The following is a 144,179-nucleotide window of genomic DNA, read 5'->3' as shown; positions in this document are numbered from 1 at the left end:
TGCGTGGTTTGAATTTGTTCCTAAATGTGCTGCTTGTTGCTCTGTTTACAACCGACTGCAGGAGCTATGAGAGTGAGTAATGATGAATAATGCTGTCCTCCTTCTGACCACAGGACACTTCCTTAGTTGATTAATGGCAGGAACAGCAAGAGAGGCGGCCGTAGCTCTGGTGGAAGAACGGATTGTCCTACAATGTCACGATGAGCAGTTTGATCCTCATTTCCACCTGTACATGTCAAAGTGTCCTCAGCGGAAAAAACTCAACTCCAGGTTGCTTGCAATAGTGTCTGAGCACGTTGCAAAGAAAGCACTTGTGTAAAACCCTGCCCCGGAAAGTACAAAAAATGTGCTACACTCTCCAATTATGGTACGAACATGCACTCTATGCAGAATATTGAATACATGAGTACACACAAAAAGTATACTATAAAAACCTTTAATACCTCTAAAGCCATATATTTGGGCACATTTCTTTGTTTTAGAGTTTATATGGTTCAGTGTCCAGCACTACTGAAAGACACTCAGCATCGGTGACGCTGTCAGTTTTAGATTCACCAGCTAAGCTCACAGAGAGGCTGATTCCTTTAACAGATTTAAAGGTCTCTTCTAATGGCTTTAATGATCTGAACACCTCCCATGATCGGTCAAAGCATCAACTCTCAACAGCAGAACAGGTTTGACGCCTACATCATAAGTACAAAAGCATGCAAATGTTCATAAGGTCTAATGACACATGCCTGCTGGCAACACGAAGCATAAAATTCCAGCAAAGAACAGCTGCTCCCCACAGCTGATCTACTTAGAATCCACTAAGAGATGGAAATAGAGACACATCAAGGCTTAATGCGACAGATACAGAGCTGAATTTATCACTGAATATGACCAGTCTCGCACAAGTAGTAGTAAAGAGTACAGCTGTGAATGTCACAGTTGTATGACAATAATTTATTTAGGTACCAAGTGTTAACCAGTGCAGTGTCTGACGTTAACATCTGGTGTGTAACGCCATGACTTCCCAAACTGAGGAAGACACACGGCACAAGATCATCCACCACAGGAAGCCTCAAACTCAGATCATGTAAATAAATGCACTGACGCTCTGGATACTCTTATATAATCCTAGTAAGGCACAGAGGTTGAACAGTGTTGGCAGAAAGGACGCTGTGTCGGCTCCGCCAAAAGGTGATGAGGATGACGATTCTCATGAGTCACATGTCTGGACTGTCCAGCCCAGAGAGATTCTCGTCAGCTTACAGGAAACAAACATCAGCTGTTTTGGTTGTCGGACAATTCTCAGTTTAAGAATTTCAAACTTCTCACACGCCCACTGCCAAAGGCTTGAGTGAAAATAATATGTGCCTTGATAATTATATTTACCCTGCCTAAAATCTAAATATGTCCAAATTTCAATAAAACAATCAAAAGCTTTTATAAGGAAGAAATGCTTAGACTACTGACAACGAGAAGAATCAAACAAAAGCAACAAAACAGTTGACATAAACAACAAACAAGCGGAAAAAAGCAGATGGCTCTTCAAAGGTTAAGCCGACGTTGACTTAAAGCAGATAATAGATCCCAGGTACAGTGGATCATGTTCATGTTACTGACGGGAAGACATCTTTCTTTTCCTGTCGTCAGAAATGAGATAGTGTAGGATAAATGAGGCGCTCCTCCTCTAGCAAACAGGAGTTTCTTGAAATAGTTAACATCAGTGATGTGTTACACAATTTAAAGCTAACGGAGCTGGGAAATGATCAAAAAGCTGATTACTGTCAAAAAACCATGAAGGAATAAGTTAGTATGTTAATAGTAATTACCTCGGATATGTTTCAGATGAGACACCATAATAAATCTTTTTGATGGAGAACACCATGTGTTCTTCCTCATCTCATCTCTGCACACTAGGCGCCCCTCATTGTAAATTTCAGGCAGGAATATTAATATATATGCGTCCCAGATGGGAGGGATTATAGCACAAACAGTCTCACGTGGCACAATAAGGGTGTATGAGGAAGGAGGATGCAAAACTGAGGGATCTGGCAAAAGACTGGAAGTCCAAAATGTCAAAAATGTATTCATTAGAGCTCTGTAGAAATAACCACAGCGTATAATTACGTGTTGAAGATTAAATGAACTGTAATTACCTGGACTGCTGACACAGCTGAAACCTATAAATCACTGGTTTTCTGAGATAAGCTCAGCTTTGCGGTCCCATATGGTTCCAATAAACACGACATCCAGTTTCATGTCATTGAAAACAATATGTTCAGCTCGCTCCAACTGTCGAGTTACGCAACATCGGACAGTGAGCTCATGGATTGGCAAGAGCAAGAAAATACTTTAGTTTCACTCAGCGTTTTTCATGAATTTAACAGAGACAGGGATAGACATTTCAGACTGAAGTGTTAGCGAGAATCCATCCCACGAACCTGCTTTCCTTCCAAGGTGTACAGTCTTCTCACAGCTCCCGAGTCCAACTTGATGGCATCCGTGATGTCCGTGAGCACCTGCTCGAAGGAGTGGGCCGTTTTCTTATTGAGCAGGATTCGAACCGCCTTACGGGGTTTGACGCCGCTGCGGATGACCGTGACGAGCTTAGGTTTGATGAAGTCCTTAGATTCACGCTGCGGCTCGCATTTGAGCGGGATGAGAGAGGTGAGGGAGCGCGACGTACCCGTTTTGATGCCCACTGACCAGTTCGGGTTCACATTCTTGATGTAGTCCACGCGGCGGAAGGGTTCGTTAGAGGCACACACATAACTCTCACCTGACGGAAGAAAGAAGATCTGTGAGGTATTCAGGCAATCAAAACACAGATATTTTGTCTCTGTTCTGACCTAAAGTACTGTGAAAAGGTTTGAGCTGATTTGAAACTATAGATGATGAATTTAATCATAAATCATTATTGCGTCATCCATCATTATTGCATTCTGCAACAAGAGAGGCGATTCCCTCATCGCCGAGATCGTAACATAAATGTAGATGCAGGCAATAAGATCTGAATCTACAAAACTATTGTAATTTCCTTCAAGGCGCTTGGAACAAACTACCTATCAGACTCCTTCAAACAGTGCAAGATTGTGGATAAACTGAATGTTTTCAAAGAGTGGAGCCGTTTTGCACATGAAATGAAGGTTATGGCCATTTAAGTTAGCTGTTTCTTATTAAATCCTATGTGCTTCACAGACTTGAAGTTTGCACAGTACCGCCAGATAATATGTAGAGAAAGCATAGGAAGTGATCTGAACACACACATATGCACACCTTGAGCTGGATTGTTGCCCGTACAAGGCCCACCTTATGAAGTACTCCTTCCACATCCCATATATCAAATCAGACGAATAACAAAGAGCTAACATTCTCCACTGGAAACAAAAACATGCATTGAGAGGCAGTGTGACACCGTCCTCTCTCGCTCTCAGCTGTTGAGCTGCTGCATTGGCCGTCCTCCAGAGCGAGGCATTTTATTTTATCTGCCTGCATTCCATCTGAACACATTAACAAGCAAATGTTTCCCCTTAAGTCATGTGACGAGAAGAGAGGCTCTCTGGGTCAACGACAAGCACGGCAAGAATGTCTGGTGCTTGGTTTGAAGGCCGAATGCTGGATTCTCGTTGCCTTTTTTATTCTATGAGCGAGAGTGGGAACATGATAGATACTTTCTCTTCATGCTACATTCCTTACAAAACTATTTCAGTGTCCACAAAGTTTTCGCTGAGAGGCAACTTGCACTTAGTTTCAAAAGACTTATTGTTCTTGACTCATAACAAATTCTGTTTTAGCAAAAATGTACCGTCACTCACTAACCTTAACCCATTTGCAGGGAAACAAGACCATAACCACAGAAGTTAGCACAGCTTTCTGAGAAAGAACTGAAAGAATGAAAATATATACGTATATATAACTTTTCAAAATGACATCTTTCCAGTCGGGAGCAAAATGCAGTGAAGCCAGTATCCTACTGTGTGTTTAGACTTTGATCATTTGGCTGTATCTTTGCAACAACTTTAGTGATTGATTTTTATTTAATTTATTTTTAGTTTGGTATATCAGAAAATCTGCAGGGCAAAGAGGCCGTCTAAATGATAGTTCATTCAACACATTTTAGACTTCTATCTTAAGTTTACAGATCGTAATGTACTTGCTACATATGGAAAAATAACATTGTGAAACTATCTCTTGGTTCATTTACTGAAACCAACTATGGAAATTTCAGTCTCTGGATGTGTGTCAAGACAAACGAATAGTGCTTCAGCGTAAGAAGGCCAAATGAGACGACGTGTCCCAAAGTAGCAGGTTTTATTAGACTTGCAATTAACCAAAGGCTAATTAAAAGGCTGGGCTCCAGCTGGGAGGACGGAGCTGTGTCTGCACACTCAAACTAAATGCAGCTGAGGTTGTCATTCATCAGGGGGGGAAAAAGACACAACACTGACATGCCCTCAGACTGGTGACGGGTCTATTCCCTCAATGTCCCCAAGTGATGCGATACGAGCCTCAGCCACGCGCCACTGGCTGTCGTCCTCATGTGGACAACAGATGAGGTCAACCTTAACAAGGCAGTTTCTACGGTGCAGCACATTTTACTGTAGTGCTAACACAGCTGTCACCAGGATGAAACCTAAACTCAGTAAATAGCCGCATTATATGAATATTGACACTTCATAAGAGTGTAGTTACCAACATAAATGTTCTAATAAGACAATAATTTGACCATATCTCACACTGCAGGTATTTGAAATACCCATTGCTAAATAAAACGGGTACATTAAGGAAAATACATTTTGCAAAACTGATGTCAGTGCTGTTGGTCTTAGCGAGAACATCCATCAATCCTCTTTTATTAGGGACTCACACGGAGCACCAAACATTTTGGCCTCATTCTACCACAGTGCAGACGAGCACAGTCTCATCTTTACAATGTAATGAGGATCCAGCTCAGTTTTAGCCCGGAGGTAAACTCCATGACCCTCCACAAATTAGACATTTAAAACTGTTTGATGGCTGAGTGCCTTCTAAACCTGAAATTATTAATCATTTAAGATAATTAGAATCAACAAAGATAAAACTTTTGAATTTAGTGGAACAAAGCCAAAGGACAATTTCCTTTAATTTTTGGCATTTCATAAAGATCTGGAGTTCACTAGGAGCTGCAATAATGCCAAACGCCAGAGTTTATGAGTCACTCAGCAAAAAAAGACATTATGCTGCAAAATAGATTTTATATAACTTGAATACATTGATGATCTCAAACACAATTAATATTCCTCATGTTTCAATGTATATCTCTTTATAGGCGGCTAAAAACAAAACCAGGATGATTTTATATAGTTGTTGTCACCATCCTAATGAACTTATTTGCGAACAATATATAGGATTTTTATTGGCTGAATGAGCTTGGTTGTGACCACGGCCCGTGTGTTGATTTTGTCTGTACTCTCTGTGTGTAAAGTTTGTTTGCCTGCAGCAAAGCATCACCGATATTTTAGAAGTCCCAGTATGTTAGCATTACAGTATAGCGTCATTCTGCACACACCTTAAACGCCAAGGCTCAAAACATGACCACCCTGGTCCCCGCGTCTGCAGGCTGTGTCCTTTTACATATCAACACTATTAACTCCAAAACCTTGTTCAGTACTTCCTGTACCTCTTTGTGTGTTGGTTTTCCCTGAACACAGCTATTCAAATGCACTGTTGGCTCAGTAATCCCATGCAGCCATAAGGGGCGCACATGTGAACAGGGCTTGATTGGGTTTCAACACAAAAGAGCCACAGCAGGCTTCAATCAATGGATGCAGACTGCTGAGCTGTGCAGTAATGTTCCCTTTCTCTCTCCATTAGTTGGGTGAGTACACAAGGACAAGACACCAATGCTTGTCCCACCTGCAGTCTGGTTGAAATTAAACAGCCTGAAACACGCCTGTGCGTGGCTCAGGACATTATCATATCCTTCTTTTATTCATCATTGTCTGAAAAGGGGGCTGTGAGACACAGCAATAGTAGATTTCCATCCACCTCCCCATGCAAGAGATTTAACCATGGCCTATTGTATTTCAAAGATTGTGAAACAAAAAGGAAATGTGTGTAATGATCTGAGCTTGAGAGAAACAAGTGCAATTTAAATGACAAAGACAGGTTTAAAAATGTTTCCTAATGTAATTTATGTACAGATAGTAGACCCCGGCAAGTATTTTCCACTGTATTTGTTGTTAAATGGTTGTCATTGTGTGGATTCGATGAGATAAGATGGTACAATTGTTTTTTTTTTTAGCCAACTGGCAGTAGGGATCCAAACAAGTTCTACTAAAAACACTGCTAAACACGATTCAAATTAACCAAATCAAATCCTCGCACTCATATCATAAAACTTTTAGGAAAACTTCAGAGAGAATAAGATTCTTTTAATTGAAGTGAACTAACCATTCGAAATCACAGACAATACAAGCTTTTTATTAGTCACAGGTGGAGCGAATGCAGACAAAAAAAACAAAAAGAAAAAACTCTGCTCAAGTTACCAAACAAGTAATGTGGTGCTGCCCTAAATCATGCTCTACTTCTCAAGATGTGAGTATGAATGTGGAGCACAGCGACTACAAACTTTGAGGACGTGAAGCAAAATTAGACTGCAGCTACACAAGGTTAGTAGATAAGTGGCCAGGTATTAACCCTTGATGTGAAAAGGATTGTGAGGAGGTCCAAGTGTGGAGTGCTGCACCCAGTCTGAAGACAAAGAATTAGTTCATCATGACTGAGAGGTCAGTCTTTTCAGAGAAAACAGTGCTGAAGATAAAATGGTCAAAGGCTGCGAATGATGGCTGTCAACACAATGTGTTAAAAAATAATAATAGACTGCTCTTTTCAGCTTTTCCCCAACATGACTACACTGTTCACTTACAGTATATATGTCTAAAAAATGACATGAGATGGTCACTTCAATCATAACTCCCAAAAGAACCTAAAAACAAATCATCATTGGAAGAGTGTGTGTGTGTGTGTGGGGGGGGGGGGGGTCATTCCCCAAGGGTGGGTTCAATTTAAAGCATTTTGACAGCTAGTCAACCATGCTCCAACATATACAGAGAAGTTATTTCATTCTGTCCCCGGCAGTGATTAGTGGTAAGAGGGGCACTTTCACGCCCACGTGAACTCCCAAATAGCAGAGAGGAGAGTGAGTGCAGCTGAGATCAATGAACAGGGATGAACACTGTCAGTGCTGTGTCCTGCACTGAGGAGGGGGTCTGTCTGCTTGTCCACACAGATGACAGTAGGTCAAACATGTCAGTGCAGCTCAATGAATGTATCTACCCTACTATTATGATGCACCAGAAGCTTGCATGTGTATTGCAGATGTGTGGCAAGATGAGAGAATTAAAGGGGTACTCTATACAATGTGTAAAATGTTCATTGAGTATGTATACAGAATATGAGAACACGGAATATGTACCATAGCTGGCCAGGCGTATGGACACTTTTATCCGTATAATGCAAATGTTCACCGAACTTTGTAAATTCCAGTGGGGCCCTTCAACAATACCCAAAAGCTTTTACATAATCAATAGCATGCCAGAATCAATCAAGGCACATAAAGCGATCATTGGTACAAGTATTGAGCTCCTGTCATGATTTGTGGTGTTTACGAGACCCATATTGTCGCTCTTACCCTCAATCAACTCATCCAAGTTGCTGATCTTTCTGCTCCCATCCAGTGTGTACAAAGTGCGCACTCCTTGCGGAAGGTTCACGTTGTCCGACAGGGACTTGGTGAGCTCCATGAGCAGAGCGTCCAGGGACCTGAACCGGTCGTGGGACACCGCGTACACCAAGCCCTTGAAATACTTGTCGCCATTGCGATAAAAGCGCACTTTGCGGGCTTTCTTCTCGGAGGTGAGGGACTGGAGGGTGCGCGTGCGGTAGAAGCTGCAGTGCGCGCTGTGCGCGGGGCTCGGGACCAGACCGTTCGCCCTGGAGCCGGACTGAGAGCCGGAGCCGGAGTTCGTTCTCGGTGTCCGCTGCGGCTTCTCTCGCTCCTCGAAATGTTCGAATTCAATACTTCTGCTGAGCGACATGATGACGCGTCCTAACTTTTCTCCCCTGACCACCGATTTCAATTAAAATCCCGAAGCAGAAGCGCCGCTGCGTCCAAAACAACGGACACGTGTGAGTCCACACCACCGATCCACAAAACATGCAAACACTCACAAACTGCACGGTCCAAACGAGCTTTAAATCCACGAGAAGTGAGTCCCAAACCTCGAGAATTATCTACATTAAAAAACAAAACAAAAAAAAAACAGGAGCGATGATCCGAACACCAACTCCCTGGATCATCCGGTAAAAGACGCGTTTAGTAATGAGTGTTTCTCAGACATCGTATTCAACCTGTATTCGTCTTGACAACTACTGAAGGAATCTTACAGGGGGGGAAAAAAAAAACAAGAGAAAAACAATCCACCTCCTTCTTCTGCCTCTCACATCCTTCCTCTCACTGGTCCACCAAGCTGTCAGGTCGGTGGGTCGCCTAATGATACCGAGGGGGAAGCCTTCAGCCTCGGGGTCCTAATGCTCTCTATTGTTCTGCAGAGTCGAACTGGGACCTGAACGATGACGTTTAAAACCAGAGGCTGTACCTGACGTGAATGAATAAAAATTAAATGTACTTGTTTTTCCGGGACATCGATATTCTTAAATAACTGTAATCCCTCACTGAAGTCCATTGTGACCTGATTATTCACATCGTGGCAAGATAAGTAGATTTTGATCTGCTTCTGAACTAGTAGTTGTAGTAGTAGTAGTTGTGGTAATAGTAGTAAACACATCATGATCATAGCAGCATGCTTAGATATTACCTTTTCTGCCCTGGTGAATTCTCAATTGTTGGATGATAGAAAGAGAAGTTGGATCAATATTGAAAATAAAGTTTCACACAGCTGGGATCTTCTATAAATCCATCTATAAATCACCTATACCACTTAATCCTGTGTAGGGTTGCAGGAGCCAATCCCAGTTAACTATGGGTGAGAGCAGGCAGGGTCCACAATGGAAAAAGGTTGGCAGTCCATCACAGGGCAAACACAGGGAGAATGACAACATAATCTACAAAGAGCATATAAATCATACTGTGGCCTCCACCACATGATGCCTTTCTCACCTCAGTTGCACATCATCATTAATGAAAATCAAAGATGAGTGTAGATAAGGCACAACTTTGGCAGAGTCCAGCAGACAGTTTGATCAAGCACAGAGACATGGTGGCAACCAGCAGTGGTCTTGGTACTACAAACACCCCACAAGACATCTCAGGGAACCTTCTATCTGCAAATCTATAAACCAGGAGGGAATATGTAATGTTCCTCTTCAATCTGAGATTTGACAATAAGTTGGAGTCTCCTTACCAATACATTGACGCACATAAATGTCTTTGAGTTTCTTGAAAAGTGCTATACAAATAAAATTTATAATTTCTTAATAATAATATGAATTATTATTATTATTATTATTATTATTATTATTATTATTATTATTATTATTATTATTATAAACTTTATCTGGAAGTTGAGACATGTTATACCTAAATAATTGCCACAATCTGTTTACAATTTTTTGATAATAAGGAAACTCCCCCAACTCTGCTAGTTCAAGGGTACTGGACTATCCAAAGTTATTCCACACAACAGCCAGGACCTCAACAATTCCATTCATATCTTATCCGTTCTCAGACACCTGGGTTTTGACACCTTTGATGACCTTGTCCAGGGAAATAGATGTGAACATCCAAAGTAAACCACAATATCTGGTTAGGTCCATGAGATGCTCTGACCCTTCCCAAGTATATATAACTGATACCTTATAATGTCTTTGAGGCACACCAGCGTAGGTAGTTGACAGTTCTGGACCTGTCCACGCCAGCGTCCACAACATATAGTCTGAAATCATGTGAAACAACAATTAGGCTGATAATCAACCTTCAACCCAAGGATCTCTCAAAAGTAATACATTCACGAACATTTGTATTTTATTATTGACAAGCACAGAAATCCACCAACAACTCACCACTCAGGTTCGGAGCAACCCTAACCAAGCTTTACCCACCACTGGCAAAACCCAACAAAGTGTAGTGGTGCATTGCTCACGCAGTGGGAGGGAGTCGGGAACCTACCAGCTTTGGCTGCTGCAACAGAATTATTTTGCTGCTTCTTGGAATCAAAGTGAGGACTTCTCATCTGGATGCCCTCTCAGACAAGGAGCAATATGTTTGTCAGTATATCCTACAGAGACAAACTCCTAATGGATAAATATATATCAGTTTATTCAGCACATGTAAGCTCAGTATCTTTGAAGATATTATTCTTTACATTTTGTTTACAAGTATGATGCACATTTAATTGCACATTAAATTAATTATTGACAAAGTAGAGGATTCACACCTTGGCTGATGCTGTTTAATACCAAGGTCAGACAGCCGAGGGAATACACTATAGAACAACAGTGAAGGGAGATCTGTGTTGGGAACTATTTGAGTCATTCATATTTCTTTGTAAAAACCCAAAGTGGTCTTAGCAGTGTCGAAATGCTAAACACTGGATGGGACACCCAGCCAACCACAGTACTACAGGTAACCCTCAGATATGATGGGACCTATATGGGCAATGTAACCAAAGGTTCCTGCTTAAAACAAAGAAGACATGACTTGGAAGGGGATTGATCTGGTTCTGCATGACTCACTTCAGTAGTGGAGACTAATATTTTCCGTGTATCTGAAAAAAAGTGACATTAAATCAGATGGGACCTATTCAGCTTTTTATCACTTGTTTAAAGACCAGATATTCTCCAGGGGTTAATCTTCGCCCAGTAAGCTTCCTGATTATCAATATTACATGATGCTGGCGGTCTGTGTTTGTGAGTTTGGTTACGCTGTTCCATTGAAAAAAAAGAAGAAAACCCAACCTACTCTATTTTAGGCGGTTGGTCTTTATGTTATGTCGGATTTGTTTTTACCATGTACGTATATGTACAAGTGTATTTCCTAAAGCATCTTAGGAATTCTTCAAAAGAATTGCCGGGTGTGTGGCTGCATTACAGAGCAGACTCTGAGGAAGGAAGTTGCTTAGGCAGGAACATAGTCGTCTTTCCCAGCAGATGAAATTCCTTGATATAATGACAAGGCAGAAACTCCCTCATTGACAAAACTCCCTCTTCCTAAAACAATATAATGAAATCAGTTGACAAGTCCTTTGTCTGTTTTCGTGGGATTTTCTTTTTTTTTAACGAGTAGTTTTGAGGAACATTCTTTCAGAATGTCTGAAAATTACTGAGCAAAATAATCCAATGAACAAGGCAAAGAATGTAATCAGCTGCAAAATAAACTTTCAATCCCTGCATTGATACTCTATAAGTTGTTTCTTTTGAGAAGCAAATATAAGGTGCATTGGGTATCTTACAGCAATCCACATTACTCTGTACTTAAGCTGAAGTATTTGTGAAGTGCTATGTGATCTTCATTAGTGAGAGACAAAGACAGCAATTGTAGTAAAAATCACATCACAACCAGGCAGTATGCCATTTGCTCTGCTCCCACAACATTCACACAGATTCTCTATGTGTGAGTCATGAGGGCCAAACTCTCGTCTCGCAGTGAGATATCCCTTGTCTGATTCTGGATTTGGAGGCATTTCTTTGTGGAGATTGCATATTTCCTTTCTGCTTGTGTGGCCCCATCAGCCAGCAGGCCAAAACTGGATAATGTAGTATAGATGATAAATGGAGGCCAAAAATTGTAGTTGAAAGAAAGGTCTGAGAAATATTGTCATCTCAGAGACAACTCCACCATAGTTACTGTGAATGCTTTGAATTTCAGTATTTTTTCAACGAAACCCCCCCAAATGATTTCAATTATAAACAGCTGAAAGAATATAGTTACGTCTCCATGATGCCAGGTAAAGGAGATTTAGGGCTGATCTCCTGAAGCAAAGAAAAGCCCTCTATCTCCCTCTAGTGTTCACCTGTGACCGTTTCAATGGAGGGCATACCGCATTTAATTGTACATTTATTGTACATTTACATTTATTATACATTTAGATAATTTATACATTTATGTAGGATGACACAATCAACTTTGTGAAACAGAAAGATGAAACCTCTAAAGTGACATGAACACAATCTTTTCTTGCTCTTAATTATTTGCCAATATTATTGAGGTTCCGTGTGTTTTCAACCCAGACTGCATTTTGCTGCATTTTAATGATGAGGATGGATTGGGAAATGTTGACAATACAGAGTGTATTGTAATTCAAATAATTTATAATAAACATAAGTGCAGTGAAGAGGTGAATAGGCAGCAGTCCAGTTTTATTTCTATCAACATCGATTGATTATAATTCATGTTCAGTAGAACAGTGCAGAACAATATCACTACATTGTTACTGACCAAATTTATGGATAAAAATTATATATGCTCCAATATTTGCAGCACAAGCTGCCAGACTGGAGGCCATGGCAGAGTATCATGGCCTCACATTTAAAGGTTGCTGACTCTATCATCGGCGGCTTCACACTTGGCTGCAGACTGCACCAGTGTGAACTTGAGTTTAAGGCCAGCTCATCTACATCACTTGTAAAAAAGCAAGGATGCAGTGCCGATGTTACACAGCTGAGTATTCCCCTCTCTTTTATTTGGAATTGATGATACAGTGCAACATTTTGGCAGAGTTAAATGCTATTTTGAAAACACTAGTGGGGTTACAGATTACTGCTGGGACAGACGCCAATGACCTTTTGACAATAATTCAAAGCAACGGTTGCTTACAACCTATTGGGACTCTATGCACCCGAACCTCCCACAGGCACAGAGAATTTTGCTCTTCTGTTACTGGTCTATCTGTCACTCACAAGCCCACAAGAAAATTATAGCAATTTAATATTATCATCCTAAACCAGACTATAAGGTGAGCGCTTGAATATACCTCCTCAGAAGGTGTTTTTTCCCCCCAAATTTGTCCCGGATAGACGCTCTTCTCATTATTAGTCATCTCCTCTGAAGGCAGTTGGGTCTTTCTGCACCCTACACACCACCGTATAGGGTCGCAGGAACATACCAGGCCCTCTACACTTATAGCTTGTTTAATCTCTTAGATGATAATTTGCCAAATATTCTTGTCTTAAAGGGAAAACATTAGAACATACAAACTCCATACTGGAAGTCCTCAAGCCAAGAAGTGACCATGTGGGGTCCTTTCAGATGCAAAAACCATCTCAAAGCTAAAAAAACCCAACAAAAAAACAAACAAACTGAAATAAGACAAATATAACAGCTTCAAACAACAGAAGCATGACTCATTGTTAAAAACAAAAGAAATCCTACTTTAGGGTTTTCCACCTCCATACAGACTTAAATACATTGCAACATGTACAATTTATCAGATATTCAACAATAAAACAAAACAAACAGTATTATGGTAGAACCAACTAGTGATATTCAAAACACAGCTGTAGTGAATTATTCATATTAAGCACAGGCAAAAAGGATAAATCAATGGTTCTGCAATGTTCAAGATATGAACATGAAATGGGAAATTAAGAATTTTATTCAACATGCCTTTACCTCACAGTATAATTGTGTTTGTATATAAAGCATATATTGATATACTTGGTCATAATAAGAGTGAAAGTACCTAAAGGTGCCAGACACTGTGGTTCAGCTAAAGCCAGGTTAGAATACCCTCTGAAATGAAGTGCTTCCACCTCCACTTCCAAGACAAATTGAATTTTACCAGGTCATTTCAGGTTTTACACCATTTGGCAGCAGTGGCACTGAGGGGCCATGTTTTCCCACAATGACCCAATTCTCTCACATGCTGTTAAAGGTAGAGCAGCTAATGTTGCTGCCAGGTCAGCTGCTGCGGTAAGTGAGGAGGGGCTGCAGGGCCTCCGCTCCACTCACCAGTTAGGAGGTTTGGAAACAAATATCTTTACCACCTCATTGTTGGATGGTCTGGAGAAGAACAAAAAACAACTTCAAGCTCTCAGGTTGGTATACCAAAACATTTAGGATTGATGGTCAAGTATGTAATCAAAAGGAGGACTTAAAATCAATTAGAGGGCTTATGGAGTAAACCAAGAACACTTAACACTGCTTTCAAGGTGTACTGTCACCTTTGTTATGTTTATTTTTCATTTGTCAAACACAACATGTGAGATGATTAAAATGCTAAGATGTTGTGAAAAGAATTGTAAATTATAACAAAAGGTCAAATGCAATTTTACACATATAATTATAGACCAGTTAATTAGAAGTATTTAGTTGTTTTAAGGGTGCACAGTTAATCGGTATAAACTCTGTTGACTCTCAGAAAAACTTCCGTTTGGGGAGTTTCACATTCTCTACAAGTGCACCTTGGGTTTTCTCTTTTTATCCAAACAGCTTGTTTGGTTGGCATGTGACGCCCACTGATGAAGAGTTATGGTAGCAATTCCTCGTAACCAGAGAAAACCCACAAGGCGCAGGAAGAACATTTAGACACCAAACAGAAAACCACAGCCTGCCTCAAGGCCTGTACATTAACACATATTCCTCAAAATAAAATTGAAATGTAATTGACTTTTCCCTTCCAAACGTTTCTTTCTCAATCTGGCCACAAGAGGGCAATCTAACACCTCCTTTCCACTGTGCACCTCCGCTTACTTTAAATGGGGTGATTTACTTTTCAGCTCAAATTTCCAGGTAGTTAACTTTTTTTTTTTTTATAATCATACATTGTGAGTGAAGATAAATCTATTATACACCTATTATGCACTTATAACGTCAATAGCTGCACACATTAAGGAACCCCTTCCACACACTCACTCACCAAGACCAAGGATTTCATGAATCAAAGCACATTTCTCAGATGGTAATTTAATATAAATATATTTGCATACATATTTGCAATGAAAATACTGTAGTAGGAAAAATTTGCCTCAGGATATTTTTGAAAAACATTTTTTGTGTAAATTGTAGTTTATACATAAATGACAGGATTCAGTGAAACGAAGATGGCATGAGGTTTGTTTTGTTTGTTTTGTTTTTGCTTTTTTAAGAGATGGGTTTTAAGACCCAAATATATCACTGGATAGGAGAAGAACGATCTTCCTGACATCAGTGGAAAAACAGGAATTATAGGAGGATCTTAGCAGTAAAAACTCAATATGTTAATAGCCATACTCTAAGTCTATGGAACTGGATTAAAAACACGGAGGCATGTATTGTGCATGTTTCATTACCCCCCCACACACAGACATCTCACTTCAGACCACGAACACCGTGCTGTTTCTGTGACTGCATCTTTTGGCCTTGACCTGACAAGAAACATGCTTATTGAGGAGTTTCAACTGCAGGGAGGCACATCTCTCATCAATAGCATGCTCCATGAGTCTTCTGCAGGGGCAAAAAAAAACATCTAGACATTAATAGCACTGTTAATCTGTCAGAGTCGGTGCTGCTAGATTACATGTGGAGAGGTTGTCACATTGAACAGTCAAAACTAATCGAGGCTGACACATGTCAGAGCGAGGCATTGCTCGGACCTGATCTCATCCGAGACATCCTGCTCCTCCCCAGAGAAATCACTGGCCTCGTGGCCTCTCTGTTGTGAGAAGCTACATACACCAATCCATCAAAGGAATAACTACTGTACACACTGGCATTGATCTGTCATAAGGCATTGGCTATTCAAAGGCTCCATTGTTTGTGCACAAGTGGCTGAGGAATGTTACACCTGCCCTTAGATCTGTTTTTATAATACAAAAATATAAGATTGTGATTTTTCTTAGGAGTAAAGCATTTTTTATGTACGATTTACACGCTGAGCAAGTACTGACTTTGTTATTATTCAATAAATATTGTCTAACTAAGTTTTTAGTTTTTAGTTTAAAGGGGGGGGGGGGGGTCCTCCATTTTGCAGATTGAGTCTCATGATCATGGATTGGATGTAACTCAAATAAATGCTGTCTGGTATGTTATGTGGATAAAAGTTACCAAAAATCCATCAAAGCTATGCTCAGGAACTAAAGAGCTAAAACATCAATAAAATAACAACCTAAAATGTAGTTTTATTATTTCTATATGTAAAAGTTTATTCATAATCTTTTTACCAGTTATATCTTAATATTTAGATTTAGATATTAAATGTGGCTTCTTTTGGTGATGAATATTGCAGATCATTGTTATAACCTAACATTTATAAATAAAAAAATAGTCCTATTCTAAAATTGCAAAGCAATCCAGATAAATAAATTTAAAAAAAACTTTTGACATGCAGAGTTTTCACAGGATGATGACATCCTGTTACAAACTTAAAACCTAAAATGTTAACCACTATATTTAACTACAGCATGTGTCTGAGATATCCATCACACACTGATGACTCCATTGCAAGTATTAGAACTGTGCTATTGCCACCCGCTATATGACAATAACCCAACGAGAACTATGATGCACAGTTTCACTGGTCACTGCATGTCACCACAGATCGCGCATAAAATTCACGGAGATGTGTCAGAAATTAGCATTGTGAGCAGTTGGGCATTGACGGTTGTCTTTCACTGTGAATATCAACCATGGTGCTGGTGAGTAACTCCTCTCTCTTCTAATCTTGTCACAAACTCCTACAGACCACTCTGATGTCAGAGCCAGTCTCTAAGTTCATGCTGCTGTTTTGCTCAAAAGATCCTTGCAAACCTCATGAGAACAGTTTACTAATAAATATAAATTATTATTAAGTGATAATTTAGTGCTCAGTAAACATTATTAGTGTCTGATAATACTCATGCCACAATACTTGTACCAATTCCACAATAAACATTAGTACATATGCATTTTTGCTGGTAAAATTACTTAATTGCTTAATTTAATTTGCATATTGAAGTTTAAGGGTATTTGTATGACAGATTTACGCCTCATATTTAATTTGAGGCAAATACAGGCCAAGCAGAGTTCCACCGAGTAAACTCAGTAAAAAGAATTTGTTGGAAGTCAAAACTCCAAAGAAACTGTAAGAACACTTAAGTATAGAGTAAAATCAACAATTATGATCAGAAACTTTTGGACCGTACACAAACGAGGACTTCCAATCACAAACATCTCGCATCTAAAGTTATTCAAATGTGCCATCGATGTAGAAGCCCACAACCGAGGTTTAGCTCATGTGTTCAGTGTTTATGTGGCGCTCAAGTGCTAATAGTAACATAAGGTGTGAAGGTAAACTACGTCTTTAAATGTACAATGAGCATAATGAAAGTGTTTGCATAGCTTGGTGGCTGTGGGTGAGATGGTAGAGAGGCCTGAAGTGTCCTTGTGTAAAACACACTGAAGCAAAAGTTTCTCCCGGTATATGTTGAGCACCTTGCATGGGAGCTGTGTCACTGTTGGTGTATGGGGGTGTGTGATTGCATGAATGAATCTAAAAAATGTAAAGCACTTACAAAATGTAAGTGCGGTTCATGTGTCACTGCACAGCTCAGCTCAGCTTCATGCATGTATGTTAATAGATGTAGTAGATCCCTTACACGAGCCGAGGAGAAGCTGAAGCCTAATACACAGCAACATTAACCACAAATATATTAGACACAAACAGAGTATTTCACACGGAAATGTCTGAGCACAGCACAGCACAAAAAAAAAAAAAAAACAGCAGCATATAAAGACCACACAAAGAAGAGCGCCCACAGGCTGCATGATATGGGAACTGTTATATCCAGAATATTCTAAAACCTGTAATATCTGCAAATAGACTGAAATGACACGTGTGGAGTGTTACATATAGAGGAGAATCATATCATGCATATATTGAATCTTTGCTCTGAAAAACACTGATTACTGCTATAATGGAACAAGGTTTGAAGTGTAATCAATAGATGGCACTGTTTCCCAGGCCTTGGCCCCCTGACCACTTGCTTCACTTCTCTCTCTCTCTCTCTCTCTCTCTCTCTCTCTCTCTCTCTCTCTCTCTCTCTCTCTCTCTCTCTCTCTCTCTCCTCTCTCTCTCTCTCTCTCTCTCTCTCTCTCTCTCTCTCTCTCTCTCTCTCTCTCTCTCTCTCTCACTCTCTCTCTCTACTTCCTCTGGGAGCCTATAGTTGCTCTATCTGGAGCCCACTTGAAATGTTGAACAGACTCTCGGCCAAAGTATAAACTGGAGCCATTTCAAGTGCTGTCCTCAAGAAATTCAAAAACATTGTGGCACTTATTGTATCAAAAATATAAATGAAAAGTGGATAATCGGATGTAGGCGCTCAAAAAATGTAAAAATCTATAAGAGATGGGAGACAGATTCGCAGCATATTTGCTAAATGGTCAGATAACTCTGAGATCAGAAAAGGTTCATGTATCATGGCAGACAGAATTTGATGCACACGTACTTCTATGCATCTTCTACATCACCTGTATATATATATCTTTATATGAACCATCGACATCGTCTTCCATCTATATCCATATTAATAATGGCCTTACAGCAGCTATAAATCGTACTTGACTTGGTTATCACTTAACTTGACCACTGCCATTTTTCATCCAATACAATACTGCAGTCAAAGCAGTTGATGTTTAAATGTACACTAAACCGTGTTAAAGAGGTTTAAACAGACACAGAATAAAACAGTAATACATTGATGAAAATTATTAAGTCTCCTAACCTCCTGGCTGACCATTCACAAACTCGCATTTTGTGAACATTACACATCCCAATCTTCAGTGACGTAAAAACGCAAGGCATGAAATGTTGATTTTTTTATTATTATTTTTCTTTTACTCATCTCAATGAGAATTTTATACACAGAATAAAATAATGATTTCCACTGGTGTCCCTGAAGAGGGTCTACCTGCGGATGATTGACTTCTGCTTGAAACTTTGCAGTAAGATTAATTAGAGTGACGGGTGGTGTTTGTTCAATTATAACATTGATCAGAGAAAGTGAAAGACGTGTAGAGAGCGAGAGAAAGAGTGAGAGAAAGAGGGAGAAAGAGAGAGAGAAAGAGAGAGAGAGAGAGAGAGAGAGAGAGAGAGAGAGAGAGAGAGAGAGAGAGAGAGAGTGTGTGTCTTGTGTGATGAGTCAATGTGATCCCTACAAAAACTGCCTGAGATCATGATATTCTCTCTTAAACCTGGAAGCTCACCATCTGCTTCTTCTTCTTCTTCTTCTTCTTCTTTTTGTGTGTGTGTGTGCCTCAAGTGAACAAACACTGTTCAGTGTGCTTTGGTCGCTCAATGTTTCCCTGAAATACAAGAATAACAGGGTTTCAAATAGTGGAGCAGCCACTTGGTTCACATGGGAAGTTACACCTGGAGCAGGAGACAATCACAGTGGTTGCTAGGTAACGGGTCTCCTCGCAGGCTTTGCTGTGAGCTTCCTGCGACCCAGGCTTTGCTCAGTGAATCATTCCCACCACGACAGTGAGTGGACCATATATTATAAAAAAGCTTGCGTGTGTGCATACATGTGGGTGTTCTGTGTGTACACTCACGTTGGCTAAAGTTCACTCACAGGGCTCACAGGGGCGTTTCTTTCTTTCTTTCTTTTTTTTTCACTGTGGACATGGAGATTGTCCACATTTGAATAATTTCTCCATTCAATTCGTTGGGAATAACGAGCTATGAAGTAAAAGTGCCACTAAAACTGGCAGTAAGACGTTAGTAACTGATTACTTTTGTGAACTCAGAAACACAATTACCTGAGTTCAAGCGGGCTTGTGCCAAACTTTAGTCATAGTTTAAATTTTGAAGAAATGCATTCTCTCTCTCTGTTCCGCTCACAAGCTGACACTTAGTTTAGGCCTAGTTACTATTTAATTTGACCTCAGTTTACTGTAGTAGCATGCAGGTTACAGTGTAACAGCTCAGTGCAAACAACCCTTCACAAAGCCTGTCTGCTGCTGCCCGCATGCTGAGTTTCCATCCACTGCTTCTTTTAATCATTCATTCAGAAATCCATTCATTTTCCGAACTGTTAACATTTTGTCCTGTCCTCACCCACATGCAGCTGGGATTGCTTCCAACTCCATGCAGCACACAATATGAATACAAAAAATTTTAAATTATAAGATGGATGGATTAGTGGGTTTTAATCCATATCCACATTATAGTGGATCCCCCAACTACCGTAGTTGAAGTAAATTTTGATGAACATAAAGGGTAAATGTGTGATTTGACAGACCCATGCAATGCTGATAGCTTAGCTACTGAATCCCAGAGACAAACATTAAAAATGAAAAAAACAGAAATTAACCACTGCTTTTCAAAATAGCTCTAATAAGTACAATTGTACTAAATCTTCTGTAATGTAACATTGCCATTATTGTATCATATCGCTTGTTTTAAAAGGACCCATACAAACATGTATCTGTCGCCATCATTGTGCTCTGCTTCACAAATCAAATCAATGTGGAGTCATTCCACTCAGTTGTCCTTCTTTATTATTCTACTCAACCTTATGAAGCATACATAAGAAACCTATATGACTTAACAAGCAATAATAGTCATCTATTAAAGTCCTATTTCTGCCCTCTTGTTCAACTTAACTTCAAAAGGCCCATTTTCAAAAATGTTAACAACTACTGGGTCTGAGTCCGGCTGTCAACCAATTATTTTTTTTATTTCTGTGTATATTGCTGCTCTAAAGGTCATGCTGACTTTGTCAGTGTTGCCTTGGTCGTACAGATTCGGAGAAAACAGAGTCGTACAATAACAACCTGTGCAGAAACCTCTCTGTGAGCTTTTAAAACGCAACTTATCATAAGTCATTTTGAGTGTCCGCAAGAAATTAATCATTTGGGCATTGGCTTCTAGGAACAATGCTAATGTTAACTGACATGAAGAGTCTCCACTGTGAAAACCTGACAGTGGTTTTCACTGAGCTGAGCCTCAACCTCTGAAGGAAGCTTCAGAGGAGTTTGTGGAGTGGAAACTTTCTCCTTAGGTAAGCAACGTGTGCTAAAGCTGTAAATTCATTACTTGGAATTTCTTCCGTCTCTGCAATGTAGAGATTGTAGACTTCAAGAGGTCCATGCAGGAAAAGATGTTCTGTTAGTCAGCTGTGGAGCCTTGAATACAGGAGCTTCATCTATTTTTCCAAAAGTATGCTCTCTTTTAGAGAAGTCCCATTGTCTCTCAGCCTCCATCCTCTTTGTCTCCTCTTACATATTATGATTCTGCTCCTCGCCTATAGATTTCAGGTTCAGTGAATACAAGCAAGGGTCTTATGGGATGCGCAATGTCGGGTTCTAGATCAAGCAAGCGTTCTTGCTCATTTCAGAACAACAAATTAGTAATTTTCATGTCTGGTGCAAACGTTCCTTAAATAGCAAGTACTTGCACGCATTTTTGACTCGGTGGTCATCTTGGACTAAAAATGTGACGTGAGTGAGCCCATTGGCAGCCACTTGAAGTAAACAAATGATTGTGCTCACAACAAACTCAAAACAGGTCTTGAGTCATGGATGCAAGGGCATTATTTACATATTTCAGGTGGCTCCCAATTGTTGTACACTTTTTACAATCAAGGATTTCACCAAAACCTTATCAGAAGCAGACGTTTGTTGCTTGCAGCTGTTTGCACAAGTGTTCCTCTGAGTTAAAGCACATGCAGCAGCGTCTCTGTGTACGTCTCCAAAGCCAGGCATTTATGCATGAGGCAGCAGGGCTGTCATTATTTACATATTCCCGACATGAGGACAGAGTCAGTCAGCAGGCAGCAGCGGATGAGATTGTGCAGTTTTTCTTCAGTTCAGACAGGTGAGCAATCACACAGGAAAGTTTGTTACACAGCAACTATTCTCAGCACTACCTTTTTACCCCACTGCTTCATGGATGTGCTCTCATTATAGCAATCTATGTATTCAGCAACTTTTAAATCTTCTGCTGGCAATAGAGCTTCTAACTTTCACTGCTGCACCAATGATGTCTTTCTTACAAATATTGTTGCTTAATTGAATTAAATCTTACTGAAACAGTGCAACTGTGCAGAGACAAGTTAGGAAAAGCAGTTACTTTCATTAGAAAAATTGCGGTAAGTACCTTCTTTTGTAATTTCTCCACTTTGCAATGTCATCCTGCAAGATGGTGTGAACCCCACTTATCTTCTAGGCTGCTTTAACCAACTTAAGGTTGCAGAGGTCTGGAGCAATACTTAGCCAACAAAGGGAGATGGCACTGTACATCGGACAGTTTACTGCGTATGGGCGCATATGTGAAACAAAAAAAGAACTCCTACAGCCTCAGAATGATTGACCAATGCATTTTGTTGGATCATGCCAGAAACATTCAGTGACCCACTAAGCTGGCAAGTCCGTGCGTCTGTGGTCAGACTCATGAAAGTTTCACAAGATTCTTGTAAAAATGGGCATTTAAAAAAAAAACTTTGACCATAATGCGTCAACTTGCTGTGTGACTCAGTGCCGGCAGTTGAGTTGAAACAGTAACTATGACACTCTGTGGTGTTATAACACAGGCATGAAATGCAGCAGGTTGAAGTGAATAACGATTCTCATTCAGATTTCTAAATGCTTCGTTTTCATAGCGACTCATTAATCTCGTCTCACAGTGTTTAAGAAGCTCGTAGTGGGTTTGTCAAAGAACTTTTGTTGAGAACACCTGGAAACAACTACGGCGAGCGTAGTCAGGCCGAAGCAAAACAGCAACGCTGTGGGCTGTAAAAACAAAATGATGGTCTGAAAAAACCGCACTGACGAGCTGAGGGAGACTACACATTTGTGTGATAATACTCCACGAGTGTGTCACAGTAATCCCCGCTGATTAGTTGGCCCCTTCAAAATGAGATTTTAACAAACACATCAAGACCAAATTAATTTATGTTCCTGGTCAATATAAAAACTCTGGCCTTTATTTCATCTTTTCGGAAATAAAGGCAGTCAACTGAGGTCATTGTTGGCAAAGTTTCCTCGCGCAAAAGAATATATAATCTGTGATAAATCTCTGAGTAATGAGCAGATATTGGCTCTTGTTTTGGAAGAGTGCATCTCTCTTCGAGTCAAATGAATGGTTTATGATGATGGAGACGACGGCACTGAAATCTGCCCAAATGCCTCTCCGGCTCCGCTCAATAGTGTTGTTTTCCTCTCCTCATCAGTACCAGCCATCTGTTGCTCATTTCATATCCGTCCATCCCATTTTGGCCCTGGAACCTTACATGTTTTGAAGCTTAAGGGTTAGTGTTCGAAACATTCGTTTATCCATTTCAAATGAAGCTCGCCATAATCGGAACATTTTAAAGTGATGCTGCCATTTTAATGACCCAATATTGAAGAAATGACGCAAATGTCTGTAACCCTACGATTTTCAAAAGTTTACTCCACCAAGCTCAGTGAATGAGTAATTCCATGCACCTGTAGTGGAGCAAAGCTGTGGAATGTGTTTGAATCTGAGCTGCGGAATTCTTCCTGAGGTTCCAGTTTCATCTGACTTGGTCTTGTCCTGAAATCCAGAAACATACGTGTGGCATGTGAGGTCGCCTTGCAACGTAAACTAGCTTTCAGTGTGACACTGTGCGTCTGTTTCTAGTCACCTGAAAAGTGTTTTGCACTGAGTGATTTGCTGGGAGGCCTTTGACTTGCTGCAGTTGTACAGTTGGAAGTTGTTGCTCATTCAAGTAACTCATTTCTATGTATTTTCATGTTCAAAATTAACTTGTGCAACAAAGACGAAAGGAACTACTATTTGGAGCATGACATTGACTCAAATATCAAAATGGAATTAAATCACAGAAAAGTGCAATAAGGCAGAAGTGAGTCATAGGTAAACACGATATGAATACAAAAGTTTATTGAACATTTTTGTTGTTAAACTAAAACGCTTCTGAAATAAATTAAATGCTAATAATATTAATTCATAGCTGCACAGAGTCAATATTGAGAAATGTTCACTTTTCAGGTAAAAAGCCATATTAAAAGCTTGACTCTAGATAGCATATGGAATTTATTTGTTATAGAGCAGCAATTGGCAAATACATATTTTATTTTACAAATAGAGAGGCGGGATTCAATCAGATTGTATTAAATGGTGTGAAGTAAACAGTATAAGTTTAAAAGTAATTATGTGTTTCACGCTCAATGTGTGAGAGATGACGGCTCTGCTTTACTGAGATATTAAAGGTTCCGTCTTGCAGACTGAAAAACGTAGCTTTAATCACCTTGCAAGAGAGCTATATTTTATATCCTGGTGCAGTAAAAATAGTTCAGCAGAAGTGTAAATATGTAAACCACTTTATCCCTCATCTCCCGCATCTCTTTCAGCCCCCATAAACATTATATTCCGACCTTCCAATGCTCAGCTATGTCATTGAACACTTCAGAGTGACCACAATTGCAGCTTCCATTACCTTGTTTTTTTAATAGTTTTGAATTAAAAATATTACTTACAGTAAAACATGTCTATCCATATTATTATAGAATTATATCTGCATTTCAGTGCTGCTTGATGCTTATTGCTGCACACCCCGAACATGTATGTGTGTGTGTGTGTGTGTGTGTGTGTGTGTGTGTGTGTGTGTGTGTGTGTGTGTGTGTGTGTGTGTGGGTGTGGGTGTGTGTGTGTGTGTGTTCTCTCACTACATGGATTAATGGTGGAGAGGAGTTTGAGTGCAGCTCTGTTACTCTTGAAATGATTTACAGTTTGATGTGCTTCAACAATCATTTAAGTTTCTGTGAGTGACTCACAGTAAAATACAAATTGAAGAACGATCACAAACTTAAAAGAACACATCTCTCAATACTTTTATTTTTCCAACAAAAACTCAGTACCACATCCTAATACGTCTTAAAATGTCGTTGACAGCCTTGTAAAGTCCAAATATAAAGAAGAAACACCCAATTTTTAAAAAACTCTTCATTTTTGATTGAATTTTCCTCCTTCCACGTGTCAACGATGAAGGATACTTTAAGGATATTCTAGCCAAATGTAAATTTGTGTTTGGTAAATTATTTAAAAGTCTTAAAATAGATCCTATACCATTGGAAAGCTTATCTATTTGCCTTTTAAATAGCATCACAATTAGAAAGCTGCAGATCTGAGGATGGGGGTAGTACCCATTTTCTTCGACTCTTGTTTTGAGCTTCTTGTACCTACATGTACTGGCAATCAGCTTGTGCGTCAATGCTGAGAGATTTCAAGATGAGATTCTTGCCACCAGTGGCAATCCCCTATCTCCATAGTCTTGGCTCAAACTCCATCCTCCAAGACGACAGCTCTGGCCTTCACAGAACGCAGATCAGATAAATAACTCTAGAATTTGGGAATGGACTGGATAAACCCAAAGCGTGACTTCAACCCACGTGGGGCAGCTGTGGTTCAGTTGATGTCTTTAACTCATAAAGTTGCAGGTTCAATCCCACATATTTATGTAAACGTGATGAACGATCGAAACCATTTTTAGCATCGCTGGACCAGCAAAAAGGCACTATCCATTTATCGACCCAGCTCTCCTGCTCATACCACAAATGCATGTTTCGTACAAATGTGGCACCATGTGCAAAAATAAATAAAAACGCTTTCAGAAGTATAGGCTTTATTTCCAAGAAGTGTTGTGAAACAATTTAAGTCATCTATTCTACACATATGTCCTTAATTTTTGCGTGCGATTTATAATGTGTCCTCTGTGATGTGGGTCATGTAAAAACTGACACGACTTGAGCAAGCCAGGGGAATATATTAGTTTGTAATTTGGATAAAATGACACTGCCAGCTGCACAGTAGCCGGGTTTACATGAGACACATAAGGTGATCCAGAGGACTGCTGCTGATTTATCTTGGCCTGGGACTCTGTTGTGGTGCTACAGTTTTGGCACAGCTGCTCTCGTAAACTGTTTTGCTACCCCCAATAAGAGTTCAGTGTTTTACTGTGATTAAATCCCCCAGGCCTGTTTGCAGTAAAAAAAAAAAAAAATCTCTCTCACTCTCACTCTCACTCTCGCTGTCTCTCTCTGTCTTTCTGCAGCTCGCTCCCTCTCCCACACTATCGCTGTGTGCCTCTGCCTCCCTCATCATTCTCATTCTCTCCCACTCTTTACCTCTCGTGACCTACACTCAGGGAGACGTGGGTCATTAAGTTCAAGGCTGTGCGCTGGCTACAACAGTCTGGTTAAAACCCTTGTAACTGTCATTAACTGGAGTCGCATCGAGCGATTGTAAACAGGTTTTCATGTCAAATGGCATGTCTGCATTACTGGATTTATTCATCGCTCCTGCCAAAGTAACACAGGCTACGTGTGACTGAAACTGTCTGACATGGAATTTTTTTCAGTTATTATATTTTTTTTTATAAATCAGTTACAAAGATATTTGCGAAACTTACTGTTCAACAGTTTGCCATACAGGCAACAACAACAAAAAAAACTATCGATCCTGATGATTTTTCTTCAAGGCCAAGGTTTCCGTTTTCAATGTGGTATGCCCCCTTGACCCTTCCAGTCATAAACCTGTGCTTTTTGCTTCACAACAGGAGGTAACTTGCTAGTCTGTGTGACCTTTTGACCTTTTTCTTAATACCTCTATTCGACCGCATCTTACTTATTTTTGCTATAACCATTCATGGTTCAATGACTCTGAAAATACCCACAGATTGGTTTCGATGTGGAGCTGACTGTTCATTGCTCTCTTGTTATAGTGTTTCTTTCAAACAACCTGAAAATATACTTTTTTTTTCATTCAACCTCGCTGCCCTGCAGACATCAGAGCAGAAATCCCTCATTTACCTAGTTCATTTTGCCATTTTGTTAGGTAGGAATGGCACATGCATAATCCAAGGTTTAGTTCAGAGATGACATTGCTTACATCCATTTCATTCTCAACCATTAGTGTTATTTTTTCCCTTTACTGTCAGGCTGTTAAAAACACACACACGTGATTTATTTATTTATTTTCCTGGACTCAGGTTTTCTGCACCTTTTTCTATTCACTCTTTCCACGGCGGTATGACTGACTCCGTTTAGCCCACATTTGTCCTTTGACGATGACTGATTGTTAACCAAATGCCCTAATTGTTTAATTAGGTTGAGGCCAGAGAGCTGTGACAGCTGCGGCGTGATTCATGTATGCTGCAATCTCAGCAGCAGTAATGGGCGGTTGGCTGGCGGGAGGGGGTGCGGGGAGTGATGCGGCCTTTGGCAGCTGAGCTGGCATCTGTCACCCATGTCAGCGTAATGGGAGTGAAAAAGGCAGTCCAAAAATGCTGCCAGGTAACCCATAGCCTCCATTTTTCACAGCAGTTGTGTTAAAACTGACTTCTGAGTTCTCATGATTACTTTTTTTTACAAGGTTGATAACGTTTGTAATTCTACCAAAAGTTTTGAAAAATAGGTTTGAATAAATTGCTGATGAATACAATCATACACTGTTCATGCAGGACAAGGTAAATGTGTAATAATGAAATCAAGAAGGATTATTCAAGTACTGTACTTTAAGGATAATCCGTAGCATATGAGTCTTATTGCTTCCAGTTCAATGCACGTACTACTGGTTACTTTACCAGAACATCAGAATTGTGTTTGCCAGTAGTATTGTTTTTAGTTATTTTTTTTATCATTCGTATGCAGTAGAGACAATGACATTTTCATTCATGAAGCACTTTTCATTACATATTAATCCAATGCACTTTAACTTAAATTTAACCTCTCTACGAACTCTTCTACACCTCTTTTTTCCAATCTGACGGTCATGGAAACATCACCAGTCCATCACTGGAAAAATGCAGAAAGAGACAGACACACATTAACCTGAAACATTCGTTAGACTGTGGGATGAAACCTTGAAAAAAACAACAACCATGCATGCATAACACGAACATGCAAACTCTACACAGAAAGACCCACAAATAATCTGGCTGCTAGATGAGGGTCTAACTACTGCACCACTGTTTAAAGTTAAAACATAGTTTTCAAATACATGGCAACAACAGAGATAGCAGGCATAAAACCTCCTCCTCCTTTGCTTCCCACACCGGACTGTGTAACATAAACCATCCACAGGACTCTGGGACACTCTCTTTTTGTTTCTTCATTGATGACTTCTTCTCTATGAGTCTCTGTCTGTAAGATAAAGGTCAAATTAAAAACTAATAAAACTAAATATGAAAGTCCCACAGCACGCACGCACACACATTGGTTTTGGTTGATTTCTGGTCCAAAGAAACTGAAGCTCAGGATCCATTTGAAGCCATGACGAGAAGGGACCTCGTTGGCTTATGGTCAGTGAGCAAGTGAGACCAAACCATGTGACTTTAGATACTTTTAATATCATGAGCAGGCGGTCCTGTAATGTAGGAGCCAAAGAAGGGATTTCAGTGGTGATATGTTAAAATTTCCATGAACCTGTAAGAATTCTGGCTGCTTCACTTGGGATGAGCTGGAGATGAGCTACTGATTGGTGGAGTACTCCTGTAGCCACGCTACTCCCCGTGGGGCCAAACTGCACCTACTGCAGTCAGAAAGCCACACAGACAAAATCCTTGAGTGAGGGTTGTAACTATGACAGCAGCAATGTAGGCAGGAGAGGGGAAAACATATGAAGTCCATTAATGGGGGCACTTCAGGGAAAATTGAATTCTGGACTTTCATTTAGTACACCACTGAGTCTCCTAAGCAAAACGTAATGTTTATGACTATCAAAACCAGGGGTGATAGAACTTTCTAAACCTTACCAAAAAACATTGTCAGATATCTATTTTATTGAGTCTAAATTTGAATAAAGCGCGGCCACATCGTGGTATCTTTATAATATGACACTGAGGGTCCAGAGAGCAACTACGTTTTCAACAACACAGGCTTTACAGACCAGAAAGTGGCAATGGACCCCACTGTCTCATATGTAGAATTAAGGAACACTACCTGCTGTGTGTGTACAATTTAGACTTAACACAGTAAATGTGAGCTTGCATAACAAAATATACTTTCTTGTAGCAGATTTAATAATCATTTGATTTACAGAAAGTCAATCACAAACAATTTTGATAACTGCATGAAGAGTCGATTTTTTTTTTCAAACCACTTTTTTTTCAATAGCCTTGCTGTTTATGTACCTATTTGAACAATGCACGCATTGCGCAGATGACAAATAAGATTGACTCAAAAACTTTTGGCGAAATCTGCTCATAGTTGACTGTGTCTCATTATCTATTTTGAATAAAGTAGTTTTCATTTTTATGGCCATCTCCAGTCTAAATGAGCCAACAGCAGAAAAAGTCACATGTTTCCCCAGAGCCCCAGGAGCAGACTGTGTGTAGTCCTTGTTGAAGTAAATATTAATAGACAGGCAAGTGCGCTGGCTTGAATATTTCAAATCAAAGGCTGTATGGTGTGACTGAGTCCGAGTCCGCGTGCTGCGGTCCATTAGTGCTGTATTCTCCACTGTAACCATCCCCAGGGCAGCGGCACCAAGGGGAGTACAGTGCTGCCTTCACAATCCATGCCAGCAGTGTTTCTTCACTTATCTGTGCGAGGGTCAGAAAACCACGAAAAGTGTTGAATCAAATTTTTAGAGGATTGGTATGAGCAGCTTCTGTGACATTTTCTGTCTCAATGAAAGGTGAATGAAATTTATAAATTTTATATTGAAAATAGACTGGTGCATACCATCTGGGACCACTAGATGGGACTGTATGACAACAGAATGTAGCTACAGTACCACAGAAAAACAAATTATGTTTTACGTCGTCACAGTCTTGTATTTTCTAACATTGTGTGTTTTTTATTGCTGTCACCGAGGTTGCTGTCACAACATTTCCCTGCTGCTAACACTGCGTTTTAACGTTGCTACAGAGTGACAATAAAGGACTATTCTATTTTACTTCATTCTAAATCGTGTTTCCTGCACGTCTCTATATGTACAATCTGTTCCAGGCTCGTTGCTGGTGCTGATGCTTTCGCTGTTAGCTTTCAGGTATGCTGGTTTACGAGTCTGTTACAGTCGTGACAATGAGAGTCTGGTGAGGGTTCGCGAACTACCAGGGGGCCTCATTCCAAGAATGCCACATTTATGTCCCTTGTTAAATAGTTGGGTGAGACAACCAAGCACACACGTTCACACTCACTCACGCTCATCGATACGTTGAAGTCTGAGCACAATTTAATATTTTGTTCACATACAACATTTGACTCTTTGTGTTTTAGCTCCGCCGCTTTATAGTAGACTGCTGACACATTTGGATTGTTTGTATCAACACCTGAACATTTTGAAGAAAATTGCTTAACTATCCGTGGTCTCTGATTAAACATGTCTTCTTTTCAGAAACCTGAAGTGCTTTTGTGATCTCCCCAAAAAAGTAATCCAAGTCTGGAGTGAAACACATCAACATTGCAAATCATCCTAAAGAAATGACACATTTTTTCCCTCTCTTTCCCTTTATAACCAAGAACCTTCTCAAAGCCGTACAAATTGTTTTCACAGTCACTCATGGGCAAAACTTCAAACACCCCGAGCATCACAAACTTACAGAATTACTTTGACGACACATTCAGACCATCATAAAGTCGGCTTTGCAAATGTGTTAGCAGGAGATTCTGCATTGGGAGTTGGATGTTAGCCAGAAGCTGATTGGAGCTGCACAGGTAGAGTGAGTTTATCATCACTTTATTCAGTAGACACAGCCTGCTGGATTAAATGTTAGAATGACACCAAAGTAAAACAGTGGAGCTGCTTCTGTAAACCTGAAACTTTCAACTCTGGAAGGATAAATTCAATGTGGGTTTGTCAGTAAAAAAAAAAAAAATCCTATTTATTTTACACATATGATCTTTGTTATTAAAGTGCCCATGAAACAAAATAACATCCGTGGTGTATTTTAAATGTGAACAACAGAGGGTTTCAGAAAAGTGTTTGAGAGAGAAATCTTTTAAATCATGTTTTTAAAGTATGAAGATTTAAATCTAAAACTCTAATCGCAGCAATGTGATGTTGAATAAATGTCTGCTGAATCTTAAAATGTTGCAGAATGAGCAAAACATTTTCGCCTGAACTGTAGTGGTTTTTTTTTAAATAGATTTGTGTGCTGTCTGTGGTTTAAATTTGGAGGCAATTTGCTACCAGCAAAATAATTCTTTATTTTTCCTTTGTTGGATAATAGACGGAGGGCTTCCATTCAGCGTTGTTTTTCTTCCTCCACAGAATAAACTTAATGGTTTTCTTTTTCTGTAGATCAGCATTGACAAAAAAAAAAAAAAAAAAAAAAAAAAGGATATGTGATTTCACTGTAGATCAAATGAGTTTAGTGTTTGTATTTCTTCTATTAAATATTTATCATTTTCTATGCTGCTACATCCAATTTAGGCTGCCTGAGCCGATCCCAGCTGACCATGAAGGGACCTAGTACTTGGATAAAACCCCAACATGCACAGGGAGAACATGGAAACTCCACCAAAGCGTAACCCGGACTTAAATCTTCTTGCTATGAGGCAACAATTAACTGTGACATCACTATGGGTCCTGTAGTCTTCCAGTCATCCAGACTAGTGTGTTCTTTCTAATGCACCTCGGAGTAAGGAATTTATAGGAACTGATAAGCTGTAAAAGTTTGGTTTACATTAACTCCTATCTTGCAATGTGTGACTTTGTCATTTGCTAAATGAACTTAACAAGGCAGGCGTTAGAGGTGACAGGAATGAGAAAGATCACATGTGGCCCACAGGTACTGGCATGTTCTCCTTCAGTCGGCAGTTGTTCCTTTCAGACTGTCTGTGGTTGTACTGCGGAGGGATGGTGGCCCTGTTGCAGGAAGTTTGCTCCTAAATCTAATGTTTAAAGCATAACTGACATCACACGTGAAGAAAAAAGACGTGCATTTTGTGCAACCAAATTGAAAGCGATTCGACATATGCAATCATTTATTTATTTCATAAAAGTTTTAGATTTTATAGATTAGACATTTTCCAGATTATACATTGTCCAGAACAACTTTTTCTTTTGGAAGCAGTCTGTCTTCTGACAATTCAAAGACATTCATTCATACATTGTTTTGTATTCAAATGGTAAATCACACTTTGATCCAAAGACACTTATTCATATTCTGGCTTGTGACTTTAATGTCCTGACAGCAGATTGCTTTAGGAGATGTAGTGAATTAGGTTGCATGTTCGTCAGAGTTATGGCCACCTTTGGAAAGGTGCTGCCAAAGGATACTTGCAGTGTGAGACAGCAATTTTCATTTCTCTCCTGGAGCATCGCTATTTACACCAAGGACTAATTTGCAGCTGCCTTGCAAAGCCAGCTGACATCTCATCACGAAAGCTGAGCTCACAAGATTTACAGTAGGTGTGTGTCAGTGCAGACACTCACCTCAAACATTTCTGAAATGTATCAGTGGTTGAAGGATTGTGTCCGTACAGCTCTGAGGACATCAGGATCAATCCATTTAGCTAAATGAACCTATCATTCGTATTGATAGCACACAATTTGTCTACAAATCAGTAAAAGTCACTTTTCATTGCAGAAATATAAGGCGACAGTTCCATTACTCTTACATAATCAGAGTTACCTTTTTCACAAATGTAATTTATTGTTTCAAATATTTTAAAGGTAACTTTGTACTGCTTCTGACACTGTTGTGTTTTAAAAGACCTTATGTGCATGTGCACGTGCACCGCACTCTTTAGATGGTCCATCGCTTTAACAACATGAGTGCACATCACCAAGAAGCTCTGGTGATGTCACTTGATAGAGTCGGTCGTTTCACAAAGCTCCTCTTGATTTGCAGACAATGCTATGTATTTGTTTTCCTGCCAGGGTTTGATGATGACAGCGCAGATTTTCAAAAAGAGATGGTGCGATTGTGTTTTTACCACGGAGCCATTAGGAGGAACTTCTTCACAACATCATTGTGCCACAGGTACATTGAGTACTTGTGGCTTGTTTTAGCAGAAATCAGTCACAGGATCAGTGCTTCAGTGGAAATCTCTAAAAATGTGTTGTTGTTTTTTTTTTTTTTTGGGGGGGGAGTTCTGATATTCTGAGTTTAAATATCCAAGTTCAGGTTTCACCTGTTTGAAAATGTGGCAACCCTGTTAATTGATATTTGTCTTACATTCTGTGCTTATGAGATGGACCTTTGAAATTCCAGCCAGTTTTATGGGGAAGTGCTTTCATTTGTAATCGAGCTCTTAGCAGGAGGAGAGGGAAAAGGGAGTAAACAAATGCACACAAGTGAAATGAAAATGCACTCCACAAAATGTTTAAGTCATTATCAACCCCATGATAAGGCACAAAGTATGTTATGTTAATAGTTTGAGTTTTGCCTTCATACACTTTGTTATGGTCTTGTTGCACTAATGGAACTAAAAATGCATATTGCAGAAATTAATACGGTGCTTTTGTGTTTTGCAGCCTGCTCGCACATTGTTTTGGGGATTTTCAATAGATCTTAAAAGTATCTGTTAAAGAGTCAGACCATCTTTCGATGGAATTGCAATAAAGTAAAACCCTGCCTTAAATCCGCCACTGGGGACAAATGACTGTGTATTGAGAAGCTTTCAACATCATCTTGATCTCTGATTGAATAATGTGAACATTTTAGTAACATATCACATCATCTACGAGTGTCCCTGTCACTTTCAATGTTGTGTGAGTCACAGTGTGGAGCAGATCGTTTCGGTAAACACTGCTGTGGGGTGTGCAGTCTGCTTGATTCATAGTTCAGACTGTAACTACAGAGCCATGGCATGCATAGACCTCTAATGGTGGTGAATTTGAAGATACATGCTAATGTAAAGACCTGAGCTTTGTCCATGTATGTATACTGTGTATTTGAATGTGTAATGTGTAATGAAAAATGGGCCAATGTAGCACGAATCTGTTCAGTTGTTTTTCTTCAGACCATCTTAATAGTTGATGTGCATGAGCTCTAATTATAATGCTGAATGTGGCACTTTTCACTTGTGTTATTTTCAAGTTGGATCATTTCAAAGGATGAAAGTTAAAGGTGTCTGCGCATGAAGAATAATTGTCATTTCTTGCTTAGATTATTTTTTTTCTTTATTGCACTTCGAAAGCGTCAATTGCAATATCAGAAATAAACTGCCAGCGAGGCAGTACCATGTACAAATTATATATTAAAGAAATAGGCACAATTACAAACTGAGAATACACAAAGTATTTTCTTCCTTCCACTTGATCCGTCTGAAATGATCCATGAGGTGAAACTTCACATACTGTAAAAATGTATTACCTATAAATCGTATGAAGTTGAAAGCCTGGAATACATCACACTGTTGAATGCAAACCCACACACAGCTCGAAACTGACGTCTGATTACTTCTGCTTAAATGGCGCTATGCTTATTATAGACCAAGTATTCCCCTCTGAGCTGATGCTACCAAACACAGGAGATGAGGCAGTAGTCGGCCGTAGCCACACTGCAGGAGAAATGAAAAGTTGTAAAGGCTCCTCTGGTATCCAAAGTATGACATGGGTTCACGGGAAGCTCATTAACACCGCAAATCCCCTTGATCTTTTCCAATTAACTGTCCTGGCCAGGATGATGTGAGACATGCAATTAACAAAGGCCAGTGGCTGACTCACCCCTCATCCCCCTGTTTCATTACCGGCAAGCCTTGGATGCGAGTCAAATTCAACAGCTGACATATGTGCTTTAACAATCTGAGTGCTGTGAGTTTGATGCATTGCAGGTCTCCTCTCTCTGTACTGTAATTATGAAGATGGCCTCCTGTTACTGGGAGAGTTGGTTCAAGGTCTCACTCAGATGGCGAGGGGTAACATGTACGAGTCGAGCATCAAATGAGGGGGATGATCAGAGACGGGTGGGACACAACACAAACTTCTGATCTATACACTGCACAACACTCCCGTGGCTTGTTAGGAGATGATTAATTTGAATAATTGTATTCCTTGTCTAGATTCATCATTATTCCTTTTGACTGGCTTCAAAATTAACACCTTGGTATAATGCCATCCGCACAGAGTTTGAACCACACTGTGATCCCCCCCCCAACAACAGCAATTATTTTCTTTATAATTCTGTGTAACAATGAAGATTACTTTAATTTTTCAAGATAAACATTAGAATCAACACAAAAATTCGATATTTCCAAATCACTTGCTACAGATAAAACCCACAATGGTTCAAACTGACAGTTAAAAAAACCAAAAACATTTTCAGACATCAGCAGTTTGGTCACACTTACCATGTGACTTTAGCGTTTTGGCGCCTGTCACATAGTTAGTGCAGAAAACACAATTTAATGGAGATTCAGAGGGTTACATCTCTTTGAAGATCAAGTTTGCATGTCCTGTTAAGTGATCACATTAGTAAGGCGCACAGACTCGCTGGCGTTAAATGAGGAATTAGCCACCCACCAGCGCAGACATACATGGTGCACAAGAGCCAGCGTAAAAAGATCAGTATGCATGCACAAAAGTTACACTGGGAAGCAACATTTAGATTCGTCCTAATTTAATGCAGACCAACCTGAACCTCAACGCAAATGCGTAACACTTGTATACACTTAAACCCACAGAGGCGTAATTATTAACTCCATGTATCTTTTGAAAAATATAAAATGACATTTTATTCCAACTCTTTTGAATCTATATCTCAGTTTTGAAATTGTCACAAAAAACACATATTCACCACGCTTTTATAACTTGGTCATATGTATCCACGTCTGTCTGAGTAGCTCTATCCTCTTTTTTACCCGAGTAAAAGACCAGAGCATGTGAGTCTGTGTGTTTTTCTGCTACAGTAAATCTGCATGTGTGGGTTGCTGGAACTCACTCTTAGTGGCAGAGAATAAACTCCAACTATTGCTACTGTCTGGGTAGGTGGGATCCATTTCTTTCTTTTTTTTTTTTTTTTTTTTGGCACTTTTAACATCTTGGCATTTTCATTTGATTTAAAAGGCACTGGTATAAAACTCATCATTATATCCATGGTCAAGTTAATTATCTTGAAGGTAATAATACTGAGTGTGACTTTCGAAAAACAACTTAGTGATCCTGATGATGTTAGTAGCTTAGTTACTTTTGGGTTTTTCTGTTTTATATTTCTCTGTTGCTGAAACTATGTGCACCAAAGTGAAACGGGATTTACCAAATATGCTATAAGCAATAATGCCGTAATATATTGGTTTTTCAATTGTTTTGTTTTTTGAAAACATGCTATGAGGAGAACTAAATCATATTAGTTTATCTATTCTGACTACTCACTGCAATGGGGGGGGGGGGAGCTGCTGATTAAGCTCTCTAGTTTGTTTGCTTTCAGGTTGTGAATAGCCGGGAGCTTATTAGTGACACGCTCATTTTAGGTTTTCTAAGGTGTAACTGTTCACACCAGTTGCAGAAAAAGCCACGAACATATACAGCTGGAAGGAGAGCCCCAGGAATTTAGCAAAGAGCAGAATATTAAACTGGAATGATCTGAGACCCACCTGCCTCCTCAGTCTGTGTAAATAACACCACGATAATTTTACACCCCCGGGAAGTCAATATGGAATCGGCTGTCTCATTTATTTTCTGTGCATCTTGATTTTGAGGGCTCGTCATGAAATATTCAGAAGAGATCTCATATAATGAAGTGACTGGGCAAATTCTTGAAGTCAATAAGAAAACAGCACCGATGTGTCATAATCTGGGTCACCTTCAAAAAGAGGTCCAACAAATGTCACCTTTATGTGACTTTTCTAAGCAGCATGTAGCAGCTAATGGAGCTCTACAGCGGTCAAACAGTCTGTGCCAAAATTGCAGGGACAATTATTATCGCCTTAAATACAAGTGCTGCTCAATTATTGACAGCAGCAGGGCATCTAAAAAATCACATCACAAGATGGACCATCCAAAAATGAATAGAATAGAATAGAATAGAATAGAATAGAATAGAATAGAATAGAATAGAATAGAAAAGACATAAATGCCACAATTTTCATGAATGCTCTGTGCACAATAAGTGCAATACATTTTTCTTCACTTGATCAATCTGGTATTCATACGTTGAAGCTTTTGACAGCTTATGGAAGGATTTGTATTCACTTCCTATAAATGTTAAAATTGACAATAAAAGCTGGAGATTTTGGTTTTAATTTTGGTTATTTCTTTAACCTCTCCTCATGCACCAACCACAGCTTGTGGCACCAGTTTATGACCAAAAACACCTGCATATCTATTGCCATCAGCCTCAACTGTACTTTGTATTTAATACTAACTGCTAAGCAGATGGGAGCACGGCAGCACACCGAACTGAGGTGGTGATTGTGGCAAACACTCATCTTCACATCATCCTAACATCAGTTAGGAGATCATTTAACAGAATAAGGGGAGTTCAATTAACAGAAGAAAAAAAAGTAAACTGTTCATTAAAGTAGTACAACATAAATGTTGATTAGACTGTGGCGATGAGAAGCAATATCATGGGAGTGATAAACCAGGTAGTTGTAGGAGAAGACAGGCCCAGATGCTCTTGGAGCTTAGGCATGGATGGCCGATAGTATTGTGTGACAAATGCAGTAGTCAGGAAGCATGGATAGAGGACCCAAATGCATGAACTTTGAGTTTTTGTTGATGGAGTTGGAATGTGGAAGAGATCAAATAAATAAATAGGTAGAGACGAATGTTTCTTGATAAATGAAGACAGGATGTGAGCAATCAGATTTCTGTTCCCGATCTCTTGCATAAACCTCATCATGTACAGTACATTGTGAGGCCGATAAGACGAGTTGTGACCCATGCCTACTGAGCGCTGCAAGCTCAAACAACGGTGACAAAACATTCTGTTTTCCCAACAATCCACTTTTCACATCATGTCCGGGGCATCTTCATGTTTCGTAAAATCATGAAAATTTGTGTTTTTCACTGTTAAGCATGAGTGGCACCAAATACAGTACAGTGATTTGTTGCGTGTGAATCTCCAAATGCCTTCCTGATGGGGGGCTCTACCACACTCAGTGTATCAGCGTTGCTTATAATCTGCCAGCAAAATGTTTCTTAAAGTAGAATCTTTATGGGGCTACTTTTTAAATCATTTACATTTTTGCACTGAAAAACACAGAGCAATGTTTTGTTAAAGCTGCAGTTGGTAAAACAGAAGTTATTTAGAAAAATAATACGTGATTTAAAAAAAAATATTTATCATTCCTGTAACATTTAATAGAGCTAGAATTTTGGTGTATTTTGCTGATTTGTACAGAACAGGCATTATTTCTATCCATTTTAATTCCAACAACCATGCCACATTGACACACTACTTTGATTCTATTAAAAGTAGAAAGCAATAATTTTTTCCCAATAAACTTTGAGTACTTCCAGTTGAGCCAATTTTTTGTGGGGGGGAGAAATTAATATATTTTCATCCTAACTTATGCATGATACTATCCATACTGGACTATAATTCACTTTGTATAACTGTTAAGCTACGGGAAATTATATTGCTTTTGCTTTGGCTCTTCAGAAAAATGATTTGGAGCAACTGGTTGCATACAATAGTCAAAAACTGATGTTTAAGTAATAGCCATTGTGAAAGCAGTTTAGAAGAAGGCAAACACTCCTGGAAGTAAATGACAATTAAAGAAATTTTGCAAATTTTTTTTAAATGATATTATTTGACTGACAGCTTCAGAACAGTAACCAGTATGAAAATAAATAACTCCCAATTTTTTAACAAAAAAACAACTAAATGTCTGTAATTTCATGTCAGCTGGATGAATGAGGTGAATATTACCAGACTCCAACTCCTTTAAGTTATACACTTGTGCAGACTCTACAATTTCAAATGTCTTATTAACCCAGATGCCATTCATTAACATCACTATGCTCGTTTCTATATTGGACTTCCTGTATGACAATCCTGCAACAATTATACAGTTATCAAGGATTAAGGGATCCCATTTTTAAGAGCAGTTACAGAAATCAGCAGTCTTTTTCAGGAGTCAACAAATTCAAACTAGAAGCAGTCAAGCAAGCTCCTGTTGTAATGATCGTGGTATTATACAGTATTCAATCAGACTTGTACCAAAAGACTTGAACTATTGTAATTTGAAGTAAAGTAATTAGAACCTTTAACCACAGCTTGATCATGCAGCCTGATGCTTTGAAATATTAATTTCTAATATATATATATATATGATCAGAAATTGAGAATTGTTTGGGATTTCTACCCTCATTAAAGTGATGAACTTGAGCCATAACATTATCATAAACTAGGATTAAACACAAATCGTCCAACAGAGTTCGGTCCGCATTAGGTTTTGGATAGTGGGTCGTTTCCCCATGTGATGTTTAAGATGAACTGGACTGTTGCCATAACAACACCGAGAGGCATGGGCAGTGAGTTCCCTCTTCCTGAAATAGCCTGCAAAATTGTTTAAACAGATAACTGGGTATCTGGCTGCTGGCCAGGAGCGTGCCCCGGTGCCTCATGGGATATTAATGGCAGCCCAAGCTGAGGCAGGTCTGCAGTGAGGGAATAGATCTCAGATCCAGTGTGGCACATCTCCCCTAATCAGAGCTTTAAAATCAGCTGTGCCTTTGCTAATTGGTCGTATTGCAATCTGAGGATGTCTCCATTTGCTATTGAATTAGAGCAATGAGGGGCTGCTGGGAGGCACATTGTAGGAATACAGGTTTCTAAGCTAAAACCACTCTTAGGATTAAATATCCTCTCCATGTTATATTTGCCTGGTACTTCCACATTTGTACAGCACATTCAGGATTTCAAACAAGGCTTTTTTTTTTTTTTTTAAATAGCAGTGAACACTTCAGTTTGTCTTTGCTCGCCACACTCCTATTCTTTGCCTCTCTTTTCCAATGTCCTGCCTGCTGGGGCCGCTGGTAGATAAATATCAGCTCCTTTGACAGCAGTCTCCTTGCGCATTTCCCCAGTGAGCCCAGGGGCCCCTTGATGAAAGTCATTCGTCAATGCTGCGGGATGACCTGTCCACACTGACCATCGTACACCTCCACCCTGACCACTAGACTGTGAAGGGGATGTCTCCATGAGCACCCTCACACAACGCCAAATCATGATTTAATGCCTTTAATTTACACTGTCTCGGGGGCTTATCAAAAGGTTAGCTGTGGAGCGCTGAGACAAGTTTATAAAGGTCTTGCCAGGACACTGCTGCACAGGACACGAGGTATACTGTAACACACTGGATTTTGAATTACTCATTCTGTTGTACCTGACATGAAACCCTGATCGGTGCCCTAACTTCCCACTTAATGTCATGTTTCGTTGTATGGTGGCAAGTGGTGCATGTTCTTCTGTTGTTACGTCCCAGGGGATGAGACAAGACACCGCCATGTGAAGCTGAGTGAGATTAATGCGTGGTAAATGGAACATGTGCTGGGTTGACAGTGTAGATGATGAATGATGCCTCTGCGGGAGATGGAGAGTGACAGGCTGAAAACAACATAGTAGAGGTGGAGACATTCCCAAGAATATTCCTCCCAAATATTTAAAGAACCTTCAGCATGGAAGTGCCAACCACAGCTGCTGTCTAACTCATCTTTGAATCCACTTGATGCAATTTGGTGTAATACTTGATCACAGAAGTTGCATGGCAAGCTTGTAATTGAAAGTGATGAAATGGTTAATTATGCAAACCTTTGTTGGAAGGCAGTGTACGAGGCAGATTCTGTTGCTGGTTTTTGTCTGTCGTGGGCTATCAGGAACAATTTATGACTCCCATCATCATCACTTGAAGTAATGTCATTGGAGGGCATATGGAACAGTAAATCCTGTTCCCACGTTCCAGGTTACTGTAAATGTTCCTCCTACGCAGGCAATCAAAGGGATAATGCATGTAGCAATACACTCTTGTAGGTCAATATGAAAGTCTGCACAAAACACTGAAGACAAGGGGAGTTTAATTAAGAGGCTTTAAATAAACACGTTAATATTTGATTAATTTGAAGTATTTTTCACGTCAGTTTTGAGCAGAAGGTATAGATGTACACCTAACAGTAAAACATCACGTACAGTGTACCTTGCAGTCATTTTCAGAGCCGAGGTGCTGGAGACCCTCTGTGGTTTTAGTCCATGCTGGCATGTTAACATCAATCAGTTACTGCAGATTTGTTAGCTCCACATCCATGACTCAAATCACCTGTACTCATGATTGAACACTGTTGACCCTGTAGGGCATCGGAGTACAGTACAGTGACCTCAGTGTCATGTTAAGAAAAATAGTGTGGGATGATTCAAACCGTTTGACATGGCGTGTCAAAATGGTATACTACAGTCAAATTAACATGGTCAACAACAATTCTGAAGAAGGCTTTGTCGAATCTTACTCGATGGTCAATGGCCCATACTATGTTTGGCAGGTTTCTTCACATCATCGCAGAAGCAGCAACGACAGCCTGACTTTTTAATACAAGGCTCGATAGATCTGAATTGTTTATTGAATTGACGTGACCATTTCAATCTTGATGTAGGAAAAACTGAAATCTGACAACATTTTTCCCATTGTACATTGGCCAATTTAGTAAATTCTGCCCATCTTTATTATGGTTGACATTATATAGTCACAGATGGTCCCTGCAGGGAATATCTCTGTCATCACAAAAATGGAAAAACAAATATTCACAAAATTGAGTAAATGTACATATTTTTATTTAAAAGAAAAATGCTGGGGAAAAAAAATATTTCTACGTGATTTAATCACCCAACATTGCCAAATTTGCATCCTTCCTGGTCAGTTAGCAAAGTGAGGCTACTTCAGGCGTGGCCTCCCCTCAGAATGAGCAATGGAACGAAATCAGTTGAGATTATGAATGAGCCAAAGAAACATTCTCCTTTTTGAGAGTTACAGGGTTTTTTGTTGGATGTGTCAGCATTATATGCTGTATCCATTTATTTAACTACTGTGTGAAGCGTAACGTGGTGAACTATGGAACGAACAAGTCCACAAAGCTCCAACAGCTGTGTTGTTTACATGGACTCTGATTGAATCAAAAACAGGTTTCACTCCACCTCCACTGACCCAATCAGAGTTTCAAAATTTGATCAGATAGTAGTGTTTACATGATGAGATTTTAATCACATTGACGCTTAATGTGATTACTTATTGTCCATGGAACCGCTGATATTGTAAGTCACTAATGTAATGTTTGTGACCAAGTTGTTTTTAAAATTATCTTCACTTTCCAAAGAATAAGTCTTGTTTATGAGAAATTGACGTGGTGTACTTAGATTGCACCACAACAATACAGACCAAATATAGTTGCTTCATGCTGCTCGTTAATTTTGAAATACGGGTCTATTTTTTTTTTCAGCTTCATTTTTTTTTAAGTCCACATTTAGGTGTTTATTTGTGTATCTCTCCATATTTCCCTCCAGATTTTACCCTAAAATTAATATCTCTATATTTTTTCCCCAACATCTGAGCCAAAAGTCTCCACAGAGTCCAATTTGGATACATAAACTTTTGGTTTTAATCATCCAGTCCTGTGTTGAATGCATTTATTTTTTGACTTCTTTTATTGAGGAAATGATAAAACAAAATGTTAAGTTTTGCCAAAACAATTTAATCTTTTCATTTTATTTATTAAAGTACAAACAGGAATTCTTTTAAATAGTTCAAACTAACAAAATTCAATAGTATGATTCACATGTCATGTTTTGACATAAAATGTCACAAACCTCACAATACAAAATATTTTAACCAATGAATTCATGTTAATATATGTTTGTTTTTACCTCTTCCTCGCATTAGGGCTGCTAAATGCATTATTTGTACTTACATTTGTTGAGTTGTAGGTCTCAACATCTTTTATATATATTTATAGATATTGAGATTGTTCAAATGTGAAATGCATTCACAAACAAAATGTATAATAATAATAATAATAATAATAATAATAATAATAATAATAATAATAATAATAATAATAATAATAATAATATGAGCTTTAATTTAGATGTCCTCACATATTCTTTTGTCACATTACTAATAGAATTAGTGAATTTCCCATAGTCACTGGGAATAATGTCATCTAAGTGCTCTTTATCTGCACAGATGAGGAAGGGGCTGGTGAACAGATGGTTTCTGTGGGCTTTTTTTCCCACAATAGATGACTGATTCCTGACTCGTGCAAAGTCTACATAAATTTGAACAGGCTGTTAATTCTTCACAGTTACTATGGCAAAATTACAGAGCTCACTATCACTTTGTGTGGCGGCTCTGCTTCAGTTAGGAAAACGGGTTCTTCTCAAATCCCAACATTGCTGGTAATATTTCTTTAGAGTCATCTAAAGCAGTACAGATGCATTTGATAATGTTTTGAAAATAAGCACAAACCACACAAAGGTGTCTTCTATGATATCATATGTCAGAAACCTTCCAGGTAGAAACTTGCTCACCTTCAGGTTTCACCTGATTATGTTGGCCGGATGAAAAGAAGTCAAGTCACCATCTCAGTTTCTCCAAAAATGTGTCAGGTACAGCATTTGAACATCATATTACAAAGAGCAAAATCAGAGAATGAAGCAACAACAATAAAAGCAGTGAGCACCAAACTTTCATGATGCACACTGTATCACTGGGACAAGGAATCCTCAAAGAGAAATGCATTTTGTTTAAACTCTGCATGCATACGGTTACTGATAGAGTAAAGTAGAGAATTGTAATGTTCTTTCTACATTTTCTTGACGTCTCTCCCACAAATGCCACCCACTGTGTTGGCAGAGTACGCATACTACTACAAGAGCAGACTCCACTCCAAAAGGACTACAATGCAGTGTGGTGGAGGGATTTGGCTCATTTGTCTGCCCTATCCTGCTTCTCGCTGCAGCCACACTACCTAATGGCGTGTGTAAAGTTGGCTGTGCGACCACTTCATGTTGTACGGCCATGTCATTCCATACATGCTGCTCCAGGATAGTACCAATAAAATGCATTTAGCCATGAAAGGTTTTGTGTGTGCAAATTCTGAAAGTCCCCATTCAATACTTGTGCCAGCAACATCTGGAATACAGTAAGTCAGAAGTGTTCATCGAGAGTTTTGGGGACGATCCAAAATGACAAGGTTACAGTTTGTACAGTTGGAGATTTCTTTAAAAAATTTTATTTATCTATTTATTCATTGTTTGTGGTGCCGGGCAAAAAAAAAAAAAAAAGCTTCCAATTTTATTGTCCAAGAAGAAAAGTCAAAGGTACTCTAACCCTACTTATCTTAAATCTAACAATATCTGCATGACCAAACACAACCAGAGGACGTGTAAATACACATGGTCTTAGGAAACGTTTGATCCCCCAAAGCCTTCAACCATCAAATTTTTGGTTTAGCTCCGTAATAAAATTTAATTAGTGTGTTTTCATTGTGCATTTCCACTCTATTTGCAAGTGGAAATGCTAAAAGATGACGATAAGCACAGATAATGTGTTTGTTCACACAGCCATCACAGAAGTTTGAACTGGATGCTTCTGTATGACGTTGTCACCGCTGTTCATAGAGCCACAGGTTTATATGTGAATTTAGTTCAAGCCCGTCACACATGTGGTGTTTTATAATATATTATCAAAAAAACATTCTTCCTGAAAGTTTTTAATAACAAATTCCGATAAAAGTGAATAAGAGTAACTGGATATATACTGTTTATAGATGAAGATATGGTGGTCTGCCTGTTAAAGTTGATGTAGAGAGAGGCTTTATATTTCAACTGAAAATGATAAAAGTAGCACATGTCAGCATATGCTTTTAATTACTTGGATGCCAGAAGTGGTAAATAACAATATGTTTTCACGTCAAACATGTCACAGTTCATTCATACCTGCTGTGAGTTTGTTGAACAGCAGAACCTCAGTGATAAACTGTTGAAATACCACTGACCTGGCACTGTTGCACAGCAAATAATTTAAATATTATTACCACTGAATAATGAATTAGATATAATTATCTATTTATATATGCATAGTCTATTTTTGTGTGTGCAACTAGCCTGTCTGTCTTTAAGTATTTGTGCAATGTTGAGCAGCTGTAATGACTGAATTTCCCCATGTCTTGTCTTGTCTTGTCTTGTCTTGTCTTGTCTTGTCTTGTCTTGTCGTCTAGTCCCGTCCCGTCCCGTCCCAGCCCGTCTCGTCCCGTCTCGTCTTATCCTAACACCTGCAAGGCCACCAGTAAGAGTACTCACTCTTCTACCAGGAGCTCCATGTTATTATTTTTGCTCTTAGTGCCAGGAGGAATTCATGCTGTGTCTGGCTAAATTCTGCTCTTGCTGAATCCTGGCTGTGACAAACAGAGGCACATTGCTGTAAAGCCACAATCGTGACGTTAAGTCTGTCAATCAATATGATATCTGCCAATTACTGGTCCTCCTGAAGAGCCGCCAGCTGGGCTTTGCAGTTATTGATGATGGAGGAAGGGGACTGAGTTTTGATTAGTTTGTCAGATTTCAAGCATGCTGACCAAGTGTGTTGTTATTGGGCGAGCTCTTGCTCCCTCAATAAACCCAGTGAGCCCACTAGTCACCACGTTCAACAAATAACCCCAAAGAAGTATGTTCATAATAAATAATTCAGATGTTTGGGTGAGTGCTTTGTATTGCAGATTGAAGGATTGACAATAGTGTGAATATTTTTTTTCAAGCTGATTGCAACACTCTGACTGTCATGTGGTATTTTAAGATAAAACAACATCTAATTATATCACAAAGTGAAATAATTCATTCTGTGTTTTGCTTTTCTTTGAGCAGTTCTCTTGTCATTTTGGTGAACGAACCACTTCACAAGGGCATTTCTGGTATGAACTCATTACTAGTAAACTTATTTTGGTGACTTTTCCTTCAACAAAATGTCTCCAAATAACAGCAGTACCCTACTGTGAAGCCGTTTAACCCAGTTGTGTGAATTATGTCTAATAGTCACCATTGGTACTGATTTCCTTTTTCCTCTCAGAGCTCCCTCCTCCTACAACACAATGCCTGCCAGCGTGATAACCGAGCTAAACCCAGAGAGAAAATGAGAAAGCACTGCTGAAGTGGATGGACACCTTCTACAAAGAAAAAGTCTTGTGTACTTGCTAAACTTTTTTACATAAGCACAGTATCCCTTCACGTGTGAAATACTTTTTTTTTTTTCTCTGTCTCTCTCTCCCTGCACACAATGGATGTTCAGTATCAGCAGTGACATTCACACTTATTCCTCGATGGATTTTAAGCACCAAACAATCAACATAAAAGTATAACTTTCATCCCTCCTGCATGCTGGTTCTCCTAGCAGAGTTTGTACAGCTGAGAGAATGAAAGGGTAAATATTTTTTCAAAGAGGCTTTGTTCTTTATGGCACGCTTTTTAACCACTCTCTGATCAAACAAACCTAGCAGACTGTTCTGGGGCTTTAAAAAATTATTTATGATAAAAGTGGAGATGCCAGGGTTGGCATTTTTCTAATCCTCAGATAGCTTGATATTAGGAATATTTGTAATGTTTGTTGTTCAGGCATTATGTACTGTAACAATGTTTAAAAAAAAAAAAAAAGAAAAGAAAAGAAAGAAAAATGGCAAAAAGAGAATCGGGGCTGTGAAAGTCTGCAGTAAAAATTATCTCCTTATGTTGTTTCGTCTCTTTAAACCTGCTGTGCATCACATGCACTTACAAACAGACTAAGAGATCAGTTTCTCTTTGTCACATTGTCCCGTGCCTTAAGTCTTTAAGGTCACCACCATTTGAGATGCAGCCAAATGGAAATCCTGCTTATGTACAGCAACTATATATCTGTACTATAATACTTCCCAAATATGGGTATAAAAGAGTTTTATTAATTGTTGATTTAATCACTTAATGCAATATTTAATCAATAGCGGTTTGAAGGGTCATTAAACATGTTTGCTTTTAAAATAGAAATCAAATTTAATTGCGTGTCACAACATTCGTTTTATTACCCACACCTAAGCTGTGCTGACTTGAGCTGTAATTGCATCTCAGTGTTTGATACATTTTCATAAGAGGTTAGAGAAGCAGACTTGGTATGAGGTTCACAGGTTTGATTCCTACAGCTGACAGGTCACCACACTGAGCCCCTGAGCAAGACCTTTGAGCCCCAGCTTGAATTGGAACGACTGAGCTCATAAATCAATCGAAATATCTCTGACTTAGTGAACTTTGACCTCGAGTAACAAAACTGGTCAAAAACCATAGCTGTACCTGAAGATGGAATAAAGTGTGCAGACTTTGAGTGGTCAGAAACACAGTAATGTTTTCTGTTTTGTTTATAGACATAGCCTTTCCGACAGTTGCTTCATTCTTCTGCTGCTTTATCCAACGCAGGGTTAAACTGGGCTGAAGTTGACCCCAATATGGGTGAAGGCAGGATGCACCCTGAACAAGTCACCAGTCTGGTCACCAGGACAGCGGGGAGACGGGGAACCTGGACAAAACTCAGACAACTCTATACGGGAAGGTCTCCGCACCCGACACATAATCCATCCACCTCCACACAATTAGGCCAGAGTACTAACCGTTACATATCTGTGCAGCCCTGTCACACCAGGTAACTTTAAATGCATGTTTATTGACTGAGGAAGGAAACTATGGAGACGAAAATACAGAAAGAACCTGTTAACTTCACATGGAAATATAAACAGAATCTGAATTATGAGGTGACTTTTATGGCCTTCCTTCTTTTTATCTCGCAAGAAAACCAAAAACAAGCGATGGCATTGCAAGTATGGTATTGTTCTCAGTGAGGGCGAAATGTGTTTACTCATTACAGATAACCCAATTCAATCGGGTTTGATATTCATACTGTCAGAACACACATATGTTCCTAATTTATCTTCCACACTGCAGTTTTATTTCACTTTCTTAAAAAACAAACAGACACACAAGAGCTTGCCTTTGTTACTTTGCACTGGTGGAGTTCTCCCCTTTTACTTTGTCTTAATTCTAATCTTAAAAATAAGCAAAATTCCTCTGAGATGCTGGAAGCACATCTGCAGCCCTTTGCAAACACAGAGATAATGAGGTTGCGAAAGAAAAGAAAAATGAAAAGGAAGGAAAAGTTAGTTTGTGCGAGGAGATTCCTTTCAGGCAGTCGATGCTGGTGTGTGTGTGTGTGTGTGTGTGTGTGTGTGTGTGTGTGTGTGTGTGTGTGTGTGTGTGTGTGTGTGTGTGTGTGTGTGTGTGTGTGTGTGTGTGTGTGTGTGTGTGTGCAGCAGAGCAGGCTTGCTTGTGTAAGGGGGTGTGCATGCTGATGGCCATCGATCGAAACAGAAGGTGTTGTCTGGCACTTCAGGCCATTCACACAGACTTCTGGCTTTGAGAGCAGAGTTATATTAACAACTTTGCCAGTTTGTAATTAATATGAATCTGTTGTTGAGTTTTATGTGCCCTGTTTTTTGAAGACCGGAGCCATTTTGATATTATATAGAAATACAATCAAGATTTCCCTTTGTGAGATAAAATGACCTCCCGAAAGAGAATTTTTCATCTGCTGCACAAGTAAAATGTACAAATAAAATTTCTGTCATCAGTTTGAAGACATGAATTAAAAACTGATCCCATAGCGTGGGGTATCTTCACTGCACATTCTTATATGTAAGTACATTCTTTACAGATATGGTCATCTATCCAAGAACACAGTGGAACATAAAAATGGAGCTTCTTTAATGGATGAATGAAATTTATTTTGCAATTGTTCTCGCTACCCATCAGTTGTATGAGTCGTATTGAAAAGTATTTTTGCCTGAAATTCAAAATAGCTTTGTGGCCTTTCTTTTATTTAAATTTTTTTTTAATAGCTTTGCACAGGTAACATCTTTGGTAAACAGAGCAAACAATTTGACATTATCAGTTTTGTGGAAAAAGATATGTCTTTTCAAACATAACCAATTTCATCATAATTCAAATGATGATTAGCAAATTAATTGGTTATGGTCTCGGATCACATCATTTGATTGGTCTTGCTTTAATTCTGATTTCAGCACATGATGCGGTGGTGAGCACTGTCGCTGCACAAGACAAACATTTCTGGTTTGACCTGCTGGCTGATGGGGGTGCTTTTCAGTGTCAGGTTTGCATGTTCTCCCTGTACTGCAGCACATATTGTCAAGTACTCCGGCTTCGTTCCACGATGCAAGAACATGTAGGTTAGCTTAACTGGTGGCTCCATGTCTGCTGGGATCGGCTCCTGCCTTTTGCGATATTTGCCAGGTTAAAACGATTATAGAAGATGGATGAAGACGTGGATCAGCCTTAAAATCTCTTTATACGCTGTTTTATTTTTTGTTGTTGTTGTTTTTTTCCAGCAAAGGGAACAAATGGAAAGGTTTTTAATGATTCAGTTTTTAAAAACAATTCTGTTGATAGAATATAAATTAGCTTTGATACCTTGCAGCTTGCAGCTGAGAAAGAAGATGTTTCAGGTCTCTTCTTTTTAAACTGCTGGTACTTTGCAGTATGTTGCCCTAACCGAAGCAATCTGTGACATTTCTACAGTATTACCATTTACATGTCTTTTGGCTGCTGCCTTCTGGGGATGCCACAGCAGTCCATAATCCACATGTTTCCTGTGGGTCAAGTTTCACATGGGACGTCCTCCATGAAGCAACCCTCAGATACAAGGAGGGGGAGAGGGGATGCTGCTCTAACCATAGCCACAACTCCCCCAGTATTTACATTTATATGTAAATCTAAATACTTTCAACTATAGCTATGTTTGCTATGTGGTCTATTTTTTTCTTTTTACAGTGCAAACACGACACAAAAAGGCTCCCAAGCACAGACAGACTTCATTATGAGGCAACACTGCAAACTACTACAATCCAGTGTAGCCCTTTCCAACCTCTCAGAGTCATGATGTAGAAAAATGAAATATCATTTTAGTTCGTTTTACCTCTGACTTTGAAGGTTTCACTTGGAAAAAATAAAGACATTTGCACTCATTCATGATCATTTGGGGACAGAAAATAATAATCTATTATGAGAAAATGTGTGATGCTCTGTAAATTATTACCTCTGCTCTGTCCAGGCTGCCATCTGTATGGTCAGTTTGACATTAGCCTTCCTTTTCGTACCCTTTTATCTTCGTTCACGCGTCTACAATCACTTGCCAAAGACGAAACTTGTGAACTCGTCTTCGCAACCTGAAAAGTTTTTCAGTCTTGTAACAACTTTAACCCTTCCCCATTGGCAAAACCGAGGCTGCGGAGAAAATGATCATCAAAGCCAGACAAATTTACACCTTAGCCAAGTATCATGAGTCCTGCAATTTCACACAGACCCAGTTTTCCTCTACAGCAACACCAGGAAAACAGCCAAGTTTGCCACTTTCCAGATGGAGGCTAGGCTTTTGAATAATGACTCGCTCTAAAAGTTGCATTTGAATGTCTCTGCTACAGTGTTTACAAAATTGCTGATCTCCACACCGGTGCTGGAGCGGCGGAACACTGATATATATACAGTGCATACAGTAAAATGTCTCACACATCAATCATCATACACACTTAGTTTAAAGTTGCTTGTGTATTTTGTATGTTTGAAGCTGGATATTAACTAATATTTTCACATGGTTCAGTGTTGATTTTGCCAGAAGTTGCCTTCAGTTATTGGAATATTTTCGTTTTCCCCAAGCAGGCTTGTATCAAGTTTACAGTGAAGTGTGTAGATATACTGTAGGTGGACAGGAGGGAAATTCAGGACTGAATTTATTTTTTCCACATGCTTGTTTACAGAGCTCAAAGATGAGCTCTTTCCCTTCATTTCTATCAAGGCGATTCTCCTCTTCCAGTCACTGTGTGCGTGCGCGCGCACACACACACACAACACACACACACACACACACACACACACACACACACACACACACACACACACACACACACACACACACACACACACACACACACACACACACACACACACACACACAGTGCACATCTTTCTATGTAGCGGCTCCTTCCTCAAATAGAAAATGTGCACTAAAACATGACAGCACTGGCGGCGAGTCTCCGAGAGCAGCCCCACTCTCTCTGGCCTAGATTCTTTCAAATCCGCTCTGGAAGTGCCTTCGTCCTCAGCTGCACTGCCAGCCCGCCAGAGAGTGAGTGAGCAAGCCATCTGGCTGCACAGCACATCAAATCCCAATCTGTGTTAATTTGAGTGTTATGGGCCATTGTTTATTTTGGGGAGTAAAAAAAAAGAGGAAGAGGGAGGAAAAATCCTCACTCACAGGATTAATAACTCTTTTGTAGTTAATTTTGTGCTCTTTCCAAAGTTTCAGCAGACGAGCTGTATGCCAGGCACACTGCAGGTCACTGCTGAAAATTAGATGTGCCTAACCTGGCAAAATCAAAATTTCATATAGCTACGAGACAATAACGCTTCGTGGATTCTATTAATGTAAGCCTAATTCATAAATGGAACATTTCTATAAATAAAATACCATACTATCTGGGCCAAAAATCATGCTGCGAAGATAAAAGTAATTTTGCGTTTGTGTTCACCACCTGGTGAAAACATTTGGACTCCCATAGGCGTTTATTGATGTTTATTCAGATCCTCAATAACAGCAACCATTACAGCTACTCCTCGATAGGTTTTCGTAATCCCCCGAGTGGTATAGTGCCATATTAAACACATTACATTTTCACAGTGGAGACCTTGGAAATAAAAGCTCAAGTTCCCATTGATTAGCCACAATTACAGATAAATGAATTAGATAGATTTTCTACATGTCCAGCACTCACTGGTGCAGCACCACAACAAGCCAAAGAAGTATAGTCGAAGCCACATCTCTTTTTCTTTGTCTCGTTCCCCTTCCTCTCTCCCTCTCTCCTTCACTCCTCTTCTCTCACTCACACACACGCACACACACGCCACCCACCCTGACACATGGTGTGTTATGCAATGGGTGATGCCTAATTACCACTGACATCGCGGAGACTGTTAACTGCGAAATTAATCATGACACAGGCGTCAGCTTTTGATATTTTTTCGCCAAGTGCTCTGAGTTCGTACCAGCCGATGTAATTAATAAACCAAATGCACACAAATACTGATTGGATGCTGACACTGATGTCTTCATAATAACCAGGGACCTTGAAAACTAACGGCAGGTGCGACAGAGTTGCGATAAGAGTGAGAAGGTCAATGAAGTACAAGGGGAATAAAAGAGAAATTGGGACTATTTATTTTATATTTCTGTGAGGTTGCTTGCAGTTTTTGCTTTTCAGGAGCTGTGAGCCAACATAAATTAACTTTTTTTTTTTTTTTTTTTTTTAATTTAAGCACTGTATTAATCCCCAGAGGGGAAATTCCATACCAAATGACCCATCGGTAGCAGCAGCACAGAGCAGCGCTCAGGGGGGGAGCTGGGGGGGTCTTGCTCAGGGACCCCCAGTGCATGTTTTTGGGAATTTGGGAATGAATTTAATAATAATAATAATAATGATTAAAAAAAAAAAAAAAGGAGTTTCAGGATAACAAGGTTGCCTGAATGTATCTCCTGCACAGATTCTAAACAGCTGTGAGTCCACAGTAGCTTGCAGAGGGCCACGGAGCTATTTATATATTGCAGCATTGTACTGAAAAGCTTACAGTATGCCCAGTCATGCATAACACAAACAGTTGCTTTTCAGTTAGCAGAAAACCTTGCTGTTACTTTATTATTACAAATAGATGAACTGAGACTCCAGAAACATGGCCCACCCATAACTGGCATAATTAATGTGACATGCAGCTCATCAGTGCACAAACCTCTACAAGAGCCGGCTGCTCATTTCTGGAGGTTTTTTGCTGCCTCGGTGGCAAATGATCACAAGCCAAGCAGTCCGGGACAAGATGCAGGCTAATTGATTTGACAACTCGCTTTGTGTTGTTTACCTCTCATGAAGTCTTTTCTGTTTAGTTTATTTTTTTTTTTCTAACCATGTTGTTATGAGCTTTGATCTTCCACTAGCTTCATAGTGTAACGTATCAGAAATATTTCGTTTGGAAAAACATAAAGAGGATTCATTTCCCATTTGAGACATGATGCGACAGAGCTGTGATTACTTCGCAGGTTAGTTACTTCTTCCTGTTGCACAAGTGTCTTGTGTTTTTCATGCAAACTGTACCAATAGGTTACGTTGAGAGGATCTGAAAAATGCAGGCCTCTTTCAGGTTTTGCACTGAGCTATTCTTTAACAGACTCTCCTCTCAGACTCAATGGGGTCACTGAGTGCATTGGGAGAAGAAGAGTTCACAAGACACCAGATTAAAAAAAAGGCAAAGGAACAAATAACCTACGAGAGGGGCAAAGATTTTTGTTTTTGTTTTTCATGCAAAATTTTGTCTTCTGGTTTTACCTTTCTGCGGGTTTTTTTTTATTTTTTTATTAATCTCTCTCTGCAGAAATTGCTTCGATGAAAGGAAATAAGAGGCTAAGGTGCAAACAAAGTCTTCAGCAAGACTGTCGAGGTGTAAGTTGCTTTTTCATGATGCCTTGTTTTGTTTTTATGTATTGCATTTGACAGTGCTTGATCTTTTCATATATATTTCTTATGGAGGAAATGTACTTAGTTGTCTTCACTGCCCTGGGAAAAGTGCATGTAATAAGCTAGTTCTAATGATAATAATAATCCCTGATTCATCTGATTATCATGAACATTTTCTATATTTGTCTCAGGAAAACAAGTCATGTTAATACTTCTATCAGTCCATCTGACCAAAGGTTGCAGGGGAAAATGCACAGAGCACAGAGTTTGAAAATAGGCCACAACATGTTTGCACAAATTATCAGGACAGGACCATATGTACTAACACTGTAAAAACATGAACGCACAGGGCAGTAGCCAGAGACACACAGTTACAGGCATCTCAGTCGTTTCCATTAGCCAAATTCCTAAAATTGTAGATCGACATTTTGAGAAATTATCCCTATTACCTCACTGCCTAGGATTGTTTGAAAATGTATCTTATCATCTGGTGAAGTCGTCTGCATGCGTGGACGTGCGTGTGCCATACGTGACAGACAGAGGAGCAGACGGTAACCTTTACAAATGACACACAAACAGTGAGACAGTGCATCAGTGTAAAGGTGGCTTTTCTAATCCTCCCTCCTCCTGTCGTCTGGTCTCTCTTGTCAACCATCACTTCATTACATCCCAGGCAGAGTGACGCATTGAGCTCGGTTGTTTCTCTGGCTACTGTTTTGACATCCTGTTTGTTTCAGGGCCTCACCTGTCTCACTTCTTCAACTCAAGTCAGCAGCGCTGAGGGACACCTTTAAGAAACGCCAAAACAAGAGAGTGCTGTCACTTTGCTCTGCTCCTTATTCTAATGTGCAGTTTTGATATAAAACACTACATTATGAGTAATGTGAATGTTATAATTGTGCTCTTTCCTTATGAATACTCCCACCCACTCTGGTGCAGTGGTTAGTGCTCTCAGCTTGTATTGAGAATATTGTGGGTCCAAATGCAGGCTGGACATTTCTGTGTGGAGTTTGCATGTTCTCCCTGTGTGTGGGGAGGCTTCTTTCTGTACTTCAGCTTCCTTCCTATGTCCAAAAACATGCATGCTGACTGAAAAAGGAGTTGGTGTGTGTGTGTTTGCCCTAGATAGAGTGTCTACCTGTCCAGGTCTATCCTGTCTCTGCTCATAGTTAGCTGGGATTGGCTCTAGTGCTCTACAACCCTAAACGGGATAAATGGGTATAGAAAATGGATGGAGGTGAATGGATGGATACTCCTGTCCCTTGACCTTTTGAACCCACTTTATCCAAGTCAGAGGCTCAAGCCAATCCCAAACCCAATAGAAGGCCCTTGTTGTAAATACACGACAACTCTCACCCATGCATTCATGCAAACACTACCCTGGGCAAATTAACCTTTATCAGTACTGACCACCAGACAAGTCAGTCAGCATTTTTTTTTTTTAGTTTTGGGAAGAATATCTGGAGAAATATCATGCAGATACAGGGAGGAAACGTAAACTGCACAAAAGGAAGAAAAAAAACCCCAAGTCGTCTTAATATTAAGAGGCAGTACTAACAACTACTCTACCAAGTGACTTATGAGAATATTTGTCCTTTTATGTGATATTAAATACATTGCTGATCATACTTGGACTTCTACTTGGATGTGAGTGTTTTACTCCTAAAGTCATATATTTTAAAAGTCAGTTTGTAAGACAAATGGCACACAGTGGAGAAGTGATTGACCTATAGAAACATGATTCAAACTAGCTGGCTAACAGGATTTTTTTTTTGTGTGTGCAGTTTCCATGTTCTTGCTCTGTGATGGACTTGCAACGGTCTCAGAAGGTATACCTGCCCTTAGCCTGATGCTGGTTTTGGAGAAAGGGGTTCTCAATGTAAATTTATGTGACTTATGTGCATGTCAGCAAACAGGACGCATGCTTTGATTTTGGAAAATTAATCAGCTGAAGAAGCACACAGTTTAATTTAAGCATTAAATTGTTGTGAACATGATGTAAATACCAGACACTAAAACAATTACAAAAGTGATGGAACAGCGGCCATGTCTAGGAAGGTATAACGAGTGTATTTGTTCATGGCAAAAACAATGCCAGATTGGGAGAAATTTTAATGGTATCAGTATTTTATTTAAATGGATGATGATCACTTTCATAAAACATTCCTATCGAGCCATGCCAAATTTATGGCTCAACAAAATTAAAGGGAGTGATGTTTCATCAATAAAAACATATTCAGATGTACAAAATGAAATCCAAGCATTTGCTTTTAAGCTCACTCTACCTTGGCATCTAGATGCTGCAGGAGGGAGAAAATGATCGCAAGCAGGCACCAGGAATATCAATTCATAATGTACTTGACACAGTTTTGTTGCACAACACATCATTTAGTGATAATTTTCTGCATGTTAATAATCTGATCTGAAGTCAGGCTGTAGCCTATACGCAGTGTTCCTAATGAATATGCATTTCTGACCACACTCAGGGTAAACATATTATTTAATCATCAACGTGTTTTCCGTTGTCATTGCTTAAGTGGGATGAACAAACCCCAGGTGGTGTACAGATAGTACGAGATACTTTTGTTTTGGGAGGCAGGGCAAATGCATATCATTCAGGATTTAAATGATACGTGCTATTCATGTGGTCGGGCAACTTAAGGTGAGCGGCAATCTGTGTCAAAACTGGGACTAGAGGATGGCCTTATTTATGCTGTCTCAGGAGAAACACATGAAGAGTTTGCATAATGCGCTGATTATTTTCTCTCTAACATATTCATTTAAAAAGATTTATCCATCCATCCTTCCATCCATCCATACATCCATCCATCCATCCATCCATCCATCCATCCATCCATCCATCCACCCACCCATCCATCCATCCATCCATCCATGCTAATATATTTTTCCTGGTCTTTAATCATGGAAATGCGCCTTTGCAATAATCTAAAGTGTAAATTCTCACACTGATACAGTCACACGTAGATGATTCTGTCTGTAATTATACCGCTGGGTGAATTAATTAAAATCTAGCAAGATGGTTGTGTAACTCTTCGACTTTGCATTCATTTTACTGCTTTCATGCCAGAAATACAACTCCTGTTAAATCAAACATTACACTGACCGGTCAACTTGGATTAACCGGTTAAAGTGTAATAAAATTTGTTGTCTAAGCGAATGCCTCCGTGAATAAGGATGAAAATCAGGCACAAGAAAACTGACCACATTTGAAAGTTATTTCGTGGGGGCAACTACAGATTTTGCTCAGTTTTTGTATAAAAACTGTGTTCATAGTTTGGAATGCATTGAGTTAACACAATGAGTCATTCATTTTCATTATCATTCACCCTAAAGAGCTCAAGGCTCTTTTTTTTACAACCTGTCTTCATTGACCGTGGCTACAGAGTTCAGATGTCAAAACATGGTAGTTCCCATGGCAACCCCATTTAAAATTCAATAGACTATGTTTCCACGTCTGACCTTCCAAGGCCGCTGTCTTATCATTGAACCATGGGTTATTCAGTCTGTATGTTATAAATGTCTGTTGAGTACATTGACCGTATTGACATTAGCCAAAACGAATAAGATTAGATTTTTTTTCAGTGAATAATTATTCATTTACTGATGGTGAGTGGATGCATCCAATGAAACCTGGCCAGAAATGCTTGAGTGGATCACTTTTCAAGTTCCCACATAGGCAGGAAATACAGCCTGACTGTTGCTGACCACTCACTCCATGTTGTCATCTCCCTCCAGCAATCAACAGCCAGACTTTTGATCAACACAGCTTGTGGGTAAAAGTCCACACAGTAAAATAAATGCAGTAATGAAACAAGCGTCCGTATATCTTCTGCACCCAATTCATCTTACTAAAGTTTGTTGGAGCCTGGAGCAGATCCCTGCTGACATTGGCCGAAAGTCAAGGTACACCCTCGAAACACACATGCACACGCACACGCACACACAATCTGCCTACAGTTTCAAAGCCACGTTTGGTTTAATTGTAGAAGGTTTGATAGTTTCCTTTATATTCACTAATCAAAATATGATGTGTACACATGGAAAAATGTGAATGTGCTTCTCTCTTTTTACTCTGTCATATGACTTCTTCCTTAGGTGACATTGTTGACCAGGTTTACGCCATAAACACGTCGCGGCCCGACACAGACAATCACAGAGACTCACATCTTCTGACAATTTACAGTCACCAATTGACCTCACATGCATGTTTTTCTCTGAAGTGCAACTGTGTGTAAACCCACTTTTTTTTTTACATTGAAGTTGGAGACCAAATAAGCAGAGCGGAAAAGAAAAGGAATGTGGTTTGGTGGACCTCTATCCAATTCGTGATAGAGAAAACAAATCTAAGGGACAGTTTTTTTGTGCTTATATTTTTGTTGGTTATGAAGTATTCTTGTTACAGTTTCAAAATGTTTCGACTCGGCATTTTTCAGCACACGTATGATTAAAGTTAGGACAAAGCCCAATAGTTTATTGAGCAAATGTGGGTGACATTTATTGAAGGCAAATACTACTTAATTTGTAAGAGCTTAGACACGAAATTCAATTGGATTTTTTTGGCAAAAAAAAAAACCCAAAACATTTTGTGGATTCAGCACATTTGTTCCTCTAAGATTTATTGTTCAGTTGTGCTGCATGTGCCGCAGTGTCACATTAGACCTCCTGAAGAGCTTCGTCGGAACATGACTCTGTTGATGGAGGATGGTGGTGATAGACTTCTTCTCCGATTAAAACTGCCTCTGTAATTACCTCACACGATGGGGACGGGGTCTTCTGCTGCGCTGACGAGTGTTTTGTTTCAGAGTTAACATGCTCCAATTCACCTGTCCCCATGAGGCGCAGCATGCACGTCTATGTGTGCTCGGCCTTTTCAGCTACCGGAGCTGTCTGCTGTGTGTCTAAACTGGAGTGGAAGCCTGCTCCTAATCATAGCAATCACTCTTATCACTCTTCTGAAAGGACCCCCCCCCCCCCCCCTCCACCCCCGCCCCCCCAACACACACACACACACACACACACCCTTTCCCTTCAAAAGACAGCTATTTTTATCCACCATGTATGTACAGTGTTTGCAGGCCAGTGTGATTATCATTGATTTGTCTAAAATGACAGCGCTTGAAAGCTCAGAGAGATTCAAGGGAGCTGCCTTCAATTTTTACCAATGAGGGAGCCAATTATTACTGATTTGATATCAGCCGTGTTCTGCTGTCAGTCTGCAAATTCTTATGACTCTGTCCCTGTGGAAAAATCTGTGATGCAAAGCTAAATTAGATTTGCTCATGATGTGTTTGACTGGCATCCATTATGTGCAATGGACAAGTGGGAGCTGCATGAATGGGTGTGGGAAACATTGCTTATATCTCAATTCGCCTACTTTTTCCTAAAGCAGGTCCCCATTCATGGGTGATTAACAGGCAGATCAGGGAGGCGGGCAGTGTTGCTTGGTTGGCTTTGACTAATCTAACTGCTGCTGCCTTGCTTGGGTAATAGCTACAGGCTGGCTTGGAGAATCCAGACAAGCAATGAAGAGAAACGCTGAAACCACTCCATGGAGCTCCACTCTCTCAGCCGAAATCTTACATGCACCCTGATAGTCAGCCACGTGAAACGGTACCAAATGTGACTGACAACTCCAGAGATTAAAATGATTATTGGATGTTGCCGGAGTAAAACCAAAGTCTGCGCTCACATCAGTGCAATGAGATATGGGCAGTAAAATGTAAATAATAACTTAACCTAAATGACGAAGCAAATTTTGTGGATGTTGGTGTCGCGGATGAACACAAGCACATTGTTCTTTCTCGTGAGAGCACCAGTGCATTACCAGTGTGCTACATAGATCTCGTCTAATCGAAGCTGCAGTTCTCGGACTGTTTGATAGCTTTTAAAGTAAGTGTGAGCATATATCTGGCTCACCTAACAGTTTTTTAAACAGTTTTCCTGTTCTGGTAAATTGAACTGTCATTGTTTTGCATCAACAGAATATGAACAGCCATCACCAGTGAAGAGTGGAAGGGTTTCTTTCTTTCTGAAATAACCACAGAGGCATGTGTAGGTTGTGATAAATTCAGTTAATGGCTCTCTTCAATTGCAAGCACAGTTTCCACTTTGCCTGGCCAAAGTAATATTCTATGATTTTAATTCCGTGAAATTGAGAAACTCTAATGTTAAAAACAGCACTAAAAAGTTTGTGCTCAAATTAAACTGTTGCTCCATTGTTTGAATGGGACTTAATGACAACTCAAAGTACCATTGTAATACATACAATTACTCACTCAAAAGTCCAATTGTACACTCTTCAAAAACATTTCTAAAGTCACATTATGGAAGACAAATATAGATATAAAGCAAACATTTTGGCTATTGAAATCAAAGGGTTTGTTTATCAAATAAAATTGTGCATGTACTAAGGAGAGAAGTATATAACAGGCTGCATGGGTGAAGTATTTAGCACTCTCACCTCACAACGACAATATTTAAGGTACAAGTCTGGGTTGGGGGCCTTTCTCTTTGGCATGTGCATATTCACCTTGTACATGAATGGATTTTTTTGGTTTATTTTGTTTTTTGGTCTGTGTGTTTGCCCTGTGATGGATTGGTGACCTGTCCAGGCACACTGTGACCCTCAAATGGAAAAAAAAAAAAAAAGAAAAAGAGTGTAGAAGATGAATGGATGTGAGTACATTACACTGGAGTATGAGTGGAATTCACACAATTAGAGAATACTAAAATATTACTTAATCAAAGGACTTGTTACTTTGACTTCTGGTTATACTTTGTTTGACTTGGGACTTGAAGTAGGTGACATCTTGACCGCATCTACTCTGGGAACAGCAATAGAAATATTGCTCCACCTAGTGGAAGCAACTTACATTGCCTTGATTTCACTCTTACGGTAAAATGACTTTTCTCATAGTACTTGTAGGGTCTTGCTGGCTTCGTGTTAACTGTGAAGTAGGTTCTGGGAACCCTCTCCGACCTGTGTCTCTTATCTAAATTGTGGGACCTGCATGACAAACCTCTTCAGATGTGGCACGAAAATAAAATAAAAAAAATTGTGAAAGAATGAATACAAGATTAAAGTAGGGTGAAGGATGAAGGTGGAGGGTTTGGCAAAGGCAAAGGCAGAAGAAAAAAAAAGAAGTATTTTCTTGAAATCGGTGACTTTTTCCCAGCGTCACACAGGAGATTATCTGAGACAGCGCTGCACTGAGCACGGTGCCCTATTTCCAGACGGCTCCGTCTACCTGCGCTCAGCCCCCCGCCCCCTCCTCCTCTCCTCCTCCTCCTCCCCCTCCTCTTCCTCCTCCTCCTCCTCCTCCTCGGAGTTTGTGTTGCACTCGTTGCAGTAGGAGGGTCCATGTGCACAGAATGACGTCGCGCTGACTGCAAGTCCGACCCGACTCCTTCGTTTGTTTTTATTACTCACTTCCATCCAGGACCGGGACTCGCTAATCTTTGCAGAAATTACGGCCATAATGTGAGATTATCCGGCGCTGTGGTCCGACCCTCTCTCTCCCGGCTGGCCGCCGTCCGTCCTGTCTCTCTGCTGAGGATTACCACTGGTCAGGCGCAGCGCACTTCTCCTCACTCTGTCTGGAGCTGTCAAACTGACAACTATGTGTTGGAAAGAGTAGATACGAGACATTTGTTCTTATTTATTGACTTTGCTCTGCGTGTCTTTTTTTTTTTCCTTCTCCCCCACCCTCTCTTCTTTCTTGCTTTTTGCCCTCTGGATTATCGCTGCCCAGCAACACAGCCACCTGACAACTCTGAATGTCGTAATTAAGGTAAGGACGGACGCAGCGAGCTGGCTTTCTCTCCACGTTTTATTCAGTCTGGCACGAGAAAGAAAGCCCACTTATTTCTCATTAAGAGGGATGATTCATTACTTGCATGCATTTGGTTGGATTTTCACTGGAAATGTTATAACTTCCAACCGGGACCGCGAAGCCCTGCTGTCTGGTCCATAATAAAACTCACCGAGAAGTTTATACACTTTATTCAAAAAAATAGTCCCGAGCTTTCTGAATCTTTTTCTTTTCTTTTCTTTTTTTGATTATGAGCTTTTCGTGTTTCCTTTATCACCTGTCTGGGAGCAATGAGAAGTCCATCAATTTGCTGCTGTCAAAATCACATAAAAAATGTGATTTAAATAATGTATAATATCCCCCTACTGCACTTAATCTGGCGCACCCATCTATGGATTTGAAAACGCAACTTCAGGAAAAGCAGAGATATAACTTAAGAAACAACAACAAGAGAAGCCTTTTGCATTATTTTTCCGCCAATTCTTTTTTTTTTCCTGCGCACCCGCAAAATGGAGAGATGTGCAGAGTTGCATGTCCCACAGAGACAGGGCAAGCCGCGTCCGGAGTGTAGGGGCGATTCATAAAGATGACACCCATTTACTTTTTATTATTAACAAGCATTTCGCACATGTTTTGCTGACGATCTGACTAAGTTTTTGATATTCCGGCTGACTGAGAGCTTTTAGGAGTGCATGCAAACGAAACAAACAAACAAACAATACAGACAAACAAACAAACCTGGTCTATCACTTCATGCATTGCTCCGTCACTGCTCTGTTATTTACAGTGTTTCATTGCTGACAGTATTCACTGGGTATTTGCACATGATGAAGCCAACAACGTTTGAAGTTACAGTATGTCGCAGCAATGTTGTGACTGCAAGAGCAATAACTATTGAGTGGCAGCCTTCAGACCAATCCACGAGTGGCCTGATAGAGCTGCTGGGTTCCTGTCTGAACTGTCCAATAGAGGCGCAGTAGAGGTGGGAATATAAACAAAAAGCCCAGGCGACGTCACGAAGATGAATTAACTCTTGCAGTGCAGCAAGTTGTACTGTACAGCCCCCTGCTGCGCACATGATGAGCCTTATCAGAGAGGAAATACTGTACACACCTGCTTTGTACTTTTATAATTTAATATCTTGTCTTGGTATCTCTAAACAGCAAATATTTATTACTGGGATTTCTGTCAATTTACTCTTGTATTTTACATCTTCGCATATCGCACACTGTCATTTGCACATTTTCTTCACATTGTTTTGCTGGATTAGGTTTGTCTCAATGAAACGTGCTTTAACATTGATCTATAACTGTAAACTATACCAAGCAATGTATTTATATTGATGAGAATATTCCTGAATGTGTTATTTAGTTTTATATGAATTCCAACTCAAAGCACATGCTCCAAATGAGTCTGATTCTCCATTGTAATTGTTAAAACAATACTTTGTGTGCAGATTGTGACAGCTCTAATGTAAACTTGGATGTGTGTGTTTGTGTTTCCTAACCAGGTGAATCAATGCACCAGAGATGGAGACCAAAAGATACCAAAGTTTCTTTGATGGGAATGGGTCAGAGAACAAATGGTCCCAGGTCCCCGGCACGATGGAGTACTGTTGCAGTACGGAGGATTCAAATCTGACTAACAATGATATCCTGATGGACATAGTCAATGTCGGCTGCCCTGCTGGAAGCCTGGCCACTGACTGCAAAGACAACAATACAAAGAAGCAGGAGCAGCCAGCACTTCGGCGCAGCCAGAACCAGCCATTTGTTCTCCCACACTTCAACAACTCTCTCCATGGTCATAAGCAGGAAATGGACTCCAAGGAGCTTTCCAAGACGGTAGCTGAGTCTATGGGCCTTTACATGAATGCTGCCAGGGAGGCAGACTTTGCATTTAGCCAGCATGGGGGCAGTAACAGTCCTGGAAAGCTGTATCCAGTATGTGGACGAGCCCTGGATGAGAACCAGGGAGGTCCCACAAAGAGTCCCAACCTAAAACCATTTAGTTTCCAACAGCCGAGCAGCACTCCCAGAGAATGCACCTCCGGTACTCCAGTGAGCTCAGCGTCCATGCTGGCTTCCTCTCTGTCTTGCAGTCCACACACCTCCAGCTCCATTTCCAGCCCTGGAGGCAGCAACAATATGGTGTCGTCTACCACCAGCCCACCGGCGTGTTTTGGACCACTATGCTCATCAGTTGGTAGTCCTGTCAGCCAGACTTCGTGTGCTGCAACCCTAGCCAACATCAAGCGCAGGAACTCAGTCACATGTAGCCCCGCTGAATCCAGCACGGTGGGCTCGCCACCACTCACCAGCCCGCTCAATGTCATGAGGTCCCCAATGTCCAGCCCTCAGAGTATGAGTAGTGTGAGATCCCCTCCGTCCTGCAGCACCACATGTAACATTAGGTCATCTGTCTCGAGCCCCACTGGTGGCAGCTGCGCTGGCACTACCAACAACTGCAACACAATAAGGCCCTCCATCTCCAGCCCTGCCACAGGGGGCACTTTGGCTGTCAGCAGCCCACAGAACCCCTCCTCTGTTGGGTTTCCGGTCTCCAGCCCAGTTGGTGGACTAGGTTTGGTACAGAACGACACCAACAGCCCAGAAGCAGCAGGGCTGACCACAGACACAGACTTCAAGAACTTTGAGTTTCCTAAAGTAGAGATGGTGGATGGAGAGGTTTTCAATGTTGGCTTGGACCAGATGGGCATGGTAAAGTACATTAAAAACGAACCTGGGACTGACTTCAGGAGCATGTGTTTAGGTAGTTCCAAATGTAATGCGAGTAGCACACCCTTTATTACTCAGATAAAGAGTGAGCCAAACAAAAACGAGGGATGTATGAATCAACAATCCTATGGTGAGCAGTCACCATCTCTTGGTCTCTTCGCTGGGTCTGAGACCACCTATCTGTCTCTGAGGAATAACATTGATGAATACAGTCTTTCCGGTATCTTAGGACCCCCTGTCTCTATCAATGGGAACTATGAGTCCGATGTGTTCTCCAACAATGTACTGTCCAAGGGGGTTAAGCAGGAGACCAATGATGGCAGCTATTACCAAGAAAATAACAGCATGTCTACATCCGCCATTGTTGGAGTTAATTCTGGTGGACATTCATTCCATTACCAGATTGGAGCGCAAGGAACAATGTCTTTCACGCGGCATGACGTGAGAGACCAGTCCAACCCTTTGTTGAATCTAATTTCGCCCGTAACGGCGTTAATGGAATCGTGGAAATCTCGGCCAGGCATGGCACAAGGGTCGCTGTCAGCCAGAGGTGAGGGATACCATGGCCAGACCTGCATCAGCGACAGCATGTCAAGGTAAGGACAATATGTGTCTGTGCATGCATGCACCATAAAATAAAAAAAAATAAAAAATTACAGCTTAGCTAAAGAGAGCAGTTATTTTTCATTCTCCTTAATAATGCCACCCCCCCACCCCCCTCCCTGTTTACCTGTATAATAGTGTGTCTCTCTAGAGAATCCAATAGATAGCCAGTTTGTTGCAGCAGACCCGTATTGCACAAGGGATGTAGGCCGTTTTCCTATAGTGCAAAATAATAACAACAGCAGGGCTTGGGAAAGGCAGCGGGATGCTGGCTGGGGGAACGGGAATTAAAGAAAGGGGTCCAGGTCATTGTTATAGTAGCATGTGATCGCGGCGTCATCTCTGCTAGTTCTGCCCTGCATTCTACTGTAACACAGAGGCAAAGTTTATCTCTTATCAGGAGCCTGTACATATGTACAGCAGCAACATTTATTAATGTGTTATCAGGCAGTCTGGCTTAAGACCTTGTGTAATGCAAATATCTATTTTTATGGGTCCTGGGCCATAGACAGCGTCATAAATTCTGAATGATTGATTACATGCTTTTGTTACCGAAGTGAAGAAATGTACTATTTATTTTGTGAGCTTCAGAGCTGAACCAAAACAAACAGGCTGGAAAAAAAAAAGAAAAAAGATCTATAGTTATTTTTCAATCTGGAAAAGTAGAACTTTGACAAAGTTGTTGTGCTTTCAGTCTATTCGGGTGTCCTAGTTGTAAGTGAAGTACATTATCAGCCCAGTTATTAACTGTGAATTTTAGAGCCATAAAACAAACCATAAAAGGCAGATAACAGTGTTGAAAATACAGATGTGTGCTTACTTGAAGTGAAAGGTGCTGCTGTTTGTTTACAGTAAAATAAAAAAATTTTTTTAATGCAGAACACACACTTGTTTATAACTTTTAATAAAAAGTAATGACTGTCTATTTGGGATTTTATTGAAAAGCGACATTGCTGTCATATAATAATGCACAGAATTTCATCAGTTTCTTGTTTTTATGAGCTGGCGGAAGGAAGCACTTAACAAAACCATAAAATGACTACCTGCTTAGTTGGAGAGCGTTTGATAAAAGTCAGACTCTTTCAGAGATTGTCGGAGAAACAGGGCTCCACTTGAGCTTCTGTGCATTGCACCGCTGTGTTTGACTGAGACTCCACAATGACAAGTCCAAACTGATTGCTGTGATGTTGCACAGTTGTAAAAATGGGGATTTATTAGATCTGAAGTTTTCCTGGTGAAAATTTGCAGATGTCACTGATAGCTCTGCCCATTTTACATGTCTCGTTTTTCATTTTCTCGTCGTGCATGCATTGTGACCACACTATACTTTTGGCTCGTTCCTAACACACCTGCGCATGTGCATTTATTTACACCGCATCTCATCAATAGATTGCACCAGATTGTCTTATTCTCATTTCTGCATTCCCTCAGTTTGATGTGTTTATTCAGCCTTATGTGTACAGCGCACACTTGTCTTTAGAGTAGATACTCCGCCTGTGTATACTGTGTGTTTGTGCATGCGCTCTAACAAGGCTTGCAGCTCTGAGGAGACTGATACAGCCCCGTTACCTTGGAGGCGACCCATATGGCAGGAGCCAAAGCGATGTTGACGGGATCACTGCCACCTTGGTCCTAATGAGATCCAGCTTAGCCCTAATGTCAGACAGGATGACAGTAAGAGGTGGGCCACATGGCAGCCAGCCAGACAGGCAGGGAGGCAGACAGACACAAACACAAATATACATGCATACAGGTGCATATACGCACATACATTATTCTACAAATACATACAGTATTGTCTTTAGTGGAGCGTAAGAACTCTTTTTCCAAGAGATCGCTGCCTACTTTTAGTGCCACCTTACATCAGTGTTGTATTGATTGACCACTCTACTCAGGCATAAACATGAGCTTATTGTATCCTGTTCAAAATCTGTGGCTCTGTCCAGCTTCAGACTGACTTCACAGCGACCAAGTTCAACTTTTCATAGGCAGAACAATGTTACGTAACCATTAAAAAGCACAACTAAAAGTGTTTGATCTGCGGAAGCTTTGGATGACAGAGTGTTAAATCCTTCAGCTCTTTGTTTTCTTCATTTCAGTTTTCTCTGTAAATGGTTTTAATTAAAGATGGCTGCTCATCTGAGCAGTCTGCTTCACTTTGTGCAAAACATTTTAACTTGGATTCACAAGAAAAGAAAGGAGAGGGGGGGGTTCTTGAATTCTTGTTCATGTGTGATATTTGAGTTCAACTTAAACTAGGTAGCCGGAGTGGATTTTCCCTTTTTCATTTTTTTAAACCATAAAAAGGTTTCTGTAATTAAGGTCTGGGAGGAAATTTAAAAAGCAACATGATTCGGTTCTAAAATATATAAATATGTAAATTATAATAAAATGACCTACATTAGAGCCCTGGATTTTTTTTTTTTCCTCGCTGACTAAATCTCTAAATCTCTTTTCAACCTATTTGGGGCATTTTTGTGTTGGTTTTCACAGTGAATTTTCACTACGTAGTGTTTCTCTAAAACTTGTCAACCCCCATGACCTAATAATTTCATAATCCGACAAATGGTGAAAACTAAAAATAGAGGCCAACAATACATTTTTGTTTAATGTAGTTAAGCTCTCATTAAAAGTTTTATCACTAACCACAGCCCTGGGAAAAGTAGTAGCTTATTATAGACGGACACTTACTTTGCTTAAAGCTTGCAGTCAGTTTGTAGATCGACCGAATGCCCATCATGAGGAAGCACCACATTCAAGCAGGGAAAATGCTTCACACTGGACTCTGGCCAACTCTCAATGTTCTGCAGAGGGATGAAAAGGCATACTCCTGAGAGCACACTAATAAGGCTTTAATTGTATGTTCCTCCACTAAATTAATGGATGGAAATGATTTGATTAATTCAGACACTGCTGGATACTAATATCCAATTAAATCCCAACACCAGGCATGCACAGGGGCTCCCGGTGCATTATGGGTTCCTGACTATAAAGCTGGCAGCTGCTTCTTTGGGTTTTGAAAAGGATGTTACAGGTGAGCATGCTGGGGAATGGCTGTATTTCTCAGTGGATTACTGAGTATCAACAATACTGTGGCAAAGATATGATTCTTTTTTATTTTTTTTTTTTGCTGTTGTTGAAAGCAAGTCTTTTAATTATATATATGTTCTCTTGTGTGCTGTTGTATATTTAATTATATTGTTATTAAGTGAAGCAAAGATGAACCATTCAAAGCACATGTGCTGACAAAGTGCAAAAAAAGGTTCAAGTTATTGACACCAGTGTTACCTTCCTTTTATTCTGGAATTCAATAAAAACTAATTGCTGCCAGGTTAGACATGGAAAAACCTACTTTACTGTTTTGAGTGTGTAGACGTTCTTGATGACATCTTAAGTGACCGTAACCGAGTCTTGAGTGAATTTGTGCAATCTTAAGCATGACATGCATTCAATCATTAGTGAGTAAATGTCACAAGCACAATATACATTTAATAAAATAAAGCAGCATTGAGGCCAAGACCAATAGAGTTTCAAGGAATGAAACAGATTCAAGTGGTGTAAGATTGAAGGCAGTTGTTATTATTTAATTAAAGCAGTATATATAGTCATAAGGGTAACGGCACAAGTAGAGCTTAATGTCAAAAGACAACATTTATATTCAATTATAGGATTATTTTACAGGTACATTTGAAAAAATAACACACACACAAAGAGAAAGTTTGTTTTTCCATAATTTCTATATATTTCAGGTTTATTACATTAACTGTTTCACACCTTGTTAAAATGTTATGCTTTATAATTCAAGTTTTCACATCACAGAAAGCAAGAATATATTATTTGAAAACATTTGAATATCGTAAAGGAATAAATGCAGTTCCTTTCATTTCAATTAGAAGCCATAATTATCACAAATGCAATTTAGAAAATTCTTGAAACGTCTCAGGTGGTATGAGTGTCGAAACACGTTGAATAATATTCAGCGCAGTTGTATATGTGTACGGTTTAAATTAGGCGATTAAGATGATTAAATGTACGTTGTGTTTTTTTTAATTTAAATAATGTATGTGAACAAAAGACTGAACTAACACTACAGGAGTAAATGTCTCTTACTATAATCTGACTGTTAATAATTCATTGTGACCATTTATTAGTTACCTGGCACATAAAAAGCCTGTGACAGTGAGTCTCCCACTGAAGGGTCATTTGTTTAGTTTTTTTTGCTGCTTGTTTTTGGTAAACCTACCTCTGAGTCAGACATCACCAGACAAATGGAGCATGAGGTGAGCCTGGTAGGTGAGCTACATCTGTTAACAACCACGCCACTCCGAATGGAGGAAGAAGCATTTTTGGTGCATCACTTCTTGGAAGCGGCAGATTTAATAGCTCATTATTACTCACACACAAGATTATAGTGTAAAGCATGATATGACTACAATGAGAAATAAAAGTCAACATCGCTCACTGTTGACAGACACAGTATTTGTAAGGTGTTCTAACACAATACACAAATCATGTTAAAATCAGTGACATGATGCATCCAATTAAATGGGATATATAAACTTTTTTTTTTTTTTTACATGTTACCAGCAGAATTCCAACACCAACAAAATTAATCACCAAATACCAAAATCTATGAAGGATCATTTCATCAACTCAGTTGCCACATGTCTCCCTCTTTATGCCCCACACACAAATTACATAACAAATGAAAGCAGACTATCCACAGATAATGAGAATTTAAGCCCCATTACTCACATCACCTCAAAGCATCCGTATGGTACCAGTCAAAGCAACAGCGGACAATAAAACAATTTCTTTGTTTTGTCTTTTGCTGTTTTGCACAGAAAATTAGATTTCGCTGCAAAAATGGACAGCAGAATATTTTAGGCTCAATTGGATAAACCTTGTTTTAATTATTTGTACTATTTTTGTCACTGTATTTCAGTGTGGGGGAAAAAAAGCATAAAATGAAATGATAAAATATGCTTAGCAGAAACAGGTGAAATAGTGGTAAGCCGTGTGAATCTTTGTCTCTCAGAGGTAGGAAAAACACTCGACTGGGTATCAGAAAATTCAGCTTTGGCATACAGCTTCCATGCTCACAGACACATTTGAAGCACCTTGAAATAAACAACCATTTCTCTAAATTTGCAAATGGAATTGACATTTGTGTGTATTACAAGCAGTAAGGATGGCTTTCTACTGGAAGAGAAATTAGATCAATAAAACACCTGAATGAAAAAAAAAAACAAAAAAAAAACCAACCAAACAAAACAAATGAACACACAGAGCTCACATGCATCCAGATTTTCTTTCTGTCTTCTGGGCAGCCCATCACTGGTCGGTGTGGGTGGATTGGAGGCTGTGCAAAGCCGAGTCGAGAGGCAGCGTTCAAGGTATGAATAGTAAGAGTTGGTCCAAGTGGTGAAATTCTACTGTCTACACTTCTTCAATTCTAAAAATGTAGCCTCAGAAATGACTGCCTGGTGAGGATAAAAGCTCTTTGTGAGGCATTTCAGCAAGGTGAAAACCCGTAAAGAGGCGGGAAAAAAGTGTTTCATGGAGCTTAGGAGTTTTTTAGGCAGCGAGCTCTTGAGGCAGAGGCTGGGGAAACATGCAGTCATTGGATACCTGTGGTTAGTAAACTGTCAAGTGTTTCAATCAGTCAAACTTTGTTTATATAGTACTTTTACTACAGAAAAAAAATGCAGGCCAAAGTCGTTTTGAGGTAAAAAGCCAAAATAAAAAAAGGGGGAAAAGGGGGGGGGGGGGGGGGGGGGGGGGGGGGGGCATTATTTAAAAAACCTTATTACGAAAAAAACCTGCTTTTAAAAACATGAACATTTTCTGCAGCCACAGTAGTGCTGGAAAGCAGCCTCACCGTAGGTTTGTGTATTAACAGTGGGAATGATTAAAAAGCTTGCGATGGTTCATAAGGTAAAAGTAAATCTGTAAGATAAGAAGGCACAAAACCATTAAAGAACCGTACATTTGATCCTAAAATAATTTAAAGGGTAGAAGGATGACATGGCTGATTTTGGGCTAATTACAGATTTCACTTTGCTCCTATTTTGATTTAATAAGAATGTATGCCAGGATAGGTTGTGTTTTTTGTTTTTTTGGGCACATTAGGATGCAGTTTAATTTTTTCCACTGTGCAACAAAAGATATTTTTTCCAGTATCTCCCTCATTGCAGGGATGAATAACCTGGATGTCAGAGATTTTTTTATTTTTCAGTGCTCATATGATACACTTGAAGCCTGAATTATTTGTACAGTATAAAACGATTTGATAACACAAACTTGAAAATCACCATGTTTGATGGACTCCAGCTTTGAATCCACAATTATTTTACAATCTGGTTCTAATTTTATGTTGCACTGTTTTTAGTTTTTATTATATATTATTATTAGCCTGCATGTACAGATATAATATTAGTTGTATACATCCAGTATAGAAGTAGTTAACAAACCTCTGCCCCTAGTGAGCTGGGATCGGCTCCAACCCCCTGCGACCTTGAATTGAACAAAGTGATTTAGAGGATGGATGTACTGTATGGTTAGTTGATTACTTGGGGTCCGGGACCCCTTTCGTTGTGGCCCTTAGATATCAAGGAGGTCCGAGGTTTTGCCTGCTGTAAGGTTGTCAAAATCTGATTTGCACGTGTCAAACACCAAAAAGTCACGGCCTTGAATCTACAGCAGACTTAGGAAAAATGCCCGTTTCTTTTCAGAGTGAGTGTGACCTATTACACATTTTGACACCAACAGTTCAATCTGTGAAGCATATCAGGTTTATGATGTTCAAAGTGATTATTGGTAGGAATATTTGTACTGCCAGAAACAAGTGTACTGTGTATCTTGTTCAGTTTTTTTTGTGGGTTTTCCATGCCACATATTCATATGAACTACTCCTTATTGTATTTATTACTTTTCACGTAAAGCTCCTTCAATTGCCTTGTTGCTGAAATCTGGCATACAAAAAAAGTTGTGATGTGATGTGACGCCTGCTCACGGCGATGACGTGCTGCCGGCTGTTGCCAAGCAACACGCACGACAACCGAGTCAGTGTACGGCAAACAGCAACCCGGAGTGTGTATGGTCAAAAATTTGGTTTTGAGCCTGATTTGTTAAAAATAAAACCTGAAGCATTCAAAAACCATTTATTTGGTTTCTTTGGCCCCTCCGTCAAATGCGTACTGCACCTACTTTCTTTTTCCAGTACACACTGCACACAAATGCAAATGTACACAAATGTCGTCATGCTGACTTCACTGATTGACGGAAAGAGAAGTCGCTAAAGGTTGAAAGTTTTGTGATTTTTATCATGGTTGAGGGTGGTCTTCTCAAATATACAACACAAGATCAGCACAGAGTTGATTATATCATCCAACATTATCTCAACAGGCATTGGTATGAGAGCACAGCGGAAAGGCGGCTTTCTTGTCCTGCTTTATGAATGATTTTTCTTTTCTTTTTTTTTTTAACCTTGTGCGATCACAGCGTAGGAGTACATGTCTAGAGTGGATGTAATCTCTTTAAAAGAACCAAGATGACACTGTGTGGCACACAATGATAGGATGCACAGAAAAGAAGCCATGTCTCCTCTCACCATGGCCGCCAACAACAAGAACAACAGCACACATTCTAGGCCGGACTTGACACTCCAATAAAAGTGTGGTTACTCCTGGCGAAGACTCCTGGGATTTGAATGCTTGTCTTGTCCTCATTTGAACTTCTTCCTGAAACACACTCTGGTGACAGAGGGCCAGATTTCTGCTAGGCCAAGCCTGTAGTTGGAGATCTACGCTCTATTACCTACTGCTGACATGCCCTTCTGTTGTTGAGGTTATTAACAAAGTGCATAAAGGAGGCCGACACTGAATACCAGAGCCACAACAAAGCATAGTGCATGCTTCTGTTTCTCGATGCCACTATGTGAAATGCTGTAGCCAAATGGCAATCTTTTGCTTGCCAACTGCTCCATTTACCTGCCATGCAAGAAGTCTCAAAAATCTTTCTTAAAGTTCTCCTTAGTCCTCATGATCTTTGTAGCTTTGTAAATCAGTGCATGCCTCCTAAATATGAGATTATAAAGCAAAATGAATTAAAAAAAAAATAAAACTTGTTTGCAAAGATGAACGCAACGTGGATGCGTAACTCATTGGCTGGACATTACTCAGGCCGAGCTATAAAAAGCAGTGAGATCTATATTTCATTTTTGGTGGAGAGCATGGCGAGAGAGCCCATCTCATCTCAGTCGCTCAGCAAACTGTTGTCTTCCTCTTGTATTCTGATGTAGTTGACTGAGCAAACAAGGCATGCCTTTATCATTCATGTTTAATTAGAACTTGCCCAAGTATTCATGCCAAAGTGCTTGCGTTTAAGCCCCGTGTTTGTCTTGTCAGTTCCTCCATGGAAAGGATGCCATGGAGGAAGACGCCCCCCCCCCCAAATGTTAATTGTTCAGCTTGAAAGGTTCCCAAAGTAGGTCATGCATAGTTGGCTCAAATAAAGTGAAGGGTGTGCACTTGTGTGCTGTGTGTTGTGTGTTGTTGTGTTTTGGATGGGGGGGGCGTGGAGACTCCGGGGCCTTTTACATAACACTTTCATTCTTTCTGGAAAACACACGCACGCACACACACACACACACACACACACAAACACACACACACACACACACACACACACACACACACACACACACACACACACACACACACACACACACACACACCGACATTCACACAAAGTGAATGATACTATGTATGATATTCAGTTTTTATTTAGATATGAAATAATATCCCAGGCGTCCATTGTGACAGAACTGTATATATGAAATCTACCATATAACAGTCTATGTATGTTCAAGTTGCAGAAACACAGAAAGCATTCAGGTGCAGAAATGTGCACACACATTTTCCACATTTTAAAAGCTTGTTATGATCTACAAAGTACCCATTCATAAACCATCCCCCGCTGCGCTTTATGAGACAAATGATAAATTGTGTGCGATATTCAGAAATACTTTGAAAAGCCTGCAGTTAAATCCATAAAAGACTGTCTCACAGAATCGGTGTTGTTCAGGATCACTGCCCCTCCAGACATACAAGACATGTATGTAGACCCACAGGATCCCGTGATAAACTGACCCGGGAGGTAAAAGGAAGCCTCCGAGGATCAAGTGACAGCTCAAAGAAAAAGACACAGTATCATCACTGGACCTGTTGTTGGCAGGGACGGAATTTGTTTGTCTGACACTGCAAAAGAGGTAAATGTGTTTGTCAGGAAGTGAAACATGACCACAGTTTTCTGTGGGGAAGAAAAGAAAAGCTGTAATTGAGGGGATATTAAAGGGTCAGTGGTCATATTACACACACACACACACACACACACACACACACACACACACACACACACACACACACACACACACACACACACACAGTTTTCTTGGTCCCTTGCCTCAGGTTGTGTCTGGTCAAGCACAAAGTTTTAGTGTCGCTTGTGTTCGGATTTTGAAAAATCTCTGGGGAGGTGACTGTAATTTTCTTGGTGGTGCTTCAGATTTAAAAAAGAAAAAACTTTTTGGGATCACAGCGTATCCAAGGTGAGATAGGGGCATGCAGAGACGAATCCACTCCAATCTGGTCTATCCAGTTTAGTTTATTCACACACATCTTAAGATGAAACTTAGTGCAGTATATTAAGTATAGCACATGCAATATTTATACAGTATATGTGTTTACAATAGGTCAATGTGTTAAAGGACACCCTTAGGGCTTCTCACTAAGCTAAATAAAAGATTTTGTTTAAAGCTGCTTGAGCCCCAAAAATATACTATTACAGGGTTGCTAGTTAGAAGCTTTTGCTTTGAAAGTGGAACTCCGGTTGGTGTGTTTCCATCATTTTAATTTGTCTTCCTAACATGTACTTTGATGAAATAGATATGAGTTTTAAGCTTTTGGAGTGATCCTTTCCCGATTATTTTCTTAGAACAATAAAGAAGAAGTGGGAAGTTCACCTCCTCTGTTTTGGATCAGCTGTGGAAACATAGGAGACAAACAGAGTTCATTTACTACATTAATACCAGAAAGACTTCACTATGACCCACCATTGACACGATGTAATCCACGAGAACTGGCTGCTGATTTGTGTCAATGTTGCTTTACTTTAGTAAAATGCTTTTAAGAAGTAGATCTAGAGAGGTTTTGAAACTGACTGAGATTCCACTAAATGTTGTGCCATATTTGTTTCCATTCATAGTGCCCTCAATCGACTTTAATCGTGGTTGGAGGGTTTCGAGAGAGAAATCAGCCAGTGTTTTGCCTGATCAGAAAACACTATCATAACATGAAGCCGGTCCTCCACAGCTCTGCAAATCACTCACATCTGACCGCTCCCCCTGCAGAGTGTACTGCACTGTACCTGGCATGGACAAACATTCCCCTCTTCACTGTCTGCTTTTTGTTTCGCCTGCCGTATTCTGACTTGGCTTCGGGTGCCTGTTTCACTTTGCTCTGAGAGGAAGATAGTCTGGGGTTTCATATTTTTGAGTTTTTTGACTGTTAAGCACAAGCTTTCTGTTTTTTTGTTGTTTTTTTTGTTTTTCCACAATCTCCCTCAGCTGCTGGACGTCTGAGAAAATGAAAGAAGCTGACTCACCATTATACTGTAGCTAATGTTGGACTTTCCACAAAGGAAAGTTGTCGAAGAACGCATTTAGATTCCAGTTTTATTGTCTGTCAATCCACATCTAGGCATGCTCAGTCTAGTGTTCACCTAATTGCGGTTTGAAGTAATTACATCAAAGAGAGACGGCGAGGTTGTGAAGGTTGCATCTGGTTTGTCCACTGCATTCCTCAAATTTATTTGTCACTGTGCTTCAATTATCTAAATTCTATACCTCAGATGACACAATTGAGAAAACAGCTGATTTGGCAGTTGTCCACTTTGTTTGTGAACTACAAAAGGTGAGACCGTGTCGTATGATTTATGTGCGTTTTTTAAATAATCCTCGTGGACCGTAAAGCAATAGGTATGACATTTGCATAAGTTGTTGCACGCAGAGCCTTTTTGTAAGTTCAATTAAAGGTAATGTGAAGCTCCTCCATCCTGTGCAGTCACGTCAGAATGCTGCTTCCTTCCCAACTACAGTCGACTTAAGCAAAGAAATTGTAAATACATACTGTCCATAGGAACTGAAAAAAAAAAATGTTTTCAATGAAAAAACGTTTGGCTTTTTCATATAAGGGAAGTACATTTCATGGATGAAGCATTGTTCATTTTCTAAATTTGTTTCTGCTCTGTTTCTCACCTGGATGTTTCGGTGTTGAAGGGCGAACCCTGGTAGGGCTTGAACCTCCTTTGAGAACCAGTTTTGAGCAGCACAAGATGCTAGTGGCAATCTTCTTTGTTTATAGTCGCATACCTTTCGTCTTACATTGTTGAGTCTCCAAGGAGCTGATTGCATTTCATTTTAAATCTGGTTCTCAATGCCAGTACAGTTTCGTTTGTGGGAACGGATGCTGATCTTCATTACCGGCTTTATTATAAGCACCCATTAGCATGCATGTTGTTCACCTGGTGGATGTTTGCCAGCAAAGGTGAACCAAGGTGAAAAAAATAGCACCAGAGGAACAAGTGCTCTCTCCTCCCGTCTAACATCTCTGTTTCTGATTCTAGACAGCAAACGTGTCGCAGTGTCCAGGTTTCTATGCAATTAGTAAGACATGTAAGCTGTTGTGCACCAGGTGACTCACAAGATTTGAAGCAGGAATCAATAATACCAGACAGTGATCTTCTATAAGGATTTAGCATTTAAACGATATTGTAACACTTCGCACAAAGTTTCCTTTAGGTCGAGGGGGAGGATGTTATCCTGCCTGTTGTGAATGTAGCTGACATGTCTCAGGTTCTTTCCTTCATAGCAGTATTATTACACCCACTCACTCTAGTGCCACTGACACATGCGCCTTGTGGCATTTCATGCTCAGAAGGAGGAAGCCTCTTATTCAGGTGTGATGCTGATACTGTTTCAACTGCCTCTTCAATTGCCTGTTTGACGGATTGAGTGGTGAAGACGACTGTCAGAGGTGGGATGTGTCAGGGTTTATACAGTAATACACCATGGTCGCATCGAGGCAGAAAAAAAGAAAGACGAGGAATGTGCAGCGTGATGGCCTACTTACTCATATGACCTACTGTATACTGGTTAAACCTGGGTGAAAGTGAGCGCAGGATGCACAGTGGGTTCATTATGTGTCTGCCTGCAGTGAGTTTATTATGTGCTGTGACACACATAGAGATTCAATTCATCGCCAATATTTTGTAGCATGTGACACACGAGTACACTTCAAAGCACCGGTGTAAGAATTTGCACAGAGTTTTTAGAATTGCTGTCAGAAAAGGTTATTTGCAGGGCAGCCCAGTAGGCAAGTGCAGACAACATAAAAGCGGGTCCCGGTTCGATTCTGGTAAAAATGGAAATTTAATAATTGTCATTGCTGTGATGTCTTTCCCTGACTTTACATTCTGTTTCTAACCATTCAATAAGAGCAAAGGTGGCAAAATCTAAGAATTACCAAAAAATAAATAAAAAGTGAGAAGATAATCCATCTTATATACTGCGCATCCATGTAACTTATATACTGTGCTTTATCAAAGTTAGGGTTGCAGGAGGTTGCAGCTGAGCTTAACTGACTGAAGAATGGGGTAGATGTGCAGGCATACACGGCCATATGCACGCACGCACACCAGCAGGTGTTTTAGGGACATGATTTAACCTCGGATGCATGTCTTGATTGTGGTAGAAGGCTAAAGCGCCTGTAGAAAACCCATACATGTACAGGGAAAACGTGCTCCATTTACAAAGAAAGGCCCAAAGCCTGGAATTGAACCAGAGCCTTCTCACTGTGAGGAGACGCTGCTGACAACAACACCAGCGCGCAGCCCGAGAAAAGGCTAATTTCTGCCTAAAACGTAACATGTTCTATATACATAATCTACTGATGAGTCATTAAAACATACTGTTAATAGCAAGCAACAATGCATTATATTTTAGTATGAAAGGTTTTAGGTTATTATTCCTAAAATAAGTGACATCTAATGTACGTATGTTATAGGTAGATCAGACCACGGACTAAACTAGACAACACGTCTCCTCTTCCTCCCACTCTAACGACATGCAGCCAAAATATCCTGCTGCTACTATCTTCCGCCGGTGACGTACTTTGGAACCAGTTACTGTGCATTACTAATCATGCATAATTACACCTGAATGTAGTGGACAACAATTATTGGATTTGCAAAATTAATCCACTAAATGATTCAAAGGTTATGGCCACCCGCAGAGGAAAAATAAAGAGGCAGCTTCAGCAAGAGTCGCATGATCGCCATGCTGCGATGGCTCCATATATGAAATATCTGTGGACTGGTTGGTTTCTCAATTGGAATATAACTGTCACATCAGGTACGGGTCTCATTTTATAGCTGTTTTATTCTCTTGGCCCCGGCATTAGTTATTAGAGCTCCCATCTGTGCGTTGTATTAGACAAGTTCCACCGACAGCATGGCATTTTTTTTCTCCCCCCCCCTGTGAAAAAAAGCTGCATGCTCATTTCATGCAATATGAATTAAGAGCCAAACACTCAGAAGTGTTTCAAGGGGTGATTTTCCCTTAGTGATTACACTGGAGAGGTGCCAAAAGCTGAACAGGAGAGAATCACCATACTGTAGCGAGAAAGAGAGAGAACCTGTTAAAAAAGTATGGCACTTGATGTGTGTTTGTTTGACACAGAGAAAAGGTGAAAGAGAGGAATCGCTATAGAGAAGGAAAGACAGAAAACCACAAAAGTGGTTAGTACAGTTAATAGTTGAAATTTGTACCGTACTGTATTGTTTATTTGTAAGATGTTAAAGTTCTTAGACAACAAATGACACATTCTTAGCACTTGCGAGAGGTAGTTGGAGAGTATGCAACGGACGCAAGAAAGTCATTGTGGAAACGCTAAAGAAAATGAATGAATGAATCATTTTACAAAGGCATTATGATGTTTTATAAGGCAGAACAGCCACGTCCCAGCAGGAACACAATGACTCTGAAGCAGGCTTTTATGTGTGGCGGCTGCATGTTTTCCTTCTTCCTGTGTGAGTTTTCTCAAAGTGCTCTCGCTTCCTTCCACAGTCCAAACATGCTTGTTAGTTTTATTGATGACTCAGAGTTGGTTGAAGGTGTGTGTGTGTGTGTGTGTGTGTGTGTGTGTGTGTGTGTGTGTGTGGCGGTCTTTTGGGATTTACTGTTAACAGAGAGGTTGCCTAATGTTAGCCCATTATCACCCTGACTTGGATAAAGTCTGAATGGACGGCTGCTTTAAAATGTATATAAGTAGAAATATACCTTATTCAAATGAAATTGCAGAACATGATGCGGACGAATGAGACGGCCTCACAGAGCTTAATCCACATTGCGAACACCACCTCTCATTCTGTGTCTCACCAGGTAACAGTTTTTATGTACGAATGCTGAGCTTCTTTACGTTTTTATATCACATTGTTGTTAACATAACCCGCTTTTGCTCTTACTTAACTGGGACCAGCTGAACTGGATAAAGTGTTATTGAACATTAAATATAAACTGTTACATATGAATTTATTTTCCTTTTTTTAATTTGTCTTTTGCACTTAAATAATTTCTTTTTATCATGATATATTCTCAGCAGCAAGATGAGAACAATCATTGTGATGATATTTTTTGGACAGGCTTTCTGGGATTTCTTGTGAGGAAAAGAGACTTTGATTTTGTGTAATCTGTGCTGCTTACAAACAATCAGTTTTTATTCTGACCACTCAGGAAGCAATAACAGCTTAAGACTGATCCCCAGTTCTCATCAGCACTTTTGTTCTCTTGTTTGCGTACAGCCAGTGGTATTACTGTAATTTATCAAAATGACTAGGTTACTAAGGCTTCTCTAATAGGATTTTCACAACAAGGGGCAAAAAAAAAAAAAAAGAAGCTCCTTAGAGTTTATATTGGTTGTTTTTGTTGGGTTTGGTGTTTCTTGTCATCCTCGAGCTGGGTTCAACTTCGGAACCAATCAGGTCACCATATGGTGATTCACAAACGGGGCAGCATGAAGGATGGCTGATGTTCTGCACACGCACCGTTTACAGAGCCCACAGATGACTCCCAAGACAAAGCGCTGAGTCAAATGCTCAGTCTACTGAATAATGTTTCACCCCTCCTTTGTCCCTTCCCCCCCTGAGATTAATGCTGTTGAAAATGAGGGCACGTCACATATGTTGACGCAATGGGAGAAGCAGTGGCCTCAGCAAAGTGGGCTCCTCTTGCTGCGCTCGCGGTATGAAGCACCTTCAAGCAGTACAACACTTTCGATGACAGAAACACCCAAAGTTTGAACAAAGGGAGACACTATCAGATGTAATATGACAGCAGCTTGTTACCCCGATCACTGATTTAAGCTTCATCACAGTAAAACTCGAAGTTAAACTTTTCTACAAGACTTTCATGTGTGCGTTCATGCCAAGTATTTCATTTGGTGTTTGCGTATGGCTTACAGTCCTGCTGTTGTGTCGTTAACACTCGATAACACGAGTTTATCTAACACATGCTAACCACTGGTCGGGCAGTTTTATCAACATCATAATGTCTACAGAACAATCTGTGGGTTTTTTTTAGTTTTTTTTGCGACCCATCTTCTCGTTCTTGTGACGATAGTTTTTAACAAATATCTGTGAGCTGCATGATTTAGTTATTTCCCCTCGGTGGGTTTCCTTTGGTTTTGGTCCCTTTGTGACTCCCTTTGGGATGTGTGCACACACACACACACACACACACACACACACACACACACACACACACACACGCACACACACACACACACACACGCACACACACACACACACGCACCCACACACCTCACTCCATCATTAGTCTTCATTAGAGTCTTTATGAGGAAAATTAGAAAAATAGTTTCTTCCCAAACCGAACCCCCAAGGTCCAACCTGCACCTAAGTGTGTGTGTATGTGTGTGTATGTGTGTGTGTGTGTGTGTGTCATCCCGCCGTCGTCCCGCCGTCGTCCCGCCATCGTCCCACCATCGCCGCCTCTTCCACCCTCATCATTTCACCTTTTAGCCTCAAATGAGGGATTGAAACGATGACGTGTGTTGAAATATTGTTGCTGCTTAATTGTGTGTCGATCATGTTTGATTTTATCATCATCCCTCGTTACTTTCTTCTTTTCCTGTGCATCCCAATGCTGTGCTGAGGTGGAAGAGGAGGAGTAGTGGGTGGAGGTGGTGTTGAATGCTGAGGTGGAGGAGGAGGATGGTCAGTAGTGCTGAGTCAGCTGACGGAGGAGGTGTTTGTTCATTTTCACCAGGGATGTTTCAGTGTTTTGGAAAGAAACCGGACTGGAAGGGTTCATGGAGGGACTGTAATTGGCAGCAACCACCCTTTGTAGTATTTTGAAAATGGGAGGTGGAACGGTAAAGATGGAAGAACTGAAGAGCTGAAGAACTTGTTTTTCTGACTTCAGTTGACTGTATAAAGTTTGATGATGCAAAACTGCACACCCAGAGGAAAATTGTACTGCTCAAAGCTTGCTCTTCTACATGTTGGGAGACAAATTTGAGATTCTCATCTCAGCCTAATTTTAGTTTCCATTTTGTCTAAAATGTTTCTCATACAGTATGTTGCTCCTAGAATTCACTAGGAGAAATAGGTGAGACAGAATAATTAGAGGGAGTCATACTTGAGACTTATGGGAGATACCTTGCTAATCTCAATTTAGTGTTTTTAATGGCTCCTTTATTTCTCCTTTGGAAAAAAACTTAGCAATACTGGAACTACTATGGAGCAATATGTGAAACGCACGCACGCACGCACGCACGCACGCACGCACGCACGCACGCACGCACACACACACACACACACACACACACACAAATAGGGACACATAAATAAATGCATACTTGTAAACAACCGCAGCTGCATACTGGACATGTTAATATTTCAGTGTGACTTCTTGTTTTTTTCCCCCCCTTTTTTTTATTCTATTCTGAGTAAATGAGTGCCGTTAGTTTCACCCTCACATATCCATCTTTTAAGTAGACAATGTTATAGGGAATTTGCCTGAAACAAAATGTAGTCAAGTGCTTGCGGCACTCCTATTTCCCAATGTTTTATGGATGGGTAAATACTGAATACGATGAAGTAATTATATCTGCACAATAGGGATCCACTGTAATCAGCATTTGATGCTGAAATAACAGCAAATCCCTTGTTTAAGTTGTTCCAGAACACTGTTTAATAATGATAACACGAGAAATAGGCAGAGAGGAAAAACGTGAGAACAAAAGTCGCAACTTACAGTCGTGTTCGACCAAGGTCTCAAAGCCCCATTAAACACTGCGAATGCATGACAACGGATTTCTTTTTTTAGATAGCTTCGATCTATTTTGAGAGATGGGTAATGATACAGGACAGACACTGAAGGACATTCAAACCTGTCAACTCCTCTTTCTTCACACCTCATTGGTCAGAGGGAAGATGGCATTGATGAAAGGTCGTGGCGACTCTGATTAAAAGAGAATATATTCAGCTAATCCACGGACAGCGCAGGGTAGTCTCTAACTGGTTGTCTATTGACGGATCGGGTAATTGATCTGATCTGTCCTCACAGAGTTGAGCTCGCTCTGCCTCCAGCATCTGTTAACCCTGCAGTGAATTAAAATCAGATTAGGCTCTCGTATATAAAGCTGTGTGCCTCAGGGATACTCCAGGACTGGGAAGATAATCGAGGGAATTGAAAGTGCTCAGAATGCATCTTATTTGCAAACAAATGTAGCTCTATTCACGTATTTACAATAGTACAACTGGGTTGTACAACATATTCTGATTCAGTGGTCATTGTAGAGTGATATTAGATCAAGGGGAGATAAATACCAAGTCACAAATATTAGTCTTTGTTAGTTTTGACCAAGGCACTACTTCAGTTGCAAAAAACATTGGCTGAAGGAGATGACTAATATTGGTCGAGGGTGTGTTTGCACTTCTGTAACACTAAATTAACACACTGAGAAAAGAAGGGGTGCTAATCTGGCAAGTTTTAACCTATAGTACACAGTAATTCATCAGCCATATTACACAGAGGCATACGTGCATCAATTTAGGAAATCCCTATTTAGGCTCACAGAAATGTACAAAGTGATTCCTCTTGTTGGAAGCAGTGATAGACTTGTGTTTGTGGAGGATTTACATATGTAGACATGTTCATGTGCAAATTTGCAATCCAGGGTTTTTATGTATACTCAATGCTACAAAAAGCAGCATCAATGAAGGCTTTTTGTGAATTTCTGTGGGCCCTATACTCATTTTCCTTTCCTTAATTTACATAAATTCACATTCTTCTATCCACAATATCTCAATTTATGTCCGCAATGCCAGAGCTTTTTTCTCTCTCTCTCTCTCTCTCTCACAGGACACCATAGGGGGTAGGGGTGCTGTGAAAGACAGCTTTTAACATAGCAGCTATAAAATTTCCATATACTTTTCAAGCCTAAACAACTTAAATACATCTTTGGGAATTTCTCTACACGATTGTTTCAAATCGCTGCTGCATAGATTGACAACATTAACGTTAGGGCGAGACTAGAAAAGAGGAAAAAAACATCAAAGTTGTCTTTATGATGTTTGCTTGTTGTGGTATAAGAGCAATAATGTAGATACAGGCATCTAATAAAAAAGAAATTACTGATGATAATATTCACTGAATGTGTGTAGAGTGGGCTGTGTATACTCTGTGAAGAACTGGCAAAAAGTTAAACTAATTACAAATGTTAAATAACCCCTCATTTGTCATGTTTCATTAAGTCCACATAAAACTGGAGTGCTGCAGTAACCGCAAGACAAGCGTCTTATTTGGTTTATGCCAATGTCCTTGTGAGAATCAGAGATTTACTGTAAGAAGAAAAACTGAAAGAATCAGAAACACACAGCGATGGACAGACAGGAATAAACAATGATCAGAGATAAGCAGGAGGATGAACAGAAGGCCAAGAGGGGAAAGGCCACATTTAAGTTCCCTTTCAATTTACTTCAGATCTTTCACAGCAAATGACGGGATTTCAGAGCGGAAAGTGGCAATACAGTAGTGCATGATGATAATCTATCCTCACACACCTATCTGCAACTCACTGAACCTGTCCTCGTCTTACTTGTTATACAAAAACAGGTTAATTTGCCACATAAAAGGCATTTGAAACATTCATCGTGGGCCATTCCTGTGTAATTTTCCATTTCTAAAGACAGGAAAAAAAATAAAAAATTTGAACTAAAAATATTAATCAGTCTAATAATACCCAATTTAAATGTATTTTAAGATTAAAAGAGAATACATTGAAATGATTAAAATGTTTCAGTTCAAAACCATAAATGGAACCGATACAACTCTTAAAGACTGTTTATAAAAATGTAATTTATCCTTGCCTCATGCGGTTCAAGCTCCTCCTCCCCTGAAAAACCCTCTGATCTCAGGAATCTGCTGATTTGTACTCGTGGTGCACCAACCAAGAAGGCATTAAGTCATAACACTGTATTGTTTATTTTAAACATCAGGGGAAATACCCTTTACAGTGGAGGTCTGTATGGAGAAAGACTTGTACCACGAACACGAGTCCTTCCTCTCATTTTGGCCTTTTGGCTGCTGGCCTGGAGTTTGAGGCGCATTGCCACAAAGTATATATCAAAACTCACTTATATTTTGGTTTTACTTTCATATAATAAAGTTCAACTAACATCCTAATCATTGATAGTTTTCAGTCGTAGGATTTGATTTAAATTAGATTTTTTTTGTCACCGAGTCTGACGTCTATAAATATCAAAGAAAGACAAGGGAGAAGTGGACACGCAGAGCGAATGCTGCTCCACAGGTTGAAAACACTTCAGAGGAGTGACTCTTACTGCTTGGAGAGGAAGACTGAGTAGACAGACCAGACAAACTTGGCAGGGGAACCGAGCTCACACAAGAACGTAGAGGTTCGTTCCAAAATCAATGCAGCCTACTAATATTTGATTCTCCAAAAATTGAGGCGTCCATTGGCAGACACAATACACTCTCACATGCACACGCACACGCACACAGACACACACACACACATTCACACACACAAACACTTTTCAGCTTCTGTATAGTTCCAGTTTGTACGGGTGCTGTAGATGCCGAATAGATTACATCAGATAGAGGAAATTTCAAAGTAATCTGGCTCTCATCTTTTTCCGAGTACATCTTTGGGGTGAATTGTTAGGTGTTAGATTTGGTGGATTGCAGCTTTTTTGTGAAATTCTTAAAGAGCGAATCAAACAGTGCAAGCCCCCACCAGATGTAACACCTGTTCAGAAGATGTGCAATACAGTACAAGGAAGGAGTGTTATTTCGAGATTCAAGATCAACCACTGCATAAAATCATCCTTTCATAGGAGTTGAATGAATCATCTAATAGACGATCAAATGTAGTGGCTTATATCATTTAATAACGGTGAATGTTTTCTATGCTGGTGTTTAAGGGGTTGTTTGCTGCATTGCAGCTGTTTAGATAAGGTCTCCTCTAGATAGACTGAAGCAACCCTTTATCATCTTGCATTATCTTCACTTTGAACATAAAGACGATCGCAAATCTGATGCAGGATTTAGAGATGTGTCCTATTGATCATGACTTTATTGACTTTCCAAGACTTTTAGTGCGACTTTTTAGGCTGCATTCCATTCTCCCCAAATCAATCAGTGTGAAAATAGGGAGTGGGGTACTTTACATTATGGCACAGTGGCCAATTGCATATGCCTTTGTTAATAGTGGAAGATGCCCTCTGGGAGAAGTCACTGTACCTGACACCAATTTAATAACTTCAAGTAGCACTCCTCTATTTACAAAGCAGTGTGTGTGTGTGTGTGTGTGTGTGTGTGTGTGTGTGTGTGTGTGTGTGTGGGTACTGTCTTAAAAATGAGGTCACTTACACATGTACTTTATTTAGCAGTAAAGAGACAGCTATAATAACAATTAAACGACCTTTTCCTTTGTTGTTTGATGGCAATTAAAAAAGTTTTGGTAACCTACTGAAAGATGGCATCTGTTTAGTGTTTGCTTCTGTTTGTGAAAATAAAAAAGTAACTAGTTTCCTGAAAGATTCCCTTGTGTTCAGACTCAAGTCTTTTTTTAATGACCTATTCCCTCAATAAGTTCTGCTGAAATTACATCAGTTAGATGTCAAATGGTGGCGCACTCGGCACATCACTTTCTCATGTGAAAAGAAATCTGATGTAGAAGTCGATAATGATGAGAAAAAGTAGCACCAAAACAGCTGAGATATACTGCAAACGACTACTATGCTATAAACTCCGACTGAAAAGGAAAGATAACATTTATTTAGTGCCACCAATACATCATGAGTGCCGGCAGCTGTTGCTCAGTTTGTGGAGTGTGTCGCCTTTTATTCACACGGTCACAGGTTCGATTCCATGCCACCCCATTGTCCGTGTGTCGAAGTGTCCTTGAGCAAGACACTGAACCCCAAATTGCACCCAGTGGATGTATTGTGCACCTTGCACACAGCCATCACCACTGGTGTGTGAATGTGATGAACAATGTAGACCTTTAGGGAAAAGTGCTATAGGAGTTGAATCTATTCACTATATGTGAAAGTTTTTATTTTCAGTGGGACATCTTTCATGTTGCTCTCGGCAGGACAGGAGTTTGTTTAGGATTAATCAGGCATTTCTTGAGTAAACAGCCAGTTTTAAATGTTAATGCTAAAGCTAAGAGAGCGAGACTGTTTCAAATGTTTTTATTTACAACAGAAATGACAAGTGAGGAGTAGCTCAGAGAAACTTCAGTAATAGCGGTGTTATATATTTTACAATAGAAATCAGTTTCCAGTGCTTTACTCATGGTGCGCTACTTCATTGTGCATAGTTCCCCAATACAGATCATTACTGCCACATGAAACAAATCTGGAGGAAAGTGTTGGGGTCTTTGGTCAAACCCTGGAAGACTGTAATTAAAGTCAAAAATGTAAAAAAGTCAATTTGATAAACTGCCAAAAAAACAACAAAAAATAAAGGTTTTTCAAACTTAACGCTTGAGTGTATGATGTAAGAAGAGTGACAGTTCCTGGAAGAGGTAGTGAAAACCAGGAAGCATATGAAATATGTGCAAGTGAACATTCCTGTTTGACGTGTAAGGTGTAATTTCACTTATTACCACCTCTCTATTGTCAAGACAAAGGATCGTTTCTTTGGTCACTTTTCAAATCCTTTTTTCATAATATAATCACCTACTGCGCAGTGCTTTGGCATCTGATAAGCCAGCACCTGAAGCAAAATGCACCCACTAACACCATCTTTCGCTTTGTTTTAATGCCGGGCTGCCTTCGGTCCTAATTCCTAGTGGTGCTGGAAGTGAGTGAGAAGATGCCCACATGCTCAGACCTCACAGAACAAACAAAATTCTATATGCAGGCAGAGTATTTTCAGTGGTCTATCTTGAGTGTATTAGTCAATAAGCCACAGAAAATGATTAGAAATTATTGCTTTTGAGATTCCTTGAGACTGCCTTCATTACGGCTAATTGGATTGAATGGTGCCCACTCATTGGCCCACATTTATACATTTACATCGTATTTAAGGCGCTTAATCTGAGTGGCACTGATATCATGAGACTGACATTTAAGCTCTTAAATCCGTAGGATGTTATAAGGGTTTTAGGGAGAGGGAGAAAGAGTGAGGGGGAGGTGAGAGGGAGGGAGGGAGGGAGGGAAGGAGGGAGAGAGAGGGGGATGAGGACGAGGAGGCAGAATAAAGAAACCAGTGAGGGGGTCTCAGCGACTGCGCGCTCAGAGAGACAGTAAAGCAGAATGACAGTGCAGGGCTTTTGTTCGAAAGACTGCCAGCATGTCAATTCCAATGTAACATTTTTATCGACACTCCCCAACTGCAAACTGACAGGCGGGCGAGCGCTCGACTTTTACGTTCCACACCAGAAGTTCAGGGTTAGTGAAACAGGTTCCTTTGGCAAAGTTTGGAGGAAATTTCTCTCTGTCTCTCTCTCTCTGTCTCTCTGTCTCTCTCTCTCTCTCTCTCTCTCTCTCTCTCTCTCTCTCTCTCTCTCTCTCCACTATTTCCCCCCCCTCCACATGTTGACTGCTTCAACTAAAGGAAGTATGCAAGACAGGCAATGTTTATTCACTTGACCTAGAAAAAAAACCTCTCGCTATAACTGTGAGCGTATTCCGAATTCACAAATAATTTTTGATTTTATAGTGGAACTGTATGCCGCATGTGTGGATGCACAATGTACTGTGCTATTTACTGCATGGTTTGCTGTTATTTCAGTGGATCTCAGGGGGAAAATGGTTTGTTTTTTGGTCTTCTGCATCAGGCATTGTACGGAAATGGTGATGGCTCTATCGATCTGAATAAATAGATACACCTCAAACTTTTTCAGTTTGTGTGTGAGCCACGATATTTCTTCACCAAATATAAATAATTTAATAATTAATTTATTTTAAGCAAATTAATTTAAAAACGATGGTGTTTTTTTCTTGTTCTGCATACATTCATTAGTTTGGGTTTTTGTTTGTGGTACTTCTGGATTGAGGAAAAGCTTAGTCACACCTGAAAGTAGTCCACTTAGTTACAGATACAAGACAGGTTGGGTGAAGTAGAGACTAACAATTTGCTACTAGCACCAGTAAAATGCAATTCATTTTGACATTTCTTTTCCTCTGTCTTACTCTTCCTTCTCCTTGAAGAGCAAAAGGCTCTGTGAGCTTGTTTGTCTGGAAATTAAAAGTTTGATGTATTCAAAGGACTCATTTGTACCATAAACTCCTGTCTGATAACCAGCCACAATTCCTCTTTTGTGAAGAAACTCAATGCATGAAAGTGAATGGCACAATACTAAAAATAAAATAGTGAAACATTACTAAAAAAGACAAATTAATATACATTTTACTGCAAACCTATTTTTTTTTTAAGCTCCTGCATGCTCACTCTGCGTTGCCTTTAGATGAAGCTGCTATTAGATTTAGCCAGTTTATAGCACTACCTGGCTGGAAACAGAAGTGCAGCAGATTACTACACAACTGTCCATCTGGACATTAATACTCAATAGAAGCTCCGAGCTATTCCACTGGCCACAGACAGACTGTGTTTGTTCACTGCAGGGCTCAGTTTAAGCTGAGGAGCATACATTCATCCAAATCTGCCAGACTGGGAGAGTCCATACGGAGGAAAGATTTCTTTGATGTCTAATAAGCAATTATCGACACATCATCACCGTTTCCTCTTAAACTCACTAATCCCGAACAACAAGTTGTGTGATAGCTTTATTACCTGCAAGTACTTTGATTGCTTTTGATCACCTCAAATGATGCGAGCGTTCTGCATTGATCCTGCGCTTTGTGTGTTACGTTTGTTTGCAGATTGCTCAATAATCCAATTATTGCAGCACATCTTTCGCTGAGCCCCTGCAATGTGTGTGTGTGTGTGTGTGTGTGTGTGTGTGTGTGTGTGTGTGTGTGTGTGTGTGTGTGTGTGTGTTTAAAGGGACACGTTCTTAGCATGCAGAAAGAGGTGTGAGAGAAGAAGCAAGGGGAAAATGGGTAGGAAATTAGGGGCAGGGGGGGTTGAATACAGAATACCCTGAGAGCTGGAGAGACAGTGTTAGATAACCTATGTGGGAGACAGAGGGAGAGAGGGGAAGGGGAGAGTGAAAGAGTGAAGGAGAAAGAAACCACTAAGGGACTCTGCGCCTGTGTGTGTGTTCATGTGAGAAAAAGAGAAAGACAGAAAGAGGGGGGAAAAAGGGAGAGAAAGTCGCAGGCGGAGCCAAAGTTACCTTTATAAAATGCATTGACCTTGTGCACTTCACATTAACCTCCACTCCAGGAGAATTAGTCTGTATCATTCACACTCGGCTGTTCGTAACTGCACCAATTGATTTCAATGGACCAGAAAGAGGTAAATGTAATCTCTTGTTAGCCTGGCCGAAGAGTGAGGAAATACATACTAATGCTACACAGACAGACCTGAAACAGCCTCTGTTTACTGTTAGTCCACTGTTGTCTCTATGGGTAGAGTCGGTGTGACTACAATGGCTCCCTTGGGTGTGAGACTGTTGGAACAGCTTCATAAGCTGTGGGATGGCTGAACTCTTTCACTACTTTCTCACTCCTCCTCCTTGTGGATCGGGTTTCCGGTGCAGGTAAAGCAGGAGGACAAAAGAATACAGAATAGCCTCTGTGCACAAATAGTTTCAGTGAATGACATGCAGCATCACTGGACTGCATCATGGCAGCCATTCTAACCCTATTAAATCAGCAATGACTGTATTACTTCTGATTGATGGCCAAGGGCGAGAAGCTCAGACAGATTCATTTATGGAGCATTTGCTTCTCATTAATAACATGATGCTATCACAACAAATACAAGTTTTCAAATGGTCTTTCGTACATTCGGCCTAGACACAAAAGGGCCGCGGGGTGCAGTACAGTCAACAAAACAGTTCAACAAAACATGTATAGATATTTTCAAATGCTTGCGGTATACAGCCAAAGATGCAAGTGTACAGCGTGAGTCCAATGTTGATGTTTGGCTCCGTGATGGCACTCTTTGCCTCCTGCAACAAATGGCTTTAATCCACATAAATTAGAAGAAGTTGCTCAGCAGGAGGCAAAGATTACAGGGATAATACACACAGTGTGTGTTTGGGAAAGGAGCGGTGGCGCGAAGGAGTAGAAAGGCTCTGTCAAAACAGCTGAGGAAGCAGGAGTGTTTACGGAGGCGCCGTGATAGAGCAGCAGCTGTAAGGACCTTTCAGCGGCATGCCAAAGTTAGCCCTCCACAAACACAAAAAAGCGTCTGCAGGAGTGGAAAATTGAACGAGGTCTGTAAGAAAGGTAAAAGATTAAGCTTGCCACGATAAAGCGGCAAATTATTTTCATTTATTGAATGGAGGAATGGATGTCAGAGCCCGTTTAAGACTTAAATCATGTGAGGAAATATTAAAATTGAACATTTTTGTGGATTTTCTTAACAGCGAAGCTGTTGGCTCTGGCAGGAGAAGATTCCCAAGTTAGAAACTGTAGAGACAAGGCGAAGCAAATAAATCCAGACATGAAACAACAAAAACGCATTACACAAATCCTTGTGCTTTTGTAACGAGGGGCACAACAGTCACCGATTTATTTAAGAATCCTTCATCTGGCATATCTGGTGCAATGTAGCAGCAGGCCTTTTTGGCTTTTGGTTTTTTAGAAATTTAAATCTTTTGGTATTTCAGCAGAAACACTGAAATGTTTGTCTGTTTAGATCAACTTCACACAAGTGAGGCTGTAAAGCGTAACATCTGCGTGCAGGAGCAGTAGGTGTTAAATGGAAATCGTGACATCTCTTTCCTGAGGGGATTCAGTGGTGACAGATCTGCTCAGAGCAACATGGCACCTCTACTGAATTTACAGTAACCAGAGTTTGTGTGCTTTGGCCTGGGATCGCAGTGAAATGGGCATGCTTCACCCTCCAACATGGCTGTTATGACAGGCTTTCTCATATAAAGCCTCTGTGGACAGACGGATCCTGGGGGCAGAGTACACAAAGAGGAGCTAGTGGCACAGCGAGAGGCCGTCAGTGTGCTACACAGCGCACGGTGTCAGAAATCTGGATGCACTGTGCCAGTCAGGTATATGCGGTATATGCTTGATGTGAGATTGACAGACTTCTCTCGCGAATCCAGCCCAAGTCTTTGTGCCGCTCAGAAAAAGCAATTACGCTCTATTTCCTCTTATAAAGCTACTCATTAGCGCTGACGGGTTTCGCAACATGAAGCAGAACAGTGAATAGATAGAAAATGTAGAGCTACAAGCTGCTTTTCTCCTGCACAAAGCAGTGTTTCAATAGGGAATCCTTTGTTCACTGTGTAAATCCCCATGGCCTCCTGTTTAAGAGCTCAGCATGTCACTTGAGACTAAACTGCTGCTCACAAAAAAAGCAATTCAAATATTTCTTAAAAATCTACTCCAGTTGGACCCTGAGCTGTCTCTTTTAGGAGAGGAATCCATCGCTTGAAAATAACCTACTTCTGAACCTATTTCCTATTTTTTTAATCTTCTTAATAATAAAACAGACTTTTAATGCAAGCTACTGTACATAAGTGATCTATTCCCCTTCTGTCTGCACTTGAGACCCATCTTTCATTCTTAAATATTTATGAGCCCAAGATGTCATGTATTTACTCTAATCTTTAGGTTCATACACCTCAAACAATGAGATGTAGTGTGTACACAATACGATGAAGGGGAAGAGCAGCAGGGAGAAATGGGAGGAAGGAGAGAAACCTCAGAATCCTCAGATGGAAAATGTGGGAGATATTTTGAGCCTCGGGAGTATTTGGTTGGGCGAGTGTTTTATTTGAACAGGGCATCTTTGTGGCGAAGCCCAATGTTATGATTTATTAAAACAGTATCGTGAAGGGAATTACAACGTGCTGGAAGATGGTACGTACGTGTGTGTGTGTGCGTGTGTGCCTGCAACTGTATGTTGATAAATATATTCATTATGGAGCACATGACTGCTGGCCTGAGGAAAGACTGCCACGGTTCAGTCAGATGATTTTCATTTGCATTCAATTTCCAACAATGATTATTAGTGTATATGTAGAGGACACATGTACAAGGATTCTAGGTCAACTGAATTCAATTTCAGGGCTTAGTAACATTTATGATTGCCTACTGAGAATCTGTTTCATACGGTTACATATTGAAAAGCAGTGAGATACAGACCAACAATAGAAAATGCTCTGCTTTTCTGTAATTAATAATTCTGACAAAAATATGTAACACAAGTGAAACAGAATACATCTCACCAAGTATGTTGAGAAATGGCAAACGGCTACCAAAAAGTCCTAGACGTGATATTCATCCGTCCATTATTCATGCAGCTTTGTCCAACTTACGGTAGCAGAGGGCTGGTGTCGATCCCAGGTGAGTATCCATGAAGGCAGGGTTCATCCTGGACAGGTCATCGGTCCATCGTAGGGCAAACAAAAGGAAACAAGTCACTCACTGAACTGGTGTAATATTACCAAACCCTCACACACTGTGGAACGTTTAATGGAGGTTAGGTAGAATTGCCACAATGACATGTCTTACTCAAAACAGTCATAAAACGCAAGATTTTGTCAGATATTGGCATAATATGATGCGGGTTGTTGCGAAGCAGCGATGATCCAAGTGACTGATATCTCTTTCAACCAAATGAAACTTAATTTATTAAAAGTAGGGATGCACACTGTTATATGTGGCAATATCTGATATGCCATTATTTATAAAACTACATATTGCAGATTACCAATGCTGATACCGATATAATCTGGAGTTGACGGGTGCGTTGGCACATCAATATCTCGTATCCACAGTAGCCATTAATTTCCCGCTTCCTATTCATTGTCTATTTGCATAAATTTGTCTGGATCTTTTTTTGCCTTAATCCAGACAACTTTAGGCAAATAAGGGTCAGGGTGCGGAGGTCCAACACATTGCGAAACTTTTGTAAAATGCCTGAACTCGCTGTAGTGGAACCAAACCGAGGACAGATTCAGCAACTGTACAGCTTATTTCTCTCCTCAAATATTTTCAGAAATACTTTGTCACAGTTTGTGACCGAGCCGCCATGCTGGCCTCCAAGGGCAGACGGCCCCCGAGAGAGCACATTTGCCCAATCCGGTGTAGCATTCCAAGCCGTGCTACATGCTACATGCTAAAGAGTTTCATGGCTCACACACTCGCAATGCCACATGCCACACGTGATTAAAGTATAACTGATACACTCATTAACAGCGAGCTGGAGTGTGTGTGTGCGGCACACAGCGGCCTTTGTTCCTCGGGCAGTGCGTAGGTAGATGGTACTCGCTGTCCTGTCCTGTACAAAAGTGTTGTGGTTGAAGAAAAGCCACTTTTCAGATGCGGTGCCTTTCCATGTAAGAAAAAAACATCCCTGTGTTTGCCCCTTCACGTGATGATGTTTCTCATTTTTTTACCCTGTCGGCCTTGCGAGCTCATGGCGTGCTCATACTAGTTGCACCAAATAAATAAAAATTTGGTATTAATTTACCACTGTGCCGTCTTAAAATTTCCATATACTTGAGCAGTGCCGCAGGGAGGCGGATTGCTGTCAGATGGCGCTGTAGCTCCAACTAGTGGTGCAGTTACACTTCTGGTACACAGATAGATATAATTAATATTTTTGGTGCCGATTCAGGAGCGGGTGGGTGTTTGATGTTTAGCCGACTAGTTGCACACATACCGATTGTCAACACTGTTGAAAAGTCTTTAGTTCAAACGATGGGGCACGCCATTAAAATGTTCATAGAGTAAATGTACACATGTTACATGTTAATGTTACACAACATTTCTTATTAGTACTCTCACCTCACAAGTTCCATGCAAAGATCTCCCTGTGTGCAGGATTCTTCTCCGAGTCGTTTTGTTTGCTCCTATGACAAAGAACTCATGATTAACTGATGCTAACTCTTCATTTGAGATGAATGGGAATGGGTATTGATGTGACGATGTTGATTGATGAATGTTTTTGGTTTCTCTGTGACGGACTGGTGACACGTCCAGGGTGTACTGTGCCTTCAGTTACAGTCAGCTGGGTTCTCCTCCAGCTCCTGGCAACCCTAAGATGGATAAAACAGTATAGATGATATACGGATGATGGATGGATCATTTAAAAGAGCTGTGGGGATTTACTCCAGTACGGACAGAGCTGCAATGTGCCAGCAAGCGTTGTTAGCAGCTTCCAATTTATTGTCCCAAGGTCTGGTTTACATGCAGACAAAAGGTAATAATCTTTAATCATCAACTCTTCCGCATGAACCACAACTGCCCAAAGGCATCCTCATTTAGATCTGTTATCATTTTTTTTTTTTGTCTCAGCTCGCAAACCTTAGCTAGTTTTTGTGTTCTTCCACCATTATAGTCTTACCTTTCTCTTCCAGATGTTTTAGCCGACAGAGAGGACAGAGATTCTTTTGTTTCAAACATGATTGGAAACATTTGTTGTAATGCAAGTAACTAAGTGAGTAAAGAAGAGAGGCAGGGTCAACAATTGACAGGTTTGCAGTCTATCACAGACACAGTCACACTTACTGGGAATCAGCTTCAAATGCATGTAGATAAGAGCGAAGTACGCAGAGAAAACTCATGCAAACACAGAAGCGCCACAGAGAAAGACCACCCCCCCCAGTCCATCCCGGATTCAAACCGGGGACAATATCACAATGAGTGGAGAGTGCAAACCACTACACCACTGCTTGATATCATTGTCTTAAACTATACTGGTGTACTGTATTGGCTCAAACAGTGTACTTACGCTATTAAAGCGTTCCATTTTAATAGTGTCACACATATGTTATGTTAAACATTTTAAACCTAATATAGGCTACTAATTCAATATTTTTGTCACTCTGTGCTGCTGATTTATAAAATAGCATTCACCAGTCTTCAGGAGCTTTTGTTGGTAGGTTTAAGAATAATAATTCTGTGTGCCTTCACTGTGCCTCACCAAATCTGACATCCAGGAAGTGACCCGACAGAAGAAGAGGTGACATGGGCGCCTGAACTGAAAGGGCAGCCACATGCACCACTGCAAATCTTTCACCCTATTAAATATAGATCAATAGTCAGCTACACCTGTGAGGCAAGTCTCACCTGAGCCAAGGTTGCCATGACTGATGTTATTTTTACCCCTTGGTTTTGAACACAGAATTAGGCTACCACATGGGTTGTATGTAAGTACAGTGGTGGTGCCGGCTGACAACTGTTGTTTTTAATAAATAAATAAATAAATAAATAAATAAATAAATAAATAGTCCATTGGATTTTTCCGTCTCTGTTTATCTCTGTGACGCCCAGCTCTCCACCTCACTCGCTCTGTGTGGAGCCAACACAGATCCCTTTGTGTGACAGGTAAAATAGAATTGGGTGTTAAGGCAAGTCTGAGCATTGTGTGTCGTTGGACCTGGGCCCGGTTAATGTCTTATGATAGAGATGCAGGATGCAAGCATCATGGAGTCTCGTATCACTTGCAGCTGCAGGGTTGAGCTATTTGTATCTCTTCCTTAAGAAAGCAGTGTTGACTGAAATCTGTCAGTTGTTCAGATTCTTCTTTGTTAAAGCCAGTGTACACAAGTTTGATTGAAATAGGAACATCGATGAGGAAAAAGTTTGAATTTTTCCATTGATCATACTTGAAGCTGACTAGGAGTACAACCTGGACGTGTCACAACAAACACAGAGAGATGCACAATCACTCAAAGTCACCCCTATGAGCAATTTAGAGTCATCATTGAACCTCAAACCCCTGCATGCGCAGAGTGAACATGAAAAATCCACACAGAAAGGCTCCAAAGCCCAGACTCGCACCAGGTATATTCTTGCTGCGCGGCGAGATTGCTCACCGCTACATCACTATGCACATAAAGTAAGTAATCCTCACAAATGACGAAGAATGAAGAAGAAATCACACATTCACCATGAGCTTCATGTTTGCCAGAGTAATTTAGTCACCACATCCATGGGTGGCATAGCTCGGTTGGTAGAGTGGTCGTCTACTAATTGGAAGGTTGCGAGTTTGATTCCTGTCTACATACCGAAGTGTCCTTGGGCAAGACACTGAACCCCTAACTACTCCCATTGGAGTGACAGTGCTTTGCCTCCAAGTGTGTGTTAATGTGATGAACTATGTAAATGCTCACACAGCTGTAAGCATTTACCATAATGTGAGGAGAGACCTTGACTGAAGATCCAGTGTAGATTAACCAGTTGGATTATATCATGTTTCGGATTGTGTGTAGAGTTAAGACATTAGCTGAGAGTTAGATTACTCAGCACAGACATATGTGAGTCATTGTGTAGAGTGAGGTTTTCCTTTTTGCAGTAGTTCCTTTTTTTTCCCTTTTTTTTTTTTTTTTTTTTGGTGAGAAGGTAATTGCGTTATGTCCCTCAGCAGGTGCTGCATTGTTCGTCCAGTGGCCATCTGGGCCTGTAATCCTTTGGAGATGAACACCAGCATCGTGTGTGTTTGTTTAGGTCTTTGCCTTCTAACCTGCTTGTTCATTTTGTACCACATGTAAAGGACCTTTTGTACTTGTGAAGTCAAGAAAATGAACAAACAAGAAATCTGTGTACAACTTCTTTTACTCTTGATTACTTTGAAGGGCAGTAATCCCGCACTTTCAATAAATTGAAATGGGAAACAATGATTAAATGTTCTTTTGCAACAGTCTCATTTTTAGCTTCAGGAGTGCAACAGATAAACAAAATGAAGGTGTGATGCAAATGTACGACCAGCTTTAAAGACATTCGCGGCAGCACACAGCCTTCAGGAAGAAACATGATGATTTCAGCATTATCTAATCATGATGATCTTGTCCTTGTCTTTCTCTTCATATGAAAAAAAGATGATACTTTGAGTAAATTTCATTTTACAAGGCAGACAAAGAGAAAAGTAGTTCCTCGACCTTGTGCAGGAGCTGAAGCTTTTTCTCGACAGATGTTGTGCCAAAGTACTTATCCCCAATAGAAAAGAAGGTATGTTTGTCGTTCCATTCATTCACCTGCACATGTTATAGTGGGATAGTGTGAGACCCTTCCAGAGATGCCAGAAACACTTAACAATCAACATATATCTGGCAGGGTTCTTGTGAAGTTACGTCTGTGCTGCACTGTGTCACTGATGGATGAGTTTGTTCCGTGTGAAACCTGATAAATTAACCCAAATAAAAAAAATTAAAAATGCAGATTTTCATTCCAAAATAATTGAGTTTTCTGTGGAAGGACTCATGAAAAAAATAAAATAAAACGCACGCACCCACACACGCAATTCCTTTGTGTTTTAGATCTTTATACTGAACAGAGAAAACAGAATTGGGACCAATTGTTGTTCAAAGATGTAATTTGACAATAAGTTATGCAAAAAAGCTAAAGGAGAGAGAAAGCATTTTTAAACTCCATATTTCTGTGTTTGTGTTTCGCTTGCTCATTTCTGTTCATTGTCTGATTGGCTCCTAACATTTACTGTCTGCAGCAGATCGACTAAGTGGCTAAGTGCAGCGGAGACCTCTTGCTGTGTGTCGGGCTGCTGTTTTGCTGTTGAACCTGTCAAATATTATAGGAAGGCTGACTGCAGAGCAGTTCTCAGCAGTCTTTAAGATAACATGCAGAATGTGTGCAGGGGTGTTAACCACCTGAATCTCATCCAACAAACAGATTTGATTTGGGCTCCTGCTCTGCCAGCTCCTGGAGGTGGTGGTTTACTTCACTATGACTTTCGCAAGCCTCTTTGGCTATTAACTGTACATACAATAAACACCCCAGGCAGAGCCACTTGACAGCCTCATAGCTTACTTCAGCGCTCAGTATGTCTCTCCGTGCAGCCTGGTTTGTGTTGCGCAGCGGTCGCCGTGCACACATCGGACTCCCTGCCTGCTCTTCCTCCACGTTTGTCCTCGCAGAATTGTAAATGACTGGTGGGTGTTGAGGATGATCACATGTGACAGCTAATGCGTAGGGTTGCTGGCAACATGTGTTAGCGCCAGTGTACATTAACCTACATTCGGAGTGAGGCCTTTTTGAATCACGGAGGAAAGCGAAAGGTCATCTTTTGAATAAAATATTTTTTGGCACGTTTCATTTCTGTGAACTCACAAGCTCAGTACATGCAGTTTTTATGGTTTTAGAATTTAAATGGCAACCTTTAGCCTTTGGTGTACTTAAATCTTACAGTCTAGACCATTCTTGCCCATAAGAAGGTCAGTGTAAACAGAAGTCGAGTGTTTGATAACTGTTACTAGAAAGTGGAGAACAGAGGTAAGGAGAGTGTGGCATGGAGGTGGCTCAGGTCAGGGCTGATCCCTTAAAGATAATCTCCCTGTCTAGGGATTTGTTTTTCTCATTTGTCCTAGGGCCTCTAAGCTGAGTTTGGAGGTCACTTCCTGTATGGGCACCGGGACCCAAATGTGGCCGCAGACATATTTGTGAGGAGCCGGGTAGGGCAACGGCTTGGTGGGAAAGAGCAAAGTAAGCAGTACATAGAGCTGAAACATGAACACCACGGGAGGTCAGGTCTAGAGTTCATTCATGCCACTAAAATAAAAGGATTTAGTTCTGTAACAAAACCAGTTTTAGCAGCACGGCTTTGAAGTGGTCCGTTTGTGTTTTTCTTCGTGGCGGTGAGTTAGATTAAAGTCGATTTTGAGCCATGTTTTGCAAAGGTGGTGAAAACAGGTAGCCTTCTGTGTATTTAGTTAGACCAAAGCTGACTGCAATGATTGTTTTTAATTATTATCACATTGGTTTATATTCAGGAGATGAGATTTAAGTCAGTGAGCTGGTATTTCATGCTCTTTGTGTGTTGGACGTTTTGGGTTTATCACTGGCGTCATGTTTGCATTACTTCTTGATTTCCCATGTCTGGACATCAAGCTGATGCCCGACAGTTTATTTCTCAACACATCAGCTGAATAGTGTTGCCAGCTGCTTTCATGTCGATTTCCAATTCAAACTATTCGGAAAAGTTTGTCCTAAAACCAGAATATTGGATGATGAGTAACAGATCAATGTGAGGAGCACATGAGTGACCAAAGTTCTTTAGGGCAGTAAAGACACGTTTGTCACAGTCAATCAAAACTGTGCCGCAGGACTTGAGGTTTGTCAAAGATGCAAAAATGAATAGTGCGATTGTTTCATCTGGATTAAATGAGCATTGGAAAAACTATTATCTTGTTTCACGTTGCAATGTGTGTTTATTTTTGTAAAGTTGTTGTTTTGCCCTTAACGGTTCAGTTCTTTTTTTTTTCTTTTTTTTTTTTAGTGTTTGGTTCATTTAAAGGCTGAAAAGTCAAATTAAAGTATTTATAAATTTTCAACAACAAAAAAGCAAAACTTCTGCACAAACTTATTCCTGCACATCACTTCTAAAGCTCGGACGCACGATACATCTAAATTGAGTTCCTCAGAGTATTGAAAATCTTTGGCCTGGTTCATGCTTTGTGTGTTACTGTGAACTCTGTGGCCTGCATACAGTCCAAATGAATGAGTGGGTGTGCTGACCCCATAAACTGTATAGGAACTGTGTGGTGGTGTTTTTTTTTTTTTGTGTGTGTTGTGGCAATATGCAAAAAGCTGAATTTTAATGAGGACTCGACTAAAGTTTTTGTGTGCAGTTCAAAAAGTGTGAAAGTTAGAATAAGAAAAAAAAGATGTTTAGGAACATTCATTAATATCACATCAGTGCTCACGTAGAGTTTAGGTTTGTCACGCTGCAGAGACAGCATGAACGAAACTTGAGGCAGGCAGTGGGATCCCATGACTAATTTTACACCGTATAGATGTGATCAGTCCCTCTCCGCCATTGACAGGCATGAATTACGGGAGTTTCCAGCCATGATAATCCTCCCCACCCGATAATAACACCCTGCCACATCTCACAGAGATGCATGCCTGCGTGCTTTGCCACTTAGCCAAAATATCCCAGGTGATTAAATTTACTCACTCTGTGTGACAGGGAGTAATTCAGGGGGACGTTGAAATGGTCAACAGTTCTAACTAGTTGGAAAGAGGAGTGAGATTGCTGAAAGGCCTTTGGGGCACTTAGCTGCAGGAAAGGTTCTGGTTTACCAAAGTGTAGCAGTGAAGTGAGTTGCTCAGTATCATTTAAAGACGTCTACAGCTTCAGACACGCTGAGCACAAACTGGATAATAGGTCACAATGACACTGTAGCTTGTATCCACCCATTTAGATTGAGCCAGTCTGAGCTCTCTAAAAAGGACTCTCTATAAGTGTCTGTGCGTGTGTGTGTGTGTGTGTGTGTGTGTGTGTGTGTGTGTGTGTGCGTGTGTGTGACTTGTCTCTTTTCACTGTTTACAGTCAAAACGTCCGATTTATAGGAGCCAGAGAGCCGTGATTGTCCTGTTATGGGGAAGGTCACCTAAAGTTTGTAGGCACGAGCCTTGGAGAGGAGACAACATGACAGCTTGGAATCTAAAACAAGGAATGTAATCACAGCCGGTATAACAGCTTCCATCAAAAAACAAATTTGCTGTGTCTGTGATAAAATACATTTTATTTGATGGTGAAATAGCTGCATATTTCTCCACTTTAAGTCCTTATTTCTGGTATTTTATTAGCTATTCCTATTAATTGGAATGTATGTACAGTATAAAAGAATATTTCCAAGGTTATTTTTTTTTTCTTAACCAAAAGCATCAATCACTCCGAGTAGATTATGCTGTAACCTTAACACAGGTGTAACACAAGCCCGGCATGGAGGAAATCTCATATTTCTGTATGCTCAGGTACTCTGCCCAATGCCAGGGTCACCTTCACCGGAGAAAATAAATCCCTGGTGGCTCTCTAACACTACCCATAAGACCTCTCTCCCTTTGAGAGGCAGTGAGTGGGTGTCAACCTAATGTTTATACTGTCTGCGCATGGTTATGTAAGCCATTTCTAACTAATCTACCTTTACCTTTTTCAACATGCCAAGTTGCATGTTACATAAATATTCTTTGAGCTTGGGTAGCTTAAGGTTTTTTTCAGCAGCATGCCAGGGTGTGTATTACATAAATATTGTAGGCCAGGCGGTGGAGGGGCTCTGTACTTGGGAAGTCAATGTGTTCGCTCAAACACACACGCTCACACATTTACACAGCGTTTCCTATGGGAACATCGCATTGACATACTCCTTACCCGAACCGTAATTATTACAAGGGTCTTACCCTAACCTTGACTCTAACCTTAACCTTAACCCATGTGTAACTTCAAACCTAAAACTGCCTCTTATGTGAATCCGATTTTTTTTAGGCTAAATCTGCTCTGATTCCTAAGTATTAAAATAATGCTGGATCCAGCATTTCTGTCTCTAAAAGTCAAATCGGACCCTACAAGTGAAGCATGCGGTCGTGTTTTAGACCTTTTAAAGTCATAAAAATAAGGACACACACATACTCACAGTTTTCATGAGTTCTGAGGACTTTACACAGACTCACATTATTTGCCTGAAGATTTAATCTAAACTCAGCAACACTTAACACTCATTTTAGACTTGTCTTAAAACAGGTCTCCATACAAACATTTACGTATGAGCCAGCCCGATCAGTGTGAAACATGCACACATGCATGCGTGCACACAGTCTTATCTCTACAATGGGCGGCTGGCTGTACAGCAGTATAAACAAAGTACAGTACATGTGTGAGCGCAGCAGACTGTGTTGTATGCATGATGAGGACATTGTTTTTCTACACAACAGTGCCTCTCTGTGTGTTTCAGTTGCTTGTTTACTGATGCTGCCATGCTAATGTGCTTATGTGGGTCACAGGGTTCATGCTTAACCATGAAGGCTTGCTGTTGTCCATCATACAGCCATCTCACGGCCAATTATTCACTATAACGATGTTTTCTTGATAAGCCCAGAATAAGTACAGCCCCTGGACTTCCTTTGTATCTTCAATTTGTCAGATTTTGTTGACTGGATGGTTTCTATAGCAAATAATTGTTCTTATCACGCTTCGCTGGGATGACTGCTGACCCTTTCTTGTGTTGTGACCCATATCGACCTGTTTACAGTATACAGAGTTTATGCATATGATCAAAGGAAAGGTCAAAAAAATAAAGAAAGTGTCCCTGACATGTGATTGTCTGCGGTCCCTTTCGAGGGCAGTTTTCAAGGTTCTCATAAATTTTTGGACTAAATGACCATCCTTTCTCGGCTTTTCTCCGTGAGTTAGCGTTCCTCCCGCAGCTGAGTGAGGGTGAAGATATTTGAACCATTTGAAGAATGCGCACAGTGTGACATCCAAATTACTTGTACAAAAGCAAGAGGCCAGTTTGAGCCCAAACATCTGTCCTGTGGTTTGGTCCTTACACACTCTGGTAGGCACACAAAATTCAAGCTCACACATCTCTTTCCTTTCTGTCATTTCATTCATATCCACCCTACAACACCGTGTTTGTCCGATAAGCAGCAAAGGGGGCCGCAAGAGTTACTGGAAGATACACATTTCTGCTCGCACATTTCGGTGGGAAGGAACAAGCTTTGTGTACTAACACTCATCTGTACCCTTATGGGAAATAGACAGTAACTAAATCAGTTGTTGGCTTTGTGTGTTATCTTTAAAAGATGAAAGGACACTGAAAACAATGAAACTGCTGCCCTGGGGTTTCTGTAAAAAGGGAAAAAAGGCAACGAGAGCGAAGAATGAGACCTTTGATCTGTGCAGTCAGTCCCATTGAGTTAGTCTGCGGACTGCACCCAGAAATAGAGAAGGACAGGGGTCAAGGAAAAAAAATTAACAAACCCAGTTCTAAAAAGAAGTCAGACACACCAGAGCGCTACTTTTTTGGATATGATCATCATGTATATTAAAGATATATTCCTAGGAGTACTTGAATTTATCAGAGATTTAAAGCTTTTCTTTTTTGGTATTATTTTCTGTTTTATTTGTACAGCGGTTATGCGGTTATTGCACTATAGCCATATTGTGGTACTTTACATTCAAATAAAGCTTATAGAAAACAATCCTGAAGGACAAAGTTTTGGTGTTAGCAAAGAAAAGACAAAAAAAGAAACCTTAGCAGTCTAGCCGTTCCAGACTTGAGTCACACAGCCAGAGATCCTGCAGGAAAGTAAAAGACAGGAGAGAGCAGAGTCTACAGGAGGGAGACACATAAAGTTAGACTGTCCATGAGAGTTAAAAGGTAAACAGAAGTTCAAACTGAAGAAGCCATCTGACTGCTAACTGTAAACATGGTAAAAACTGGTGGATATCATTTTTAGACAGACACTTCATGCCATGACATTGTCGGTCATACAAAAATGGCCCAATTCTGACAAGCTGAAATAATGCATATGCAAAGACAGTCCTGTGGATGTATATGTGGACAAAGGCAATAGTCCATTTAAATGGCTTGACCAAGCTGAGCAAGTACACTTCTGATTTTGGCTTGAAACATGGATCTTCCTCTGCAGCCTGTGAGGTGATGTGTGACACTTTGCTGCAAGAATTAACAGTTCAACCAACTGTCTTTTACAAGATGTTTCTTCCAGGGGCACAATATCTTTTAAGCCACCATAACTGCAAACCTCAGAGTATTTTAAGCATAGAAAATGACAGGCTGAACAAAAAGCGAATTCATTTGCTGCGTTGTTGTGGCCTCGTGGTCAAAGGGACAAACCACTTTACCACAATGTCCCAATTTTGTTAATGTGCAGACCTTCTTTTATTTTTTTTTAAATCTCATTCCTGCGTCATTTAACTCATTTCGTGCATTTCTAGCAAGTATTGTACATTGCAAACGATGGGCGAGCGTCTCTGTGGCAACAGCCTGATTTGTGAATGTCTGGTCGCTTGTGTTTAGTTTTGGGCTACTGGCAGCCGTTGGTGCACAGTCACTGCAGCCTGGCCTGTCTGCTCTGGTTTCATAAGCAGAGAGTGAATGACCTATATACTTCTCCGAGGGAGGGGAAGTCACCTTGTTGGTGGACCAGCAGGCAAGCAGGCTGGCATGCAGCGACAAGGTTTTAATGTGCAGAACCATTAAAGGGGTTTGACCACTGACTCAATATTAGAGCCCTACTTCAGTCAGACCTCTCACACGCCCCCCGCCGTGTTTCTCTGCCGTAAAACTTTCCCGGGCTGTTTTTCTCGGCTTCGGTTGTCTGTCTTCCTCTTTTCACACTGATAAGCGGTGGTGTGAAAAAGGCCAATGCATGGGCGAATATTCAGTACATTAACATGCTAAATAACACATCTTGACATGGATTGGATTTGTGCGTGCAACACATACACACATTAACTGAAACCGTGGGGCCAGATGCCAGAAAGATCAAGTCAGACAAACACCTCACCAGAGACTCCTCTAAGCGTCCTAACAAATTGAATGTGTGTGTAGATGGACAAGAGGGAATTAGATCAGTGGTCCTGATTGTATCTGAGTGTGCTGTTGCTGTACCCCTTTCCAGCTCGTCCCCTGGAGGAAATGTGTGTGCATGAGAGACAGAGAGAGAGACAAAGACAGAGAGAGAGAGAGAGCTTGGCAGCTGGTTTGATGAAGGATGTACGGAGAATGTTAACCAGACAATCACCTTGCCTGTTATTGATTGAGATGGAAGAGAGGTAATTAGCACAGAAAAGAAGGGGAAGCTGAGGCCACTTTTAATGTTTTGATACAAGGTGTTCTCTCTGTACTCATCTACACGCTGTGTTCTTTGTGTGCGTTCTGCATGTGTGTATGTGAGCACGAAGGGAAATGTTTTATCAACGAATGAACTGCACCACCTACTTTTTTCACGTGTGTAGACCATTTTCTAAATGCATTGAGCTTTCAATCCACGCAGCAAATAAGTAATACATGTTTTATTACGTGACTGATAAATCCTTGTATTAGGACCATTTAACAATTACCATAAGAGTATCTGCCCAATGAAGTTTTATATGCACTATTAACATACGTGGTATGTGTTTCAAAGTTCAAAAAGTACATAAGATAAGATATGATGAGATGAGATGAGATGAAATAAGATAAGATATTTGCATTGTTGCAGCAGCAAGTGTACAGCAAAGAAAGGTGTAACAAAAGACAAATTACACAAATTATAGATTAATGGGAGGATTTAAAAGTAAAGGTTAAGTGAAACATTATTGTTGATATGCCGATTTGATAAGATTTTATCTGGTTTTTAGTGAATTAGTTCTTGAATTTTACACCAAAGTTCAATAGCTAAAAATGTTTTTATGATAATTTTCCTTAGAAATGTCCTACTGATTGGTGCTCTATAATGTTTTATTTCAACTGCAAAAACATTTACCAAATGTATGTATGCCCCAGATTACCCAGTCAGTCAGCTCCTCCTCATATGGGCACAGTATGTTACGGTGTTTCTTATCTGTGTTTTGTACTTTATGTGGTAATGTTCCCAAGATAAATGAACTTTTTAATCCCTTCATATATGAAAACACGAGGAAAACCTGGATGTTTATTTTAACCCTCAAAACCTCAAATTGCAGTTGTGGCATGCAACTGAATCGACACTTCTACAAGAGGAAAACTGAAATTTAGGTGAACACACCTGTTTTGTTCTTGTGGAAATCACTCATGCCAATGTCTTTCAACTCCTGAAACAAGATTGCAGAAGGCTGCCATTATGCCTCATTAAGTACCTGGATTCCTAATAAATCAGATACTGACAGTCATATTGAAATAATTATAACCTTTGACCCACATGGTCTCATCTGCAGGCAAGAGATTCTCCCTATGAACACTGCATGGGTAAACACATGCTTCCTCCTGAGCTCTAATAGTCACGTAATTGTAGGAATCAGTCATTGGTGAAAGAAGTAAATGATGCCAATGTAAACAATGGCTTGGATCAGGCAGAAATGCAGCAGACTGTCATCGGCTCCATTTCCTTGGCTGTTGGTTGAAACCCAGAATAAATAACAACACTAGCCCATGTTACATACGAAACACCTTTCCCCAGTACTGATGTACTCCCATGATATTTGACCCTGAACTGGCTTTGTACTATCGTGTACTGAGATTGTTTTTCTAGGGTATTTTTTTATTCTATTCCACCTCTAAAGACATTTTCCACTGATTCCCACATTTCATGCCAGAGAAGAGGACGACTGTTTTGGATCATACTTAAATTTGACATCCTGCTCTGTGTCTTTCTGCTTATTGAATTTAAATAATCTCCTCTATGATTCTGTCAGTGTCATCTCCGTAAGCCCGGCGGAGCTATAAATCAGAGGGGTGCAAAGCCCTCCTCTGCTGGTTGGCAGACATCTTTATGGCCAGCCACATTGTGCTGCTACTGTCACTGGGTTGTAAAAGCCAAAGATGTTTGACAATGCATATCAGGCAGTAATGCAGCTAAGAAATGGGCAGGCAGACTCAGCTTTGTTGTCCACGTGTCAAAAGATCCTGGTTAATTCATATCTGACCTGAAATCTTTTCTGTCTATGTGTGTGTCCTTTTTAGTTCGCCATTAAGACAACCGTCCTCAACGGCCAAGGTGTGCCTGGTGTGCGGAGACGAGGCGTCGGGGTGTCACTACGGTGTGGTGACGTGTGGAAGCTGCAAAGTCTTCTTCAAAAGAGCCGTGGAAGGTATGGCTGTGTGCAATATGAACACGCAAGCAAATGGAGAAAACCTCCCCTAAAGACGTTCATCATCTAAATGACAAAAGCCATGATTTGGTTAGTTTGATTAGGTTTGCCAACATGACTACTGATATGAAGAAGACTAAAGCATGAAAATATACTGAAAATCCCTCGCAACGTAGGACTGCCACAAGTTGTACACAACAATAGTGTTTACAGGCGCTAAAATTACAAAGGTGACGAGTAAAAAGGTGGTCAGATATGTGGGTATTGTCTCTCACCCTGCTCATTTCACAGCATCGCGGTTTCTGTACAACAACACATTTTCACACACAGTGTAAACATGTGTTCACACTGGTTCAAGCTTTTCTTATATTTATCTCATATTAAGTGTTTGATAAATGTGTTTGAAGGGTTTGTGTATTTTGGTGTGTGAAAATGATCTGCGATACCTCACTAAGCTACATGGGGTTACACATTAGGACCGTCTCTGCAGAGATAATATAATAAAACAGGGGTGACAAAACTAATTACCGTATTGCCAGCGAAGTCGCATTACCATGAAAGCCATATTGCGAGAGTTTGTGAAAATATGCCGGTTGAGGGCTGCAGAATTTGTGTCTCCTGAAAAACGACAAGCGTTCAGATGTTTCAGCAGATTTTGCTATTTCTGAGTTATTATTCTCACTCAGTCTCAGTCAGTTTACTGGTGTGGTCCATTCAAAATCAAACTTGTACTATGAACTAAAGTGAATGTACCACACTTGTAATTAAAGATATAGTTTATACTGCATTATAGACTTAACCTGATGCGCCTCAGGTTAGCTTTCCCATTTGTTTTGGACACTCTTAACTTGGAATCAAAACCTAGTTTGGAGTCAGAGTTACAGGGTTGACGTTTGCGCTGTAACGCCAAGCGCAGTTTGGATTGTCCAGTACGAGCAATGGAAAGTCTGGGAGTGGTGTGATGGGTGAAAATGAACTTAAATATGGCGGCGTAGCAGAAGCAAACTTTTTTTATGTGCAGTCAGGATTTTGCAGGGCGGTCCGACATTGTCTTTATGTGTCTTTATGTGTGAGTACACAGCTTACCGCTGTTTGAACACCATCATGTGTCCATGCAGTGTTTGTGTGTGTATGTGTGTAAAGTGAAGTGTGTGCTTCAAAAAGTTGATCATCACCTCTTTTGCTATTGATCTGCTCAACTTGACATCGCACATCTTGACATGTGGGTATTGTGCACAGCATGTCCCATGAATAATATGCAACAGTATACCACGCAGTCTCAATATCAAGTTATTTCTAACAAAATTAGATTAACTAACAACTCAAGGTGTCGAGCCTATTAGCACATATTGTGTCCAATTCATCAAGAGTTGTGTCATGGAGAAACATCTTATCCCAAGTGGGCTTTAAGCTTAGAGCCTTTCCAGCTGGGAAATGTTAATGAGAAATTTGTGCAATACAATAACTCAGCTTTTAGTCATTTTCATATTTTTCACTAGATTTTCTTCCTGACAGAACAAAGTTTGAGGATCTCGCTCAAAGCGGCACACACAGCAGGCAGTGAAGCAGATTGTTCTTTTCATATAGGCATCGTACAGCGCTTTTGAAAGAGTTATTACCCAGGAGTCATTGCCTTTTTCTTAATTTTATTTTAGATCACACGGTTGCATGTATGTAACAAATTGCTTTTTGCAAATTAGTCCACGATCTCGATTTTTTGAAAAAGTTAAATTCAAAAGTGAAATTTCCATAAACAGGCGCTACATTTATACACTGTGGCCAGGTCTAGTTACACATCCGAAGGGGTGGTGATGGAGGTTGCAGTAAGTCTCCAGCGGTCGTCCTTTATGGTATATTTAGTTTGGGGAAAATCGACAGTAGTCATAATGCGCTTTTCATGTCGTGCCTGTTGCCCGAGGCCTTGGCCTAACTCATTTAAATGAGTCTTTGAATGCAAAATACACTCTCACAGACCAAGTGCAGGCAAGAGGAAGAAGAAAATGGAAAACAGTAAACATGACTGCTTGACAGTCATCAGATTCTCAAGGTGTTTTCCTGAGCATTCGGGGAATTGCACCCATTCCCAATCGAATCATGCTTTGGTTTGATGATATTCACACACTGTCATTACAGATACCTAAAACCAGATTATACGTCCGGGGTTATTGAATCAGACATGCCGTTGTTCTTGCTTGAAGCCTGCCAGGCAGAGAGCTGGTGGCAGATGTTCAAGGTCTGACTTGACTCGTAGACAGGTGAAGCATCGGAGAGTACAAACACGTTCATTTTTAAGATGTATTTGTCATGCTTATTTTATGGTTTTACTGAAAACCATAACCAAATAAAGGGGGGGGGGGGGGGGGGGCACTAAAATGCATTGCGGTGCCTCTTACTTTCACATGTTCTCAATATTCGGCCAGTTATTTATTGGAGTCTCCTCTTGAATTCGCTCTTCCAAACGACTGTAAAAGCCCGTGCAGCAGCGTGATGTCACCACGGTTGCATGCAACGTGTGAGCCATTACCTCGCGTGACCCCCGTCCACAGCTGCTGCTGCTGCTGCTGCTGCTGCTGAGGTGGAAACGGAGAGGTAAGGTGGAGCGGAGCGAAGGATGAAAATAGTGAGAGAAGGATTTTGCAAAGTGAAGAGAGATAGAGGACAGTGAAACAGATACAGGGAGGGAGGAGGGGAGGAAGGACAAAGAAAAAGTCAGACACAGACAGAGAGATAAAGAGAGGAGGAGCCGGCAGAGCGAGGAAGTAACCAGGAGAGGGATGGAAAGTGATGCGTCAGCAACGAGCACCGGAGAGGTGTAAGTTAGGACGTGAGGAGACGTTATACTCCTCCCCCTCTCCCACTATTTCCTCCTCCTCCTCTTTTCTCTCAAAGTTAAAAACTTAAACTTGGCATGGCAGATATAAGACAAGGCTGCAGAGAGTGGGCATCTGTACAAGGGGAATAATCCAGCCCATGCTTAATTTCTTTTGGCATGGCCTCCCTCGGGGGAGACAACTTTTCAGTCGGCTGTAGCTCATTAGACGACTAACTGGCTCACAGCCCTTTACTACAGAGCTAGTTAGCATTCTGGACTCTTCAACAAATCACACAAATACTCTGATTGTGGAGGGTCTATTTCCCCTCATCCCAGTCAAAAGTCATTCAGTGGTCCCCCCCCCCCCTTTTTTTTTTTAAATAAAATCTTCTTTACACACATCCACACATCGTAGCACCTTGGCGCTGTCATTCTTTGAAGTCTGTATTTTAGGTTTACATTTCGACCATCTGTTTGGATATCTATTGGCCACATGGGCCTTTCACTGTCCAAATCTGTTCACTTACAGTCCTCCACAAGAGGACAAATATTCCTTCCACTTAATTTTGTAATATCCACCAGAAGGCACTGCCAACTGTACACTGTAAAGTTTATAACCACACGCCTGTGAAATATGTATAAATATTAAATTAAGTGTTGAGTACTCTCTGGCTGCAAGTTTGTCAAAATGCCCTCGCTTTATTCTTTAGGCATCTACAACACACACACACACACACACACACACACACACACACACACACACACACACACACACACACACACACACACACACACACACACACACACACACACACACACACACTTCATGCCACTAAAAAAAAAAAAACTCTTCCACCTGCTCTCCTATTCACTAAAATCATGCAGTTTGTCTTGTACAGTCAGACAGGTCTTATTATACTAACATGCCGCATTCCCTCCGACACTCAATGTGTTTTGTATCGTAAACAGATATGAAAAAAGGGGGGGGGAATAATGTGTATGCAATTACACGATTTGGCGAGTGTGTTCTTATTGTTGACTCAAGTGTCACGTGGAAAAATGCCGGCGAGTCCTTCAGTGTGAGCGGTGGAAAACCAGCCTCTGAAACAAAAACAACAGTTCACAAATATGTGTCATCGATGGTAATGAAATGAGGAATTAGCCAAACGCACTCACATTTGCCTCTCTCCTGCATCCACTCCACTAAAGACGAGTTTGTTGAGACAAGACAGCTGCTTTCAATAAACGGCTCCATGTGGAGAGCATTTGAAGAGTTCAACGCCAGCTTATTATTCACATGTCATCAGTGGCTCGGCATGTCTGCTCTTTGAAATAATAGTAGACCCCGTTTTCAGCTCATTTGCTCATTTTACTGCTCCCTTTTTTTTGTTTGATTTTTTGGAACTGGGAGGTTTACACTCGACACAAGATGTGGCTGAACCTTGTTATTGCCCCGTCTTGTTCTATGGTGGCGGATGGGGTTCGTGTCAATCTAAAAACCAAATTTTTCAATATCGCCTCTATGAAAGAGGTCGTTTGAGGACAAGTCTTGCTTGGTTTTTCCGCTTTGATGGGCAGCTCTGCTGGCCAATCACGTTGGTCCCTGGTCAGGCTGTGGGAATAAAATCCTCCCTCCAGTGCCTCGGCCACTGCTTCAGGTTGTGTGTGTGTGCAAGAGGCTCATGTAACGGCTGGAGAGAAGCCTTTTAGCTGTGTTGTCCTGATCCTTGTTCTCCGGCACATGTGTCACATCAGAGAGTCTTTGATCGCAAACTGTGCAAAACATACAGTTACAATCGCAGGCACAAAATAGTAAACTCATTTGAGCTGTACAGGGTTAGGTAGAAATCAAATCTGCGAAGCGTACAGTAAGTATCTGTCTGACCCACATTGCTAATAGGTATTTAAGTTGGACTGTGCTGCCTGAGGACGGGTCTCTTTATTGCAGCGTATGTACGTACATATAGGCTCAGTTTGTATTAAAATCTCGGCTTCACACAACTTAAGGAATTTATGATTCTTTTCTTTCAAATGAACATTATAAAAATGGGAGAAAATACTTATTTTAGTTCCCAACATGTCAGGTTAATGTTTTTTTTAATTAGTGTTCAATTTATTGTAGATTAGAATCTAAAGGAAGCTAAGGCTCTAAGTAATTTGTTGTAAAAGCCTGGTCGTTTGCTAATTCGTTGACCATTCATTTTGCATTTATACAACAGTGTCCCTCCCCGTAAAGCCTCTCATTGCAGGAACACTGACGCCATATGTCTGTTGCATGTGCAGTGATGTAACTGGGACTACTTCTTCCATATGCTCTCAGTTACCCTGACCCTGGCTGACCCGCAGGTCTCTCATGTGACTATAATCTAACCCCCATCTCTTCCTGCCCCCGAGGGACACCTTTGTTCTTTGACGTCATTGCAGGTTTGCACCTCTCGTGTTCAAGCAAATAGGCAGCGGCAATCTGATGGCCTGTGGGACTGTTTTCCCTGCTCAGTGGTCTGGTAAAAAATACAGCACTGAGAGGGATGTTTACTGAAAAGATGCATATGACAATCTCCTGAGTCCTATACGAGGTACCAGGGGAGTAACTAGAATTATTCAGCTTTATTTTTCTTTCAACAAGTCCATTTTATACTACTTCTTCTTCTACTACTACTCCTACTACTTCTATGACTATTACCAATCCGAACCAGAACGGGCACTTGGTAGCGCTGCATACCTTCGCCAACGCCACATTTGTTTGTGGAACCGAGTTAGCATCGCTAGCATGATAGCCGTTAACTCATGTCAATGCTAACTCGGTAGGTCAGGTAGCAACATCAATATGTGAAGCACTGAGCAGGGGGCGTCTCCATGGCAACAGACGCTGATCTCCTTTGATCTCCTCCATGAGGTACCTCTCTCATCCGCTTTGTATGGGAAATTGTTTTGCAGTGTTTTGGGATTTTTTCAGAAATGGTTAGCCGTTATCGTCCCAAAATCGATCGGTCCTTAGATGATGACAAATCATTCCTGAAAGTTTCATACAATGCGGATGAGTTGTTTTTTGCAAAAACTTTGTAAAATACATACAAACCAATAAATAAATACAACACATAACCTTCTTGGCCAACTTCATTGGTAATAATAAAGATTTATGTGTAAATTAAGAAAGCAGTTTCAGTTCACAACTGGATTAAAAGTCTTGTCTGACATCACAAGCTGTAAATTCATGTATTTGTTTAAACAGCGCCCTCCACCTTAGTTGGACAAAGATAAATAAAAGATGGATGGGTGGGTGGATGCCTGACATCACTTTTCTGACCCCCAATAATTATCAGATTTTAAAAGTCACGTATTTTCTCATCCTTTTGTCATAAGTGAGAGCAGATGTGATTTCCTCAATCACTGTCGTAACCAGCCTAATTTTCTAAATTACACACTTGTCTTGATCACATTGAAGCCTAAATGAGGACTTGATGCATTATGTGAAATATAGAATAAGAAGCTGGGGAAATCTTCACACTTAAAACATATTATTATAACAAATAAGTGTCAATATGCAAAACAACAACTTCCATTTATATCCCATATCGACTCCAGAGCCTCTTTTTCACAATAATCAGGACAGGAAAGCCTAATTGTGTAGCGTTCTGTCCAACACAGCTGTTTGTGTGTTGTCCAAAAAACTGGAGTAGCAGTTCTATTGCAAGGCAATGATTTGCATACTGCTTGCCCAGCAGGAACAACCATCACATCTTTGAGAGCTCAGTTTTTTTGGGGGGATGTTTGTTTTTCCTTTTTTTGTGTGAAATTTTTTAGGATGCATGAATACCAATGGATGGTGATCACAGAACTGACCAACCGAATAATTCAATGATATTAATCCATGAGCTATCCTTCAGGATTCTGTCAGCCCTCGTCTATAGAACAGGTTTGCGAGTAAAAAGTGTGAATCCTCTTCTCACTCCCAAATTTAGACACGACAGGTTAAAAGCCTGTATTTTAGCAACAGCCTGAAGCTGGTTTGGCTTGTGTTTGAAAGTAAGATATTTTATCCTCCCATGTGGCTGCAAAGCTGGGACCTCCATAGGAAATAGTGTTTCCTTTTCTGGAGAGTGTCCTCATAACTGATGCATGTTTAACCAGAAAGACAACAGAGACTTCACAGTGGGTTGTTGCCATATTGTGAGCTCATTAGCTAAAAGTAGATGTGAGTGGACCCCAGTAAATAACTCTGTTTGTACTCTGAGGGTTTCTGTGTCATGGTACAATGCTGACAGTGTGTGTATTGTATCAGGAGAGTTTTCACAGAGCTTTGAAATTCAATACTGCATTTGTTGAACATATCTCTGTATTTGCAATGCTATATATTTGTTATCATTAATTGTTGTACTAAAAAAAGCAGAGATGCATTTTCTCATAGGATGCATGTAAAAATATGTGTAAAAATTGGTTCACGTAAAAAACAAAAAAAAAATCTTAGATGAAAGGATGTTTTTGTTGTTGTCGTAATTTAAAAGAATCTTCAAGGTACGACTGAAAAAGTAACATTTATGACTAAACCAGCCACTTGCTGGGCTGATAAGCAAATGCACATATTTAGAGGTAAACATGCTGTGTGAGTGCTTGTGAGTGTGTGCAGACGCAGTGCATAAATAAACAAATTCCCTGCCTTTCGGATACACATAGTTGCACGTGATTTTGGCTGTTTCATAAAATGTATTTCAATCTAACAAATATTAACAAGATTCAAAGGAATTGAGCAGTTGACAGGAAGGCTCCAGAGTTTTCAGAATTGCCATTTGGCCTGGCCTATCAGTCTGTGTGTGTGTGTGCGTGTGTGTTCATGTGTGCACACACATGGGGGGGGTTGGGTTAGGGGATGGCTGCAATGTATTTCCTGTGTCGCAGTTTACTGTTTTTTAGAGCAAGAAAAATGGGCTTATGTAACGGTCATGTGATTTAGCCAGAAATAGTGGTGGGGCTACAGCTGCTGCCTCTCCTCCTGCAGCTCGGTTCCTTGGCTTTTGGCAGCAGCCAGACAGACACACTGCGCACTACTCCTGCTAGCTCAGAAAACAACTTCTGCTCAGTCCTACACACAAATACAAATTCTCTACTGTAGATGCAACAAAGGCAATGCACAGAATGTATTTAGTGAGAGGAAACTTCATGTAAACCACACACAAACACACACAAGCTCTTCATCCTGAAAACACTGCGGTTTATGCCAAGATTCTTGCATACACAAGAAACAAACAATCTGAATTAATCATGCAAAAAGACATCAATTAATATGCACAAATGTGCAAACCTTTGCTTGTAAATATCAATCGACACACTGGTAAGATGCAGACACAATTTTAACATAAGCCCGGAAGGAGCTAAGCCCTATACTGGGGTCATAAGGGTCACGACACCACACTGTACCACTCCATCTGAGTTACATTGAGATTTCCATGTCTGTGTGTTTCTTGTGAAAGCAGATACAACATTTGTAGTTTTTTGTTTTTTCTTTTAATTGCCAAGTAGAGCAGCTTTGGCTGTACAAGAGTGTGTGTGTGTGTGTGTGCGTGCGTGGATGTCTGTGTGTGCATATGAGAGTGTGTGAGTGAGAGAGTGAATGACTGTATATGTGTGCATGAGCATGAGCCTGTCTGTGTGTGGGCGTATGGTGCTCTGAGGCTGGCGGACGTGTGGAAAAGGAGGGATGGAGACGCAGGCGTAGAGAAGGAGAAGAGTGGAGGAGGAGAGGAGCTGTACAGTGAAGAGCTAGTGGAGCGGAAGGAAGCTCTCTGAAATGGGAGATCATTGGGTTTAGCTGAGGGCTAGGCAGGAGGCAGGAGGGATTCTCGCCATGTTAGCATCACTGTCAGGAATAGTCTAGCTGCAGCCCAGTGTCCTGGTTCCAGCAAATTCTAATACCCTCATGCTATTTACTGTATGAAACACTACTGAAACGATCTTTGATAATACCAGACGTTTCACGGTTTTAATTGGTGACCCACATTACATTGCAAGGGAGTCGAGTATATAGATATCGGGCTTCTAGTTTTCTTTTTCCTCCTGTATTTATTTGATGCTTTTACATCAGTGTAAATATCACTTTTTCTATCGAACATGTGCTAACCATCAAACCTTTGAACTTTGTCTCATCTTCCTGTAGGTCAGCACAACTACCTGTGCGCCGGGAGAAATGACTGTATCATCGACAAGATCCGAAGGAAAAACTGTCCGGCGTGTCGTGTACGGAAGTGTCTCCAGGCGGGGATGAACCTGGGAGGTGAGGAGTCACGCCCCCCCCACATTTCAGATTCGCTGTCACGTGTCCCAGATGTGACATTTGAGTCAGCCTCACTCTACTTATAAGAAAGGAACGATATGAAAAAGTGGGTCTGGCGGTAGTCACAGGAGGCTGGGGGATGCTGAGTCATAGGATGTTTGTGTGTATATAGTATATCCGAGCACAATATGCATAATGCATCTGCTGTAGGTGTAGAACTACTGTACTATATGTGTGATGTCAGCTGACAAGCCTGCAGACAAGTTACAGTATTGTGTTGTTAGTGGACACAACACAACACTGTGGTTGAGGGACATGCAGTGGACTCAGAATCACTGGGTTTTTAAACTGACACAGATTCATTTATGGCCATTGGTATGTTCTGATTCAGGGTTGCAGTAGCATTCGTGAAGCTGAAAGCTTTCTTGATAGATCTTTGGTCCATTAGGGTGATTGAAACTACAAGTGATTTTAAATCCAATGTCCACAGAGGACAAGAAATGTATCCATGAACATAAAAGCAAAAATTCTACTTTTTCTGAGTGTTGCGGAAGCTTTTTCTAAGTGTATTGTTCAGTCGTGCAATAAAATGGTTGCGCAAAAGCATATTGAATATTGTAAAAGCTCAGGGGAATGTCAGCACATTGGTTGGAGGCTGTAGCCTTATCTCGAGTGAGTCTGTAGGAAACTGGACTATAAACTCATTGTCCTTCGGAAATGCATTGTCTGCTGTCATGTCAAATCAAGTTTAATTGTATATCTCTGTATCTTATAAAAAGATCAGAACGGGTTTTATGGGCCAAGCAAATCAGCGGCTCCCAGCAGGAGTGAACTGTGTGAACTGGATGTTTCAATTTGTAAATGTCTGGTCAGTGACTATGAGTCTTTAATTTATCCCTGACATTACCCTTTTTTCTCAAATGAACTGGAAAACAAACAGTCTCATGTTTTATAACAATCTCCATGTCAGAAGACTTATTGCCTAAAGCAGTGGTTCCAAACCTGGAGTTTGGAGGGGGTCAAAAGCTTTGCCTGCCCTGAGGTTGTCAAAATCAGTCAAAGAAAACCATAATACGAGTCTTTTCTAAACTGGTGAGCAGACCTTGGAAACTATGAACTCCTTTCATTTACTTTGTGAAGCATCACGGTGATGATTCATCAGATATCAAAGAGAGGGTCTGGAGCGTTGTTCAGAGGCTTCAGGGGGTAAAAGGGTTGGTAACTGTAGGTCTAAAGTAACTTTAACAATATTTTACAATTTTATACTAAGAGGATGGAGACTTTTTACAAAATGGTCAAAGTAAGAGTGTGACTAAGCGTCATAACTTTTTTAACCACAGCCACGTTGTTCAAAGTTTGTGGTTGTAATGACACATCTGAACTATTCGCTGGATAAAAAAAAGTGTTTGCTCCATTAAAAACACGGTTTCTGGTGGGGGAAACAAAAAGATAATTTTTTTTACACTTGACACACTTTTACATGTAATATGTAACATACACCACAATGATATATTATAAATGATATACAATGAATAAAATATAGCAGATGATGCATAATATATATGTGTTGTTTAAATTTGCTCAACCCAGTTTGTTTTACTTTGAGATTAAAAAAATAATCTGAAAGCAGTGTTTGTGCTCAGTGAAGATGGCGATTTCTTTCCAGTTATACATTGAGGTGAAGCCCCACAAAGGAAAAGGTCGAGTATTATCAAGTTACTTACAGAGCCTGGACCTGTAAAGCCCAAGCTGTTATATCAAACACAAAAAATGTGATATTGGTAAAGTCAAACGTACTACTCAATGGCTGTTATTTGGCCTCACTGTTACGATCGTTTTGAAAAACCGTGACTTAATGTTATGCACGCTGCCTCACAGCAGCTCTACGTGCCGTTCTTCAAGTGGTATATGACTTCCACCCACCACACGGTCTGCATCTGACAACAACCCTCCAGCGACTGACCACAGTATCTTGATTCTGCGTGTGAATTGACACGTGCATCTGCTTGACAGGTGACGATAATTAACTTCAGCATATTCAAAAACGGCATGAGGTAAACATGTCTCTTTACGGAGGGAATTGTGGTGTAGCGGTGGAAAGCGGCAGAGGACCATGAGTCATGAATAAAAGCTTAAGGTTGCCAGCGAGTGTGGCTGTATTTTTGAGAAGCGTAAGCCACTGAACGGGGCTCAGCTGCTTCTATTTAATTATCCTATGAAGACCAGTGAAGGAAAGGCCCCAGATTGTCTCAGACAAAGATTTATGTAATTCCAGCTCAACATCAGATGTGCGGAGGAAGTTTTGGTTCCGACTGGCAAAAATGATTCATGAGTAACAGCTCGTACCATTGTGGCGCTGTCGCCTGTGAACTCACGGCCTGGTCCTAGTGATGGGTGCTGGTTAAGGGGTCGTCTGACTTCACTGAGCCGAACATTACATGTCTGGTTTATAGGCTGACTGGCAGAAGGCTTTTTGTCGAAAAAACTAAGAGGGACATGTTTCTGCTGGTAATGGACAGGGAGAAAGGAATCATGTGGAATACTTCCCATACTAAGATGTATCTTCATGAAGCATCTCAGAAACACTTTTCAAATAATTGTAATAAATGTCGCTGGTCAATATTATTTATCTTATTAATTGTTTTGTTCATATAGGTTTTTACCGCCTTGTATCATAGCTGTCACTCACCTGTTTTCATTACTTGACATACTTATATGTTTACTGTTTTTATTTCAGTTTTTATCGTTGCTGCTTTGATTGACATAAAGCACTCTGTGATCTTTATCTTTGAAAGGCTACTTACTTATTTACTGACCGATAACAACTCAAAACAATATAATAAACTATAACTAAAATAGTGTAAGAGGTCCTACAGTTTCAGAATGAGTATAAAGATGTATACATAACCCAGAAAATTCAACATAAAATGCACACCCAACCTATGATCATTTTGAATCGGCAACTCTAAACAGTGTCTTGTGTTTCTGCACGCAATGACATCTTCCATTCTGTTCCTATCAACACAGTGCAAACTATTTCCCAAAGATAAAATCAAGGCGTGTGTGCTTTGCAGGTTTTTTTTTATTTATTTTCTCTTATGATTTATAGTCTTGTAAGGTGATGCGAAGGAAATTCCTTGTGCGTTGCGTTAACGACGGCTGTTTGTGTTCCCCGCAGCGCGAAAGTCCAAGAAGTTGAAGCTTAAGGGAGTCAGTGAAGACCTGCCGGGCTCTAAGGACGGCCAAACTGCCACAGGTGGTGTTGGGGGCGGTTACCTGTCCTCAGAGAAGGAGCTGAATGCCAGCGCTGCCAATGCCCTGGTGCCCCACGGGCCTGGGGTGGTCACACCTTTTCTGCCGCCTTCCATCTGCAGCGTGTTGGAGCTGATTGAGCCCGAAGAGGTGTACTCCGGCTATGACAACTCACAGCCTGACACCACTGACCACCTGCTGTCCAGTCTCAACCGCCTGGCTGGAAAGCAGATGGTACGGATGGTGAAGTGGGCCAAAGTACTTCCAGGTTAGTGACCACTAGAGCAGCGGGCTGAGGTCTAAATGCTGTTTTAAGCCAGGATTCGAGGGAAGTGGACACAGTGCTCACTGAAATCTGTTTAAGGTTAATAGTTTGGTTTTTTTAGTGTGTGCTATGCATCAAGTGACTCGCCACTTTCAGCATCTCACGTATTTGGAACATGAGCTTGTTAACATCAGAAAGACAGCAATATTGAAGAACTGTCAGATAATGTTGGATAAAAGGCAGAAGCACTAAATGTAGATTTTGGACCATCCTACATAACATCAAAAATAATTCCAGTAATGAGAAGGTTAAATATCAATAACATGGCTTCAGTTGATGAAGTTGTGGATTTTAATTGCAGTACAACATTTCTGACTGTGATCCATAGAGCGTATATAAGTTTTGCGTATTTATTCTATTATGAATATTTGTTAAAAAATTCATACGTTTGAGTTTTATTTATAGATTAAACATGAAAAGGGGGTCGGCTTTGAAAATATCAGACGAATAAATCATGGGGGAGGTTATACTGTAATCCTTGCCTGGGCTTTTAATGAACACGACATTTCCTACATCTTCACTTTTGATCTGTTTAGGATGCAAACATCGCTAGTTTTGTCGGGTGGCGAGAATTTTTCATTTCAAATATTAGGCCGGGAAATTATTCTGCAAAGCCTCAACGAGATTAGCAACGAATCCTGTTTCACCGTTAAATAGAATCAAGATTAGGATTTCCCAAACAGAACTCATTTACATCACACTGTTAGACGTTTAATAGAAGATCTAACGTCTCTCTCTCTCTCATTAATCTTCACATGTAAGCCACAGCGCAGGAAGAAAATGTTTTGAGAGGGATAAACATGTTGCCACAAAGAACCAGTCAGAGGGAGACACATTGAAAGATGCCTCACAGGTAGCTCTTTGAGGCTGTTTAATTTGCTGTATTGCAAATATTTGATACCTCCACGGTGTCTGCTTGCCATATCCGGACATATAAATAGAAGCCAGACAGAAGGGTCAAAATGAGTACCTTTGACTTTTTAACTGCAGGGCTAACACAGAGCCATGAATGACTTATGACTCTTGTTCTGGTCCTTATTAATTTGCTTCTTGTGTTGAGTTCTTTAAAAAAAACCAAAAAAAAAACACGTGAAATTAGCTGATTTAATACTTTTGCACAGGAAGATTTTCCCTCAAGAAATGTTAATATTCAATGATTAAAAAATGTAAAGTCAGGCATTTGACGCACCTTCTCTCACAAATATTATTATTTAAATGATTGCATTTGGCAGTTTGACATGCTTATAGCCTGAAATAGTCTCTAAGCCTGGATAAGTCACTTGTGTGTCCTCAGCTGGCCTACGTTTTTTGCATGAAGAGGAGTTTCTTGCCAGAGTTTGATTGAAAGTTTGGCAAGTTTCCTATTCGACTCTATTTTTGGAGCTTCGTAGACAACACGCCAATAACTGCAGGCCTTGTGGGATTTGCATGAAACAAGAATGGGTGAATACTTCTCAGCGGTTATCATGTCAAAACAAAAAATTGGCAAAAACAAAAACAAACTCGGCACATCGTAGCAAGAATGCATAGGTGCTGGTGAACACACGCATGCTGAGCTGAATAAATACCTCCATAGGTTGGCGGTGAACTCCAGATGCAATAAATCAGCGCGACATAATGCTGCTGCCTTATCACCTTTATTTCTGTCTCCTGTGATTTCGTGTGTTAGGTTTCCGAGGCCTGCCTATTGAGGACCAAATCACCCTGATCCAGTACTCGTGGATGTGTCTGGCCTCCTTTTGCCTCAGCTGGCGCTCCTACAAACACACCAACGGACAGATGCTCTACTTTGCCCCTGACCTCATCTTCAATGAGTATGTCTCCACCTCCAGATCTGCACACGGCTCTGACGTGTTTACGTTACACTGCAATTTACAAGTAACAATCGAATACCACTGCAACACGGAATCTATATAGTTTTCTTTTCTTTCTTTTTTTTTTTTAAAGTTTTGACATTTAACAAACTATAGATTATATTCAACATATCGGTGAAAATATAAGTGTTTTATTAAATAAAAGGAAAGGAACTGACAAGGATGCAACATTCACACAACACTGATGCTATATAAAGTCCATAGATTTCACTTATATTAAAGTTTTTGAGGCAAAAAGGAGGAATTATGTAAATAAAGGGAGATTTCAAAGTCAAAAGTCAAAGTCAAAGTTTTTTATTTGTCAGATATGAGTATCATTCATTACATATGATTACAATCAAAATGTCTTTCCTCACAATAAACAGTGAACTGTCCATATATTTTAAACCTACTATGCATAAGCTGAATTATTTTAGGTATTTCAGTTTTTTCCTTTAAAAGGTCATCACAATATATTCTCCATTTTTAAATACTTTATGGGACAAGTGACCATTTTCTTCTAAATTAACCATATTAAAATACATGAAATATTACAACATAGATAAAATAAATAGTTACATGGGACAACTGTTATTTTGATAATATTTCTTATAATTGCACAAACATCATATAGTGTTGGGCCTATTTGCCTGAGCAAAGCATCTCCTACTTCAAGTTAGTGCCCCTAGTCTTAAAAATAGGAAACAAATTAATAGTAACTATTTTTAAACATGCAACTAACAAGTCTAGTAAGTCATATTTGGAGGCGTTTATTTTTGGTGAAAATATACAGGAAATCCTTTAAATGCACCAACGCCTCTTAATAATTAATTCAAAGAGAAATGATTACATTTGTGTTATATTTTTCAGTTTTAAACCACTTTCAAAGAGATTTGATTGCATAATTGTTTTGTAATGGTGTGTCTGCATACTGGCTTTAACACTTTGAAATATAGAAATATCCTCCAACATCTTGGGGTTACAATTTTTCCCATTTACACATTTTAAATTGACTTTCCTGTGATCATTTGTGCAGAGGCTATGATTATCACAATTAACATTTACAAAAAAAAACCATTCAGTTTAGAAATAAGTGAAGAAACAATTGACTTTTAATAATGCATCTTCATATGAATCCGTCTGAACTGCACAGTCAGGTGTAAATTAACATTAATGTAGTCGGTTGGATTTTAGCATAACGCTTAAATCTTCCAGAGGGAAGGAAAAGGTTTCATTGGTAATGACGTTGCCCTCAAATAGGGAAGGTTTTTAACAAGGTCCTAATCTTATACCTTATTTCTGCCACTTAACAGGGAAACACATGTATTTCCGATAGTTCTTTTATTGCGTAAGGCACAGACGATCAAAGCTGAGCCGGAGCAGTCAATAGCCCACTTGATCTGCAGTAATATGTTTGAACAGGGGAGCAAGTGGAGAGGAAAGGTACTGCGTAGAGGCTTTTTTTTTTTCTGGTTGGGTTTGCAGTGTTTTGCCCAAAATGAATTAAATGCTATTGAAATAATCAAAGAGGAGAATAGTAACCTTTGTAGGCAGCCCGCTGTAGAGGAGCGCACTCAGTCAGGGGCAAATATAAAAGCTCCAACTAATAGCTTGTGTAAGTCAATGTCAGTGGGTCAGTTTGTCCCAACCAAATAAATAAATATAAAGCAGTAAAAATGCTATTGTGTAACACAGTGTCAGACTGCGGCTGTGGGCTGGTGTGCTCAACCAGCGAGTGCTTTGGCATTAGTTTTCTGCTTAGGAGATCCTCTGATCCACTAATCAATTTAATGCCAAATGGATCACACTTTATTAAGAAAGGTTTTTCTTTCTGAGAGGAGACTAAACAACTTTTGGCAAAAAATAAAAAAAATAAAAAAAATCACATGAAGAGGATGTTTTCAGGGATTTTTCAAATTTATGCATGAAAAATGAGGTCTGATGAAGAGAAGAAAATGTTTTAAATGTGTGTGTCTTGGCATTCGGGGAGGAAAACCTGTGCGATATGTCCGCCTTTGCTGTGTAAGACGCAGTTTGTGTACAGCAGCTCTCCCTGCTGACAGATGGGCCCAGTATTAAGCCCGACAGAGGCTGTTGTTGGTGGCCTGAATGTTGGTCACATGTTCACAGCTTTGTCAGGGCAGACTGGATGTCTCTGTCACCCCTGCTGTCTTTTTTTGGGCCGAGGTGTGTATGTGTGTGCGTGTGCTTGAACGTTGCAAATCGTTTTGTTTTTTTTTTGTTGTTTTTTCCCAATTATTGATTACAAATACAAGGTTTTAAAAAAAAAAAAAGACTTCATAACTTTGCCAAGACCAGTCGCTATTTAGAAGAGTGGAGAGTGTCCACTTGTTTCCATAGCAACTTAATGCGCATTGGCCCAGGGCTTTGAGGCATTTATTGAATAGACTGTCCACTCACTCAGCTATTACAGTGAAATCTGTCCTTGATTGAGTGTTACCACTGAAAAGACAGACATAAATTCAACACAAAAGACGAGGTGGGACTGTGAAATCATTTGTCTGATACGTGTGTAAATATCTGCAGCAGCGTTGTTTCTTGATTCAAATTAACAGCAACAAATAGTTCTCTATTCTATGTAAATCAAAACGCCAAGTAAATGAACAGTGTTTCTAAAATAGTATCATTTCGGTTGTTTTTTTACCAAAATAATATCAGGTAGAAATCTTGGCCACAGCTGTTGGGATCCGCCGGTGATAAGAAGCATAACGCTTCTCTTATGTTGATATGTCTTTATATGTAAACTGCAACTATAGTCAGTATTAAGGTTTTTAATTTTCCACTTATACTAATTTTTTTAAGGTTGATTTAATTTCTGTTACACTTACAGTTGACCTAGAAAGTTAGACAGGCATTGCCCTGACCACCCCAGGAGCTTTATGGCCCCTGTAAGGGAGGCCCGCCAACAACTTCGAAAACTACTCGACACTATTAGATTTCTTTCAGTCTGATCGTATCAAACTTTTTTGTTTTGTTTTCTTCAATTGCTATCTTAAACTTGTCTAAGCTACAAAAACAGTCACACGTTTTACATCCGCTTACAGGCCGTAATCCTTTCAGCGGGTTAAAATTTACCTGAGTGTCACTGTTGTTGTGTTCCATGGTCTTTATTGTTCAACATCAGCCGTTTGCGATTCGCTCCACGTTCTTGGCCTGCAAACTGTTGTGAGTGGTGCAGCGTTATTTACGTTGTGTCTGTTCTGGTGCCAGATCAGCTGCCAATCAAACGTGACCGCCGGCCCACCTACCGCGAGACTCGCACTGTGAAGCTGATCTGTTCTGCATACAATGAGAATTTCCTGCTATAACTGTTATGAAATAAGACTATGTAATGTTATTTTCACAGTGAGTTTTCACTGTGCTTATCTTTTTTTTTTTTCTTTTCTCCCCCGAACAATCAGTTCTTGTTGTCAGCTAAAGGAGATCACGGACTGTGCTCCTTATTGAATCGTGAACTGACAAAGAGATCGAGACTGGAAGAGGAAGAGAGAGAAACAGAGAGTGAGAAGACAGACACGCTGAGATACAGAGAAATAGGAAAGAGCGAGTCAAGGCGAGACATTGCTGCCGTTTTTTCTTTTTAACTTTCTTTCCCCAAAACCAGCAACTCATTTTGGGCAGTGATTCAGCAAAATTGATTTCAGGAAGAGAGAGAGAGGAGAGAGAGAGAGAGAGAGAGAGAGAGAGAGAGAGAGAGAGAACGTGTGGGGACTTTAGAAACTCCAGCCCCAAAGTTGTATGAAATGATATTATGCTGGACTTTGTGAAACTGCTCACATACACAGTGCAGATCTGCTCCTGCACTGTCGCACCTCCTCAGTTATTTAGCGCAGCCGACAGCTGTACAGTAAAGATCGTAACGTGTTACGTTTTCATGCACACATTGTGCCTCTAAGAATTATTTCTTTTCTTTTTTTTTTTTTAAACTCAGTTACTATCAGAACAAAGCCTCCACCCTCACTGCCGATGCAATGTTGCGGCCTCGCCGCATTGAGGCTGAAACTCCACCGTATTTCAAGCCCAGGCACACTGCTTGCATTTAATTACTGTAGTCCTGATGTGATGGTGATTTATAGCACAGAGAACTGGCACCTAAAGCCAGAGAATTTGTAGCATCTGCAGAGCACGCATCTGATTGGCCCGTGCTTTATCCCCCGCTAATGTTTCATTCCTGTTTTGGTGAACTCTGTGATGCAACCAAGATTATTTCACTAATAAAATGTGTGAGAACGGGAGCACAGTGACACACGATATTGTACTGAACAGACATGCGCACACTCATTGATGTATTTCTGACAAGTCTGTGTAGTGAACGTGTGCATGTGCAGATGACATATGTTCATGCATGTGTCACTCCTGTCCATATATGTGTGTGTGTGTGTGTGTGTGTGTGTGTGTGTGTGTGTGTGTGTGTGTGTGTGTGTGTGTGTGTGTGTGTGTGTGTGTGGCATTACAAGTCCATCTTAAAAGTGTTTCTATGGAGACCAGGGTTAGCTATGGGGTCTTTTGTAGTCTGCCACAGCATTGGAAAAATGGTGCATCTGTGCTGTGATACTGTAAGCAGCACTCTGCAATCTGGGGGGATTTGGTATTCTGCTCTTAGCCCAGACAAGCAGGATCCTCCTCTGCACTGTGTGGAAACACTGTTTCACTGAACTGAACTCGTTTGGTAAGAAAGGGAGTGAGAAAACCAATTGGAGAGCTCGTTTTGATAAAGATTTTGGAAAAAAAAAAAAAAAGTGGGAAAGTAATCCTTAGTGTGTGAGCTGCGAATGAATGTTTCGCAGGCCACTGTGAATGGACTATAACTTACATCAATTCAAGGAAGTTGAGCTTTTTCAATAATGATACCTTTTTGTGCAGCTAAATCTTGTGTGTTTTCTTTCCCAGGGAGCGCATGCAGCAGTCAGCCATGTACGACCTGTGCCTGGGCATGAGGCAAGTCAGCCAGGAGTTTGTGCGATTGCAGCTAACCTACGATGAGTTTCTCTCCATGAAGGTCCTTCTGCTTCTCAGTACAGGTAGGCAGCGAGCTCCATGTCTGCACACACACACGCCCAATTTTTCCCTGCAGAACCTGCCTGCACACACACGTTCTGGCCGCAGGGCGTGCACGTTAGACCCCCGATAAAACACGCTTCTGTTCAGGACCACTTTGTACAGTCTGAGCACCAGACGACGGTCGCTGCGTTTCACGTCGGCGACTTTCCAAGGTCGGAGGATGGTTACACCCTCCTGCAGCAGCAGTTTTAAAAGTTATCATAAAAATGTTAAAATGTGATTTATGGTTGAATTATTAACACAGCTTGTCTTCATTCCACGTTTTGCGACAAGCTTAGAAACTCCAAGATTTGTCTATTTTTCTACACTCACTTTATCCATTCATATGGTTAAAATATACAATCACCTCTCTGCAAGCCAAATGTAATCGCTTTGATATTTTGGGGGCCCAAGCAAGTGCACTTTTATAAACGGTGAGTAATGTATGTGCGATTGGTGAAAGTGTCGACTTCTGCGTCGAGCTGTCATACTGCGGACATCGCTCACCCCTCCTCACCGAACCTCTGCCTCTCACACAGTAACTGTGTTTCTGTGGTGTATTTATATGGTGTCCTGTGTTCTCCTCCATCCACATACCTTTGAGACACTGTTGGCAGTGGCTGCCTTCCCCGCACCCACGATCGCACCTTTGTAGAGTTTCTTGGATCACGCTTTAAAGATGATGCGTGGAAGATACAGTGGCCTGTTGTGATGAGGTTGCATATGGCGACCATTTCAACACTGATCCTTCAGCGTCTAAACGATTCAGTGTGTGTTCGGGGGGGGGGGAAATCCACAAAGGGCTTTTTTAAATTTTTATAAAGTATTGTTTCTATGGTTTCTTCACAACTTTATGTCGGTATGAATAATTTCATTTGAAGGTTTGAATTTATTTGGATTTTCCACATGTACATACAAAATAAAAACATACAAATATATATTAATCATTATGATGACGTGAAAAACCAGAGGCTGACGCAAAAAGTCATAAAATAAAATTATTTCCATTGTGGTCCTCAAAAAACATAAAAAATATGAAATAGTAACTTTAAATACAAAATTGTAACAAAAGGACTGTATAAATGTGTACAATAAGGATGGTATCAATTTAGAATAAATACATAAATAAAAGGGCTCAGGGGAAGATCATCCATGACCATAATGAATAGATCTAAATGCATGTTCCTAAATGCTTTTGAGTTTTGCACGGTGCACCTTTAAGCTCTTTCTCAACAGTCTGCTTGACAACAATCACAAACATAGACGTGACGCACCTGTTGTCATACATACAAACTGTATATGCAGATGGTGTCATTTCAAATCTCCAATTAAGGACTCCTCAGCTCGGGTTAATTTTCTTTTTTAATTGCTGTGGGTGAACGGAATACTTTTATCACTCATAAAGAGGGCCTCACCATGATACAGCTCCCGGCCAAACGACGCCCACAGGCACCGCAGCCTCGCAGCGAAGATGTGTTGGACCAAGTCGCACAGTTGGAAACTGAAAGCAGTGGTTTTTTTCACCACATCCACACAGTGTGAGCTGATGCTTTCAGCTCGATAGTAACAGTTAAACCTTCCGCGGTGTGCAGCTGTGTCATAACTTCACTGTCCACACCCACACTTCTGAAGGAAAAAAAAAAAAAAAAAAAGGTAACCACGACACCGACAGCCTCACTGGGACACGCGGCAGTCTCAGAGTTGCGTATTTGTCTGCGTGGGCCCTCGCCTGTGCGATTTTGTGGCCCTAGACGTTGACTTGTCAGAGGGGCCGATGGAGGGAGAGAGCGGTGGAGATTTGAAAAGTCTGCACGTTGGACAAACATCTTTGAACTTCAGCATCAGTGCCAATCAACTTTTTCATCCAATGCATGTGTATTTTTTTTGCTTTTCTCAGATCTCATAAATTTGCTTGAATGTTGAATAAGATTAGTAAGCAACATGGATGTATCACGTCTTGTCTCGCTATTTCACATCACTTTTGAAAATGGGTAGAAATTTCTATCACTCTCAGTATAATCATCGACAGATTTGAATAATAATTCACAGCACACTGAAATCCATAGTGCTCAGTCACACATGTTGTTGCTAAATTTTTAAATGAATACCCTGAAATGCAGTCTGGAGCCACAAATTTAAAAATTGATCATTACCACATTTTTATTGGTTTCCTTGTTTGTTTCTGTGGCTCATATAGTAGAAGGATGGCGTCTGCATGCGTGGGGGAAGTTGTGTGTGTATTTTGATTTGTGTATGCATAATGACATCTGTGTGCCTGTCATGGAATTGCTTGTGTGCATGCATTTTTTATTTTTTATTGTGGGTGACAATAATGGTAAGATACAAGTTGTACATGTCAAATATGTTTTGCACGTGTGTCAGTAGCTACAGGGCCCTGTGAATGGCTCCAAGTCCTATTTTACCTCACTTTAGTGTCATTTTACAAGTTGATTTTGTTTACTAGTCTATACTGCTCCCAATGGATTGACAGCGCCTTGCATGGCCGCTGTCGCCACTGGTGCGTGAAGGTGTGTGAATGGGTGAATGTGATTAACGATGTAAAGTGCTTTGGGACTGCTCGCACAGTTGAAAGGCTCATTAGAAGTGAAGTTCATTTAGCATTTACTATATTGAGAGCAAACCAAAAAAACAAATATAATAGTAATCAAATCACTGTCATGGCAAGAGAGTAGCTAAGATATTCCCAGGTCTCGTACAAATTGGATTACACACCAACAAGTCTAATTACACATGCACAAATGTTGTTGATGTTGTTGTTGTTGTTGGTCATGTTGGGTCATTCAGCTAATACAGCGGTCTGCAACCTGCAGCTCTGGAGCCACATGTGGCTGTTTGGCCCTTCTTCAGTGGCTCCCTTCACAAGATTTTACCTAAATAAACATTTTATCTTGGTTTCATTTTATTTATGCACACAGTCATTTTCTAAAGGGCTTTTAACTCTTGGCTAAAAAGGGCTTTTAAAAAAAGGCAAACTGAAATGGCTAAAAGAGGGAAAATAGCTCAAACCACAAGAAAAAAGAACCTGCTAAAATTGAACCAAAGTGCTTGAAATGGTGTTTTAACCAAAATGCCCCAAAAATGTTTTTAAAAAGAAATGCTGAAAAAGAAGGTTGAAACCACTAAAACCAGGTACAAACACAGCTGAGAATGCAATGAAGTGTTTGCTATCTTAAATTGAAATTTCATAAATGCAACATAAGTCACAGTTGATGTCCATATATCAAAACGATATATTATTGCATAATTGTCATGTGGTTATTCCCCTGTTCCTGACTGCCAGGTTAGAAACATCAACAGTTATCACGCTGTATATAATGCGGTTAAAGTAGCTGTAGCTTTACTGTGCTATCACAAGATCAAATACACATTGTTGCATCAGTATTAACGGTGAGTTAAGAAGTTTAAAGTGGGCCGTTGACTGTTTCGTTGTGTTTTCCATTGCTGCATTGGTAATGTTACGAAAAGGAATTTTCTAAGCCACACTGGCCTTTTTAGGGGTTTAAAAAGCTGCTTAGATTTTGTCCGAACACATTTTGTGTCCGACGTTCTTGATTTAAAAGACGTTACCAGTTCCTGTACATTTTAAGGACCTTAAGTTCTCTCAGTAAATTTGTAAAACATACACTATACCGGAGGTCGTTTTCTGGTTCATGGCGCAGTAACATGTTAAAGCACTTCCTCGATATAAACTCCGAAAGCAGGGTAGCTCCGGCTGGACTTCCCTCAATGGATGGTGTGTAGAAATGAAGAAGCAGGAGGACCTAGAGAGTGAGAGTAACTATGAAACCCAGAGGGAAAAGTTGGATTTAAAGAGTGAAATGAAAGAAAAAAAAAGTTGACAGCGTGAGCTTCTGCTGGTGAGAAAGAGACAGGTGCACAGCTATAGGGAGAAAGAAAGAGAAAACAAAGGGAGTGGTGGGGTGGCAGAGCGGGTCCTTCTGTTGCTGTGGCCTCCTTCTCCTCTCCTCGCTGGTCCTCTGGAGGTTTTCCAGAGAGCCCTGCTGTACTTAATAAAGGCCAGTCAAGCACCAGGCAGAGCTCCAAGACCTGCTATTTTTCCTCCACTTCCTTGAAACCCGGGCTGGAATTTTGAAAGAGAGGGAGCGGATAAAAGGAGCAGGGATGCAGAATCAAAGCAGGGAGTTTAAGGTGCTTCACAGTTGCCTCAATCTGCTGCGGTTATTGGATTCAGTCAAAATGTAGCTGTAAAATATGAGCGACGGAGGAAGAAAATACTCATCCGGTGCTTCATTTCTCATGTCTATTCCAAAGTCCACATGATGGAGTGAATGCACCGTGCGGAGGTTTGGCAAAGCGCTTGTGAATAATTTGAAGAAAGAAGCCGTGCGTTGCAGGATTTTCTGAGGTGCTGAAGGAAGCTCTTTTAGTTACAGTCATTCGGATATAATGCCCGGGCCTTGTGGAAGGAGCAATGGTGGAAATGTTTACAGGGGAGGTGTCAGAACTTGTCAGTCGAGTCAGTACGACAGAGTCACAGAGAGTGTGTGTGTGTGTGTGTGTGTGTGTGTGTGTGTGTGTGTGTGTGTGTGTGTGTGTGTGTGTGTGTGTGTGTGTGTGTGTGTGTGTGTGCCTCCAGGCGGCCTTGAAAAAGTGTGCTATGTGCGCGCTGCATAGAGCGACGGAGAATGGGTAAAACAGAGAGAGGGAAGAGGGGATAAAGAGAAAAGAGACGAAGGCTGTTATTCCTCCTTCCTGACCTTGGCTAAGGTTTCACTCAGCCCGCGGTGTCTCGTGACCCTGTTTGGATTCGGTACAGGAACTGTGGCCTGCTCCATCCAGTTACACCGCTACCCTCGGCACGGATGTGGAAAATATAAAAATCAGCTCATTTCTTGAAAAGTATTGATTCGATGACGTGCAATAACGCCAACACGTTGGCACTGTGCTGTCTCGTTAATTTATTTCATTAATTACAATCGCGTCCTGGTTGCTGTGGTGGGTCGTCTAATTTTGTACAATTACATGTATATGTTCATTATTATGCACTGTCCCCTTTATACATAAAGAAATCCTAATCTAAAAATCATTCTAGATGTGAAATGTATGATTTCCCTTGTTAATAGAAGTATTTAATTTGACAAATGTTAGCTTCTACCTACACTATAAATGCAATGATTTCTAATCTTACACATTTTTAATTTAAACTCTTACCCTACGCCACTATACTTGCTTGGTATTGTGGTCACGTTCTGGGCTAGTTGTAAACTCCGGTAATAAATAGTGTCAAGTTTTAAATCAGAACCCGACGACACCCTGTCACTCAAGTATTTAAGAGCTACTGAGAGCGGGGACGTGCACGTCATTGGATAATACACATGCTATTGACATCTTCTGTCTGCATGAAATATGATGTTCTCTGTGCCTCATACATTAAGATAAAAAACCTCCCGGGGCTTGTGGGACACACGGAAATGCAGCTCCACTCGCAGGGAGAAATATGGCCTAGTTGAAAAGCTTCTGTACCTGCAGCAAAAATCAATTTGACACCAATTATGGTGGTATAAATGCCCTATTTTGGGGCCGGTCATGGTAACGCCCCTGAATGCCAGGTCACTTTCTAATCAGGGCGTATGTGGGTCAGTGGGAGAAAAACAAAAGGTCCAAATGCGGCCCGGGGTATTAGCACATTCTCACCATGTCGGCCATGCAATCTTGCACAGAATCCACAACCTCTGCACCAGAGTGCAATCTGTTTTCAGATCTGCTTTCCTCTGCTTCATGTATGTTCTGCCCGAAGGTGTTTGTGCATCAAAGTACGATGAAAAGAATTACATAGAAAGGGGAGCGCAGGAGAGCACGGGAAGGAGGCAGCCAAACACACATCCTCAGCGTTATTGACCTACAATGATCCGTTCTCAAAAACCTCCAATCCTAACTGACAAGAAGCAGGCTTTTTTTGCCCTTGGCTATTCACTCTGCAGAATTCAAACAGGTCCTGTCAGACATTGCTTTATGCTCACGGTCCTACAAGTGGTTTATCTTTATCTGAAGCTTTCAAGGTGCTGAAACTCTCCAAAAGGGTAAAAGAAAAAAGGTTTTAACTCTAATCATTGTGGCTAAAATATTCCCATTATGTTGAAAAACATGTGCAAGTCTAGAAAGTGTGCAAAATACAAATACCACTGAATCGTTCCAACATGTTTAGCCATGTCTTTATGCTTTCTCTTCTGTGCATGAAGAAAAACCGTCTCCTTGTGGCTTCGGTTAGGTTTTCTTTTCTTTCTTTTTTTTAACTTTTTCTGGTGGAACAATGAATGACTTCCAGCTATTATCCAGAGATCCATGCTTCCAGATTAATGCACAGCATGCGTACAACTTTCATCTCCCCCTTCTGTTAGTCGGAGTAATTACAAAAACACTTAACACGCAGTCACATAAAAACATATTCGAGTTATAAAACAGGATATATATTCTTAAAGAAAGTATTGCAACATCTGCTAAATGACTTGTCAGGATTCAATCAATTGGTCTGGATCTTGGAAAACGTATAACACCCTACCGATTACATTAGTTTTACTCTTTACCAAGCAGCAAGACTAAAAGTCTCTGGTACATATTTATTCATTATATCACAGAATTGCCCCACCACATTTTAAAACTGAACTACAAATATATTCCTCAGCTGTTGGGTCAGGATCACTCGTCAGTCTGATAAGCATGCTCATACATCTTCATGTCAATATAATTATACCAAGTAGTGAAATTAATTAATTCGTCAAGTAATTGTTAGAAAGTATTTGAGAATTTTACAAAAATTTAACAAGTTTTCAGAAATATGGATTTTTATTTTTTTACTTTATCAATAGGCGTGTTAAGGGATTTTGAACGTTTTCCAGGGGTCATATTCACATACATGTTAGTGTAGAATTATGTTTTTTTGACGTGGACACACTTTAGTTTAATCATTAGCAATGACACAGGTTAGAAAATAACTCGCAACATGATGATAGAAGCCTGAATGGACATTATATATAACAGAAATTGGAATTCTTGGCATTCAAATATTATTAATGCAACGGATCGGTGTTCACGTGTAGAAAAATAAAGTCTTCAGAAAAGTACTCAAGTTCAAAAAACCTGAAAAATCTATGTATGTGTAATCATGAAATGTTAAATATTTTGGTTCTTGCCGCCTTCACCAGAAGCAGAATTTGAATAGTGTAATGATGAATTAAATTCCAAGTAATTTGAAACTGCGTGTAGTACCCAGAAAATCTGAATGATTTCCTCTGACACTGCATTTAATCCTCAAAGAGTTGATTTCAGCTTCAGTCTCGCTGCTCCTCACACTGAGCGTTCTAATGCAGATCGCGGTTAACTTTTCATTTTCAAATCTTCATGGAAGTTACACATTTTTATCTAAGTACTTTTGGATTATGTTCTGCAGATTGAAACATGTTCAGCTTCGTCTGTACTTTATGTTGAATTCTCCGTCATTGTTTACATGAGCATACTTAACTTCTCAATTCAGGGTGGTTCCAGAAAATCAATTAATAATGGAGTAGTGGTTATAGGTTGTTAAATAACACAAAAGCTAGAATCTTCTCCAATAGCGAAGAAGTCAAACTGAACATTGACTAAATTCAATTCAATTTCTTTAAGGAATCATTGGCATTTCAAATGTAATTGTTTGTTTTCTCATCAAACTACCACACTTCTTCAGTTTCTCTCATTTGTTCACTGTAATGCTTCGTTAATGTTGTCATGTATACGAGTGAAAAGCAGCAGAGAGTTTAACTGCTCTCCATTCTTGAACGGAATGTATTGAAATAAGATGAGAAATTCATAAATACGGATGATCCTGAAATTACAATAGCAAATCCCAATCGCGTCATTATAGCGGCGCCACTGAACCTCATCGTTGTTGTTTCGGCTGCAGGAAAAACAGGCAGAAGATGCAAACTCCGCCAGCCACAAATCTTTTGATTTGAGGTCTTTCAGGTTTTGCTCAAGCGAGTATGCAGCAAATAAATCAAAAGGTTTGGTAGATTTTAATTTGTGTGATTGTGATCTTCTGCTCGGTGGAGTAAGGAAGACAAAAAAAAAAAAGAAAAACAAATTTGATTTATCCTCGTGGTGCTCTAATCCTGCCTTTTCCCTCACATTTGTCTGTATTTCCATCAAACTGCCTCTTAACTTGATACGACAGCCATTATAATGATGCGAGTGAAGGTGGTAGTTATTTAATTGCAGCGGTTAAAGAAGAAACTACTTGATAAACGAGGTGCCTTTGACAAAATTAAGTCCTTTAATTCACTATTGTTCTGCTTTTTGTCTCTTTGCTGTCACTGTTGCTGAGATAACTTTTACTTTCTGTCTACCAGTCGTCTTTCATGATTCACTGGCCACACATTATACTAATTACCACTTGAAATGGTGAAAGTGCTTGTAATGAGTTGCTAAATAGGCTTAGGTCGTCAACAGAGGGAGGGAGAAAGAAAAAAAAAAGTCCCATAAAAAACATGCTAGTGTGTGGGAGTCGGAGCATAATTCACTAAGCACCCCTAATTACCCTTTACACACTTACACATTTCTACATTAAAAGAACATGCTGGTGGTTGCGCATGACTTAGCCCATTAACTGCAAATCATGTTGAATGTGCCTTTGACAGCCATTTTATAAAATCTATCAAATGCTGGATTTGTGAGAAGTAGAATTTGCGTGAGCGTTGGGAGCTGCTCGCTCTCCTGCCGTGATCCTTAATTGGATAAAGCCCTATAGAAAATGCATGGAAGGACATTTGAAGCGATAATTGTAAGGAGAATATCTGATACTCATAATATTTCTGTAGTCTTGTACAATCCAAATCTCAGTTTTTCATGACTCAGTATTCCAAATTCCACGTTAGAAGTTCAGATTTAAGATATAAAACAACATTTAAAAATCTATCTTATTAGATTATAATATGTTCTGGAAGCAGTTATAATTCTTTTTTTTTTTTTTTTTTTTGTGATACCAGAATGACCCGTTTAATTCAGGTTACTGGCGTTGGAAGTCAATGTTTTTACAGAAACAAAACAAAGCTAAAGTTTTATTGCAGAGGAAATACTTTGTGGTTTCTGTGCTGCTGTAGGTTTTCTTCCATGCTTCACATGAGAGCTGTGTCGAGTTAGGAGCTGTCGACACCCGCGGACTTACACACGACCAAAGTTTTCACATGTAGTGGGCCGCTTCCAGATTTGTTTTCATGTTGACGCAGTTCTTTTTCTCCTTTCCTTTAGTATTGTTATCAGGAAGTGCAGCTGATTGACTGAAGGATTTTGTCTGTTTCCCAGTTCCCAAAGAGGGTCTGAAGAACCAGGCGGCCTTCGAAGAGATGAGGGTCAATTACATTAAGGAGCTCCGGCGTTCAGTGGGAAAAGCAACCAACAACTCTGGCCAAACCTGGCAGCGCTTCTTCCAGCTCACCAAGCTGCTGGACGCCATGCATGATGTAAGTACCCTCACCCCGCCTGCCTCCCCGCAGCCAGTTGCGTACAGTAGAGCGCAGGCTTCCCTTGGCAGCCTCTGCGGTGTGCCGTGCCTTCACACTCTGAGTGAGGTGTCCAGTGGCACCGCGGGGCTCTCGTATCACTGGAAACGTTCGGAGTGAAATGGCAGCATACTGGATTTGGATAATGCGTTTACTTAGCGCTCCAGTGATGCTGTGGCTTGGAATAAGGATTATTGCATGCCGCTTCCGAGGGCGGGGGCGGTGGTGGTGGTGGTGGTGGGGGTGGGGGTTGTTTTGGAAGAGGCGGTGATCAGGCGGTATTGGTGAATGGAACAGAAGGGGATCAATAGCAGCTCACAGTTTATTGGATCACAGTGCACAGTGGTCACCGTGGCAAATGTGCTAAATCATGGTTTTTATTCTTTATTTTTTTATTTGTGGGTCAGTGAGTGCACGGGCGGAACAATAATAAAGGAAAAGCCTGAAGAGGTGAGAGTCAGCAAGCAAGGGGTCACGCAGATAAAAAGCTTGAAATCAGTGACCCTCGTGACTGAGTGAATGGGGTTAGTGCTGAGTGGATGACCTCTCTTTAAAGAAGGGTCGTTCAAAAAAGAAATAAATAAATAAAAATCAGTGGTGCCCCCAAGTGGTGAGCTGGTTACAGCTGGGAATGCATAAACACACTCACATGGATATCTAAAATAGAACTTCTGTCTGACTTTAAAAACTGGGTTTATGTGTCTCTCATCCTCTGTTTGTCCAGCTGGTGGGGAACTTGCTGGACTTCTGTTTCTACACCTTTCGCGAGTCCCAGGCTCTGAAGGTGGAGTTTCCCGAAATGCTGGTGGAGATCATCAGCGACCAGATACCAAAGGTGGAGTCAGGCCTCACTCACACAATCTACTTCCACAAGAAGTGACTCGCCACACACAAGCTGGGACAGAAGCGGCATTACGAACTGGAAAAAGACGACAAAAAGGAAAGAGTGCGAGGAGGGCCCAACGTGTTGGCCTGCACCCAGTCGCCCAGCCTGCCAGCGCCCTCGCCCGAGAGGAGGAAGCGAAGTGACGTGGTGACAGATGCAGAAAAAAAAAAAAAAAGTTCAAATAAAAAAAGAAAAAAAGAAAAGGGGAGCAGGATTTGACCCTGCAGTCACCACCAGTGGTTCAGAGCTGTGAATAATTTGAGGAGCTAAGCATGACGCGGCGAGAAGGACATGTGACAAATGTGACAAAGCATCCCGAAGTAACCCCCCCCCCCCCATCCCCCCCCCGCCCCAAAGACAATACCAGTATTTTCTATGGAGATAAAGCCATACATTTCTTAGGATGCGATAGACACACACACACACACACACACACACACACACACACACACACACACACACACACACACACACACACACACACACACACACACACACACACACACACACACACACACACACACACACACACACACAGGGAACTTGCTACACTTACAGTCCACATGCCTTCACACAGACAGAGAGACAGAGGCACAGATGCACTCCACATGCACTAAAATGAGATTCCCTTTCAAATCTAGAGGTGTTTGGTTTTTTTTTTTTTTGCAAATATTTACTCTGGCTTATGCAGTCTTTCACAAATAATAGCACTATAAAAACAAAAAAAAAAATCATGCCAATACTTAGATTTGCTTTGCAGTGTAGCAACAAGACTACAGAGCAAAGGAGGCACAGGACGTTTAGACTGTATGGCGAAATGTCTATTTGAATATATTCAAGGGCTATACAAGCGTCATCATAAGCTGAGTAATTACATTAGATTTAACAGCTAAGTTTCAATCTTGATCGGTATCATAACAGCCATCATTGACATTTACATACTGAGTTTTCTAAAGTTTAAAAATGTGTAGTAAAACAATCAAAACTAATATGCAAAAGTCCAAAGCTAAAGTCGTTCTGAAATTAGAAAAAAAGAAAAGAAAGAAAAGGTCTCTTCTGAGTGAAGACGGCCTGCACGTGAAGCTCTCGTCACTCTTCTGGAGGCATTGTGGTAAAGAATCAAGACACTATCAATGAGAGATTTTACCTTTGTGCTGAAATGGCCAGGAGTGCTTGCAGGATGGAAAACATGATGCATTTATGGAAACAATTTCAGTAGAGTCCGCTGGTAATGGATTTGACTGAGGTGCATCCATAGTAATTGCTGTCATTTGTGTTATCTCCAGAGCAGCTGTCCAAATGTCTGTTTTTACTCACAATGAAGCAAAACCAGCCCTTTGTGAACCAACACTTATCTACTCTTCCCGGAAATAATAAAAAGCATTTTATAAAAGTGTGTTGCAGAGGTTTAGTTTTTGACAAGCCTGTCACTTTACATTAAGGTGCTTCATTTCTAAACAAGCCAGGCAAAAGCATAACATGTACAGTAAGTTGTAGACGGTCCACGCACTACACAGATGTGGATGCAAAGTTTAACACACACACACACACACACACACACCCACACACACACACACACACACAATACTCTGTAAAATTGATATAATCCAAATCGGAGCTTGCAGCTAACAGCTAATGTATCAAAACCAGGCAAATGTGTACAGGTATTAACAACTTCTTAAACACATTCATCTATTCAGCTGTTGTACAGATGTTTTAAGGTACACGTTGACGAACGCTTGATGAAGAACAGATTATTGCGTTGGTATGATCACCTTTTTTTTCCCCCGCAATTTTTGGGCCAATTTACTACTACTTTGGGTATAGCAGGCCCAGTTGTCTTGACCATTAACTTCTCCCACACCCCATTGGTTTCGGGGTGGTTGTGGAAAACTACTATGACGCTACTGAAAAGCAAGTTGCTGGGAAAGAAAAACAGAGGGTAAGCGGGTGTGTGTGATTACTATTCTTTTTTTTTTTTGTGCCCTGTGTGTGTATGGAGTGAGTATGGCTCAAGTTTATGTATGTGTATCTGTGTGTGTGTGTGTGTGTGTGTGTGCGTGCGTTTTCCCTTGGCAAGCATGTGCATAGTTGATCTACTCTTTCAGTGTGGGTATTATGCATTTATGTTATAGGATTAGCCATATCCTATTTCCACATTTAGATTTTGCACAGAGGAGATACAATGTGAAATGAGGCATTTGTGCAGCTAAGCAAGATTTGTCTGTTTCGATAAGCAAATGTGATAATGCGGGGAAAAAGACTTTTCCGCGTGGTCACCCGACCTAAAGTTAGACGACGCGACATCACTGTCAAAGCGGGGTGGTTGCGTGCCGTATTTGTTGTAATGACGACGCTGCGCCACACTAAATGGGGTCTCTTTTTGGGAATCTTCAGAAGACTGACACACAAAAGCGTTGGATCCCAAATGCCACTCCAAATTATCAAAGCAGGTGGAGGGGACGCAGGAGGAGGGGCTTGTCTATTTTCAAATCCTTTCCAAATGGGTCATTTAAAGTTCGTATCAGTCAAACTCCTTATTTATTTAATTATTCCCGGGACAAAAATGTGAAGTTGGTGCATGGCTTTCAAAAGGTTCAGCACGTCTTCGTTAAAATTGAGAAAATGGCCTTATTTTTATTTTATTTTATTTTATTTTTTTATGAATTGTATTTTATTTATGGACTAAACATTGATTAAACTCCCCGGCACAGAAATCTTTGTAATTTACCAATCAGAAAGTCTTCATTTTACAACCAGATTATTTGTTGACTCTCAAGCTAATCTCTCACACTTTTGTTTTTTTTGGTTTGCCCCTTTTACGTCCATTTTAAAAGAAAGAAAAAACGTCTAAAAGGTTCATAGGATGAATGGGAAAGTATTTTTGAGAGAATTATATTTTGCTGGAAAACAATATTTAAGTACTTTGTCTAAAAATGATATCCTTTTTGTAAAATGAAATGTTATTGCATGCTTTTTGATGAGATGTTTACATTGTATTTAAAAAAAAAAAGGGAAACTTGTGCCTTTTTATCTCACCTGATTTACAATTTTACAGTATATATTGTAAATAATACGGCAAGTCCTTATGTTGAGTATAGTATAAAACATTTCTACTTTAACCATCTTGTTGGAATCTTGGAAAAAAACAAAAAACAAAAACAAAATGTGTTTCCCACTCGCCATGTTCTGTGTGTCGGATCACAGAGAAGAATTTACAGTATATGTTGGCACCAGGACGCCCAATGGAGAACTGAATGTATCATACATTGTGAGAGAATTATGGAACTTACTACCTGAATGTTAGAGAGAGTACATTTATTATCTTCTTTTCAAGTAAAATTATTTGATTTTGCATCTTTTTTTTTTTTTAAGTTTTTTTGTTTTTTTTCCCCATCATTGTTCACATGGTTCAATGGAGAAAAAAAAAAGAAGTATTTCTTATTTTGTAACACAGATGTTTTAAGTGATGGATCCTTGTTGCTGTTTGAAATGATTTTTTAACCCATGGAGGTATTTGTTTGAGCACCACAATAAAAATCAAGAAGTCACAAAACTATGGACCGGGGGACACGTGGAGGAGAGTTTTTGACTTGTGAAGCTTGAGAACACAAACTTTGTGCACACAGTTTGAGATGAGACGACGGATGTGCGTGTGTGTGTGTGTGTGTGTGTGTGGGGGGGGGGGGGGGGGGGTTATGAAAAGTTATGTAAAATCATTTTACAACAACAAAAGAAACTAATTTGACTTGAAGGTGTTATGAGGCCCTTGTCTGACTCCTTGGTCCTCCAGCAACATAAGCTCTGACTTTTGGCTTTTCTTTCGGGTGGGGGGCAATATGGGTGCAGTTTGCCTTTCTTTTTGGGAAATATACCTTTTTTTTTCTTTTTGCCCAGAGTTAGACGAGACAATCTATACCACACAAGTCACTTGAGGCAGAGTCTGTCGGGGTTGAAAACCCGACGTTTGAGCATAAAGAAAGAAACCTGGTGGTGTGGAGCCGGACAGAGGGGAGCTCTCCAGACCTCACTGCGCTTTAGGCTACATCAGCCTGCACGGCAACTACAGGCTGGACTGTCTGGCTGGACCGCTGAGCTGCATTGTGGGTAAAGATGTCAGTCGTTGGAAATGAAATTGTAAAATTGGCGGCGTTCTGTGTTAATGGACAGATCAGAGAGCGATATCGGCCTTCTCATCTCACTCCCAAGCACAAAGCAAATTTCCCAAAGTGTCGAAGCAATCCTTTGGAGGAGCAAGATTAATGTACTGTTTATTTAATGGTCATCAATCACCACCTACAGCAAACACTTAAAAAAAAAAAAAAAAAAATAGCCTTCCCTTGCACTCCTGGGAGCAGCGATCGCTTCAAAGCTGCCTGCTTCTAAATTAACTCCTATTTCCAGTACGGATGACTCAGAATTTGTCTCACTGCTGTTTCACAGTTCACTATTGCGTCACTGTATGTAGAGTCACGTCATTGCCATTTCCTTTTTTTGCAGATCCGAACCGGATGCAGAAAGACTAAGCCATATCTCCACAGCCATGGCAGTGCATTTGTTATTGATATATACTTTTTTTTTTTTTTTTCAAATTCCAAAAATGACTTTTTAACTCAGATGCTTTGTACAATATTTCTCAGCAAACATACAGTAGAAATCCTTCACCATAAACTGATTAAAAAAAAGACCTTTGAAAACCAGTTACTTCTGTATATCTTGATGCAGATATTGCCATACTTGTGTTTGCAAAAGTATTGCAAGATTCTAATAAAACCGTTTGATCTTTTGATGCAATGTAATTCATCTGTCTTTGTGTGTACATGCTTTATCGCATGTTTGTGTTGTGAAATGTGTGCATCGAGACCGAAGATAAGAAAGATGCATAAAAAAGGGGGGGGGGGGGGGGTGCATTTGGTGACTGGGGAGAATAATGAGCCGAAAAACTCAGCGTTAGGCTGGAAAAACAGAAATGATGTGGAGCAGCAGCAGGTACAGCAGCCACGAGGAGAAGAGATGCAGAGAACAAAAGGAGACGCAAAGACAGGAGGGTAAAAGTGAGAGAGAGAGAGAGAGAGAGAGAGAGAGCGCATGCAAGCCTGAGACTTTTACAGTAAAACACTGCCTGTGGAGAAAAATCACCATTAACCTTGTTAAAGGCTGATCTGAAAACACGCCTGCTTTGCCAGACTGTAGAGCAGACAGTATTACTTTTTTTTTTGCTCATTTTTCCCTCTCTCTCTCTCTTACTTTCTCTCTCTCTCTCTCTCTCCGAATCCACAGCCCTCTCCAAATCTCCCCCAGATTTCCAATTGCTTTCACTTGTAGTCGTGCCAGATAAACAGAATCTATTGGATCAGGCTGATTTCACGGCTGCACCCGCGCACATGGCGGCTTCTGTGGCCCACTTTCTGAGCCGGGTTGTTTTTTCTTTTTTTTTTTTCTTTCCCCTCCCACTACTCTCTCTCCTTTATGCTTGAAATTCACTTTTCTCCAAATTCCCACTCAGTTTTCTCAGCCCCAATAATTCAACAGCTCCTACTGTGATTGTGTTTGAGCTTTGTGGGAAATGAAATAAAGACGCATGGGGAGTAATAAGTTAGCGTAACCTCCACACATGCATGTCTGGGGTGAAGACGGTGGCACTTCCCCATGTCATTACTCTCGTGGCGACGGCCAAACTGCTGTACGGCTTTGATCCGAGCTGAGTCATGATGTAGTATGTGTTTTTGGGGGCTGAAGGACACTGCGTCATGGGAGGTAGAGGACAGCTGGCGCACGGCCAGGAGTGGGAAGAGAGGAATGAGCACGTCCGTCTTGACTTTTTTTTTTTTTTTTGATAAACCAAGCACGCCGACATCCACTCGAAATGGCGACAATGATGCATATGTCAACATGACCCAGGCCTCATGAACGACGACGAGCGATGCAAGCAGAGGGGCCGAGGTCAATCACACACGAGGCAACTCAGACGTAGAGATTCACAATACACAACAGGGACAACAAACAAATGAAAAGTGCAGAACTTAACGGCTGTCGAGTCGAGCAGCAGAAAGGTGAAGCAGTGACTGAAGGGAAGGGGGGTGAGGGAGAGTTTTAATTACTCCGACAAGTCAGCCAGGTAGGCAGAAGGAAAAGGATGAGTGAAAGCGGAGAGAGCAACATGGCATGCTTTCTGACAGACAGTCCAAAGCAGAGTGAGAGGCAGGCGGAGTGGATGTCTCTATGATTCAGCAGAATTCTGGCAGAGGGGAGATGATGAAGGGCCCTGGGGGGAGGAGGGTGGTGGTGGTGATTGTGGGAGAATATTTTGCCCATCTCATTAGCTCTGCCTCATTTCATTATGTTATCGAATCGTCAAGATGCTTGGGGGAGCTTCTGGACATGCGCTGGACCAGAAAACGCTACTGAACCTCAGCTATTTTCTTTGAACAGACAAGTTAACACGGGTTTGGACGGCGCAGCAGAGCACTTCCTGGAGCTCCAAGCGCAGTCGTGGTGGACTGATGGTAATTATGTAACCGAGGCCAAAGCACAGGATCTGGAGGCCATTTGGTGTGTTAATTACACAGATGTAGTCTGAGAATTAACATGCGTGAGGCTGAGACGTTAATGGATCGGGGAGGAGGTGGATTAGTGTGTTTTCCTCTGTGAAAGATTACCATCTATTTTTAATCCCCTTATGAAAAGTTATTTTGGAAGTAGCTTTTAGTCGGATGGACGGGCGCAGGTCAATATTAAGAGGAAGGCTTACATTACACTACATGGCGCACCGTGTCAGTGTGGGCTGCGCTGTGGAGCCACATTATACTTGGGCCGTGCTGCAAACTGTGGGCCTGCTCAGTGACACATCGAGGTGACTCATCACAAAAATCAGAGAAAGATTTCACAGTAACAAGGCCACAAAGTCTTTCCACATATGAACTGCAACAGGAAACGCTTTAAATAACTCTGTTAACAACATGGCAGTGAATCCACCCTTGAGTGTCTTTCTTGATTCCATTTGATCAACAAATAATAATTCTGTTTAACAGATTGCACCCCAGACAGAATTTGAAAGATTTTTTTTTTTTCTTAAAGAAGCTTTGACTAGACTTCATTCTGTAACACAAAAAAAAAGATCATTCATCGCATTTACTTTGTTAATAATACAAAATACAGTGGATGAACAACAAAAATGTTTATTTGTTTAACATTGAGAGAATACCTAAAGGTTAAAAAAAAAAAAAAAAAAAAAAAAAGACAAATGAAGGCCTTTTATAAACGTCCTAAATCATCTGAAATTCTTGAAACTGCAAGTGAAAACAAACATTCCGCAAAAAACAGAATTCTCACATGAGCCAAAGTCTGTTGAGTGTTTCAGGGATAAAATCCTGTAAATAAGCTAAAACCATCGTAAAACCTGCCCA

The 144,179-nt window shown here is 40.4% G+C and overlaps 2 protein-coding genes across 3 annotated transcripts in view; one reads left to right on the top strand and one right to left on the bottom strand.

The window, feature by feature from the left end:
* Window positions 1–8,487, bottom strand: part of dclk2a (doublecortin-like kinase 2a) — a 32,268-nt gene extending 23,781 nt beyond the window's left edge. Inside the window, exons 1-2 of the mRNA XM_080463150.1 lie at window positions 7,661–8,487; window positions 2,430–2,767 (exon numbers count right to left, since the gene is read on the bottom strand). Of these exons, the coding sequence (XP_080319276.1) occupies window positions 2,430–2,767; window positions 7,661–8,066 (744 nt within the window). The 5' untranslated portion in view covers window positions 8,067–8,487. The remainder of the gene's footprint in view (window positions 1–2,429; window positions 2,768–7,660) is intronic.
* Window positions 8,488–60,736: 52,249 nt separating this feature from the next.
* Window positions 60,737–136,933, top strand: nr3c2 (nuclear receptor subfamily 3, group C, member 2). Of its 2 annotated transcripts, XM_080463953.1 has the most exons (10): window positions 60,737–60,970; window positions 61,157–61,195; window positions 62,727–64,550; window positions 106,674–106,801; window positions 115,765–115,881; window positions 119,060–119,401; window positions 121,128–121,272; window positions 126,223–126,353; window positions 135,691–135,848; window positions 136,612–136,933. In XM_080463953.1, the coding sequence occupies exons 3-10, from the start codon at window positions 62,746–62,748 to the stop codon at window positions 136,765–136,767; spliced, it is 2,982 nt and encodes a 993-aa protein (XP_080320079.1). In that variant the 5' UTR covers window positions 60,737–60,970; window positions 61,157–61,195; window positions 62,727–62,745; the 3' UTR covers window positions 136,768–136,933. The 2 variants fall into 2 exon arrangements, with proteins under 2 accessions (XP_080320079.1, XP_080320078.1); XM_080463952.1 differs by having other exon boundaries at window positions 60,742–61,195.
* The last annotated feature ends 7,246 nt before the right edge of the window (window positions 136,934–144,179 follow it).

This window comes from Lipophrys pholis (genome assembly GCF_963383615.2).
Source record: "Lipophrys pholis genome assembly, chromosome: 5".
NCBI lineage: Eukaryota > Metazoa > Chordata > Actinopteri > Blenniiformes > Blenniidae > Lipophrys > Lipophrys pholis.
Note: the sequence above shows the minus strand (reverse complement) of the source record. Positions and strands in the feature narration are given on the sequence as shown.

Excerpts from the sequence above, each read along its gene's own strand:
- nr3c2 (XM_080463953.1), top strand. The coding sequence starts at position 62,746 with ATGGAGACCAAAAGATACCAAAGTTTCTTTGATGGGAATGGGTCAGAG. Across the intron at positions 64,551-106,673 it reads ATCAGCGACAGCATGTCAAG|TTCGCCATTAAGACAACCGT; the intron begins GTAAGGACAATA and ends TGTCCTTTTTAG. Across the intron at positions 115,882-119,059 it reads GGCGGGGATGAACCTGGGAG|CGCGAAAGTCCAAGAAGTTG; the intron begins GTGAGGAGTCAC and ends TGTTCCCCGCAG.